General features: G+C 39.4%; 2 protein-coding genes across 2 annotated transcripts; one reads left to right on the top strand and one right to left on the bottom strand.

The window, feature by feature from the left end:
- Nucleotides 1–57,580: 57,580 nt before the first annotated feature.
- LOC139689323 (ribonuclease H2 subunit B) lies at nucleotides 57,581–108,166 on the bottom strand. Its single transcript, XM_071586407.1, has 7 exons — nucleotides 107,758–108,166; nucleotides 106,347–106,503; nucleotides 92,803–92,899; nucleotides 80,887–81,001; nucleotides 77,232–77,411; nucleotides 76,075–76,457; nucleotides 57,581–59,407 (listed from the first exon to the last, which is right to left on the bottom strand). Exons 1-7 carry the CDS (start codon nucleotides 107,843–107,845, stop codon nucleotides 59,312–59,314), a joined length of 1,116 nt encoding a protein of 371 aa, XP_071442508.1. The 5' UTR covers nucleotides 107,846–108,166; the 3' UTR covers nucleotides 57,581–59,311.
- Nucleotides 108,167–108,262: 96 nt separating this feature from the next.
- On the top strand, nucleotides 108,263–128,439 carry ebi (transducin beta like ebi). Its single transcript, XM_071586406.1, has 11 exons — nucleotides 108,263–108,939; nucleotides 109,022–109,167; nucleotides 109,256–109,397; nucleotides 109,713–109,851; nucleotides 114,363–114,501; nucleotides 118,589–118,750; nucleotides 122,353–122,535; nucleotides 122,613–122,687; nucleotides 123,435–123,562; nucleotides 125,887–126,154; nucleotides 127,874–128,439. The coding sequence occupies exons 1-11, from the start codon at nucleotides 108,882–108,884 to the stop codon at nucleotides 127,901–127,903; spliced, it is 1,470 nt and encodes a 489-aa protein (XP_071442507.1). The 5' UTR covers nucleotides 108,263–108,881; the 3' UTR covers nucleotides 127,904–128,439.
- Nucleotides 128,440–144,179: the final 15,740 nt, after the last annotated feature.

The following is a 144,179-nucleotide window of genomic DNA, read 5'->3' as shown; positions in this document are numbered from 1 at the left end:
TAAGATTCATTAGGAATTTAAATGATTACCTAAATGAGATGGTATATAGTTTGGTGCACCGTCTTATTGGTTCAAAAGTTTCGCCCTTTCAAGTTTTCCTTTCGTATATTTTGATCTTCCACGTTCAGTGAATAATTTTGATTTCGTAAGCAGTTAAGTTGTTCTCAGAATCACCCTCAATAAGAGGATGGAGAGCAGGGTAAATTACGACTTAATGGATGATAAGTTTGGATTCAGGAAGGGGCGAGTCTCGCCTGATGGCATTGCAGTAATGGGATCACTAATCGAGAGTGTGATATGTGTGAGATGAGAATCAAATAATGCAAAACACAAAGGTTAAGCATATTAAATGAGTTTGTAATTTTTCACAGACTTCCTTTAATTTTGTGGAAAATCACAAACTCATTTAATATGAACGTTAAATAATTCTATGGATTGAAGTCTGAAAGTGTGAAGTATAAATGTTGTGCAGTTTTCGGGAAAGAGAAATACTAGGTTAAGCGTTGAAATAATGGGGAAAAACTAGAGAGGCTACTATAAATATAAAAAAATATAGCAAAATCGAATAGAGCAGGTGGAGCAGTTTACGTATCTCAGACGTGTTTTAGACCAAATTGGTTTAAGAAGTAGGGACGTAAGGAGAAAAACTGCACTAGGCTTAGAGGCTTTCGCAAGGAGGAGGGAGTTGAGTAAGGATATTAAGGAAAGGCCCGTGAAAACTCTAATATGGAGCGCAGTTATACGAGGTGTGTTCAAAAAGTATCCTGGTTTTTGTCTGTTTTCAAAAATTATGTAACTCTTCATGAATATCTATTTTGTCCCCTTCAAAGTAATCCCCATTAGATACTTGTGCCCACTTGTGCCAACGTTTTTTCCAATCCTCGAAGCACTTCAAAATATTCTTTTTTGTGATCATGTTCAGCTCCTCCTTCGATGCAGTTTTTATCTCGTCAATCGTAGCGTAGCGTCGTGTTTTCATGGGCCTCTTCATTTTTGGTAACATGACAAAGTCACTGGGGGCCAGATCTGGGAAATGCGGTGGCTACGGCATCATTAGTGTGTTGTTTTTGGCCGAAAATTTGCGTACAAGTAACGATGTGTGAGCAGGGGCGTTGTCATGGTGCAAAAGCCAATTTCTGTTCTTCCACAAATCCGGGCGTTTGTGGCAAATTGCTTCGCGCAAATCGCGCATAACTTGCAGGTAATATTCCTTGTTTACGATTATACCCTGTGGTAAGAACTCATGATGCAATGCCCCTGCAATTGAAGAAAACTTCAAGCAAAACTTTCACATTCGACCGAACTTGCCGCGCTTTTTTCGGTCTTGGCTCGTGCTGCAGCTTCCATTGGGATGATTGAGCTTTACTTTCCACGTCATAACCATAAAGCCATAATTAGTCACCAGTTATGACCCTCTGGAGCAAATTTTTGTCGCCGCGGATCTCATTAGTAATGTTAATCCGTTGCTGTTTTTGGTCGAAATTGATCAATTTTGGTACGAATTTCGTGGCGACCCGTGTCGTGCACATCTCATTGGTAAAGATCGAATGGCACGAGCCAATCGATATGTTTAGGTCCTCATCAACTTCTCTAACGGTGATTCGGCAATAGACCAACACTGTTTTCTTCATTTCATCAATGTTTTCGTCTGTTGTTGACGTGCTTGGGCGTCCGGCACTCTCTTCGTCGTTCACATCTTCTCAGCCCTCTGAGAAAATTTCATTCCACCGATAAACGTTGCTTCGGTCCAAGGTAACTTCCACGGTCAAAATTCGGAATTCGTCCTGCACTTAATTTCGTTTATAATACAAAACTTGATACAGATTCTTTGATCCATTTTTTGGTGGATCCTACCTTTAACGATGAAAATAATAATAGTATTTAGCAAATGCATATTTTTTGCAATTCCTTGCATTTTCGTCAATGCTGGCGTTTCATTGCACATATATTTTACTTCTGTTGTAAAGCCATTAGATAAAAATATTTTTTAAATTCGCATTACATTGTGATAACTTTCTCATAAAAGATATAAACGAATGTATGGTTGGTGCGGCAAAAAGTAAACAGCACGCAACTTGTGATCCTACCTTTTCTGCTGCTTGCAAGAGGTTATAATACATTTTCAATTTCTAAACCCATTCAAATACCTCAGATATTTCTCTTCTTTAGTTCATTCTAATAAATATTGACTATTTTCAAAACCTCCTAATTTTTATTTATCCAGGATGAATGCCTCTGGCTCATTTTATAATACTACCGGCGCATACCCAGAGTTGCCAACGAGAATTGTATTTTTGGATATTTTTGTCAAAAATATAGAAATAAGCAGTTTTGTATAAAAAACGTTATTAACAAGAGACGCGTGAGTATTGACACCTTTACAGTCTTGGGAGAAAACAAATTTGGCATTTCTGAGCAATGATACGCTACGCTTAACACACTATTATCGTATAAATAGTAATGGTAATCATAGTCACGTTCAGCATGAGAAATATGTACTTGGTGTCTTACATGATGATTCGTTTCCTCCGGCCCGGTGGCGTTCCACCCGAGAGCTCTGGACGCCACCGGGCGCGAAATTAGCGGCGGACGAGGCGGGGTAGCGAGCAGTTTTTTGATCGAAAAACTGTACGCATTACCACGCCCATAAGCGAAATAAATTTAAATACTTTGAAGGATTTGGTTACGAATCATTAATGGATCAGTGGGATATCATTAATTATTTATAAATGTAGATATACATTCAAGCCGTGCCAATCTCATGAGTCTAAAACTAGAACAAAAAATTTAGTACTTACAAAGTATAAGATAACGGTCATATAATATCTACTTGTCTTTAGAACTTCGCTAATGTTGACTCCAATTGCTGATGAACTTTAGTTTATCTTAATAAAGAAAATAGAATGCAGTTTTTTATAGATAACGAACAACTCAAAAAGGCAAACACATCAAACATATGGAAAACGTACCATCGTATAAATTGCCATAAGTGCTCGAGGACCAAAGATTCGGGGACGTCGGACTCGGGACCTATAGTAGTTCCTCTTCATCATTGCCACTTTCAATCCTCCTACTTCGGTCTCTGCTACACACTTGGTGCCAACTCCGGCCCAATTTGGTGGATGTAGCGAATGTTTTTCTTCGAATGACTTCAAATGAATTCCACTAAACGGTGCGACGATTTCCCGAAACACACCTACGCTTTAGCCATGGGGTTCTAGGAAATACATGCATGGGATGCGATTATTCAAATGTTTTCTCTATATACTTTTTTCTCGAATATCTCGGCGTGGTAAGAAGAAGTATAGATATTAGATAGATGGAAAGAGGAAGTATAAATATTATAAGGGCTCTGCGAGGTGAAATGGAAGGAGATGAGACGGCGATGACTGGAGTTACTGATAGTTATGGACCAATATAGAGCGGAGGAGACGAGCGCCAACAAAGAGGTTAAAACTACGTTGAATAAAAAGGTAGGAAGAAGCGTAGTCAACATAGAGCAAGCAACGAATAAAATACTACTTGCATAAGGAAAAGCTGAATCGAAGGACTTTGTCATTGTTCAGGTATACATGCCACCGAGCAATCATGAGGAGAGAGAAGACGATGGGATATACGATCAGTTAGAGGACATAATTGCGTGTGTTCCTACAGGGAAACATTTGATAGTGATGGGGGATTGGAATGCAACGATAGGAAGACATAGTTATGAGGTGGGGGACTACGGTTTCGGCACGAGGAATGACCGTTGGGTGAAAGCAATTGAGTTCTGCAGGAGACAGGGGTTAGTCATCACCAACACTTGGTTTAGACACAACAAAAGGTGCAGGTATGCATGAAAAATGCCAGGTGACTCAGAAAGGTATCAGTTAGATTATATTACGACTAGGTACATATTTAGGTATAGTGTGAGAAATTCGCACAGCTTCCAGGGAGCGGATGCGGACTCTGACCACATTCTAGTTGTTATGAAGAGTACTCGTATTGTCTGATTCAAAAAGATGAGGCAGGGGCAGCGGTTTACGAAATGGAATGTAAAAGCATTAATTGGATTGATAAGGAAAGAGTATCAGCAGGCTGCAGAGAAAATCATGGATGAGGGCAAAAGCGAAAAATTGCTACCGAGGAAAATGGAAATAAATCAAAAGAGGGATATCGGAAGCCGCAAAAAAAACTATATGAACTTTAAATGGAAAAAGGATAAGGAAACCATGGATCACAGATGAGATGATTACAAATACAGATGACAGAAGAAAATGGAAGAATATAAACACAGAGTTCGGCAAAATGAAGTACAAAGAGTTAAACAATAAATTGAAGCAGGTTACAAATAGTGTAAAAGAAGCATGGTGGAAGACGTAGTGCGAGGATATGGAGAGTTTCCAGAGAGACATCAATAGTAGAATATCAATTGCACCCTATTTTTGAGTTAATTAAAACCATTTGTCACGAGTAGCCGATTCATCAATCGTTCAATCGAAAGATAGTTCGACTACATACTCATCAAATCCTCCCTTCTCAATTTCTCCTGCCTTGAACCCGCCCTGATGACCCCTCTCCCGTCCAATTCTCCTCCTACATAGTTAGGTGCGTGGAGTGCTCCCTCGGCCTCCATCACGAGGAACACGCTTCAATTATCTCTTCTTGCGCATCACCAAATCTATCCAATGCTTTCCTCCTCTGATTATCTGCAAAGAACCTCGTCCTTCACATTTCCTCTCAATTTAGCTAAACTGAGAGGTTCTTTTGATTTATTTACGGTTAAGATTAAGTTCAGAGGGTGAAAATTGAAGAGGAAAACCAAAGTCTTCAACCCAAAGGTTTTTTTATTATGATAAGGTAGAACTAACCCAATAGTTAACACAACGGCCAAGCAAATTCAACACACTTTCAGGGGACAGATCCTTTTCCTGTGCCGTGTATGGTTTCCCTGGAAGATCTAAGTAATGGAATGAAAATTATAGAGCTTAGGGCTTTAACAACTTAGCTCTTACGTCATCTGTTGTAGAAAAATAATATTTATATATTATTATAAATTATAATATTAGTAACGATAAATGCACCAATTAATTTTCGAAAAACATGAAAACACAAGTAAGTAAGTGAAAAATAATCGGAAAGAGCTCCGAAAAGAGTCTTTTTTATGCCGCCAAGATTCCTGGAAAGATCGTCTCTTCCACGACCACACGGGAGGGGGTGTCCAAATGAAGGTAGTTGAGCGATACGCAAGAATGGTGGGTTCCCACGGTCATATTGGAATAAATCAAACGGGTGAATGAACGGACTTGGGTAATATACGTAGAACTCCAAAATTAATGAATCAGGCCCGAGCTGTATCACAACCCCAAATGGCATCAATGTACTCGGGGCAATCGCTAAATGTTAATTTATTCGATATGCGCCGGTCCACTGCGTAGTGTGCCTGACGCATTGCTAATGGAGAGCCCATTCACCTGATACGGTGCTAATGTAAAGGAATCAGGATAATAATATGAATGTGAGGGCTAAGTAGGATACAAAATACTATAGAAATTTAATATTCTTTTGCTTGCAATTTATAACCAATGTCTGTTGAAATTAGATATTTAGAAAAGAAGACAAAAAATTGAATTTATCATCGAGAAATTAAGCCAAAGCACACCTCCAAGAACACAGCTCTCAACTTGAATGAATGGAAACGTAACACTGCAACTCAACATGCGAACCACTGGAAAGAGTACTTAAACGCTTATGAGTTAATCCAATGTCTTTTAATTTTTCCTCAATTTCTTTCTATATTATCCCTATATTGAGAGATCATGCTTGTTTTCCCGCTATTCGGTCTGCCGAGATCAATTTTCCATTATACCTGCATTTTATTCGTAAAAGTGAAAAGCAAAATATGCATCTTAAGTAATGTGTGACTTCCACAAAACTTAATTTGCAAAATTTAACTGTCATAGAAAACGTTCCGTCATCATGGTCTTCATCCAGAAATATAAACTGAGATGGATTGTATTTTATTCAGGATCAGGGAAGGTTAAACTTGAATACCTTTAAACATTTTCCATGAGAATATTTTCCAAGAGAAACTCCACAGGAAAGAGAGACGGGCGCAATTATTGAGAGATTGTATGGTAGAGAAAACTTCAATCGCTCCAGGGGTTGGAATGATGAGTGGCGGAGAACGTGTGTGCTTGCCTGCATTTTTTCTGACTTGTCCTTGAGCGAGGGTGTTTCGCTTGGAAGGCTGCTGCCGTGTTTGGGGAGATCGTGGGAAGGGGTTCATTGTCCGTCACCCTGCCTCGTCATCGCCGTTGGACTTTGAGCGATGGGCACGAATTGGACAGCCTGGGTGAATGAATTCGTAGCTCGGGAACCTCTTGAGCCACTTCGTGAGCAGCCAGGGCGGCGCCCGGGGTACTGGGCCGTGCCTTTGAAGAGGTTATAAATGATTTCCTGGGGCATTGGTGTCTGCGATCCATCTTCATAGCCACTAAGGAGCTCATCAACCCTATCCACGACCTCCAAAAAGTACGACTTTCTCCTTTTCCATTATGTGCCCCGAAGAGGTCTCGAGTTTTGACCTGAACTTTATTTTGTGTGAGTGTGTGTGTGTGTGTGGAGTTGGTTGGGGAGGTTTTGGTATCGATCCCAGCTTTTAACTCATCCTTCCTCCATTTTCGGTGCTTTTAAAGTTTTTCTTGACTCAATGTACTTAGCTTGGGTGTACTCAAACGTGAAATCACTTCCTCTTAGGCGCTCTTCCGGTCGATGCCGTGAGCTGTCGACCAATTTTCAAGGATAATCGCCGTTTGTTGTTTAACTGGCCGACGTACTTTTTATATTGGATGATGATGGTAGGCACTGCCTCTGGAACTCATTGGGAACCAACGGCCTCTGTTTCGAGTTTCTTTAACCTAATGAAATAACACCATCGATCAACTTGATTTGAGTTGAACTTTAGTTAACATGGAGATACAGTCTCGGGTTGCTTTCGAGAGTGAAAGTTTTGTTGATGTCAATTTCACGTTGATGGTCATCTTTTACTGTATAGCATACCCGACATTATAGTGGTGCAAAATAACTAGATAATGGATTATATGAAAAGTCAAGTACGATTTATCCCCAAATTTAAATATGCAGTTTCCTACACAGCTCGATATTAAAAAGCGATATCAAAAGCGTCTTTTCAAGTGTGTATGTCGAAGAGAAGTTTGCCACTCATGAATCGCATTTTTAAGTCTCTCAAGGGAGGGAATCGACGTGGCTCGCATCGCTCGCCGTCGGAAAGCACACTCAACGTGGACGCAAAGCGTGAACTTCCTTCCGCGGGGAAGACCGACCTCGGTGCCCTGAATCCCGTTTGTCCACCCCCAACTGCGGGCGCGACCTTTTTCTCGCATCGAGTTTTCGTATTGGCACGTTGCCTTCTTTGATCGCAGGTATTGGCAGCCATTAGTGCTATTTAGCTTTTTCGGGATTCTCTTCTGCGTAATGATCATATTTCTTTGAGAGACTCAACGTTTTTGTGCTACCAACTACGAACGCTTTCTGATCCTCACTATACTTTCAGTGAGTTGGCCAAAAAATTAATTCTCTGGAAATATATCCTCATTATGCAGAATATTATTGGGTATTTTACCAGTTAAAAGCTTTTGGATGGACAATGCTTCCAAATATATATTTTGTCTCTCCTAACAAAACACAACCCAACATTCTACTCTACATCAGGTCCCTCTTCATCTCCGTCTACTTCCTTCCTCCTCTCATACCGTCCAACTGTCCTATTCCTGCCCTTTCTACGTTTGCCAAACATTCTCCCTTCTATTGCAGTCTTCAACATCCCACTCCCGATCAATACTCCATTTATCCATTTTTCCTGCTTCCATAGGATTTCCCCAACAATCCCCTCTACTCGCTTACCATTACCAGCACTTCCTCGTTTGTTTTCCTTTCGGTCCATTTCACGTTCTCCATCCTTCTCCACACCCACATTTCAAAAGCTTCCAATCTACGGCTATCCTCCTGCTTCAATGGCTACGTTGTCCCAACGTACATAACCACCAACCATATAAAATTTTTCACGAGCCTTTTATTAATATCCTCACTCAACGTCCCTATCATTTATTCCCTACTTCTTTTTTAAGCTTCTTTGCCTAATGTAATTTTTCTCCTTACGTCCCTACTACTTTGACCGTGTTGGTCCAAAACATTTCCGAGATACGTGAACTGTTCTACCTGCTCTATTTTTTGCCCTCCTATTTTGATTTTTATCATAAGTTTTATGCTTCTGGAAAACCGCATAACCTTTGTTTTATTTATTATGATTTTTATCCCTTTCCCACGCCTCTTTAATCGTTTCCTCCGAATATGCATTGAATAGCACAACCAATGGACAGCCCTGCCTTACGCCTCTTCCTTACACTGCCAATCGCGAATTTCCATCCGCCACTCGTACCTGAGCAGTCTGAGACATGTACAGGTTGCGGATTAGCCTCCTGCCCCTCCAATCTTTTCCTATTTTTGTAACACATCAATTTTATCCCACCCAATTCACCCTATCAAACGCCTTCTCGAAATCTACGAACCAGACAAATACATCCTGATTGTATTCTATGTTCCTCTTTCCATGCGACCGCATCTCTGAATGAATCTCGGAAGTAATTACTACGGCTATTTTAAACCACTCCGGTTGTCTCAGTTCACGAGCTCTTTCGATTTTCAAAAAGCGCGCTACTTACGAAGCAGAGAAAGCGAGTTGATGGCTCTCCCATCCAAGCAGTCCTTGCAGCAATCGAGCCGGCCCTCGTGAGACCCGCCTCTCTAGTGCAACCCCCCATCCGAGCACCATCCCGTCGCGGCAAATGCCTACCTACGCCGCGCACCCCAAGCCTCGCATGTATTCTCCTCACGGAGCGATCGGGGAAACTGTCGGGCTGCCAAGGGAACTGCCATTGATCCTCCTTGCTCTGTTTGCTCATTTTATGGATCGAATGTGACCCATTTATTCCGTATTTTGTGCAGGGGGGTTTTCAGGGGTGTTAGAGATGGACTTAGAGATGGTTTCCGTGTTAGCCACTCCATTTTAATATTTTTCCTGTGCTCATAAAAATTAAAGTGAATTTTCGCGATAATCTACCTCAACTGAGAAAGTTTTTAGCACATATAAAATTAATAAGATTGATTATTCGACATTAATTTACAAGAAGAAGAAAACAACTGCACCTTCTAATTTTCTGAGTTCTACTAACATATTAGGTCTCACAATATGTTGTTCTAAAAGAGGAATTTCTCGAATTTAATTTAACTTCAGATATAAAAAGCTGATATGACCAGCATACTACTTCCTACATACTTGGGGTATCATTAATTTTAAAGCGATTAGTACTTTAAAAACTAACATAATAATCACTTATGAAAAGTTCAAAGTTTCATTATGGTACGGTCAGTGAAATTTTCAAAGCAAAGCAGCGGATTTGGCTGCGCACGCGCCGAGACTGCAGGTGCGTTTCAAATTGCGCACAAAGCGCTTTAAAGCGGCTTGAGCGTCATTTATTTGCTCCGAATCGCTTCGACACGTGGTCGCAAGACGGAACAACTTGACGCGATGCCGGCGCCAGGTATTTCATCTTCAACTCTCCTCACGTTTTTATTTAATCCTTTGAGGTCCGATTGAGTCAGCATCTTGGAAAGGTAACGAAATCATTAAATAGGTTTTTAGCCTTTTGAAAAGCTAGGTGGACTAAGCTATATGGACAATATGAAGTGCGCTTCCTACGACCCATCAAATACTACGAGGTGATTCCCCTCAGGTCGTATTCCTTGAGGGTACAGTGAAAGTGGTAGAAAGGAACTCACTCCCTCCAAATAAGAAATATGAGAGTTAAAAACTCAATCGCACTCTCACTTATATCTCACAAGAAATAATGCTATTGGTCAAAAGTAGATAAGACATGAAAATTATAATTTTTTACTTCATTTATAGTATATAATTTATTTTGGGTAGTGAATGTTCGGGTTAGTAAGAATAAAATGGACTTCTTACCCATTCGTGTTTTCCTAGAAAAAGTGTTTTCGTTAACATTAGTTCCAAAATCTTCGAATTGTGTGGGAAACCCGACCACCCAAGCACCCTCCAGATCTTTTGCGGTGGAAATTGTTTCAAGTGCATTCTTCTGAGGGTGGAGGGGAGGGGGGCAACCGGAAACCTCCGAATTACTATCCTTAGCGGCAACAGCTCATCAAACTTCCTTGTTCAATGTTCGTTCGAAGGTTTCCGAAACTGTTGTACATTTAAACGACATACGCGGACGCAGCCCGAAAAATGTGGAAATCACTTCCTTGTTCAATATTTTAATGAATTTAATAACAGACGTGATGGAACTCTCTCGCGTAAAATATTCCTGGGGAAAAGTTGTGAAACCTGCAGATTTTAGGTATCATTTTTCCTTTGAATGATAGGGGATCAGAAGAGGGGGAGAATGACCGCGATGTGGGACAAATATTTTTAAAATTCTAAGCAACCTAATATGTTGGCATTTTTTCATCCAACCTTAATTTTGCTGTACTCCTTGTTACTCGTCTCCCCAGCGTAGAGATGTATTTTACACAAAGACGCACATGAACATCCAACGCACAAGAACATTGTGAAAGAAAACTGTCTAGCCTTAATAGTGTTAAAAAAGTAAATTAATAACTGAATGTCTCGCCTTTCTACTTCTGAACACTTGAGATCTCCGAGAGTCCGCAGAATAAGTCTTTCCTGGCCCACCGCGAGAATTCCCACCATGCACTAGTTACCGGAGAAGCACAAGGCAGCGTTCCTTTGGCGGGGTTGTCCAAAGGCGTAGCCTGGGACTCAAACTCGGGGTATGCCTTTGAATGCCCTTCAGTCAGCAGCGGAACGCTTTATCTGCTGGGCCGTCCTGAAATGATAAATATGAAACATTATTCTGATTGTTATATTGCTTTCCTAAATGTCTCAGCGTTTTCTCCATTGGCATTGCACAGTCTATAAGGATTTGTCTCCTTTCGTTTACTCGAGTATCTATCAGCAAATACGTACAATTAACAATTTGTACGGGAAGCTTGAATTCGGCAAAAAGAGGCACGCATCTAAAAAGCACTAATTTAGAACAAGGGGCGTCAACTTGGGATCCTTTTCTTGCCGGGAAGATTAAACAATTGGACGAATTTCAGCGACTAGCAGCAATATTTGCAAAGAGAAATTTCATAAACGGGGCTGGCGATACACTACTGTATTCCAATATCGCATGCCATTCTGGACCTAGTGTGCCACGGCTTTCCGCACCGACCAAACCCAAGGACGGAGCCCCTTTCGCCACCTCTGCCCTTTGCCCTCGCGGGCATCGGTGCCCCTGGAAGAGGACGGCGGCGATACCGATTGCAGCCGACAGTTAAGCAACACATAGATGTTTCACTTCTGTTGCTGGATGACCCCCTGCCACACGCCCTTGCGGTGGCTTGCAGGAGGACCAAGAAGAGCATAGTAGATGGCACCGCTGCGCGATTGGTGACGGCCCTTGATGGGAGATTCCTCCGCGCGGCAATTGAAATGCGCCACGGTTTCCGATCCCCCGACTGTCGGGATCGCTTCCAACCCTTGCCCGTTTCACACACGTGATCCGAGGCGCGCGCCTGAGCAGTCCACGCCCCCAGCCGCGTCCGCCACCGCGCCCGGTTGGGGGCGGCTCCCGACACCCGAATCTCGGATTCGAAGAATGCTGGACGTGCGTGCGGGCTTTTGCAAAAAATGACATTCCGATTCCACTTTGTCAAATACATGTCACCTTTCCGCTAGAGCTGATGGATTATTTGGAAATGCCGAAGGGTATGAATTTGTACATGCCTCAGACTGCTCAGGTGCGGGTGGGAAACGGGGAGTCCGGATGGGCAGTGTTAGGAAGAGGTGTAAGGCAGGGTTGCCCATTATCACCGTTGCTGTTCAACCTGTATGCAGAGGAAATGATCAAAGAGGCATGGGAAGAACTGGAGGAAGGAATTAAAGTGGGCGGGGAATTCGTAAAATCAGTTTGGTTTTTTTATGATCAAGCTTTAGTTTGTCAGTCAGCGAAGGGGTTGCAAGCATTGCTTGCAACACACACACATATATATATATATATATATATATATATATATATATATATATATATATATATATATATATATATATATATATAACGATTGTACGGAAAAACTCATACGAGCGGCACAATAATTGGCTGACACAACATAACACAAATAGAAAAGAATAGACACATATAAAAGAACACTTACACGGTAAATTGTTCGAGCTTTCGGCCCTCTCAGGGGCCTTCTTCAAGAGAGACTCTCTTGAGTCTCTCTTGAAGAAGGCCCCTGAGAGGGCCGAAAGCTCGAACAATTTACCGTGTAAGTGTTCTTTTATATGTGTCTATTCTTTTCTATTTGTGTTATGTTGTGTCAGCCAATTATATATATATATATATATATATATATATATATATATATATATGTGTGTGTGTTGCAAGCAATATATATATATATATATATATATATATATATATGTGTTGCAAGCAATATATATATACACACACACACACACATATATATATATATATGTGTGTGGGTGTGTGTGTGTGTGTATGTATGTACGCACACATAGGGTGCAGCAAAATGGACTCCCTAGTTTTAAAAATCACTGAAGAGCGCGCAGATAAATTAGCAGATTGGGAGTAGTGGCGTTAGCTGGGGGAAACAACGTCCTTTTTAGAAGTTACCATGCAGTGGTCTGGTAAGCATCGAAGTCTTGTCGTAGACATGCTCTTAAAGAACAACAAAAGTGTGGTGGCGACGCAAAGGGCGCTGTGGTCTTGCTATGAAGTGTATTTTCACTTCTCTGGCTCAGTAAATTAGCAAAAGTTTCGTTACCGGGCGGCTGACAACCCTCACGAACTTCACTCAAGACCTCTTCATTGTCCCAAAGTGATAGTTTGGTGCGCTGTGTCCTTCATGGGCATTATTGGGCCTTACTTTTTTGAATTTCGATGTTCAACTGTTACTGTGAACTCTGTGCGCTATTGTGAGATGCTGGAGAAATTTCGCTCTCCAAAATGGAAGAGCATGGTTAGGAACATGACCCAGAAGCATTTTGGTTTCGACAGGATGGTGCCACGGCTCATACCGCCCGTCGTGTACGCCAAATCCCGCTAGGACGATTTCCCTGTCGCCTGATCTCCTTACGAGGGGATGTTCCATGGCCCCCCTTCACTCCCCGGATTTGAGCCCGTGTGATTATTTTCGATGGGGATATCTCAAAGCTGAGGTTCACATAGGTCGGCCAAGGACCTTGGAAGCTCTTAAGGACGCAATTATGGATGCCATCGCTGGAATAACGCAAGATATGCTGAGGAGAGTTTTTGAAAACATTTTGAACGACTCAAAATGTGCATCGCCCACCAAGGTCGTCGGCTGGATGAAATAATTTTCAAATTCTAATGAAAAAAAGTGACATTACATGTAGTTTCGATGAATGAAATCCTGTATTAGTTATTTTGGTTATTTTTTTTACATTTTACCTCTCAAATCAGGGAATCCATTCTGTCTCACCCACCAAGTGTCTCAGTTCCTCCCTTCTCCCCCTTTGAGAAAGGTGGTTTGACCACCGAAAATTCGGAACAGTGTGAGTTTCTTTTCTTTTTACTCACTTATGTAGTTCTTCGTTGAGTTGCATAAAAGTCTAATCATTGTTTAAATCACCAAAACTCTCTCTGACATCACTCGAATTCCCCCTTTTTCAAAATGCAATGTGAAACAGTACTTAAATGGAAAGGAGTAAATAGAGTTATAGCATTTCCACACCTGATAAAATCATTACACAATTGCATATAGATAAACAATGTTTCTGGGCTCTAGCATCACCGTACAGTCAGGCTAAATCCCTAAAATGAGGCTAACATTGAAAAAATAAAATTTCGATGCTCACATTAATCATGGCAGGTTGAATAGACCGATTATTAAGCTGGGCAATGCTTTCGAGATGTAGTAAAGTATGCATTTGGGAGTAGCGTCAAAGAGAAAGGTGCGTAGTGTCAATGAAACGAGTGAGCCGATCTCATCAAGTCTCGCGGGCATAAATGCTGAAGTAGGCAAACTCCACATTTACATCACAGCCAACTGAATGCGCTAATTCAATCAATATATCATGGGACCGTCTTGTTGATTTGAGTAAAATTTGATACTCTATTTCTAAAATTAACTTTTATGAACCAACCTCTGTCATTTACAAAAGTTTGAAATAAAAATTTGTTTAAAATTTCCCATAGGCGTTTTCGTCAAATAGTTAACTAGAATTGCTTATGGTCAGAGAGAGATGATGAACTAAATTATAGTTAAAAGTATAAGGAGACGCAAAAAAATGGAAAAGCCTGCTGCGCATTGCCGTGCCTACGAGTTTAATAAACAAAAAACTTGTGTGGTTAAACTGAGCATGGCGTCTGTCACTTTGACTCGAACGAACACCGTGTTGCAACCAAACTGCAACAACCAGCCTGCACACGTGTATACGAGGAGGTATCGTAAACTTTTAATTAAAACTAAACATAATGGAAAAAGAAACTTATTTTTTATCTGATATTCTTAAGTTTTCTCTACATATTCACTCTCCAGAGTTATACATTTCTCCCAGAGTTATACATTTCTTGACCTTTTAAAGGCCGTTAATTACAGAACTCGGCAGATTGCGTCGAAAACCACTGTTTCACCTCAAAATGACGTTATTTGTGTTGTCAAATCTGCGAACCCTCCGTGAAATATTTTTCCGAGCTCTGGGAATAAAAATAAGGGTGAGGTCAAGAGAAAGGATGCGGCAAAGTTTCAAAACCGCATCGCTTCGATTCCTCAGCCGCACCTCGAGATGAGTGAGCCGAGTGTTTGCTTCTGAAAGGGAGCAGCAACCGTGGGACCCAGCATGTTGACACCTTTGGCACGTGCAGTTCGTCGTGAATAATTTTCCGCACGCTGCCGCACCTGCTAACATCAGTCTCATTCGTGATCATTTGGATGTGTGCTCTTCGGTCTACTAGATAGGATAAAATCCTCCACTTTCTCACCGTCTGTGAGTGATCATCTTTCAACTTTCGGTTAGTCTGCGAGGGATTTGTGGGCAGTTTGAAAAATTCCTTTTTCACCTCACAACTATGTTACACGATAGGTTTTCATTTCTATAAACAGCTGTCTTCTCATCGTGAATTCATCGGGCACTTAAACCTCTCAAATTAAAGAACGTAATCACACTGCGAGCTTCTATCTCCCTTCCATACCTCGAGTTACTTCAATTTGATGATTCCTGAAACAAAAAATCTAGATTAATAATTGATAGTAATTTTAAAAAATAATGTAAATAAGGGTCAATTAACATCTAGAATAAATTTTATCTAGAATTCTCTATTATCTATTAGTAACAATTAGCAACAAAACAAACAAAACACGGTACCTCCACGTGTTGTAAAAGTCCCTCTGTCTCAAAAAGTGGTTACTTCAAACCGATGGCAAGCTTTCCCAACTGCTTTGGTGGAGATAAGCGTAACCATATCTACTTCACATGTTGTAATCTACAAATGTAATTCAGTTACCGCAGTTAAAATCACCTAGCTCGGAAAAAGATGACGCAGAAACGGTGAAGAGCTTACTAAAATATGAGTCAACAGGTAAGTTGGATAGATTGAATATAAAGCTGAAGCATCGTAGTAATTCCTGAAGAACATAATGAGTGGAAATTTATGGACCCCATGAAAATAATCTATTGCGGTAGAATCGGTTTTATCTTCAAGTTAACTCTCTGAATAATGAAACCCTTGCGATGAAATCGATATCGCCTTATTGAATCATTTTCACGGAACCCAAAAAATATTTATATTAAATTTGAATGTGGTATTTACAAATTATAGCCTGAGAACACGGATCAACCATTCAATGCCTAGATGAGAGAACTAGCAAGGCGTTCAGCGCCGGCTTCTGCGGAAGTATGGTGAACAGAAGAATTGCATTTTTAATTTCTAATATGTGATTACATTGACCTTAATGAAATAGGTATAGTAATATCTTAATAGTAGGGATTTGAAGACCTTAATAAATAGGTATTCCGGAAATAATACAAATAAAAAACAAGCAACTTACACCAAGGTATTTCAAGGTCATGTTGACAATAGGTTAGGTTATCAGATTTGTTTGCCAGCCATCATTCAGAGCCAACCACCGGAAACAGCATTTCAAATTACAACACATTAGAGAGGCACGCCAATCAGGTTCAAGTGCTCCCAGGAATAAGGAAAATGAAAATGTAAAACTTCCGGACAGTGATGAAGTTTCGACAGACATTGTTGAAGTAAAAGTATATGCACTCGTGCAAGTGAATGCTGTGTAAGGAGAGGGAATACGACTCGGAGACCTATTCTTTAGGCTTGTCCCTTAATGCGTACCTTGCCACAAGTGCCAGGCGTTAGCAGAGGTCTGTGAATTCCTCGGCTTTGCTACGTAATGAGATTTTCCCCAGTCAACTCGACATAACACGCGTCCATTTTTAAGCGGCAGCGAGGGACGGCGGGCCGCCAACGAGGCTCTGGCGTGCTCGACCTCCATTCGGGTGCGGTGGCATGACCGCGTACGTGCGCACTCCCTCCCTCCCCCCCCCCTTCGTTGGGGGCTTCGGGGTGGGGGGGGCGTCGGTATTCGTGAAAGAGAGCGATGCCTTCCCAGGTCGTAGTTCGCATATCAAGCCGTCAAGATTTCCGCCTTCTTTTCACGAATGCAAAAAGCCAAACGAGTGTTTTAATTTTAAAAAATAGCAATAGCAAAAGAGCAATATTCGCCAAGCTTCATTGAAAAAAAAACATAAAAACACAGCAAAAGGCACTAAAGTAGAGATGAAGGAGCACTAATACTAGAACATGGCTCCACCACTTCCCTTTGAGGCTCGATATTCCTCTCGGGGCTGCGTGAAATAGTGGTGTAAAATATAATTAAGTAATAAAAGCTTATTAGGGCAAACCTTTGCAAAACCTAGTGGAGAGCGGTATTATTAAAAATGATTATCAGTTTGAAGAGAGCATTTTCAATTTACAAAGCCGTTGCGCCTTGGTGACTGACTGAGTTGCATGGAATTCATTGGAGAAAATCAATGCCAAAAGACCATGTGAACATTTATCAGTTTGTTTGTTCGATTTCAGGAAGTTATTACGCAAAATATCAGTTTCCAAAACTACTAGTGTTTCAATGTTGCCAAATGTTCCAATCGTTTGCCGTGTAGTTCCCATTTTTACGATACTTTTCAAAACTGAGAGTATGAAATTGCTTTTCTTTGATTAATTAATTTAAATTGTTAAATCCAACTAAATAACTAGAGAATTCTATATCAGACTCTAGATCAATTTCCAATAAACTATTATGCCTATTTACAACTTTAAATTGGAATTTAATGCGTAATTTTATTATTAATTCATACTGTCAAACCACCTCGAATCAGCAAAATGATAAATGTGTCAATAGCGGAGTTTAAAGCGTTCCTATTCACCTACTCCCACGATTTACATGCTCACTCAATATCATTTCGAAGCTCGTTTTGCTGCAACTCGAGGGTGAGGTGATAGCAGAACAACCTTATGCCAAGCAAGCCAAAATAGTAAACAATATGCTATTAGGGAAACAAAACATCAAGTGCTTGTTGCATTAAACTTGTTATTGATGAATTAAGATTAACATTGTCTTTTTAAGTTCATTCACACCAAAATATTTATGCTAATCGACAAGTGGATTTGTTTAATGAATGTCAGTAGCAGTTGCAACATTATGAAAAATAGTTTGACAATGATCAAGAGATATTTTTATAGCAAGTATACTGAAGACATGTGGCATATGTTTGGTTTATAATATGACTCAATATGGTGATCATGTTATTTGAAGCACCGATAATACCATGATAAAACGGATGAATCGGGCCGCTCAAAAATCTCAGTAGTTACCAAAAGCATGAAGAGAGTGAGTATCAGTAGGAAAGGTTCACTAGAATGAGTCGGGTGAGACGAGAGGGCGAGGGAGGTGGGCGTAGCAGGCGGAATAAAAGGCGGCGGCAAGGAAAAGGGAGGGGAAGGCAAGGGTGGAGAGAAGGGGTACAGGACGACAGGAGGGAGGAGAACCGAAAATCTGTCTCGAGTTGTGGACGCGAAACTTCTGGTGTCGAAACGTTTACACTGATCCCTCGAATACCAACTGCAGCCCCTCAATAAGCCCAAGGTAGTCCAAGGACCGAAGGACGAAGAAGCAAGAGGAAGGATTCGGAATTGCACATCAGGCAAACGGAGGAAGGGCTACCTACAGTGGGTATTCTATTTTTTGCACTAAACTAGTCTTGGACAACTAAAATGTTAAGCATTCTCTGATTTCATAGCACTTTCTCATATTTTTTTCTCAGAACGATTCTACTCTCCCAATTCCTCCCCTTAATTCAGCTGACGATTATAGTAGCTATTATAGTGTTTAAAATAAGCAAGAAATCGAGTTTATTGGAAGCATTTTCTATTCGCACTCAATTAAGTTATTGGGGAATGTGAAATTTAAACTCATGAACACTTCCAGAAAATTCGGTTTAATTCACGAAATTGGAGCTGGTTTTCCATGAATTACCTTTTTATTTGGCTATAATTTCTCCCGTTATATCCACGTCAAGAAATATAAAATTCCAAATAAGATGGTGTGTTACAGGAACGGAATTTCCAATTACCTATACATGTATGTGTGAGGAGGAGTTCTGTGCACGGGACGAGGGGAAGTAGAGAGATCGTGCGAGATCAGCGATTGAGAAAAGAAAAGGCGAATTTGATGCAGGAAGTGGAAAACTGGAGTCTACAGTTCTCACAATATTTTCATAATAAAACGCAAAAAAATTTTATATGAGTAAAAGGTATTATATCATTTTTTACTCGACAAACACAATTATTTTGTGAACCACCTTCATTACAGATGTAAAGAACAATTGAAGACACCTGAAGAATAACTTCATTTATTGCCTGTAAATCGTTGATTGTTTCCTAATTGAATGATTGTACTGAAAGAATCGGATGCATTTAACGTTTAGCAACATGATGATGGTAGAAGAATATTTGACGCAGAATGCCCGAAAAAAAAGTTTGGTTTCCCAAGAAGGAACGACGAGCGGATATTCGTTGGGAGAAAAAAATGGATAACAGAAATTTTAATTCAGAGATTGTAAGGTCGCCTTCCTTGATTTATATATGTATTCGGAACAAGTGGTAAAAATAATGGAAGAGATAAAAATATGTCACAGAAAAATTGTGGGAATACGATGGAGTTCTTGTCCTCTTGGAGTGAAGTTCCTTGGCAGACACTGACAGGAAAGAAGTTGATCCGATTCCATCCGAGGCAACGGCGGTCACTGGGTGTGGACGACTGACAGACAGCAACCATAGACGCGATTAGGGGAGGAGGAGAGAGAAAGAGAAGATGGAGAGGGGAAGAGGAGAGAGAGAGAGAAAAGGAAGAGAGAGAGGGGAAGAGGTGAGAGAGGGAGAGGAGAGGGGAAGAGGAGAGAGGGAGAGGAAGAGGAGAGAGGGAGAGGAAGAGGAGAGAGGGAGAGGAAGAGGAAGAGGAGAGAGAGAGGAAGAGAAAAGAGAGGACGACAAGATATGGAGAAGAGAGGAAGAGAGAGAGGAAGATAGGAAGAAATAGATAGATACATCGTAGAAAGAGAGAGGTCTTTATTTGGGTGAAATTGAGACCTCATGTTCCCTTCTTCCATTTCACCCATCGCAGTATATATATGCATAACATTTATAATCACATGCATACATACACATAAATTCATATAGACAGACAAAAACCCATTATGCACAGATTTACGAACAAAGACCGAATGCGAATAAAGAGAACAATAAAATAAGGAAAGTCTAAGCAAAGAATGAGGCTTGAGGAAAAAGCAAGGGAGAGCGCGGCAATGCTCACCTGGTGGAAACCCGCGCAGGAAAACACCCACGAAGAGAAGGGGGGTGTGGAAAACCTGCGAAAACCCTATTAATTAAATTAAAGATACATATATATTGTAACAATCATTTTTACATAGTATACGCATTAATAAGTTTCAGAAATTGAAGTGAAGAAATTAATGGTATTGACAACACATGAGGAGTAATGAGAAACATAACATTAACTAAAAATAATGATGCAAAATTCTACTGTTGGAGATGACAAAAGAAAAAGTAGAAACAGTGACCTCTGTAGCAGCTGAGTTGGCTGAGGGAGGGTATACTGGTTAAGTTTTGTACCGGTGGAAAATGAACTTGTGAAGTGCTCTCTTAGATTTTGTTGATGGATGGAGAGATTTTCTATGTCATCCGGGAGTTCCACAGACGGTATGCTGCAATATGAAAGGATTTGTGATAGATTTCCGTGCGATGGTGTGGTACAAGAATTTTAGTATCACCCCCAGTATTTCTGTTGTGGATAGAAATGATGGGGAGGAAAATTTTGTATAAATATTTAGGTGTGTGGTTTGAAAATATTCTGTAGAAAATTGAAAGAATATATAAATGCCTACGGTCTTCTAGCTTTAACCAGGATGTTCTTGTAAATGAGTCGGAGATATGATCGTATTTTCTAAGATCACATATGAACCGCACACAGGAAATATGGGTTCTCTGGAGTTTGGTTTTCATTTCGCCTGAAAGGTCTTGGTATACTACATCACAGAAATCAAAATGGGGTACGAGAAGAGAGGATAGAAGAAGGATCTTCGATGAGGGGAGAGCAAAGAGTGGGAGGGGAAGATAAGAGAGAGAAAAGGAGAGGAGAGAGAGGAAGGGAAGAGAGAAAGGAAGAGATGGGGACGAGTGGATAAGATACCAGAGCGCAGGGGGGGGGGAAGTACCGCCAGATGACTGAGGAGGGCTAGCGACTGCCGCGCCTCCCCGGCCACTCGGGGTGAGGGCTCCAGGTGTTGGCGTTGTCCACCGCGAGAGGCGACACGTGTGCGGGGGTTGTGGAGGTTGGAGAAGGCGAAAGAGGCGACGGCGTTCAAAGCCGCTCCGACGCCACCCTGGAGTTCGCAGACGGGGCGAGTGGGTGGTCCTCTTGGGAGTCGTGAGTGGGAAAAAGGGGCGGGGGAGGATGGGGGTGGAGGCCCCTTCGCCTCAGCCACCCTAGGGGCGGGTCCGCGCGAGGATGTTTTATTATTTAGTACTGCCTCCTTCCAAGAGCCAGGAGTCGACAAGGTAATATGCCAAGGGGACGCGAGAGGTCGATGAGATGGGCGGAGAATATCTTTTTGAGTTACTCAAATAATATCCGGATTTAATTCGAGAAACCAGTTCAGAATAACCACGGCTTTTCTTTCTAAAAACTTATTTTTCAAACGTAATTTTTCTTTGTTATGTCCTAACTACATGGCAAATTTTAGACCAAAACATTTGAGAGATACGTAAACTTTTCCAACTTCTCTAGTTTATGTATTCCTATTTTAATATTCAACATAGCCTTTCCATTTCGATAAAATTGCGTAACCTTTGTTTTGCTTACGTTTATACTTAATCTAATCTAAAATGCTTCGCGCAAATTGCGCATAACTTGCAGATAGCAATATTCCTTATTTACCGTTCAACTCTGTGGCAAGAACTCATGATGCACCACGCCCCTGCAATCGAAGAAAACTCTAAGCAAAACTCTCACATTCGACCAAACTTTGCGCGCTTTTTTTGGTTTTGGTTTGTTCCTCAGCTTCCATTGGGATGATTGACCTTTAGTTTCCACGTCATAACCATATATCCATGATTCGCCACAAGTTATGACCCCCTTGAGCAAATTTTGGGTCGTCGCGGACAGAGTCCAACACCTCATTAGCAATGTTTTCATAGCATTGCTGTTTTTGGTCGAAATTGAGCAATTTTGGTACGAATTCCGCGGCGGCCCGTGTCATGCCCAAATCATGGGTAAAAATTAAATGGCACGAGCCAATCGATATGTTTAGGCCCTCAGCAACTTCTCTAACGGTGATTCGACGATTGGCCAATACTATTTTCTTCACTTCATCAATGTTTTCGTCTGCTGTTGACGTGCTCGGGTGTCCGGCATACTCTTCGTCGTCCACATCTTCTCTGCCCTCTGAGAACATTTTGTACCACCAATAAACGTTGCTTCGGTCCAAAGTATCTTCTCCATATGCCACAGTCAACATTCGGAGTGCGTCCGCGCACTTAATTTCGTTTTTCACAAAAAATTTGATAGAGATTCTTTGATCCATTTTTTGGAAGAGGCAAAATTCGAAGACAGACCAAAACACGTCCAAGCAAAACAGCTCTCAACAATTAACTGAACATTCAAAATGGCGGAAATTTTCAGCATAGGTGAGGGCCATAAGTACCAACATAACGTCACAGAAAAATTGAAAATCAAATATACTTAACATGTGAGTATTCAATATTCGCGATACATTTCGTGCAGACCTCGTATGCTACCTACTAAGAGTTTGAAGTCATTGTGATAACATTGTTTTTGTAATAAAAAACGTTATTTCTGGTGAAAATCTCCATATTTTCTTCAGAGCCTTTGCTACATAAGATAATGAACTGCTAGACTGGTGATGAAAAATAAAAGATAAATTTGCAGCGACTAGTCCTCAGCACTGGCCTGTCTTCCTTTGACTCAAAAATGAACTGCTGGTTTAATATGAACCACCGCTTGTGCATAGAAAATGCCGTTCGTGAAACACGCCACTTTTCTCATTTTGGAATTTTATATTTGTTGACATTATTTCCATCGTTATAACTGGGGGCAGTTACGCCCAAGTAAAAAAATGGTTTTATCAATGGGGAAACACCTATAATATGATAAATGAAACCAAATTTTCCGGAAGTTTTTATAAGCTGAGCGCGGCGCGAGCAGTCATGTGCGGGCGCACCGGGAGGGTGAGAAGAGATAAGGAGCGCGGAGAAGTGTGGGAATATGTGGCGGAACTAAAGAGGAGAGAGAGGGGAGTGGGGTGGACACCTTCGGTCGGGCGGAAGGAGGAGGGGTGGGTGTGCGTGAAGGGGCGAGAGTTAGCAGTGCGGAGGAGTGCCAAGCACGGGAAGTTGGAGCTGTGTCGGGAGCAAGCGATTGACCCGGGGGGCGGTGGTGGCGAGAGGGAGGGAGGGAGGCGCCGCCAGACACGCCGGCCGCGGCCACCCCCGATCGGGGCGGGGTGGGAATGGCACTTGAGGCACGCCACCTACACCCGTAAGTGCGGCGCCTTCGCACAAGGGGAGCCACCCTCCTCCCCCCACCCCCCGCCTTCGAAAACCTTTCAACAGACATTTGCGTGACGACGCCCGTCCCCCGACTTGGCTCCCGCCACTGGGGGGACGGGGGCCTCCGCCCCTCAGGATTCCGCCCGCGAATGCTGGCCGGAATACCCCGCCGCCTGCTCCCCTCCCAAATGCATGCCTCCATAAAAGGTACGAAAGCAGGAAAATGGATGGTTATTGAAGGCACCACTTGATTACATACTTATTCAATGCTTAAGAATCCTCTCAAACATTGAAAGCTGAACATTAATATGGCAACACTGTGCTCTTCTAAGCACTGATTCGAGCAGGAAAACATTTTTGAAAGAATAAACATGTCTCACTGTTTTTGTGTTTTATCTAGCGATGGACAGGTATGCATATTATGGCTATCGATTTCAAATAAATCAGTCACTCTCAAATAATACTCATTATGCTTCATTTGGATTAACGGTCTCTTTATTTCATTAAGAAGTCTTGCCTTCCCTATGACTATGGTCTTTGTCTTTGAATAATTAAGGACAAGAGTTTTTAAGAATTCAAAGGCGAACCAGAGGAGAGAAGACGTTCTTCAGCTCATCTCTTGATTTCACTCAGGAAAAATACATAAATTTTGTCCAATGTTTAAAATTGCAATGAAATAAGTAACCTTGTATAACACACACACATGCTTAAGAATAGAAAGAGAAATAATTAATAAAATGATATAAACGATCACCTGTATAATTTTATGTGAGTATGTGTGGAATTACAAATTTACTAACTCCATAAATAAAAGTGTTTGGCGTGACTTGGTGGACAACCTTCGTATTGAAATTGAAAAATAAACTATTAGCCTATTCCGCATTGAATTTTTTTTATTTACGACAAAGGTTTCGTTATAGTATAGCATCGTATACTATAGTCCTCTGGAGGTGAGGACTATAGGTCCTCAAGATCCTGAAGATATTATTCCATAACGACACCTAGGTCGTAAATAAAAAAATTTCTATATGGAAAAGCCAAGTTGTTTACGTTTCAATTCTATTACTTACTTTATTTCAATATGTTATGTAAATTCCATAAAGGTACACAGGAAACAACGAATTTCAATATTTGAAATTGAGAATCATTAAAAACATAATTCTGGTCGGAGTCAAACCAGAAATTCACCTATGCGTATATCATCAGCTAAACAGAAAATCTAGGTAAGTGTGAAGAAAATAAACTCATTACTGTAATCAAGCCTGCCCGCAAAATAAACTATTTCGTTTGGCAGAGATGAAAGGGCAGAAATATGAGAGAGAGTATATAATAAATATGAGAACCCAGAATTGACAAAAGAACTGTCTGCCGGCAGCTTGCATGTTGCCAAATAACTGCCGAATCGTCGGTGCATTATGATCCAAAAACCTTTGTTTTCAATTTTCCACGTTTTTGACAAAAAATGGACTGGAATATAATGGAGCAAGCATCTTAAGGAGATGAGGTACAGAAACTCATGGTTTCCTTATTATCCATGATTTGATGTGTTCCATGTAAAATAAAACAAGAAATCTTCTGGGAAAATGTTCTTTATATCATCATAAAACTGAGCAACTAATGCAATTGGAGAACTATAGAATAGGAATGAAGGAAAATTGGGAAGGGAAATAAACTCATACTCAATTAAGCATATACTAAAGATCATGAGGACAAATGTAGACATAACTAAGAAGAGCGAAGAAGGAAACAAAAGATAAGGTACATAAAAAGGTAAGGGACGACAGGAGGACTTGAAACTTTGGCAAAGAATGCGGTGAAAGAACGGAGAGAGAAGTTTGGTACCGCAACAGCTCAGCATCTAGAGGACTCAGAACAACGAATTACTCGTGGATAAAATTTATTCTAAATAAATTTAATATTAGAAATAAAGTTAAATATTATAATATTCATAATATGTATATTATATAAAAAATAATATTAAGTAAGTTTATGAAGAGCCAAAAATCAGTTTCCATAATCGGGAATACGCTTCGCATATATCACGTATGTGCAAGGGGAGAATATGGAAATTCCTATTCCTCATTTTCTCCGACTATTTCATTTAAATTTAATAATTTTTCAAGTAACGGGACAATACTGCACTTGATATGGTCAAAACCTCTCAACTCATAATTAGTTATTACGGGGTGCGTTCAATTTCTAGGTCAGCCAATTATTTTTTTCAGGAATGGAAGCAGATATTTTAATGGTTGAGCTTTCAATACGCGGGTAATCTTTATGAATAGAAGACGTGGATGTCTAAACCACACAGGGTACAGCATTCATATAGCTGTTGCTCGGGTGAGAAGGGCTTTCGGCACATAAAATGGCGTCGTTTAGGGTGCAAGTGCCGAGTGTAATCATTCATTTTTTCAATCTCGTGGTTGAGGACCCCCAATCGAAATTCATCGTCAACCGAGTGAGAGCGGCGCTCTTCTGGTGTTATGGACGTGAAAAATGTGCTTTCGTGTGTGCGTGATATTTGGAAAAGAAGGCCGACCGTCGTGTGGACAACAAACCCAAGTCACGATCCAACCAGGTTTCCCAGTGGGTACACTCTATTGAAGCGTTCTTGGCATGGAATCATGGCATCGAAGCAATAAAAAATCTATATGCAAAGAAATTATATCGAGAAAATATCATGAGTTTCAACTTTCTGGTGTGAGTTATTTGTCAGAAAAGAGTTTGCATAAGAACTTGAAGGCCCCACCGCGTATTAAATGTAACTCGTAACACATTGCCAGGCAAGAAGGATAGGATTGCCGTACTCTGGTGGAATGCATTTAATATTCGTATTAAGTTAATATTTAGAAATATTACGAGGGTAAGAAAAAAGAATACGGGTGATTATCTTGATGGAAAAATGAAATATTGACGAGTGTGATGGAGACCAGAGGAGGAGGAAGGGAGAGGTAGAATGATTAGGCAGGTTGAATGAAATGAAGCGAGACAGAAGGTGTGTGAAGCTGAAGAACGGTTTATTTGCAATACAAGCCGTTACGAGATTTTACACCATGCAAGTTTTCGTCATATCAATCACAAAACTACCCCTGGTCCGTAGATTACTTTCCAAAAACTTTTAGCCGTAATTAAATGTTGCTCATAATCTCCTATGGTAATGAGCAACAGAACCTATATCCAGAGATGAATGCATTTATTAATATTAGTTAGAATTCACGGAATATGCTTAGAGTATTTTGGATCCATATAAAAAAGTAGAGTGGAGAATTTGATATCATTTAGCGGAAAAGTCCGTTTGAAGAAACCTTTCCGATGGAAGGGCATGCTTCAGCCATGTCAAATAGAATAACATATGAAAAGGGTTCCTTTGAGGATCGAGAAAATATCCAAGCACCAAAACCTACGCCATGTAATGGTGAAAAAGCTGCTTAGACACCGTTTAGAAATATTTTATAATGCATGAGAGACAATGATATAGAGACACTATCAAATTTAACCGCCTTCTTTTTGCTGACTTCGTATTCTTTTCAATGGCCCGTGACCTGAAACCCCCTGCAAACGCGCCCTCTTTTCGATTTCAAAAGCAACTTTTATTTTGAGGTTACGCAAATCTCTTTACGATAAACCACAAAAATGCGATCCAATAAGGAAGAAAGGAAGTGAATAACTGCAATAACAACTGACGGGGTTCACGAACATGGCATGGCAGTCTCCATGAATTTAACAAATGAGTGTTCTTGTTGGAAGAAGTGCACTACGATCCCACAAAAAGTAATTTAGATAAAAATAAATACTTCAGAAGATAAATATCAGAGATTTAATAGTAAATACTGAAATGTATGCATTCCATGTATATATATATATATATATATATATATATCTATAATTATTATTAGGTAATCTACCGCTTAAGGTAGGTTTTTGGATGGACATAATTAATAATTAAATAATTTGTGACCCCTAGCAAAACACAACATCCTACTCTGCATCAGGTCCCTCTTCATCTCTGAGTACTTTCTTCCTCCCTTCATCCCGTCCAACATCCCTATCCTGCTCCTTCCCTTTCCTCGTTTGCCTAACATTCTCCCCTCTATCACAGTCTTCAACATCCCACTACATGTCAATACCCCCTTCATCCACTTTTCATTCCTCCATAGGATTTCTCCCAACAAACCCCTCTCTTCGCCAACCATACCAAGTACTTCCTTATTTGTTTTCTTCTCTGTCCATTTCACCTTCTCCATTCTTCTCCACACTCACATTTCAAAAGCCTCCAGTCTTCGTCTATCCTCCTGGTTCAATGACCACGTTTCCGCGCCTCACATAGCTACGCTCCATATCAAAGTTTTTACGAGTCTTTTCTTAACATCCTTACTCAACGTCCCTGTCATCAACTCCCTCCTCCTTGTGAAAGCCTCTTTGCCAAGCGCAATTCTTCTCCTTACGTCCCTACTACTTTGACCGTATTGGTCCAAAACACTACCGAGATACGTAAACTGTTCTACCTGCTCAAGTTTTTGCCCTCCTATTTTAATGTTCAGCTTAGCCTTTTTCTTTCTAGAAGGTCGCATAAATTTTTTTTATTAATTTTGATTTTCATCCCAAACCTGTCGCACTGATTTTCCAATGCACCCATCAATGCTTGCAACCCCTTGGCTGACTGACAAACTAAAGCTTGGTCATGAGCAAACTTAACTGATTTTACGAATTCCCCGCCCACTTTCATTCCTACCTCCAGTTCTTCCCATGCCTCTTTAATTATATCCTCTGCATTCAGGTTGAACAGCAACAGTGATAAAGGGCAACCCTGCCTTACACCTCTTCCTAACACTGCCCATCCGGACTCCCCGTTTCCCACCCGCACCTGAGACGTCTGAGACATGTACAGGTTGCGGATTAGCCTCCTTTCCCTCCAATCTATTCCTTTTTTCTGCATTATACTCATTAGTTTTTCCCAATTCAATCTATCAAACACTTTTTCCAAATCTACGAAACAGGCAAATACCTCCTGGCTGTGTTCTATATTTCTCTAGATTAATAATCTCATTACTGCAATGGCATCACGCGTACCTCTCCCCTTCCTAAATCTAAACTGATCATCCCCTAAGTTATCATTTGCCCTACTCTCTATCCTTTTGTTTATGATCCTGAGAACAACTTTAACTGCGTGGGATATCAAACTTATTGTCCTGTAGTCCTCACATGATGTTGCCTTTACCTTTATCGGATTAGGAACTAAAACTGATCTCACAAAGTCTTCCGGCCAGATTCCTCCCCCATAGATACTACGAATCAGCCCATATAGCCTCTTCCTCCCACATTTTCCTAAACATTTCAATAGTTCCGCGAGAATGTTATCCACCCCCACGGCCTTATTTAGTTTCATCTCCCTTAATGCCCTTTCTATCTCATCGAGTATGCCTGGACCTAAGCTATCTTCCTCTACGTCATGTTTCTTTTCTATGTCTAACTTTGTTGGTCGAAGTTCTTTCCTATACAGTTCTTCTATATATTCCTTCCATCTCTCTTGGATCTTCCCTGCGTCAACTATTACCTTACCCGCCTTATCTCTAACTGCTATCGTTGATCTCCCTTTCTTACTTCCCGATAAAGATTTATCTTTGCTGTACAGCGCACCGATTTCACCCTTCCTCTGCAGACTTTCCATATCCTCACACTGCGTCTTCCACCATGCTTCTTTTGCTTTATTTGCTGCCCGCCTCAATTTATTGTTTAATTCTTTGTACTTCATTTTGCCTAACTCTGTATTTAACTCTTACATTCTTCCATTTTCTCCGCTCATCTATCTTTGTAATCATCTCATCCGTGATCCATGGTTTCCTAGTCCTTTTAGCGATAACGACTCCAATAGTGTCTTTTGCGGCTTTGGACAACCCGTTCTTGATACTTTCCCATTTTTCTTCGATAGTACTTAGCTCTTTGCCATCCTCCATGATTTCCTCTACCGCCTGTTTGAGTACCCTCCTCTTCAAACCGACCTTCGGGTTGATTACTATGTTTATATATATATATATATATATATATATATATATATATATATATATATATATATATATACATATACATATACATATATATATCTATATATATATATATACACACACATATATATATATATATATAAACACAGTAATCAACCCGAAGGTCGGTTTGAAGAGGAGGGTATACAAACAGGCGGTAGAGGTATATATATACACGCATATATATATATATATATATATATATATATATATATATATATATATATATATATATATATATATATATATATATATATATATACACACACACACACACATATATATACATATAGTACAAATTACCGATCATCTGACAATATTCAATATTTCTGTTACATTTTTTCAAAAACCTTTTGGCAAGATAATCAATTGAACAGATGAGCCGCGTTTGTTCCAGTAAAAGTTCCTCCATCTAATAACTGTGAAATTCGAGAGCATGTCAGTCCAAAAAATCTTTAAGTGCAATTTATGACCAAAATAATTGATTTATAGAACATCAAATTATTCCACCAGTTTGCTGTCGTACAACGTACCTGTATATGGGAACGCATCAAGGATCATATCACACATCATGGAAAAACCGCATCGCGCGCAAGGAATGGAATCTCCGTCTCGGATCTTTCCCACGCCGCCCGCACACCGAAGCCCCTTCCCCCAGCTCCGTCCTCCCACCCCCTGGCGGGACTCCACGTCGCCCCCTTGCGGCAGGGGGCTGCAGGGAAGAGGGGGAATCGATAAATAGGGTGCATAGACGGTCGAACGATCGGCATTTGCTGCAAACTGGACGAGATGGAAGGGCTTGCGCGTTCCCACGACCCTCGAGGCTGCCCGGGTGGGGGCAATGCTCTTGGTGGGCCACCCATGGCACAGCCACGTGTAAAGGGTGGGAGCGAATGACGGCGGGCCGTTTTATCCTCAGTGAGGCGGTCGCAAAGACATTCTGAGCCTGGCGGGGCGGCTATTGAAAGATGCGGCCACTTCGAAAACACTTTTGGAAATCGTAACGAGGTGGATAATACCTTCAAAAAAAAATAACGGACAATAACGTGGCATTTATCAATAGTACAGGCAACAAAGAAAGATATCAGTTACACAACATTGTGGTTGTGCAGAGATTTAGGAATGGTGTGATCAACTGAAATAGTTCTCCGGTAACAGATACGGATGACAAATTTAGTACTCCTAATGTGTTACGTTAACTGAAAGAGGAAGGGTAGTACTATAAGAAAATAGAACTTACTCGCATATGGGTTCGCTAGGATGTAATGGAAGCAATAAGAACCCGTAAAACTTTGAATTTTGTTGTCTTCACCATTCAACTTATTTTCTCCATTTTTTCACATTTTAAAGCCTCCAAACCTTTTTTACATCTTGACACTGATCGCGTTCGTGAATTCTCCTATTCTGTTTATTATTTCTTTGGTTAACGCCATTATTCTTATAACGTTTCTAATAACACACATTTTCTTCCATGTTACTACACAATTATGTAGATATCTCCGCCTACTTTAATTTATTCCCTCAAACGACTCTTTGATTTTGATCAATGTTCATCCCGCCCTTCTCGCCATGATCCTAGACTAAACTCAACAATAAATGCAATCCTTTGACCTATTGATTAAAAATATGAATCTCCGAGTGAAAAACCCACTCGTTCCGCTTAATTTACACCTCAAGGTCTATCTTTTCTTATATATATATATATATATATATATATATATATATATATATGTGTGTGTGTGTGTGTGTGTGTGTATATATATATATATATATATATATATACACACATATATATATACTATATTTTCCATTTCTTTCAACAATTTGAACCACTTTACCCAGCCGAGAGCCTTCACGAAAGACACAAATACCACCATATCTCTAAATGTTTCTGTATTATATTTTTTTATATTCCCGTTTATTATTTAAACGTTATTAACAAATTATAGTATTGCCGAATTTTAAATCAAACCATCGTAATATAACTCAAAAACAGCTCGCAAAAAATTCAAATTTAATATGAACCGGGAAATGAAATATTTAACCGGGAAATTTAATATGAAATGGGAAATTGGATGGTCCAAATACCATATACGAGGCATGCTCATATTGTGAGGGCCGTCTGGTCACAGGGAAAAATATACTCATATGAAGCACATTTATTGACACTTTTCGTTAGCTACAAACCTACTTCACTTCTCGACACGATCGCCGTTCACTTTTAAGCATTTTCATACCGCTGCACCAGCTTCTTTAACCCCTCTGCATAGAAGCTCGCCGCCTAAGAGTTAGACCAATTGACAACACCGTTCTTGAGTTCCTCTTCGGTTTCGAAACGTCGTCCACCGAGCCACCGTTTCCAGTGCAAGAAGAGGAAGTAGTCGCTAGGTGCGAGGTCAGGACTGTAGTAGTCGGTGGTCAAAGAATTCCCAACGAAAATCTTGAATTTTCTTATTGGTTTTGGCAGCAGTGTGTCGGTACCCACCTTGCACTCACTTTGGGGTATCCGAGGATTTCCGTGACAATATTGTAGACAGTAGTGCGTCCAAGTTGAGGAAATCGTTCAGCCTGGCCATTATTAATCGTCAATCGACGATCACATCGCAGTTTTTCCTCCACTTGCGAAACAATTTTATCGGTCAGAATACTGGGCAAACTGCCACTTCGCTCTTCGTCATGGACATATGTTCGTCCATTTTTAAAATCACGGCACCATTTTCCAACCTTTCCTTTACTCATAAGTGTAGGTCTATGAATTAGGCATTACTCCCGATGAATTTCAGCAGCCGACAATCCTTTTGCACACAAGAATCGTATGACAGAACAACGCACTTCGCAGCTGGCGGGATGAACGATTGTCGTGGACATTGTTGTTTGCATGCACGGACAAGCAAACTACTTCTGAAACAATGCTTCTAAAGAAATGCTGCTTTGGCTTCTCAGTGAATCAGTAGCTGGCGCTGCATGAGTAAAACTGTGTTCTGAAGCGCCAATATTTAAATACAAGCAAACGGCCCTTACTTTATGAACATGCCTCGTAATTTGCCATAATTTCTTGCGGTCAAATTCCTATTCCCTTCCTCACCTCGTCAGCGGATTCTCAATAACACTGGATATCAACATTTTAATTTGAATTTTTTTGCGGATTCTAGAAGATGTCAATAATTAACACCGTTCAAAATATGTACTACAGGTATATAACAATTTGTTGACAACAAATTGCAAAATCAGGATATTGTAACTATTGACTTGCACAGCCAAATAAAACTGGCCCACATGCAGGGATTAGTGGTAAATCAGGCCAAACCACACTGTGCGGCAGGATGGGTGAAAAACCAGACGATATCGCAAGCATACTTACAACACAGATGTCCCTGCGGGACACTCTCACGCGCTTCCACTATTCTAAGGCGGTAACAGTTTATTTTCTAAGTGGAAAGAAATAATTCTGGAGATTAGATCAAATAAAAGAAGAAAGAGCTACAAACATGTTAATATCCCCACAGGGGTCATAGAGCCCTCTTGGGCAAAGGTACAAACCGTCGTCCGATGCCTTCGACCTGAAGACGCAAGATTGGTAGCGACACTCTTGTCTACTCAAGCCTACGATCATGCTGAGAACCCGGAAATATACACTAAATGTGTAAACAAGGTATTAAACAGTGTTTAATACTTATGCAACAAGAAACCTTTCTATGGAATTAACAATTTCAGAGTGTAATAATCATTTTTCTTGACCGGGATTTTAACCCGCTTACCTCGATGTCCGGTCTAGTGCGTTAACCAGTTAATCCATCGCGGCGTCCTCTCACCTGTAAACTCTGAAATTTTGGGGCTTTTAAAGGAACAAGATGTTGTGGCGAAATACCGCACATACAATGTCAAAGGCATTCGTAATCGTACACGAAGCGCCACAGTCCACGATGTCAAAGCCAACGTTTCACAAATGGGGGTGTTTCACCTTTCACAAATTCGAAGACTGTGGGAGATGCCGCGACAGTAACTTTCAACGGATTCATGCACTAAACGTGCATTGCAACATTTACTTCCGCGGCATCTCCCGCAGTTTCTGAAAACTTCTATGGATTGTTGCCCAAAATACCAACTTCTGGTTATTTTTAGCATCGTCATCATTCATGATTTAACACTCGCGTGTGAAAGTCAAAGCTTGAATTTGCCTTTATGAGAAGACTATTTTTAAACACTGGGAACTCGAGTTAGATTCGCGATTTCAATATTTCAACTTCTTTATAGCCAATGAATTCAGTACTGATCGACAACACACGTTTTCAGACACGTTGAGTCTCAGTGGTTGAGCGAACGATTTCTGGCCAATGATTTACTCGATGAGCGGAGGCAAAAGGGATTTGGTGGTCTGCCAATTACAACTGGAGGATGGATCAGGAGAAGGATGTCCCCTGAGTCGACTTAATACAAACCCATTCGCTTCATCAGAAACGGATCTCCGTGACAATTCCACTATCTTGCAAGTTAGGCAAAGTATACTCCTATCGCATTTGCGTGCTGCGGATAGTTTAGGATACTTCGCAATATACATTAAGGAGGTTCAGAAGAGGGATGATAACCCGTAATCATAAAGTACCCATAAGACCTACCAACAGGTTTTGTATTGGTACCTGTTGATTTTGTCACGTATCATAGGCCGATTTCGGCCCGGGGCGTCAATTCCTTGCGCGGAGTATTGAAACGCGTTCACTGTGCGATTCCTTCTCTCAGCAGCTGCCACTGTCGATAAGCCGTGTCGTTCAACCGTCCCATAGTTTGTCGCTCTAAAGCTCCACATATTTGGGAAATATATACAAACAGTAAGTGTGTGAAATGGCTCGCGTCCAAGCCAACATTTATTTTTCACGGTCTTGACTCTTGAAAGCAATTTCATACGAGTGAATCGTACGCAGCTATCCTTTTCACTATTTTCCTTCGTGGTGTGGAGAAATGGTTTTCTTACAGCAGAGATTAATTTTATTTTCAACAATTTTGTGATATAACTTATATTCTGGATTAATTAAGGACTGCGCGTCGAATCACGTGATCAACCGGTCACGGGTCGACGTCATTCTTTCACATTACCGCGTGTTTGTGCGGAAGTATTCGGTTCCCTTCACAGCCCTCGTGCACGCGTCAGAGAGTTGGAATCTCTCATCCCCCACTTATCTCAAAAGGTATACTCTTGTAACTCAATACCCACCATTTGAGTATAAGTAATATTGTTGTGTGGTGAGTAATATGATGAGGCCAAGAGTGCAAGGGATCGTTTGTTCTTGATACGCGATTTCGAGCTGCCGGGGTGGCTCCCAAGCCTGAACTACGAGCAACACCTCTCCACACGACTATCAAACAGTTTTTTCCTCAATAGCACGTCATATTGTAATTGAATGAACCCAAAAAATCTATTTTGTATTCTGTTTAAAAAATAAATAAACATTTAAAAACTGTCATCATCCTCGTTTTTTTAAATAAAAACTATATCAGCAGAGTTTTCAGTGAAAAAAGTGCCCGTCTACGAGAATAAATACTGGTTTTAGTTGAAAAATAAAAAGAAAAGTATAATAGTTTGATCAGATCGAAGGCCAGAATAACAAGAAGTAAAATCTCATTTTTCCCATTAGTATTTTCTCAAATTTTGCATTCGGTTTTTAGCGAAATAGTGAATGACGCTGTAATGTGTTAGAGCATCAGTCAATAAAACTTTAACGAGCTAAGGGTAATTCAGACAATAAGTTTTCAATAAGTTATGTTGATCGTTGAAATATTGTCCGTTTTATATCATTATAGCAAAAATGAAGCAACAGTGCCATACTGGTAATTAACTATTAAAATAGTACGTCAATAAGTTGCGGATATATTTTCACTTTTTGATGAAAATGTAATTGCAATTGCAAGAGGAAACGCTGGTGGAAAGGATAGTGGAACGCATAGTGCCCTACGCTTTGGTTTATCGTGCATACAGCCTTTATCGTGCATACAGCCACGAATAGACGAAATCACGCGTCCTTCCTTTCTGGATGGATTTTCGTAAAGGTCCTTTTTATTTGGGCCTCCAGAAAGTGCTTTGGCTCACGAGAAGATGCCAATGTGCTTCCTTCCTCTGGGTTCGATTTGTTCCGGCGATATAATCTGGCAAGTTTTGGCTTCAAATTCATCCACTGGTCGTCACCGTTCCCCCATTCACTTTAATTTAATCTAGGTGGCGTCAATTTGCATGCAAACCATTTACAAATCTGAATTTACTGCGTGCCACCTGAATCTTGAGCTGCATCTGTAAAATTGATATATCTTGTCAACAAAACAGAGGCCGAGAGAATAATTCATATATTTTTAACCTTATCTATCAGCTGCGTCCTTTCACATTCCTATTTACGATTGCCATTGAAATGCCCCAAAAAGAGTTATTCTGCCATTGTTAACCTCTTCTCTATCCTGAAACTCTATTGAATGCTGACTACATCTACCTCATTTTAGGGAATATTCTGCCGCATCTGACGATGGGATCTGCGTCATATGACGATGGGAGGGAAGAAGGGACCATTTGGTTCTTAAGCGAACCTATTTCACCCTTCCTCTGTAAACATTCCATATCCTCGCACAGAGCCTCCCACCAAGTTTCTTTTGCTCATTTTTTCCCTAATAATTTATTATTCAACTCTCAATACTTTCTTCTACCTACCTCTGGGTTTTAAATTCTTCTATTCCCTTCTCTCATTTATCTTTCCAGTCATATCATTTTTAATCCATGGTTTCCTCGTTATTTTCCTAATTACTGTTCTTGTAGATTCATTTGTGGCTTTCAAAATTTCTTTTTTTATATATTCCCATTTTGCCTCAATAGTATCTAGCTCCCTTTCCTCCATCAGGATTCTTCTAATTCTTTCTTTCTTATTTCGGTTGATGCTTCTACATTCCATTTTCTAAACCGCCTCCCCTTTTTTATCTTTTGCTTATGCGGACGCTACACTTCATTATTACTCAACTGCGATCTAAATTTGTATCCTCTTCCGGTAAACAGTGTGAACTGATCAAACTGTTCTTAAATCTGTGGCTAACTATAATATATTTTATTTATTTATTTATTTTATTTATTTAGTAAAAATTGTGCACATACAGCAGGATTGCCAATTTATAGTGACACGTATAACAGCACGTATATAGTTAATATATGTCTTAATCTTCAGGCATTTTTCATGTGTGCCTGTGTCTGTAGTGGTGTCTATATCAAGAGTTTTTTCAATGATTAACTCGTCTCCTGTAGAACACTATTGCTTTTTCGGTCGGTCACATCTTGTTCGTAAACCATAGTCCCATAGCTATGAGTAACTGCCGTCTTTTCCTTCGCCTACTGTCACGCTCCAATTCACAATCACTATCAAATGTTTCTCTCCAGGAACACCAGCAATTACATCCTCCAACTAATCGTATACTCTAACGACTTCTTACTCTCTATTTCTCCCAATATAACGCTATTCATAGAAAAATATTACTGTGATTAGTTTATTTTCAAAGAGGAACTTTATTGCCCCAGAGCTGTGATTAGGAAGATTAGGAAAGGCTAGCTGTGATTCCTCAGTAAAAAGACGGGAGCAAATTTCCATTTCCTGTGGAAATAATTCTTTCTATATACAGGTATGTATATATATATATATATATATATATATATATATATATATATATATATATATATATATATAATATTAAAGGAGAAGATGCTTTCAAGCGACAGAAACCAGAAGGTCTTCATCTCTATCTTTCAGCGGATCTTCCGGCTGCGGCCCTCCTGAGGGTCTTCTCTATTTCCTCGGGAGGCTTTCCCCAGAATCCCTCCTGCCTCCCCTGTTCCGTGTCAGGATGACGCTCATGTCCCTGTATCTTATTCCCTGCCTTTTTGTCCGACAGGACAGTGCATGGTCGCAACAGGACCCCTCCCGCCCTCCCCAGAGCCTCGGGGGAGGGGTTGAACATTATTTCCTAGGCGACGTTCACCGTTGGCTGTTAAAAAACTCTTTGAACCCTTTGGAGATATTTCTACTGCCACGGCCTCCCAAGAAGTGTCATGTCAGGGGTCAGATTTTGTCCGAATATTCTGCTCCAGTATATGAATGGATCTACTTCAGATTTGAACAGTGTTATCTGATCACCTTAAAGATCCGAAATTCTCCTGATATGTATTCCACATCAAAGGTCTGGTGTTAGGACTGTTATCAAACGTTTACCTAAATCTGCCATAAAAATAATACTTGAAGGAATCGAACCTGACAGAATCAAAATTGACCTTTGACATTGCGGTCGGGCACGTTAACTCTTTTCCATATGTCCCTCAATTTTACCCTTTGAATTAAATTGAGTTTGGATGCCAGTTTAAGCGTAGGTGACTCAGGCGTGCTGGCTTACTATGGGTCGAAAGGTCATATCCTTCTCGTGAATTTTGATCAATACATATAGGTGCGTCAATACGTCAAGGTGCGAAATGTTAAGGTAGTATTACCTTTATTTATAGTTGATTGCCGAAGTATAAAAAACAAAGTCGGAGGATATCATCACCTTACCCAAAGCACAGGCGCAGAGATACTTATTGTGACAGAAAGCTGATTATCCATTGATTCCACGGCGGTGGAATTTCCTCAATATCATTTTCCATTTACAGGAATGACAGAAAATAGAATTGGGGACGGTGTCTTTACTACAATTAGAAATTCTTGCGTCAGCAGGGCTGAGGTAATTCCAGGTGATGGTTTGGAATGCGTTTGGTACTCAATTTAAAGTCCTCAATCCAAAAGAATATATGAATGCATATTTTACAGACCGCCGGACGACAAAGATAATTTAATACTAGAATCAGATCAGCAAATCAAAGGTTTTCATCCCAACACAATGATCGCGACATTATAATTGGTGGAGATTTCAATTTCCAATCTATTGACTAGAGCACATAAATGTAGTTTCAAAACGGGCGGTGAAGACAAAGATACGTGCGAATCGCAATTGATTCCTTTTACGCTGAACTCCTTGTTTCAACTTGTCACTTCACCAACTAGGGGTGATAATGTTCTTGATTTTTTTTTTCTTGATTTGTTAGCAATGAATATTCCCGAAAAAGTTTTAACTTTAGACACTTAAAAGGAATCAGTGACCACAGGGCAGTAAATACTTAGTATTCGCTACATGGGGTCCGAAATAAGAGGCCTAAAAGGAAAATTTACTTTTAAAAATTTGTTGTCTCCTGCGTAAATTTATGGAATTTTCATAACTTATCAAAATGAAATGAAATTTTGACATTGTAATGCCACACTTTTTATTTGAAAAACACGACCCAGGTTTTGACGCTCACCGTAACCATAAATACAGTAATCAACCCGAAGGTCGGTTTGGTAGGTGATGGTAAATTCCCCCCAGTATTTAGCCCGACGGCGTGAGAAATTCACACATCAGGGAAGGGGGGCCAGTTCCGTTCCCTGCGCCGGTTATGGTTTCCCAGGAAGGCCTGGTACCCGAAAAATCGCATAGCTTGTGTGGAGCTGCAGGTGCCCAGAGATGCTTGCCCGGAAATTAAGCCCGGACCCTCCGGTCAGTAATCCAACCCTCTACCCACTGGACTACCGCACTCACATATATATAGAAGCTATTTTTGTACTTTTCACCTGACACTTAGTGTCCAAATGTAGGACGTGAAAATAAGAATTCAGTGGAATTAATCAAATCTTTATTATTTTCTCCGTAACTGATTGAATTTTTAAGAAAAATAGATATTTTAGGTCCATGCGAGGTGAGATGGAAAGATAGCGGGGATTACTGGAGTGATCAGTATAGATTAATGTACAGCGGTGGTGACGAGAGCCAACGAGGGGTTGCCATAGTATTAAATGAAGAGGTAGGAAGAAGCGTAGTCAACATAGAGCATATAACGGATAAATATATTACTAGTAGAGATAAAAGCAGAACCGACGAACTTGGTTATTATTCAGGTATACATGCCACCGAGCAACCATAAAGAAGAAGAGGTCGATAGGATATACGATCAGTTAGAGGACATAATCGCGTGTTCCTGCAGGGAAACATTTGATAGTGATGGGGGATTGGAATGCGACGGTAGGCGAAAGAAGAGATGGTGATTAGGTCGGGGACTACGGTTTAGGCACGAGGAATGACCGCGGGGAGAAAGCAGTTGAGTTCTGCAGGAGACAGGGGTTAGTCATCACCAACACTTGGTTTAGACACCACAAAGGACGTAGGTATACATAGAAAATGCCAGGTGACTCATAAAGGTATTACCTAGATTATATCCTGGTTAGACACAGGTTTAGGAACAGTGTGACAAATTCGCACAGCTTCCCGGGAGCAGATGCGGACTCTGACCACAATTTATTTGCTCATATATAGTATCTCGCGTCCGTTTAAAAAAGATAAGGCAGGGGCGGCGAGTTAGAAAATGGAATGTAGAAGCATTAAATGGTTTGAAAAGGAAGGAGTACCAACAGGTGGTAGAGGAAATCATGGAGGATGGTAAAGAGCTAAGTACTATCGAAGAAAAATGGGAAATTATCATGAAAGGGTTGTCTAAATCCGTAACCTGTATATGTCTCAGACTGCTCAGGTGCGGATGGGGAACGGGGAGTCCGGATGGGCAGTGCTAGAAGAGGTGTAAGGCAGGGTTGCCCATTATCACATGGGGAGGAAATGATTAAGGAGGCATGGGAAGAACTGGAGGTAGGAATGAAAGTAGGCGGGGAATCCGTAAAATCAGTTAGGTTTGTTTATGATCAAGCTTTAGTCTGTCAGTCAGCCAAGGGGTTACAAGCATAGCTCAGTGAATTGGATATTCAGTGCGACAGATATGGGATGAAAATCAATATTAATAAAACGAAGACTCGTAAAAACTTTGATATGGAGCGCAGCTATGTACGGTGCGGAAACGTGGTCATTGAAGCAGGAGGATAGACGTAGACTGGAGGCTTTTGAAATGTGGGTGTGGAGAAGAATGGAGAAGGTGAAATGGACAGAGAAGAAAACAAATGTGGAAGTACTTGGTATGGTGGGCGAAGAGAGGGGTTTGTTGGAAGAAATCCTATGGAGGCAGGAGAAGTGGATGAAGGGGGTATTGACCGGCAGTGGGATGTTGAAGACTGTGATAAAGGGGAGAATATTGGGCAAACAAGGAAAGGGAAGGAACAGGATAGAGATGTTGGACGGAATGAAGGGAGGATGAAGGTACTCAGAGATGAAGAGGGACCTGATGTAGAGTAGGATGTTGTGTTTTGCTAGGAGTCAGTAGATATTTATTTAGGAGCTGTGTCCATTCAAAACCCATCTTAACCGATAGATTACCTAATAATAATTATGCGCAATAGCTTACATACCTATGAAAGGAGAATATTGTGCGATTATTTAGATGATAACCCAAAATCATTTTGGCCTTACGCCAGGAATTTATAAGATAAGCGTCCAACTGTATATTCCATAAAGACAAAAATTATGAATATAGAGCATTAAAAGGCCAATATCTAAAACAATTTCTTTCAGAGCGTCTACAGAAAAACGTTTTTTGCACAAAACGAAGTCTCCCACACGTACCTAAAGTTCTCATAATTGATAAAATATTGCCCAAGGTCAAGAAGAATACTTGTTAGAATATTGAAGGAGCATGCTGAGGAAATTCCTGTTAAAATAAGGCGATACAAGAATATTCAGTACCTCGCGACTGTATAAAGGCGGCAATAGGAAGAATTCCAGTAATTACAGACTGATTTCTCAAATATCGATATGCTGCACAATCATTTCATTCGTTAGAATGTAATGGCTTTTCTCGGAAAGAGGGCTACACTCTGCATGAACCTGCACATATTTAGGAAAGCAGATCATGCGAACCACACCTGACTCTTTATATTCATGCCATCGTAAAATCTGCTTAAGGGTATGCACAAGCGGACCCTGAATTTATAGGTTTCTAAAAATCTAAAATCGAATATTGGTTATCAATTCCTCGTGCAAGGCACAGTGATTTACTGAGAAATAAAGAAATCGACAAATTTTGAGCTAATCTTTAGTAATTTAAACCAAATATCGGAGTGGTATAAGGTACGGGGGTTATAGTAATGTTAAATAACAGTAAATGTGCAACATTGAAGCTTTGGAATGAAGGAAAAGAACTTAAATGCGAGAGTAAGGAACCGAGATGGTACGACGGGGAGGTCAGAACGGGGCTAAGAAAAGAAAGAAAGTTTCATTCAGATTTTAATAAGAGATTAAAGAGTAATGACGCATGAATACGTCTAACACAAATTAAAAGAATGTCGTGCTGAAACAAAAAGCATCATGCGCAAAGCCCTACCTACCTTCCTAACTAAAATGCTATACGCATATCTTGAAAAAAATCCAAAGTCATTCTGGTTTTACATTGGAGAAACACAGGCTAAACGCCCAAATATACTCTCCTTGAAGGGAGAAAACGGCGAAATTGTTATGGGCAACGTGAAAAAGGCAAATATTTAAAACAATTTTCAAGTGCGTACACAATAAGGATATCAACGCACGAAACGAGCTTCCTCAACCACTCGAAGACTTTTTGAATGACATAGCACTGACTAAGATAGGAATAGAACATCAGATCCGTATTATCATAGCCAAAAAAAACACCAGGTCCGGAAGTAATCCTGCTAGAATATTGAATGAATTAGCTGAATAACTTGCTCATATAACTTGCATGAATTGGCTCATTTAACTTCCATCTAAATAAGACAATAGTAACAATCATACCAATGACCGACCCATATCTTTGAACTCGATTTCGTGCGAAATATTAGAATACCTTATTGTCAGTAAATGTATGACATTCCTCGGTTGTAGAAGGAAGGATTTAGGAAGAGGAGATTTAGCGAAACCAAATAGAGTTTTTTTATTCACTATATCCTTAAATTGGGATAAAACCACACTCGAGTGGACCCAGAATTTTGGATTTCAAGACATCCTTTGATAAATTTCCTCAAAATAAACTAATACACAAACTTAAACGCTATGGCATCAATAAGAAGTTGATAAATAGGATTGGAGACTTGTTGTCATATCGCAAATAAACAGTAGTCATTGACAAGTCGTGATTAACATTGGTGAGTGTAACATCGAGCGTCCCTCAGAGAAGTGTAATAGGGCCACTACTATTCTTAATATTCATTAATGACTTAATGCACGCGTTAGTAAAAACCTTAGATCATTTGCTATCGAGAGGGTGGTACACAGAAAAAAAGGACAAAAGCTCCCTGCGAGCTACTCCATAGTGATTTCAGGAGCTACTCCATACAAATATCAGGAGAATACCGATTCGCCTCAAAGAAACTTGGCTTCATCAAATGGGAGAGGAGGATATGTCATGCAAAAGTTGAAAAGAGTTGTTTTTTCCGTTAATTTAGGCCCCATTTGGAATACGCCGCAAGTATTTGCGATTCTTGGCAGAATTTCTTGATAAAAGTTTTTAATTAAGTTCAGGGAAAATCCACTAGATTCGTCAAAGCTTTTTACGATAAGAAGACGAGGCGTTTAAGAAGAATCAGACTGGGAGCCACTTGAGACCCGAAGGAAGCTAGCGAAGCTTAGGCTCTAAGCAAGGTTCGGAACATACGATTTTAACTACGACACAAAGGGATAAGAATCAGACTGGGAGCCACTTGAGACCCGAAGGAAACTAGCGAAGCTTAGGCTCTAAGCAAGGTTCGGAACATACGATTTTAACTAGGACACAAAGGGATCAAAATGGCCCCAAAATATTTAAGTAGGTTTAACGAAAAAGATATGATGAGGGAGATAGACTCCATTACAGATAGACATAAATTTCGACATAAATATCGTTCATTCCTAGGACAATGAGGACGTATAATAGTAATAAATCGAAGTCATAGTACAAATAGTCAAAAAAATGAACCACAAGTGAGTAAAAGATTAAACGATGCGAAGGCATCCAGTGCAAGCACTTGGATGTACTAGTTGCTTGAAAACGTATTTTTAAATGTGTACGTTAAAACAGTTTTGCATGAATACACATATACTTCGATGTGGGTGTGCATTAGCATGTCTTTTGTTCGTTTTACACATAGTTTCATCCTATTTTACGAGTGGTGGCCTAGATTAACCACCACAAACTCTTACGGCGGCTTGCGGAGTATTCTTTGCATGTGAAAACCATAATACGTAAATCATAAAATAGACAGGATAGAGTTCTGCATCTGCATTGTGTATCTTGTTTATTAAGTTCGCGGAGCTCCAAAGAATGACAGCGTATTCCTTAATATCGTAATTGTCACCTCGACCGTCAACGTGTTGTAACGCAGTTAAACTTAGCGTCTTTCGATTTACTTACACCCATAGGGCTTCGGTAGCACAGGATTCAAGATGAAAGCATATTTTGGTTTTGGTTCAAAATGAACCTACGCACACGATTTGCATTCGATCGGAAAAGATAAATCAATCGTAGTTCCAGGCCTTGGAGCAGCATTGGAAACACTTGACTCGCCAATTTTTTGTGGATCGAGGGAATAATATACCATTGTACTAACTGGACTCTTTTTGAATGAAGCTATCATGATTATATTATTTATCAATTGAATAAATAATATAATCATGACTGGCGGTATACTTTCGGATGACCCTGGGTGATTATTCCCTCGGCGGAAACTTTTCCCTTTTAGTTTATTCCCTTTTGACTAACTTGATGGTTGCGATTTATATTTAAGCAGCTGATGCTCTAGTTGTTCATACAACTGCCACCATGAGTATACGTAAGGTATCGTGCTATGCACCCACCTCATTTCTGGAGAGTAAGACTCGACTCCACGCGGCCCTCAGGGTCTCCTGTTGTTCTGGCGGGATGCTCGCAGTGCTCCGAGGGGTCGCAGTGGGGCTCACACCCTATTCATCCGGCGGCGGGAAGGAGCAACTGCGAAGCGAAAGACGCTGGTTGTGGTTCGGCTGTTTCTCCGCCGACAGCATCGCTTCCCACGTGGTCGGGAGGGGGGTGGGGAAGAGAATCACTCCCCTTAAAGGGAGGCCGCCGCCAGCGCTCCGGATTGAGGACTCAAGAGACAGCCCCAAGCTAAACCTTCAATCCCCCTCTCCCTCGACCCCACGATCTAAATATAGGGATGCGAGTTTCAATCGGCTAGGGCACGCATATGGCCCAAAGGTCAATTGAAAAAGGCGTTAGAAACCATAGAATAGCCGAGGGCGAAAAGATACAAACACATTCTTTTCACTTGCACAACGCAACAGAGCTTTTGAACTTTTTAACGATAAATCTATAAAAAGTAGTGTTTATATTAAATGAGGCCGATGGTCAGGTTGGAGAATGAACCTCATGGAAGGTTCTAACACTAATTATTAATTACGCAGTCATTAATATTGCACATGATTGGATTGAAATCGCTCAAACCCATAATAAAATGATCTGATTTTATTAATAGTTTTTGTGAAAATATATTCCGTAGGCGCCGCCGCGACCTAGGAATTGATGGTCATAGTGCGTATCTAGGCAAAAAATTAAATTTATTATAATTTCATTCTAATGTTATCACTATAATATTTATTGTATTTTATTACATGAGCACTTTTATTGCAAAGGGAAAAATGGGGGATGAGTGGACCAAGATTATGAATAAAACAACATTGAGGGAAAGAGAGAGAGAGTGAGAGAAAGAGAGATAAGCTATATCTCTAAAAAATAAATGCAAGCCATTCACTCACGTTAGTGTTCCCTTTCGAAAAGCGATATTCAGAAAAACGCCGGGTGCAGACCGTTACATAAAGCTTTCTCTAAATATTCAATTGTTCCCGGCTCAACCTGGTGGAAATTCATTTTAATAGAATTAAGAATACAAAGTAACTTTCCACTGTCCTTTATTAGCGTACAACCGGTTTCAACGCTAATAAAGGACAGTGCAAAGTTACTTTGTATTCTTAATTTTATTAAAGCTTTCTCTGTTTAACTAAGTCTTCTGCCATACTCCTATAGGGTAGACTAATTGTTTTTGTCACATTCATAACAGTAAAGTAAACTCCTGCAATCGAAGAATAACAGGAATAATAGAATTCATATTGATCATTCACAGCAATAAACGGCACAATTCGGAATTGGAATTTATTTGTTATTTCTGAGAATTTGGTTGCGGCTTGGTCCAAAAACGTATATGGCATGCATAGACCTAAAGATTATAGGAGTTTGGGTTTCTTCGACATTTAACGAAACTTATCCAAGACCAAATCAGGGCCGGTGCATAAAAATTGAATGAAAAATACACGGCAGAAATTGTAAGCAAGTTGGAAGAGGAATTTATTCGTTCACTGAACTTCTGATGACCAAGTAAACTGAAATTGTACCTGAATATCAATTAGATTTTTATGAATTTAGGTTCTATTGTCTTATAATCGATAATCCTTTCGTCTCCTGTTTTTATATGGTGAAGGTTGTGTTGAATCTTCACGCTAAAAACCTTACTCTATGTTCGCTGGGAAACATTCTCTATTACGATTGAGCAAATTTAGTAACTAAATTATAGATCAAAACTTTATATTCTTTGACCCTTAATAATAATAATAATAATACTTTATTCATTTTAAAAATGGTACAACCATATTAAATGTCGTCAATCGTAATATTACTTAATATATAAACATAAGTTCTTAAATGTGATGAAGATTGTCACAAAATAATTCATCCTATGAGTAAAGTGGGTGAGCAAGTAACCAGGTATATATCCTGTTCTTGAAACTCTGGATACCATCTGATTTCAACTGAGTAGGCAGATAGTTATACAGTCGTATGTTCATATTGTGAAATGTGTTGTAAGTTGATGACAATCTACAATAAGTAGTATTTAGATTCGATTTACCTCTTGTGGAATAGTTATGGAGGTTGCATCTTAATTGGTAAGTTTCTAGATTAACTTTCACATGAATCAGAGCCTTAAAGATATACAAACAAAATACAGTCATGATTCTATACCTAATAAAAAAAGGTTTGCAGGAATCACGTGGTGGTATATTAGCAAGAGAGCGAATAGCTCTCTTTTGCAGTAGCAAAATTTGTTTAACATGAGGGGAATGACCCCATAACTCAACACCATAATTCAAATGACATTGAAAGAAGGCATGGTAAAGTGTTAAACGATACTCATTTGAAATGATAAAGTTGAGCTTTCTTAACATATAAACAGCTTTACTAAGTTTATTACAGGTCTGACTGATGTGAGTCTCCCAATTAAGTTTTGTATCAATATAAATTCCTAGTATTTTAGCAGTTTCAATATCAGTTATTTTTGATTTAAGACTGCACACAATATGCTGAGTTTTGTTAGTATTTAATTGTAAATGATTAACATCAAACCATTCCTTAGCCTGTTTTTGGGTAGCGCTAGATCGTAACTTTGCATCTTCTGGATGTTGACACTTTTGAACAAAAGTAGTGTCATCAGCATATAAAACAGATCTAGGTTTCATATTACAGGGCAAATCATTAATCATGATAATGAAAAGTACTGGGCCAAGCACAGAGCCCTGTGGTAATAGATTAAACTTAGAAATAATACCGCTTAATGTTTAGTATTCCACTGAGTCAGTTTCAGGGCCTTTCAAATTTAGGAAATCAAATCATTTTCGTGCCATACATACGATAGTTAAAAGCAAGTTTATGAGCACCACGCCACACCATGCACTAAATGCTAGGTCTGACACGTTCTAAATAATTAATGATCAATCAAATTGTTAAACAAAAAATAATATAGCAATAAAGTTCATAACAATCAATGTTAAACTCAACTATGTGTGAAACTCACATATGCTCATTGCATTTGATTTAACCTATCAACGTAGTGTCAGCATATATGAGCGTATACTCGTAATCTAAAATACAAGCCATATATTTACAGCTGAACAAAATTAGTATTAAGGATGGATGAGAAAGGAAGGGTGGAGAGAAACCCGGCGCACTCTTGTCGAAAGGCGCCAAGGGGTTCGCAGGTTAACGTCCCGTCCGACGGACGTCGTACTCACTCACTCACGTGCTCTCCACAAAGCACCTCAAGTAGGGATCAGGTCCTCTCGGTGGGAAGCTTGTATGTTAGCCATCGCACCATCCCGATCCCCCTTAATGTACATGTATTATGTATCATTGTCGGAGAAGTGTCTCAGGGCAAAATACTCAAACTATTAGTATTTCCATTCCGATGAAATTCCAGCCTTGAAAAGATATTGAATACTCTCTTCCCAATTGATCGAAGGTTCGTCTTACCACCCACCAGAAGCCATCACATAAACGGCAGTCGGACCACCATCCTAGGACCCTGCCTCTTCATGTTCAGCCCCGGTCCAGCCCCCATTAGTGGTCACTCTACAACTGCAGGGTGGAAGCATCGATACTTATATCCACGTGAATATCGAAACAAACATCGTAAATTTTGAATAAAAATCTAGCACCGGCGCTGAAGCGATTGATGCCATTAATCTATTGATTCCCAATACATTTTGCGTCGAAAACGAAAAATCTCGCCAAACGATCAAAATACTCAAATATATTCTTTATAAAAGCCAAACAAAATCCCAAAAAAGGCTTTCTTGAGTACGAAAGATGAAACCTGGTACGAACACTCTCCAAAGAATGGTCCACCTGGTAGTTGGAGTCAACGACCGTTTCTGTCATCACCTGGGGCGCCCCACACCTCCCCGTTTGCACCAAGGGGACACTATGCGCACTCCACCTCCTCGGACACCACCAAGAGATTAGGAGATGGCGCCATGGTTTGCTTTTGGTGTCATACAGGGTCGCACCTAAAAGTGGTAGGACTGATTTTTTTACAAGAATTTTATTGACGATATACTTACATCTACTTAATAATCTTCAAAGCCTGCTCCTTGAGCTGCTACACACTTAGTATAACGTTGCTCCCATTCCCTGTACGCCCGCTGGAAATTTTCTTTGGGGATGCCGTTGATGACCCTCGTCGAAGCCTCTTGAACGGCCTTTATCGAGTCAAAACGTCGTCCCTTGAGCTGTCTTTTCATCAGGGGGAAGAAGAAGAAGTCCGGTGGTGCCAGATCGGGAGAATAGGGCGGGTGCGGCAACATGGCAACGCCGTATTTGGCCAGGAGCTGCCTGACGACGAGCGCGCCATGGCGAATTTTCGGCACCATCTTGGCGCACACCTTGCACATGGCTAAATCCTGTGAAATAATGCGTTGGACGTTGGATGCAGGGAGACCCAACTGGTCTGCAATTTCTTCACTGGTTAAGCGTCGGTCTGTGTTCAGCAGTGTCCTCACTCTGTCCACATTCGTGTCGGTTCTTGCCGTCGACGGCCGTCCGGAGCGATGGTCGTCTTCAACGAGCTCCCTACCCTCTTTAAACAACTTGTGCCACTCAAATACTGTGGAACGGCTTAAGGCAGTGTCCCCATAAGCCTGCTTGATCATATCGAGGGTCTCAGTTGCCGTCTTCCCGAGTTTCGCACAAAACTTCACGGAATAACGTTGCTCTAAATTCAGATTCATTTTGTTTTTCGACGCGGACAAAAAAGTTGCTTCACTAAAAACTGTGTCCTCACTCAACGACAGCCCGCAGGCGACTGAGGTTGGTGTCGGTCTGTTGCTAAGAGCCCCCTCCACCTTACCCTGCCAGGCAGACCCCCCTCCACCGCTACATTCGCGCCAGAGAAAATCAGTCCTACCACTTTTGGGTGCAACCCTGTATGTGTCGCGCCCATCCCCATGGACTACAACCTTGACGTGGTAGCATTGGTTCGTACATTTACATGCATGGTAGTGTCCATGCCTGGTACGATCACCCATCGGTTGAAGGTTAGGAGCGAGTTGAAAGGTCATCCGTGCAGTGTCTGTTCCTCATTGGGGCGGCTGCAAAGGCATCTGACCCCAGCGGTGAGGGGCCATTGAGTGATGGTATCATGTTAAAAGCAATATTAAGGAAGCCAGCAAGTTTATATTCTGTAATTTTCCTGCACTTAGTATCATCCTAACTTTTCAAATCCCAATTCTAACTCATGCGGTCCTCTCCTGTGTTGTTGCTGTCCTTTTGCTTTGAAAGGATTTTGTGAGATGACGAACATGGAACCCTTTCTCCATAGTGACCATCCAAAATATTTTGGGATAAATGATTGAGATGGCTCTCCGTTACCTTTCCTCATTAGCAATACCTTTAGCATTAGCTGCTTAAATATAAATCTCAACAATCAAGTTAGTAATAAGGGAATAAACTAAAAGCGGAAAAAAGTTGACAGATTCAGTAGAGGGATTTCATGCCACCTATCATAATTATATTATTTATTCATGTAATAAAAACAAAGTAATCAACCCTTAGGTCAGTTTGGTTGGCGATGGTAAAGTTCACCTGGTATCAAGTCCTATACGGCGCGTGAAATTCACACATCATGGTAGGGGGGGCTGTTTCTTTCCCTGTGCCGGTTATGGTTTCCCAGGAAGATCTGGTACCTGAAAAATTACACAGCTTGGGTTGAGCTGAGTGTACTCAGAGAGGCTTGACCGGGAATCAAACCCGTGCCCTCCAGTTAGTAGTCCAATGCTCTACCCCTACTCTACCATGAAGTATATGACCTCAATTAAAAACAGTCCAGTTAACACAATGGCATATTATTCCCCTGAGCCACAATAACTTGGCAAATTAAATGTTTATAATACTGACGTGAGGACCAGGAACTATGGCTGAACAATCCTTTTCATTCAAATGTTAATTGTACAGCTACTATACTGAGCATCTTAAATGGTACATTTTTTGACAGCACTCCCAAACAACACAGCACCCTCTTAGAGAACCTCCAAAGGCAGTGTCTTCTACCATTCTGTTCTTGCATCACTGAATACCCACCTCATGTATTTGACTCACAATTACTTCTGCTGCAGCAGATTCCCCAATGAGGCCCAGAGCTCACGTACACCAGGAGATATCTATTTGAAATGGATATATTTTGAAATATAATTGTATTTTATCTTGGGTGATGCTTTGCTGCAAGCAATGATTTTTTCAGCTATTTATGATAATAATAATAATACTTTATTCATTTTGAAAAATGGTACAACCATATTAAATGTCGTCAGTAATATTATTTAATATATAAACATAAGTTCTTAAATGTGATGAAGATTGTAAAAAAAGAATTCATCCAATGAGTAAAGTGGGTGAGCAAGTAGCCAGGTATATATCCTGTTCTTGAAACTCTGGATACCATCTGATTTCAACTGAGTAGGCAGATAGTTATACAGTCGTATATTCATATCATGAAATGTGTAATAAGTTGATGACAATCTACAATAAGTAGTATTTAGATTTGATTTACCTCTTGTGGAGTAGTTATGTATGTTAGATCTTAATTGGTAAGTTTCTAGATTAACTTGCAATTGAATCAGAGCCTAAAAGATATGTAAACTAAATACAGTCATGATTTCATGCCTAATAAAAAATGATTTGCAGGAATCATGTGGTGGTATATTAGCAAGAGAGCAGTTGATATAATATCAAATGGAGTAAAAAAATTCCATTTAAAATTTAAATTATTTGGAGGAAGATTTTGAAGCATACTGCCAATATTGGCAGCATCAATGTTTCGAGAGAACAAATTTTTCTCAACAGCTTTTAAGAAAAAAATATTTACAGTATCTGGGGTGAAAGGAAGATTTTATTTTCCATTACCATGAACAACTTCTTCCTTGACTACTCTCCATGCTGCCTTTTGTTTATTTTTTGTATTCAATATAAAATCCTTATAATCTTTACGTTTTTCACACCTAACTGAATTATAATAATCTCTTTTGTATTTCAAGTAAACCTCTTCGTCATACAGGCTTCCACTTGTTTTGTAAGAGTGATGACTTTTGTAGTAATTAAAAAATTTCTTATTCATGCATTGCTTTTAACCAGACTTGATCAATAAAGGTGGAATAATCGTGGAAATCATGGGAAAATGCCAAGAATTATAGTTACTCTTGAATTTTCACTAATTACTAGGAAAACCATGAAATTCATTTTTCCAGTCCATAATAATAATTAAGTGATATATGATAAAAATATTCTCTCGTTTGTCAAAGAATGAGAATTGGTAGGAAAGGGTCAAATGGAATTTTGAAGGTTTAATGTGAATAAAAAGGAAGGTATATCAAGCTATTCAATTAAAAATTAATAAATATATAAATGAGGATAGGGTATGAAAATGGTTGGGGAAAGGTAGGTGGATCTTAAGAAAGGAATACAATGAGTAGCAAAAGAAATAATAGGAATATTAAAGACTAAGAGAATTAGGAACTATGTATGATAGGAGAGATGACTCAGAGGATCGATGAAAGAAGAAGGACAAAAAATATTGTAATCCATCAGCGCTACACTAGTGCCTAAATTCAGTTCATCTTCTGACACTGAAAAATCCAAAAATTATTTGTTTGGAGTTGACCACAAATGGAACCAACTTCCATAAAATATGATGAATGGATGGACACACTTTGACTGGCAAAGGTAAACGATGTGAATATTACGTGGTTTTATAATTGATGGGGTATTAGCCATAAGGCTGCTGACTGTAAGAGATCTGCTTATGGAAACTGTACCAAAAAGCACAAGTCTGAAGAATGCAACTCACAGGTAATACAATGCATAAATTGTATTTATGCTCATGAAATTTAATGCCGAATTAGATTTTACTCACAGGACTACTGACATTAATTGTCCTAGTTTTGTAAAAAAGACCTAACTGAGGAAAGATCATAAAAATCATGTCTATGTAACTTAGATCTGAATAACCTTTAACTCATTTTGTAATGACAAATTTCAAAACTCTGGAAGATTTTGTTGCATAAAAGCTTACCTGTTTGGAATCTCCTTTCTGTGATGTAACTTAGAGTACAATGCTAGCTCCTCTGTTGGTAGTTATAAATGATATTTGTATATAAACATTTGTTGTCCTAGGCTGAAGTTTAATGATTTATTGTTATTGCTGCATTGCATGGGCAATGTTGACAGATTTCTTTATCTGAATATTGGATACATACAACTGAAGTTAAGTTAAATTACCTGGATGGTTCCACTGCACTTCACTCCTGAAGGAAGGTTTGCCATAAACATGATGGCCCAGCACTCTGCTTTAATGACAAATGGTTGATTAGTTAGGCTCAAGAAAGTCAAGGTTATTTTAAGGTGATGACAGATCTGAATGAGATGAGCAATTATCAGAATATATCTGTAATATCCTAAGTCAAAAATATTTGGGAAAGTTGGTTAACAATTACCTTTATAAACATCAGCATGGACTTTAATGAAAATGTTATCACAGTTTGCTCTACTTTTGACACTTCACAGGTTACTGTAGTTACAATTCAAAATGCCCTTGGTCAAGGGAAGTTAACTTCTGGTTTATTGATTTACTTTGCTTAACGCATTTGATACTGTAGATCATTGTTTGCTCTTAATTAAACTTGAAAAAGCTGGAATCAGAGGTGTAACCTTATCGTAGCAAAAGAGTTATCTACCTGAGGGAATGCAATATGTGTACTTTTCTTTATTACTATTATCAATTAATATTAATTTAGTTAAATTAGCGATTAAGGTCTGTTTTGGATGAAGGCAACCAGCAAATAAATAGTTTCACTCTCATAACAAGACTGAACCCACTATCTTTTTCTACAACAAAATCCCTCTTTATCTCTGTATACTTCCTTTCTCCCTTCATTCCATCCAACATCCCTCTTATACTCCTGCCCCTTCCTCATTTGCCTAACATTCTCCCCTCATCACGAATTTCATCATCCCACTGCCAATCAATATGCTTTGCATCCATTTTTCCTGCTTCCTTAAGATATCTCCATGCAATCTCTCCTCTTCTACCCCACCATATCCAGCACTTACTCATTTGTTTTTCTTTCTGTCCTTTTTACCTTCTCCATTTTTCTCCCTAGCCAAATTTCTAAAGTCTCCAATCTATGCCTATCATCCTATTTCCTACGACCATGTTACTGGGCAATAAATAATTACTCTCCATATTCAAGTTTGAAAAAGCCTTTGCTTAACATCAATACTAAAAACCCCTGTCATTAATTCCCTCCACCTTGCGAAAGCTTTCTTGCTTTATGCATTTGTTTTCCTTATGCCCCCACTACTTCAACCATCAGGGTCCAAAACACTTCTGAATTGTGTAAACTGTTCCACCTGATCTAGTTTCACGTAGCCTTTCTCTTTCTGGAAAACTGTATAACTTTTGTTTTATTTATATTTATTCTCATCCCATATCTGTCACACTGAATTTCCAATGCATTCAGCAATGCTTGCAAACCCTTGGCTGACTGACAAACAAAAGCTAAGTAATCCAAAAACCTAACTGATTTGATGAATTCCCCACAAAATTTCATTTCTATCCCCAGTTCTTCCCAAGCTTCTTTAATAATTTCCTTCACATATACGTTGAACAGCTAAGGTGATCATGGACAATACTGTCTTATTCCTCTTCCTAACACTGCCCATCCATGCTCTCCATTCCCCGCTTGCACCTCAGCAGTCTGAGACATCTACAGGTTGCAGATTAGCCTCCAGTCTCTCCTATCAATTCCAATTTTCTGCAATATACTCATCAGTACTTCCCAATTCACTCTATCAAATGCCTTTCCAAAATCTACAAAACAGGCAAATATGTCCTAATGGTATTCTACATTCCTGTGTATTACTGCTCTCATTACTGCAATGACATCACCCATGCTTTACCCCTTTCTGAATCCAAACTGATCATCTCTTAAATAATCATTTGCCCTGCTCTCCATCCATTTGTTTATGACCCTGAGAACAACTTTAGCGGCGTGGTAAATCACACTTACTGTTCCGTAGTTCTTACATGATATAGCGTTTACCTTTTTTGGATTAGGAACTAACCCCGACCTCACTAAGTCTTCCAGCTACATTCCTTCCTCATGAACGCTATGAATAAGTCCATATAGACTTTCCTACCACATTTTCCAAAACCTTTAAGTAGTTCCGCAGAGTTGTGGTCTACCCCAATGGCCTAAATTGGTTTTATTTCTCTCAATGACCATTCTTTCTCATTGTCAAGTATGCCTGGACCTAAGCTACACGTATCTTCCTCTACGTCGTTTTCTTAATGTCTAAGCTTGCTGGCTTAAGTTCTTTACCATACAGTCAGTTCTTGAAGCATATATTCCTTTCATCGCTCTCAGATTTTTTCTGTTTCAACTATTATTTTACCCCAATTATCTATTGCTATTAACACAGATCTTCTCTTTTAACTTCCCAGTAATGTTTTAACCTTCTTGCATAGGGCACCAATTTCACTCTTGCTCAGCAAACTTTCCATATTCTTGTACTGCCTCTTCCTCCACACTTCTTTTGCTCTATTTGTTGCCTGTCTCAATATGTTATTTAACTCTTTGCACTTCCCTCTACCCAACCACTGTAGTTACTTTCTTCCATTTCTTCTCTCATCTATCTTCCTAATCATTTCATCTGTAATCCATGGTTTCCTGGTCCTTTCCCTATTAACAGTTCCTTAAGTTTTTTTGGTGGCTTTTGATACCCTTTTTTTGATATATTCCTAGTTTTCCACAACAGCGATCAGCCCCTTTCCCTCAATCACAATTTTCTAAAGGAAGTTTTGGTGATGATTACCCCATCTCCTGCAGAATTCAATTGCTTACTCCCAACGGTCATTCTTTGTACCTAAACCGCAGTCCCCCACCTCATCATCATCTTTTCCCTCGCCTACCATTGCATTCCAATCCCCATCACTATCAAATGTTCCCCAACAGGAACATATGCAATGTCCTCAAACTGATGGTATACTCTATCGACTTCTTCCTCTTTATGAGTGCTTGTTGGCATGCATACCTGAGCAATGACAAAGTTCATCAGTTCTGCTTTTATAGAAATATTCTATCCGTTACTTGCTCTATATTGACTACACTTCTTCCTCTCTTTTCATTCAATACTATGGCAATCCCTCACTGGCTCTCGTCCCCTACACTGCATATTACTGCATCCCCTCCACTGCTATAACTATCAGTTCAGTTATCCCTGCTATCCTTCCATCTCACTTCGCATGTTTAAAATAACAATGTGAAAAGTTGCTGTTTCCCTATATATCAAGGAATACCTCAGGGTTGTTCTAGGACCCCTATAGTTGCATATTTTATTAAAAAATTGCTCATCTGTCACACTTTTAGGAATTATGTATCTTTTTGCTGATGATACAAATATCTCCTGTATCAGCATACCAGAAAAAGAATTATACGCTAACATGGAACATGATCTGAATAGATGAGATGATTGGTTCATTACTAATAAATAAATAATATTTCTAAAAACAATCACATACTCTTTCATAAACAAGAAGAAAATCTTGGGATATTGAGGCCATTGACACTCAAGAAAGATCTGCAATAGAGCAGTTCACTGTAAACGTCTCACCTTGCACATTTATATATTGAGTCAACTTTATTTGGGGCAAACCATGTTTTTAGTATCAAAAATAAAATTATCCCTTCTTTTGCAGGACTATTTCAGCTATGGCATATTTGTTGGAGGAAATTGAAGACAAGTCCAGGCCAAAAGTATTTGTTCTGCCCTGATTGGTAACCCACTTATGCTATAAATTAACATTCGGGATTTGTGCAGAAAGGATGTATTTAACATCTTAGCAGGACTACAAAGAAGAGTCCTCAAAGTTCTGTTGTTTCAACTTCCTTATACCTACTGTGGAAGATCATCAATTGACTAATGTCTTACCATTATAATCTATAATTAAATTTTCTTCTGTAAATGATATCTTTAAATTAAAATGTGGCCGTTTATATTCAAATATTGAATTTATTCTTAAAGCTCATATACCTTCATGTCCATGGCACAAGAACTTCCATTGATGCATACACGTCAACAACTTATTCTCAGCAAGATATGGTTGCTAGGATTCTTCAGATTTGGGTCAATGATAAGGCTGTGGGAATGAATGATTCAGGTGGTTTCACATTCCCTTCCACAACAGTGTTTTCAACAAGACTCTATCAATAATGCAATGGACAAGCACTGTAAACCCTAGGTCGATTAGATAGGCAAGGCCAGAGCTCGCCCAATACCACGTGTGAAAGACACACATCAGGGTAGGGGGATTGTTCTTTTCCCTGGAAGATCTGGTACCCAAAAAATCACACTACTTGAAGCTGAGGGTATCCAGGAATCAAATCTGGGCCCTCTGAACAGTAGACCAGCACTATCCCCACTAGACTACGACATCCCCTTAAAGTTTGATTAGCTGTAAATTAATATTTAAACTAATTGATTAAATTAGGGATTTACTTTGTCTTAAGAGTTGATGATTTCTCTTTTCTTTAAGTTTCGTTTACATGCTATAATAGGCATGACTATATAAACGTTGATGAATGACTTATTTCAATTTTTTTCCTATGGATACATTTATTGAATGCTGAGCATTTTGTAAGGTTGAGTATATCCTTGTTTGTAGTTCCAATTTGTCTTATATTTATAAATATTTTACTCTGCAACTGAACATGATAATTTCCTAAATTAATGAAATATTACAGCAGCTTTAATAATTAATAGCATTACTATTCTCCCACTTTCATCACATGATACTAAACATTGTTTTTAAATTCAATTGAGCATTGGAATGATCTTTGATTTCTGGAAAGTTTTAACTTGCATTTCCCACAGCATTTGAGAAGAGATTGTAAGCCTCTCATTGCAACGCAGCGGTCAAGCTTTGTTAGTATATTTTATTCTCAGAATTAATATCTATTGAAATAGTCCGATATCTTCTAAAATTCATGCTTACCTCCCACCCAAGAACCTCTTCTACCTGAGCACTGGCAAGACTGCTGCCCAACAAAATGAACAGCAGGCCACACCTCCACTCTCGAGATGGAAATTTGAAACAGAAGAGCTCACTGTGAAATGGTAACGTGTTTTGCTTTCCATGTATCCCCCAGTCAATTCACTACATGTTCACTATTTCATGAAATACATAATGGACGCCATTCTTCTAAGCAAAATTTCCACTTTTGCAGCCGGGTTATTGGCCATCAATTATGAAAATGAATTTGTATACTGCACTAATTGCACATACCTAAGCTAAATACATATATCCTATTGTGATTATTTTCATAAAAAGATAAAATTAAAATGTGCCCAGATGTAGCAAATGGACGTGATAAATATTTGCCAATGGCATGCAAAATAAAAATTCTTCAAGGAATGTATGGATGTTCTTTTATTGTTTAAAAAAATTCCAGATCATTTGCTTTTCATAAAGCTTTCTGTGAAAAAATTATCACACATGAACACACATTCACACCTATACACAACGATAGGCCCTCAAAAAAATACTATGATAAAGAATTATTTTTTCCTTTCTATTTCACTACATACATAACCAGTTTTACAAAATTCTCTAAAGTTACATTTCCATCAACAATATCATTTTACAGGAATCCATGAATACTGAAGACAACTTTACTCTCAAGAATCACATTCCTAATACAGCAAATTCACATGATAACAAACTTTTAGGGCACCTAGATCTTTGGCTCAACAAATTCGATCGTCAAAAACAAAATTGCTGAACTTAGTTCATAAATGCAAATCACTTGTACAATTCAGTGTGGGAACAGACAGAAATAAACAAGTCCACCTCAACCAAGGACAGTGCGCAGGAACTGTTGGCCTGGCATCACAACTTGGATTTTCCATCTTGGCAACAGAAGGGAATGAAATGGGACACTCGTTCAAAAATGCTCTTGATCCATAGTTGCTGGTTCCACAACTCAATTTGAATGTTTGCACACACATGGTGCCTGGCGAGTAACCACAGTAACACCTGGTGGGAAGCAGACGCTTGTTAACACTTAATGGAGTTGCTCCTGGTCAATTGCAAAACATCAAGGGATGTTATCATTTATTCTGGTCCTAGCAACACCAAAGGTTTACCTGACCACCAGCTTGGCTTTCCTTCATTCAGATTCTGAAGCGCCTTGTCATACATGCATAGAACAGCCCATGCTCCAGCAGATATTCAGAATTACCCAAGGTCTCAACTTTCCCTCCTCCCTACTTCCAAGTGTTACAACCACTTCTTCCAGTAAGCATCCATCTCATCATTCATACTTCAACATTAATCAGAAAATTACAAATATCTCTGAAGTACTTCCATTTTCAAATTAAGTTTTCTGTTCCAGATAGAGAAAATCAGGTCGTTATAAATTTATTAGCTAAAAATAGCAATATACCACAAGTGTACTTCAACCCCTTTCTTTAAAAAAAGACACAGAAAGTTCACAGAAGAGTATTCCTCCTCTTAAATTCTATTGAAACCAAGAGAGTGGCAGGAATAACATTAAAATCAAATCTTCAGGGATTTAAAATTTTTAACCATGAAGACAATCCCCCATTAAAATAATAAAAATCGACTGATAATATTCACTTCCCAATCAATTTACAATCAGCTTTAATTCCTATACATCCATCCATGGTTTCATTCCACGGCAAGTGATCCTCTCATTAAACAATCACATTTTCCTCCTCTTCTTCCATCCCCCATACACAAATTAACAACACAAATGTATTAACAGTCTGCACCACACTTGCTACCCTAATTCTTTATTCTTTTTTAAATAGTCAACATGGAATATGGAACATGACGCACTACGCTATTGTAATTTAAAATTCACATAGGATCCCAAGTGATACTCTCCAGCCGAGGGAGACCTGTGGGAAACGCATCCATCAAGAGGGGGCCACAATCCAGCGATTGAGAAGAGATCAACAAGCAGGTGAGGCTGATGGGAGGAGAGGTCCACCCCTCCTCATTTGTCCCGTGAACCCCAGAGGGAGCCCCAAAGCTCTTCATCATCGCCTCTCAACTGACCAGCACATCCCACAGAATAGGAACACAGATTCTCACCTTCCCCCAACGCCCTCGCCTCCCCTTACTTCTTCTTGAAGAACGTCGCTATGCTTTTAGATCCACTTGCAGACTTGGCTCGTGCCTTCTCCTTTGCAGTTAGCGGATTTGGTTTGCTCGCCTGAAATCGGATGGAAGGGAACAATGCCTTTCAGAGCAAGGCAACTTAAAACAGCCCAGAAGTCTATTCATGCCACATTTCACTCTTTGCACCATGATATATCACGCGAGATAAATTAGTCTCACAGTTCTTTCCCAAGGAAGTTGAGAAACAAAAACCCCCTCATGTGTTGACTTCAATAATTCTCAAACCAATTACGAGCTAGTGTTCATACTAGTGCCAGCCAAAACCCTGAAGTTTACCAAATCCTTCACAAGTTCAATGCACTGAGTCCTTTAAAAAAATTATAATTCAACCACAAGAAGGCTGGCAAATAACAATTAGGAGATAGGCAAAGCAGCAAAATCCACAGTTTGAAGGATTTTATTACACCATTGCCAATATTCCATCTCACCAGAACACTTACGGCAGAAAATAAAAAATGTTCACGATACCTAATCCACTGCAGAGAATACTGATATAAATAATTCAGTCTAATACCAATCACGCCTAAATCGAGATTCACTGTGAAAAAAACTCACTTGATTGGACTCACTTTTATCAATCATGGACCTAATTGGAGCATATAATGGAGCATTTATTTAACTAGGGATGACGTGCTATCATGTTCACAAGCATTGGTCAGGCAAGTGTTCACATAATCATTGGGTATAATTACATATACTGAGTAATAGTTAAATCATTAAGAAAAATCATAATACATGCACATTATATAATTAAGGAAATCTGCAGAAGACACAGCATGCATATTAATGTTAAACACTGTCTCACGCATTACTGGGTAAAGTCTTTCATACAAGGCATAAATGAGGCAAGTCTCTCTTGGCAGATTCCGATAGAATTTTTATTTTTCATGACCATGGAATTGTTGTAAGACAACATAATCAGGTGACTTAATGGGAAATACAGAGGCTACAAATACGCAATGACTGCTGGATGGGTGGGGGATGGAGAGGTGAGCTGTGGGAGGGGGGGGGGGGGAGAGGAGGTAAAATGAGGAGTCCTATGAATGCCAAATCACCGAGATTCCATGGTCTTCCTTGAATTCATAAAAAGGACTTCAATATAAAACCAATTGTGTCCACCAGCCTGTAGGCACCTTGTAGTGCAATTGTCTTGTAGTGTCTTTGCACACAATCACTTACTGTCACACAAGGTAAATGAGTTGCTTAGATACCACACTAAGTTTTCCCCCAAATACATCATCAAGAATTCCTACAATTTTGTGAATTTTCTCTCCAAAAAAGTTTGCCATCCCTGAGACATATTCTCCCTCTAGCATACATCATGACGGACAAAATGGCAGTCTCCTCCCTCTCGAGCTAATCCCTTAAAATACCACGGCTACTCCGAAAGGAAGAAGTGAGAGTAGCCTCATACACTGAAAGGACTTCAAAAAATCCACTCGGATCCATGAAAGACAAGGAGAAGATAGAACAACAACGCAGCGTAAGCTGGCTGAAATGTTCCAACCACGATGCCATATGCAACGGGCAAACAGGAGAGAATTTTGCCGAGAGAATGGCTGAACACTTGGGCTGCTTCATCGATGGCAGGAATAACTCATTCTTTGCCAAATATCTGCTTGGCCAAGGTCACACGAGCGATTTCCACCCAAAGGTTCTACTCCTAGAGAAGAAGGGACCAAGACAGGCACCTTCAAAGGAGCTGGAGACTTAGAGTCACCTAAAATCCAAGTGCTGACAACCCATTAATGTCCATATCCCACATATCTCCCCTTCTAAACCTTTCTGATTCCTCCCCAATCCCTCCCATTTCCAACCTATTGGCACGCCTGCCACCACCCCTCCTCAATTCACCACACCTACCCTCCCAAAGCTTACTTCTCCAATATATTATGTATATCACCTGATGATTCTGCCTTGTGACAAAACTATGGCCATGATAAATAAAAATCCTACTGGAATCTGTCAAGTTAGTCTTCCCTCATTTATGCACAGCATTTTAATGATTACACAAAATCATGTGAATAATTTTTGCCCTATGCTAAAACAAAATGCAACTAATTTTCCATGAAAATTAGATTTCTAGCAACTCCTGCCTTTATTATATGTGCAATATTTTCATCTACGACCTAAAAAAATCTAAACTTTGCCAAGCATTGGTGTTTTATTTCCATTTCATGGAGTAATGGGTAGGTGCATGATTGTTTAGCAGTATATAACGTTATTACACATAATATAAATGTATAAGCAAAATCTATGACCATTTCCATTATAAGCAGAAATTTTACTAGTTTTGACAAAAAAGTTTGTGAAATCACAAGTAGTGGAAAAATTTTACATTCATTTTTGAGTTTCCTGAGCATGAAAATCTAAAATGTAATTTTGACAACATATGTATGTACTTTGATTTTCGTTTAAAACAAGTCAAAAGCTCTTTGTGACCACCCTGACTCTCATGAATGCCGCCCTCCTGAGCCAAGCTGCCGTAATATGGGTCCTGGAGTCAGCATAAATAATAGGCACACTAAATGCTTGGGACTGGTGATGCAGAAAGAGAACACTCTTTGATGAGCCAAAACTCTAAAAAACAACACTAGAATCCCACATGGCCACTCAACTTAGAGATTCTTACACATAAATTTTCCCCAAAAAGCATGCCATTATTGTTTCCCCCACCTGATTTCTGCTGAGGGGTTGGAACCTAATCCGGCAGGCACATGAAGTGACTTATCTCTCATTGTTTCATATGCCACTGGGTATTCTGCAGTCCTACCACTCCTACCGCAATTTTTTCATTTTACGTGGGGCTGGGGCTTTGCAAAGTACATTGCAATGGTCTTTGCCTTTGCCAAAAACTTTCTTCAAAATCAAAAAGAACGGCATTCTTGTCACAAACTTCCTATTTTATTTGCATGACATATTCTCCACTTTTTCAAAACCTTTTTTGGACCTTCTCCCAAGCTATTGAAGAAATCAAGTAATTCCTAACTTTACCTACACAAGTGACGGCCACCCCGTTTTTAAGTGTGGATCAGAGGACCAAAAATGTCCCTAGATCCACCCCACCATGGCAATCTACAAACATTGGATCAGATTCCATCATGATAAATACTTCACATTTACAGAATATCTCATTAATTAATCACTGATGAATTTTTGAATGGTTGTGAATCTTGTCAATGTTATTCACCACAATTTCTCGGCTCCAGTGATTCGCATAAACTTTTACACTGATATAATAAAAGATATCTCTTAAATATCTTCAAAATTGTGTATTTTTTGCAAAGTACATTGCTGGCAATATTCAGTATGCGCTGCATTAGGAGTACAAATTATTTTATTGGAAATTTTGGGAAAACCTGCTGAATGCATCTCTTGAGTATAAAATGTGCACCACACAAATGCAATAATAGCGAAATTGCAAGAGGATTGGCAGTGCTCATCCTCTTGTAATTGGCTTGCTTTGTCATTCACATACTTAAAAATGGAATACAAAGAAAATGCCATTCCAACTAAAATGGAAGTATTTCATCCAATCAATAAAAGTGGAATTTCACAGTATGACTGAGTAAGAATTTTGGAGGCAGAGGGACACGTGAGCACCAGCATCACAACATACCATGAAATGAGGTCAATAAATTACAGGCAGGCAACAGTATGTTTTCAAAGTTCAATTAATTCATGATTATGTAGAGTAAGAATATTGATTTTGAAATACCAAGCATCATCAAGTTACAGCCTTGGAAAATGAGTCACTTTTATTCATTTAATCCTCATGCAGGACCACTGAGAGTAAGCTCTTAAATTGTTTTATTTTCAAAGTATGGCAGAACAATATAATTCCTCAATAACTACTACACACAAAAATATTAATGAAAATATAATCATTTTAGGATTATATATTGTTATGATCATAGACTTAAACTAATTTATTCCCAGATTACTATAGCATACGACAATATAATATTTATGTGTAAAAAAAAGATTGTAACAATGGATGAAATGCTCATTATTCCAATTCATACAATTCACTTTGATTTTGATCAAAGGGAAATATTATACAATGTGTATTCTAGTTTAATTATTGTAATGCAGAAAAATTGTTTTCATAGCAAACAATATATTACGGTCTGTTCACATCTGCCACACAATGCCTTATTTTGATAAATTAACTTAAAATATTCTAAATGGTGACAGAAAAGAAAACAACCCATGTGAGACAAATATTAATATTTAATGAATATTTTCAGAATGATATCTCTCACAAATCCCCAATTCTGAATGTCACCATTACTGTTTTGCCATGACATTCTTGCTTCTCTCGGTAATTGTGACTTCCACCTGATGAGTGAGACCTCCTTGCAATGAACACATCAAATCCCACAGATATATTTCCAGAAAACCATAAAATATAACTTGTCTGTAGCAAAAACTGTGAAACATTTCATGCCTCTCCTTTCAGCTCCTGCGAGACTGTCATTTGGTCATTTCATCAACTCATGAGGTATGAAAAATGTCCACCATAACAAAATAATGAAAAACAGCAGTGAAGTGCTTCCATTAAAAATTAATTCGCTAGTATTGCAGAACACAGGGGCACACCGGAGGCATCTTACATGGAAACTAAACAACAACCAGACTTTATGGAGAATTATAGGTATAATCTGTAGATGTTATTAAGACTGCAAAATCAAGTCTTGAAAGAAATAGAATGGCCAATTAAAAGACAGGGCCAGTGTTCCGGGCTTTTAAGTTTATATGTACAAGAAGTGGTAGGAGAAGTATGGGGAGGTCTGCGGAAAGAATGTAATAAGCCTAAGAGTTTAGCTAAATCATTGTTGTACTACTAAGTAGTCAAAATTGAAAAATCACTTAAGACTTGCCAATAATTAACCATAGTTAGCCAGAAAGCCAAACCATAGTCATTGTGTTTCACCGCAACGCAGGAGCAGAGTGGGAAGTTTAAAATGAAGATGACATAAGAAAATAACAGTAACAAGGTTCACATGGTGTAAGAAGGCCAAGGCCATATTAATAGCTGTCTCCCAACTCTCTAGTAAGTTTCTAAGGGGTCTCTGGCATCAAAATTTTCCAAACAATTTTCTAGCATTGAGAGTTCCAGAGGAGTTTTAACATCTAAAATCACATGGGAAATTTTGATGGAGGAGACTCACCACAGAGCTGGAAGATATCCATACAGACCAAAGTAGCCATCAGAGCAATCAAACCGAAGATCAGTCCCGACAGTTGGTGGTAGATCCCACCCCAAACTAGAGCTACAATGCAGCGTGGAAGGCTAAGATTTGAGCTCATTAATTAGGCAAATAGAATGCTACATGTATCTGGTCAGTTTGCAGGAGAGAAATGGTTGTAGTTGTACGAAGAGGACCCAGGGAAGAATAATACAAGCAAAATAGTGCACACAAAAAGTTGATGATGGGAACTCTTAAGCAAAGATGTAAGGGAAAGAAGTGTAGCATCCTGACGTCTATGAATCACAGGCATGTGATGTTGAGTTCAGGACCCTTTCTGAACTTATCAGGATGAGTAGTACCTATGACGAGGAAGGGTACACAGGTCCAGAGTGCGGAGTGATGACATCTCACATGAGCGTGAGTGGGACGGATGACCACGATGCTCACCCAGCGGGCATTGACCGCGGGGAGACATGAAGATGACGTCGGACCTGACGGAGCCGATATAAGGAGGTGACACCGAAACGGGGGGGTCGTTGGTTGGTTGTCGTGCTAGCTTGGCGGATGTAGGGGAGTTGCAGCGTCCGCTGCAACAAGGGACGGGCAATACTTTTGACTGGGGATCTTTAATCTGGGCAAGTCATTTACTCAATAAACTTGTATCCCGCATTCCTCTGTCTACGTTTCTTCTCCCGGGTTACCCTCGCTGCTAACCACGAGGCAGCCACTCGACTCGTGGGTAGCAATTGTCGCCATATCCCCTGCGAAGACGTGGTGGGATACGACATAAAAAACTGGTGTCAGGTGTGGGGTATTCATCGGGAGCGTCGTCGAGGACCTCGTGGTTGCTGCCTTCCCAACTGAGAGGAGTTGATTGCTGAGGTCGCAGATTCGAACGCAGCCGAGTTGCCAAGGAGGCAGTTGAAACACGCGTGTCGTCCTTTCGCAGCCAGGAGGAAGCAAACGGAGGGTTCGCCGCCAAGAGGCAGGAGAAAGAGTTTCCCAATCCCAGACGGGAGTAATTGTAAGTAAGCCACACTTGTGCCCATTGCCCTTGCCCCATCCCGAAGCGATACGTGAAATAATTAGTGTTGCAAAGATGGCCCATCCGGTGGAATCGTCCGGTAGCGGCGATTACTGCTGTATTGCCGAAGCAATGAAGATAGTCAGTCAGCCATTTGACGGGAATAAAAGTAAATTGCGGGAGTTTATAGAAAATGTCGATGTAGTATTCGACCTAGTGAATCCTTCTCAGCATGACAGATTGCTGAAATTTGTAAAAGCGCGAATAACGGGTGATGCACGATCTAAAGTAATGGTAAGGGAGCAGACTCACACTTGGGAGCAGGTCAAAGGGATTTTGGAGGAGAATTACGCGATTAGAAGAACGCTAGATTTCTATGCCTGCGCAATGTTTAATGCTAAGCAAAGCAAGGGGGAGAGCATCGCAACGTGGGGGTCACGAATCGACAGTATGCAAACTGAATTACGTGATGCTGCCCGTAGGGTCGCGAAACCGAACGAAGAAGTAGGGGCATTAGCGTTGGTGAACCATTTAGCCAAGGCTTGTTTCGTTCAGGGGTTGGAAAATGAAAGGATCCAAACCATAGTGCGAAGTAAAGGGGAGGCGTTACCACTGCCAACAGCGGTAGAAGTGGCATTAGAGGAAGAGAGCGCGATTATGTCTGCTATTGAGAGAGGTAAACCATTCGGTGATCGAAGCTCTATAACGTGCGATAATTGCGGAAAGCTGGATCACACAACCGCCAAGTGCTATTACAAAAAGTTGAGACCCACTGAGGAAAAGGGAATACATAAAATAGAGGGCATTAAATGTTTTCAGTGCGGGAAACATGGACATATGGCGAGAGAGTGCCGTTCTAAAATGGGTAAGCCTGGAAATTCCTTATCTCCAGAAGGAACACAAGAAAGGAAGGAAGGCCAAAGGAGAGGTTGTAACTCTCAAACGCCTAAGCAAATACACGTGGGTATTTTATCTGGGAACAACGGAGGAGAATCAATTACATTGAGTTGCCCTGAGAGTAAGAGTGGTAGGCTGTGCTTATTGTTGGATACGGGTGCTGATGTAAGTTTAGTGAAGTCTACCTCTTTAAAAAGGGGTACCAATTATTACTCCGATGAGAGGGTAAAAGTGAAAGGCATTACGGAGGATCTTTTAGAAACCAAGGGGAGAGTCACCTTAACATTAGAAGACCTGAAGAAAGATACCACGTTGGATTTCCAGCTAATGGATGACGCCCATTTTTCTCTAAATTTTGATGGAATTATGGGAAGAGACTCGCTGAGGGTATTAGGCGCTGTGATCTATGTAGGACAAGGAAGAGTTTTCATGAGGGGCTCGAACATTGTAATGGACAAGAAAAGGGAGATAGAATATGTACCGGCCAAAGGGCGCAAGATAAGAATCCCTGCTCGCTCGGAGTATGTTATAAAGGTACCCACTAATTCCCAAGGAGAAGGGGTGTTAGCAAGGGAAAGATTAGAGGACGGTGTGTATCTGGCTGAAGTACTGACAATTGGGGTGAATGGAGAATGTTTGGCCAGTGTAATTAACACGACCGACGAGGATGTCGAATGTGATATATCTCCGAGGGCCTTGCAGGAAGTTGAGGTAGATCCCCAAATCGCTGCACCAAAACTGGGAGAGGGCATCGCCACGAGAAACGCAATATTAAGAAAAGAATTACGACTAAGCCACCTTAGTCGAGGAGAATCAGAGGAGTTTTTGGAATTTTGTCAAAGTCACAATGATGTTTTTTTCTTGCCGGGCGATAAACTTGCCACTACCACGGCTGTGGCGCATGAAATTCCGACGCCGTCACGGGGAGAAAATAATGCAATCAACACACGCCCTTATCGGATTCCCGAAGCGCACAAGAGGGAAGTGAGTAGCCAAATCCATGACATGCTGAGGGACGGTATAATTACACCTAGTAGAAGTGCTTGGAATGCACCAATCCTGGTAGTTCCCAAGAAAGCGGATGCCTCAGGGAGGCAGAAATGGAGGATTGTGGTGGATTACCGCAAATTGAATGACGTGACTGTTGGTGATGCATTCCCGTTACCCCTAATTACGGAAATACTGGATCAATTGGGTAAGGCAAGGTATTTCAGTACTTTGGATCTGGCTAGCGGCTACCACCAAATCCCTATGGCGAGTAAGGATCAAAGCAAGACCGCCTTCAGCGCTTCTAATGGTCACTACGAGTTTAAGAGGATGCCGTTCGGGTTAAAGGCTGCCCCTGCCACCTTTCAGCGACTCATGAACACGGTTCTGAGTGGGCTCCAGGGTTCACGATGCCTTGTATATTTGGATGACATCGTGGTCTTTGGGAACGACTTTCGCTCTCATAACGAAAGGTTAAAAGAAGTATTCGGAAGACTGAGGGAATACGGACTAAAGCTGCAGCCAGATAAATGTGAATTTTTGAAGACCGAAGTAAATTACCTGGGGCACGTAATTTCCGAAGATGGCGTAAAACCCGATCCTGGTAAGGTGGAAATGGTTCGCAATTTTCCACGGCCGGAAAATACTAGGCATTTGAAGAGTTTCCTGGGATTAGCCGGCTACTACAGGCGATTCATCCAGGATTTCAGTCGAATTGCGAAACCCTTACATGAATTATTGAAAAAGGAAATTAAGTTTGAGTGGAAAGATAACCAAGAAGAAGCGTTCCGGAAGTTGAAGGAAATTTTAGTGGAGGAACCGATTTTGCAGTACCCAGATTTCTCCCGCCCTTTCATGTTGACAACGGATGCCAGCAATAAAGCCTTAGGGGCCATTTTGTCTCAAGGCGCGCCGGGAAAAGACCTGCCGATTGCGTACGCCTCCAGAGCATTAAACAAAGCCGAGATGAATTACTCCACCACGGAGAAGGAGTTATTAGCGATAGTGTGGGGAACGCGCTACTTTCGACCCTATTTGTACGGAAGGAAGTTTACTGTAATGACGGATCATAAACCCCTGACTTGGATTTTTAATGTTAAAGATCCAAGTTCCCGAATGATGCGGTGGAGAATTAAGATGGAGGAGTACGATTATGAAATCCTATACAAGAAAGGTACATTGAACACGAACGCCGATGCATTAAGTCGCATATGGTCGGTGGACGTTTCGGAGGATAGCCAAATGCAGGGTGAGAATCACGGAGAAATAAGCAAGGAGATGAGAAAAGAAATTCTACGAGAGGCACACGATGCCCCAGTGGGAGGCCACCAAGGGATGAATCGGACCTATGCGAGACTAAAATTGTACCACCAGTGGCCGGGCATGAAGAGTGATGTAGAGGAATACATTCGCTCGTGTGAGAGGTGTCAGAAGAATAAACTCACAAAACCAAAAACTAAGATGCCGATGGTAATTACGTCAACGCCTGAGTCCGTATTCGAAAAGTGTAGTTTAGACATAGTGGGGCCCCTTCCGGTGACGTCAGAGGAAAACAAGTATCTCCTGACGTTCCAGGATGATCTATCCAAGTTTACGGAAGCAGTCCCTTTACCAAATCAAGAGGCGTCAACTGTAGCGAAGGCTTTCGTTGAGAAGATAATTTTGAAGTACGGAGCGCCTAAATCGATACTGACTGACCAAGGGAGCAATTTTCTGAGCGACGTCTTTAGGAATTCCTGCCGACTATTGGGGATTAAAAAGTTAAAAACCACAGCATATCACCCACAATCCAACGGAGCCTTGGAGAGGAGCCACCGAACGCTAGTGGAGTTTTTGCGACACTTCATCGCAGAGGACCAAGAGAATTGGGATGTTTGGACACCCTATGCTGTTTTTGTCTTCAATACAACACCCCATTCGTCTACCACCTTTACTCCCTACGAGTTATTGTTTGGTAGAAAGGCTAACATACCAGGGCTGTTGCAAAAAGGAAATTCCGATACCCGTTACTGCTACGATGACTTCGTGAAGGACTTGAAATCAAGAATGCAAGAAAGTCACTCCAAGGCGAGGAAAATATTGTTGGAGCATAAGGAGAGGAATAAGACTGCCTACGATAAGACCTCCAACCCACAGTTGTTTGTTGAGGGAGACAAGGTCCTATTGTTTGACGAGACGGTGAGGAGGGGGGCGGTCGAAGAAGCTTTCCACACAATGGGTAGGCCCTTACTCGGTGGTAAGGGTAGACGGGGTGAACGTGGTCATTAAGAAAGCGAAAGGGAAAGAAGTGAAAGTCCATTCTAACCGGCTGAAATTATTTTTCTGACTCTCCTCAGGTGGAGTGAGGATGTCCGCCCTACCCTTCCTATGTTTATGTTTGGTGGCAGGAGCGATGACCGCGGATTATCTCCAGGAGGAATATAAACAAACCCCAGGACTCTTTTACGACCATACGGGAGAGGTGGAACTGTATAATAGTGAGTGAAAGGTGATCACTTATGTTAACCTCGGAGATTTGGAGAGAAATGCGATGACCGTTGCCAGGTATGCTGAATTGACCAGTCAGTTTTGCCGGTTATATCAGCACACGCATTGGATTCATCTAACCGGATGTTTAACCACGGTGCCGGCATTGGAAGTTAAAGTGTTAAACTTAGATAGACTAAAACGCTTGATCTCACAGTTTGCTGGAAGCAATGTAAGGAAAAGGAGAGGGCTTTTTAATTTTTTGGGTGGGGTTAGTAAGGTGTTATTTGGCACTTTAGATGAGGCTGACGCTTCATATTACATGGACCAGATTAGTAGGCTAAAGGATGACCAATCTAAATTCCTCACCATTGCGCAAGAGCATGTGACACTGATTAAATCCACAATAGCCGCTGTAAATGGCACTCTTACGGATGTCCAAACAAATGAGAAAGTGTTATCACAAGGACTAAACGAACTAAGGGGATTTGTGAATGAAGTGACAGGGGAATTGATGAACCAAACGAATTATATAACACTGACGCTAACGGGTAACGAACATGTGCATGAGCTTACGAACGCCTTGAATACAGTGACGCGTAATTACGAGATTATACTGGACGCTATAATCAACGCAAAGCAAGGAGTGTTACAGCCGCAAATAGTTAGTCCGGAAGAGATATTCGAGGTGTTCAAGAGAGAGCAAGTGAATATTCCTAAGGAACTATCCCTCCCCTTCCCCCCCAGTGTGGCTTACAGTAACACTATGTTGAATTTGCTAACTTTAGATGTTTTTCTGTCTAAGGAAGTGTTAGGGTATGTGTTGTATTTACCTCTTAGTAACCCTATGAAATTCGACGTTTACCATGTCCTACCCTTTCCGGGCTTAGTGAACGGAACTATTAATAGATTCATTTTCATTCAACCACACAAGGATTATTTGCTAATTGACAGAATGAAGAGGTATTACACTAAATTCACAAGGGAGGAATTTGCTAGCTGTAAATTAGTTACAGAAAACTGGAGAGTTTGCAAGCAATTACACCCCTTGCAGCTACTGCAAATTCATGAAGACTGCGAAGCCAGAATGCTGCAAATTGTCACAAATATCTCCCCTCTTTGTGAGCGGCGGATTGTGGAATTACATCAAACCTTGTGGGTACAGGTGGCCTCAAATGAGTGGTTGTACGCCGCTCCGCATCCTGAAAGTGTGACGATATTGTGCAACGACCAAGACCCCTACGACACTGTGGTGAATGGGACGGGAAAATTGACATTTCTAAAGTATTGCAAGGGGTTTGGGTTGGGAACCGTCCTGCAAGGAAAAATGATCGCAACAAGCAATCGTACAAGGAAGGACCTCATACCTCCACTCGCTTTAACCTTTGACTGTTGCACTGCAGAGCACGTACATGTGTGGACAAACTTACAGGAACACCTGCCCCTGCGTAACTTAGTGCAACACGTAGATGACTTGAATTATGCAAGTACTAAAGTAAGAGATCTGGAAAAACTAATTGAGGACCAAAGACGTGATAGCCGCCATATGACACATCACCTAAACCTTTCCGTGCTGAGTGCTTATCTATGCCTGTGTGCAATATTTTTAATGTTAATGTATTGTTGTTTATGTAAATGTTGTTTCAAGAAATGCTTTCCAAATGCAAGACGACGCAACAATCATAGTTGTACGGACTTGTGCATAATCTTCAAACCTAAAATTGTGAGTGAAATTCATTCGGCAAATGACCAGATCACAAATTCATTAAGGAGTGAAGCCAGTGCCGGAAATGAAAGTGCGGAACGAGTGAACTTGACACAGCGAGAAAATACTGTCCAAACTTATGTACGTGAAGGACTGTCATCGGGTAAACGATGAATGGTATGGATCATATCATTGTTAAATTTTTAGGATTAAGACATTCAAGTATGTTAAGGGTGGTTCCCCATTTTTATTCCTGTAACAGGGTAAAGTGTTTATAATGTTATTTACGATGTACATTAATGTATTTGTATGTTTGAATTGTATACGATTTAATTACCTTTTCTGTTGTGGGATTAATGATTTTATAATTATGTGTAATTACAGTGACAGTTGACTTTTGTATTAATATTGTATGGGTCGAGAGAAACAATTTCTCACTAGTTTCTCTCTGATTAAGGGGGGAGGTGTAGCATCCTGACGTCTATGAATCACAGGCATGTGATGTTGAGTTCAGGACCCTTTCTGAACTTATCAGGATGAGTAGTACCTATGACGAGGAAGGGTACACAGGTCCAGAGTGCGGAGTGATGACATCTCACATGAGCGTGAGTGGGACGGATGACCACGATGCTCACCCAGCGGGCATTGACCGCGGGGAGACATGAAGATGACGTCGGACCTGACGGAGCCGATATAAGGAGGTGACACCGAAACGGGGGGGTCGTTGGTTGGTTGTCGTGCTAGCTTGGCGGATGTAGGGGAGTTGCAGCGTCCGCTGCAACAAGGGACGGGCAATACTTTTGACTGGGGATCTTTAATCTGGGCAAGTCATTTACTCAATAAACTTGTATCCCGCATTCCTCTGTCTACGTTTCTTCTCCCGGGTTACCCTCGCTGCTAACCACGAGGCAGCCACTCGACTCGTGGGTAGCAATTGTCGCCATATCCCCTGCGAAGACGTGGTGGGATACGACAGAAGGACTAGTAGTGAAGACAAGCGTGATGAATCATGGTATACATCACATGGATTGACGAGAGAGGAGAGTGGGGTGCTAAAGTCTGGGTCGGAAGTGAGATTGCTGTTCATGGGGGAAGAACACAGAAAACAGGCTTTTGGGACAGCACACGATGGGGCACAAAGAGCAGTGAATGATGAGAATTGACTATGGAATAAGGTGATCACATTGCACAGCATTATGTTCATCTTTTCAACGTCAAAAGCAAGAATACAAAGTTTTTGCGATTTAACAAATGTCAGTCTTGTTGGCCTAATATGAACATGAGATTTTACTCCACTATTTCCTATTACAGTGGCAACTTCCGCTGAATCAGCATCCAATTTCTTAATTTCTTTCGGCTCAGAGCACCAATGGCACAGACTGCTGGCTCTACTTAAAGAAATGCCTTATCTGCATATGCACCAACACAGCTTTTTAATGGCTTCCCTTGCTCATTAAATGTTCATCAATACAGTTAGCACATGGTGTTTGCTTTGGCTCGAAAGTGGGTAATCGTGTACTTAGAATATCCCTTAACAATATGTCTTTGAAAAGATGCGGGTCATCTTGAGTTTTCCCATTAATAAAGTAAGAATGTTTGACACACCAAAAAAATTCTGGCTTCATTAAATCAGTGAATGTCAACTGAACACTTATGATATTCACTAAAGACAAATTGCTAGAGCAAGCAACGCACACAAGGAAAATGAAGTCAATTTTTCAAACAATGACATGGTAATGCAAAAGGTGAGATGGCATCTTTAGTGACTCCAATTTTAAATTAGGGCCCAAAATGTACACAGGCATTCTAAATAAACGAATTGAAAGGCTCCATGAAAAAAACTATGCCTTCAGGTCAAAACAATGACTGTCCACATTATTTAAACTGTAATAATGTCATGAGTACTTCAGCAAAAATGACAATGAAATCAGAATCCGAAGGTGACAATCATGACATATAAACCCAAATGATTATTTTTAAACTCAAATCTTTATGATTAAGAAAAAATATTGGCAATATCTACATGAATCATTTGTCTGCTTTGCTTATCTCATTAATGAAAATCAGGATAACATCATTCCTTTTCTCTTATATTATGCACTATGTATCACATGCTTATAATCTATGGACAAATAAACATTATCCACGTAATCATCATTACAATTCAGATTGGAAATAATATCTACATTTATAATTAAATCATCAGAAAATCAAACATATTGATTGATCTAATTATCATGCATAACTATGTTGATCAGTATTTCAAAGGCTTAAGCTTTATGTACAGTATCTATCCAAATATTGGACGAATCTATATATTTATTTTTAAATGTATTATTTCTATGAAAACATGAATATTCTCACGTGAGATAAATGTAAAAGTTATTTCTAAAACAAAATAGTTAAGGAATAATGGTAGGCTCAGAGACATACAAAATGTCTACATTGTGCATCAGTGGCAATTACATTCACTACGGACAGAAGTTGTAACTTAGATGCCCTCTTGACTACTTAACAATCCCAGATGCAAACTTTCTGAATAATCCGCCATCTCCACAAACAGAGTAAAATACTGAAATGATTTTTTTGACATGCTACTAAGTAACTGCATTTGTACATTAAGATGACAACAAAAAAAAACAAAAAATGTGAATGCTTTTGTTCTCACCAGAGCGCATGCCAATACTGAGGCAGATAACAATGAGGTAGCAAAATGATATCTATATACTGTAGCTATGACCTTGAGAAATAGGGATAACATATTGCATCAATTATCACAATTGATATTTGGTGTCAGCATACAGCCCACAAAATTAGATACTCTTGACCCTCAAATGAATAACTTTCACCAACAGAAAATCGTAAGTTAGTGTAAAATGCGAGTTAATGTTATTTGACAAAGCACATGAATTCACAAGTTTACGGCATTAAGAAAAATCAAATCATCTCCAGCTAATCACACCCAACAATAGCCAACTCTAGCTTAAAACATCAAACAATGTTTGAGACCACTTGGACAAACAACCATAGCACACAAGTAAGTATACTAGTGGGCAACACAATGCAACCCTGTAGAAGAGATTAGTCACTAGGAGGTAACACCACAGAGCAACTCTAATACATTTTGAAAGATAGTGATTTCACATAAATATTTCTGAAATCATTGCAGTCTCCCAACAGCTAGGAATTTCAATAATACTAACAAAAATGTCAGATAACACAAGGACAAATCGTAAGCACAACATCTGATGACATTACAGGGCATTTGTGATGAGGTGAGAAAGAGAGCACTCTCTAATCACAGTCTCGCAAGCAGGTTCAAAGGGAACCAAGGTCATACCTCCGATCCCACGCAACAAATAGAATTGCCAAATATATACAATATGAAATAAGACAGTGCCAACATATAAATAAGTTCCAGCCTAAGTCTCCCTACACCATTTTCCTCAAATAACATAATCCTTGCACTTCCTGAACTTCAGCATTCTTTTAGGTACACAATTTTATGGCTGATTACACTTAAGTTTTGAAAATATAAACCTATTATAAATTTATTTCATAATTGTCCAGACAGACCTGAGATATATAATAAGCCTCATAAAAATTAAGGCCTAACTATTAAAATGCACTATAGTAGCCAAATTTGTAGTGACTGTCCATTTTTGTTATTTGTTATAATAAACAGCCTTGATGTATTTTGAAGTGTTTGCTGACCTATCATCCATTATGTTCCCTGTTTGCCCTGCAAATGTAACAGATGCCTGCATTCCAATACTTCATGAATTACAATGTCATCCATGGTGATGTGATCCAATTAGAATTTATAAACACATGATGAAGATATCACAACAATACTTTTTCCTTAAATAGTGCTCTTATCATTCAAGTGAATGAGATTACAAAATAATTTCTCACATCTCATGATTTCCTTGGTACAGAATGTGTGCACAAACATTTCATACATTAGGCATTATTTTATATATTCGAACCAGAGAAATCCATATCACAGCCAAGGAAAATAATGATAAAAATGACTGCATAAAACATTTAATAGGAAAGCATTCGTTATATTCGACTACGTAAATAGCCTTCCTCAGCCTGCCATCCTCGCTGGCATCCATAAGTCAAAAAAAAAAAAAAACACTAATGAAGGTAAAAAAATATTAAAACCTAAAAATAATAGAAACGTCAAAGCCCTGTAGCCTACCACACACTAGAACGGGCGAATGAGAAAACATAATAGGACGGACAAAAAATTGATTTCATGAAAGGACATTTGAGCAATGAGGAGATTCAAGGTTTCACGAATAAAGGGATATCAAACCATTGTTCAGCGCACCACAAGTCAACGGCCATCATCCTTTTTATGAAGAAAAAAAATAGGCCACTTCTTTTGATAAAAGTGCAATTCAAATCCGATGGCCCACCTTTTCTGGCTTTGTGAGATCCAGGACGCCATTCTTGAAGTGGTCATCAAGTGAAGATTCGGTTTCCACAGCCTCTTGCCGAGGCTTCTTCTCTTGGTGTGTGGGCAGGAGTTGGTGCGGGGGCGGGAGGAGGGAGCCAAGGTGCGGGGGCGGGTGCTGCTGGTGGTGGGATGAGTGGGGGGGCCCCACGGCCTTCCGCTTGCCACCACCCCCAACTTGCCCGACCCCCATGCCCCCCCCCTCGACCCCTGGGGGGGACGAGACGGGGGGGGAGGGAACCTGTACCCCTGGGCTCGAGAGACCCATGTACTTGAGCAACTTGGCACTGAGATCATCAGAGAGGTACTCGGACACTATACCATGGGCATACTTGAGATAGGCCTCTGGAAGAGAACATCAGAGAATAGAGTGAACTGTTGCCAGAGAACGGAGACAGCAACTACACCCGCCAACTATCGGGAAAGAATTAATACTAACAACAAGAGCTGGGCATGCCTGTATGTGATAAGTAAGGACCATTTGGTCATACAAAAATACACATATATTGGAAGCCTTTGTATAATTTATAATGATTCCCATCCCATGTTTATTGCACTGAATTTTCAATGCACTCAGCAAATGCTGGCAACCCCTTGGCTGACTGGTAAAGTAGAGCTTGATCATCCACAAACCAATCTGATTTTATGAATTGTCCAAAATATTTAATCCCCATCTTGAATTCTTCCCATGCCTCTCTAATCATTCTCTCCACATATACATTGAACAGAATACAAGTGATAAAGGACACCCCACCCTTTCACCTCTTCCTAACACTGCCCATCGGACTCTCCATCCCCACTCACACCTGAGCAGTCTGAGATATGTACGGGTTGCGGATAAGCCTCTTATCTGGAACCTGCACATTATATATTAAGTCTTATTTTAAAATATTTCTAAATGTTTATCCTGCTGTTGCTTGGCATGCAATGATACATAATTAACTTTTTAGTGTTGGAAGAGGAGACACTTTCCTAATTCAACTATTGTTTCACAACATTCAGTATTACCGAATAAAACGCATGGCTTTAAAGACATCGAATAAAAGTTGAAAACTTATATATTAGGTAAATTTATTCTAAGAGAATATTATTTGCAAAATGCAAAAGTGTAGATCTCACCATTGGAGTCAGAATCTGTTTGTTGCTGCTTTGCAGTCTTCAGGAACGTAGAAGATACAGCACCACCACCAACATGAACACCTTTTTGACGCAAAATTTCAGCAACTCTCTCTGTCTTGCGTTGTAGCCATGTCAGGGTCTTTTCTTCGTTGTATTTATATGCATTTAATTCTTCATCTCCTAGGAAAAAAAGTGATTTAATGTTCCAGACAAAAAATAATTATAAAAAAGTCTTGAGTTCAACTCTGAAGAAATCTGTCATACTTGTAAAAGTTGATCAAAACTGCAAATAAATATCACAAACTGCAACTCCAGAGGCACAATATTTGATTCTCTGTACTGCGTCTAGCTGTCACACATTCATTTCAATTTCCCCAGCATTTTGCAAGCACAGCCTTAAACACACTGGGGCCTACGTTTTCTTTCATTACATTTTCATTCACAAGTCCACCCCAGGGTGACCCACCGGTGAGTCATGCCGTCCTAATATCTGTATAAGAAATTTGAGAGCAGCCGTTGGATGGCAATGCAAATTGAAGAGTTCCCCAACACATAAGTGGTTCTGTTTAGTTTTAATTTCATAGATTTAGGATTATTGTCTTAATAAACACAATACTACAAAATTGAAAAAAGCTCAGCATTGGGATAATTATTTGTCTTTTATATGGTAGACAAAAATTATATAGGAAAATGAAATATTTTTCTTAGTTATGTTCCAATAACAAAAGAATAAGTACACTAATTATGCAGTTACTCATAAGCCATTAGAGGCATAGTACTCGTTTTTTCTTGCAATACACGCATTTACAAGTCGCAGCATTTTCAGTTATCTCATCGCCGCCCATCTTCCACCTCTTTTGGTCACTGAGCTACAGCACTCTTTACATCTTTGCCGTTTTCATCCACCTTCACACTTCTCAAGGTAATGCTGCTTTTTCTCTGATGCTAGTGATGAAGCAACAATCGTTGGATGATCAAGCTAAACAGGAATTATGTTTTCACGAAATTGTAAAATGCTTAGCTTTAACTGTTACTAGCTAACTTCTTGGAAATGCAGTCAGCATTTAGCAACATGGTGCCACAAATAAGATCTATCAATAACTTTTTATACCACTTTATTGTCTTCCTCAACGATGTGTAACAAGAAGATATTTGATCAGATAATTCACCACCTATCTTGGCTTGTTATTACTTATAATGGTATCTGGTTTTCTAAGAGTCGTTCTTATGTCAACTGAAGTACAATTGTGAGTTTTGCATGTTGTCAACATGAGTGCAGACCTCTTGGCAGTTCATTTAACAAATTTTATTTGGTCTGAATTTTGTAGGTCTAATATATAACCCCTTATTTGTTTGATCTTTGTGGCCATGGGTAAATATTTCTTGTAGGGGCGTACTGCACCATACAGGTATGCATTTTCCTCTAATAACTCTTCAGCTAGAGGTACACTAATGTAGAACCTGTCCAGGGATAATATGCGACCTTCTTATAAAAGTTCATTCATAAGCCTCATTACTATGTCATGTGCATATCCCTTCTTAGAAGAATGCTCTCTTTTGCCAGAAGATAAAACCACATTGCAAGTGTGCCCTTTGGGAAGGCAGACTTATAGTTTCAACTTACATTTACTTGTATGTCGCCACCCTGCACATATTGGTGAAATAGAAGAACACCACGCCACCAAACCACACTTTCATCCATCACAACTCCTTTCCCGGGTCTTTTAAAGTTTTCATTTATTTTTTAACAAATAGAGTTTATCATACGCAAACAATCTTCACATTGTGCTTGATCAATAAAACACAAGTGCCAATACTTTCAATTGGCTAGAAAACAATCCCGAGGCATAATATTTTTTACTAGGGTGTTCATGTACACAGTGTCATTTGACCAATACAGACGAATTTCAGGGATTTGAACAACACCTGTAATTAGTAAAACATGCATCATTCATTTTTCCAAATACCACACAATGTCACAGGCATTCGTAGCCGTGCCAGTAGTGCCTCAGTCCAGTGTCAGAATCAAATTTTGGGAATGTAAGAGGATGCCTTGGTGGAGTTGATGAACTTCCACTACACGGCTTTGTGACTAAACCATTACGATGTGACATTTAAATCTGTACATAAACAATAAATTAGAGAAAAGCAAAATAAAAATATATTGGAAAATATAAATTTTTCTACTTATTAACCTACTGCCGAAACCCACTTTTCGGCAACCTGCACCCACCTGGGCGTGCATAGAAAATTGCAAACTGGATTGAACTTGCCGAGACTGTTTTGCAAGTTGGTAAAGAAAAATAAAACAAAATTCTAATTAGCTTAAAGCTCATTTGTTCTCTGGATAACAAAGCTCTTCTTTAAACCTTACTATCACCATCAATTTTGTGTGATTAAAGAGAAACCCCCATAATTTGGTTATCAGAATTTACGTTTTCCTGAAATTTTCAACGTCACTGCCGCATCCCACTAATTTCCCCCACACTTGCACAATTTCATTTACACTTTTCCCACTATTTGCTGGATTTTAAAAAAATTCAAATTTTAAAACAGTTATTTATGTACAGTAGCCTTTGTAAAAACTTTTTTGACTTTGTTTTGCACATATCCTACGAAAAAGATGGGAGAAAGCAGTAATGTGAATGGTTTAAGCAAAGAATTTGAATATTGCAGGACAGTGCAAGTGACAGAAATGTGAACTACTTAAACTTGTAATCTCAGTCTCCCAGAAAAATATTCATGCTCTGAAATGAATGCGATTTTTGGACTAGGGGTTTATCACATAATTTTTTCATGGTAAGATCACCTGAGGGAGACAATTCAAAATTACACTTAAGTTGAAATGACGAGGAATGAAAATGACTTCGACCCAAACATGTTGAAGGGAGAAAAAAGCAAGAACTAGTGACTGGCATCTGGGATAATACGTACAGCCTCGATATGACAGTAATGGGCACCTGAATAATAAAAAGTGTCGAAACGCTTCATCACGCCAAAACTACACTGAATCAAAAATAATTTTACTTTCTTTGAAAAACTTCTCAAACTTTCTTGCACAAGTTGAATGGTGGGGCAGCTAAGATTTTCATGTTCCAAGTTTTCTGCGATTACTTGGGAATGTGAATTATATCCTGTTTGGCAATGGGAAGACAAGGTAAGAAAGTAATATATTTAATTAGAGAGCAAAATAAAAGTTATGAAAATAAATTGATTCAAACGATGAAATCTGTATGTTCTGGCAAAACATCTAAGATTGCAGGCCTCCACACAGAATACAATTGTGAATAATTTACAACCCAATCCTGAAACATGCAAACCAGTGTATATTAGACTCTATTAGGGTCTATATTTGTCTAAAAAGAAGAATATACGTCCAGAATTCCCAGTATGAAGAATTACTGAATGAGTGGTTTTCAGGCGTTATATTGTCAAATATCCCCATGGATGGCATCGGTTCCTGAATGGATCTTTCTCATTTTGATCCTCTTGACCCAGTAAACCACAAGAATTGAATCAATCCAACAAATGGAATCTTGACCAAAACCCACCATAAATGCATGATTGCTCTCCCTAAAATAAACTTCTAATTTGGGATAGGGCATACTACCAGGGTGAAATAAGAACTGCAGAGTAACTTAGGGAAGCGTGTCACCTTTTCGATCTGCCACCTGATTCAAGTGCTTGAAACCCAGGGAATGGAACAAGCGAGCCGTCTCTGGAAACTCATCATCCTTCAAAATTTGGTCCAATGGCACACACTGACTCATCTACAAAGAGGAAAATGTTGCTCATTACACATGACCTCATTCATATATTAACTACACAAAATTTCAATGCAACAATTTCAGAGTGTAAAAATCATTCGCCTTGACTGGGATCCAGATCCCTCAATATCCGGTCGAGTGCTTTAGCCACTTAAGCTATCAAGGCGTCCTCTTAAACTCTGAAATTTTGGGGCTTTTAAAGGAACAAGATGCCGTGACGAAATATACCGTACATACAATTGTATGTAAAACATCACGCAACTATCACTACCAACAAAGTTGACCCTTGTTGAGACACCCCTTGACAGCACGTTTTTCTTACTTGCACATCCTTTGTTTCAGGTTCTGGTCCCAACCCATGTTTATATTTAGAGTGATCACCTTTCGCTTATCCCTTTGGCAAGTTGAATTAAACACCAAAATTAAAATTGAACGCAGAGGTAAAATCAACAAAAACCGGGGTATAAAAATACTTTGGGGGTTATTATGAAGAGGGTATCTGAGTCACTCCACCAGGGAGAATTATTAACTGCTAGATGACGAAACTCCACCAACTGCAAATGTGAGTCAGGGGATCAGTGTTTTATCAGTGACCAAAAGTTTCATAAATATGAAAATTTGTATGCTCATAGCATCCAAAAGCGGCATTAGCCAGTGGTGAGCGGTCTTACACCAGACAAAATGGTGCACAGGAAATTTTCCAGAAATAGGTATACATTTTGAAATGTAATGAAATAATTGACTTTGTAATTCCACACACTTTATTTAAAAACACACGACCCAGGTTTCGACGTTGAACGTCATCATCAGGTGGTCCTCATAGAAGCACGCTGGCTATATATACCTTCTGATCATAGGAGGGGGGGGGTTGGTCAGAGAGGGAGGTCGGAGGGGTAAAAAGGTTACAATGTAGCTGGGAAGAAAAGAGAATTACATTTTTGATTTAGAAGAGTGGTAGGTCTAGGAGTGGGGAGTGGGAGGGATACAAAATTTCGTTGGCAAGATCATCTTTCCAACGGACACATTTCAAAATTTCTAACTGCTCCAAAGCATCGAGCCTTTGACCTTTTTCTTCAAAATGAATAATTTTTGTCACAAAGTCACTTTTGTGATCACTTTCGATGAGGTGTTTTGCAAAGAGGGATGTTATGTTCTTATTTTTTACACATGTTTGGTGTTCTTTAATCCTTTCTTTAAATTTCCGTCCTGTTTGTCCAATATACTTTGTGCTACAATCCGAGCACTTTAACTCATACACTCCACTCCTCTCGTTTTCGGGGACTTTGTCTTTAGTGTGAGAGATCAGGTTCTTAAGGCATGAACGACTGTAAAAGGCACATTTAATTTTTTCTTTAGGTAAACTTTTAATTACTTTTTGAGAAATAGTCCCAAGATATAGTATTCTCCGCCATTTGGCAGTGGGATCTTTTACATGTTCGGGGTTGTAAATGTGGCTTAAGGCTATTTTTGTAAGTTTATTCCGGTAAAGTTTATTTATTAGATCTTCTGAATACCCATTGTTTACTGCTAACGTTTTAATTACATTAAGTTCCTTATTTACATTGAATTTTGACATAGGGATAGCGGTCAAACGGTGGATCATTGCATGAAATGCCGAAAGCTTTTGGGTGAAGCAATGCCTTGAAGAGGAATTAATTAATTGGTCTGTATACATTTCTTTCCTAAAAATGGAATACTGTAACCCATCTTTGTCTTTAGAAATGGATAGGTCGAGGAAATTCAGGGAACCTTTTTCCTCTTTTTCACACGTGAATTGTACATTAGAATTGATAGAATTTAGATGTGCTAGGAACTGATCTAGTTGCCTATCAGAACCTGTCCACACACAGAAGACATCGTCTACATATCTTAACCAACAAAATACATTATTAATGAGAGGGTAGGCTGAGGAGAACAAAACTTTTTCAAAGTTGTCCATATACATATCGGCCAGGAGTGGGGACAAGGGCGAGCCCATGGCTAAACCATTGGGTTGTTGGAAATAGGTACCATTAAAAATGAAATAATTTTGGGAAACACACGTCTTAAGTAATGCACAAAGTTCACTTATAACTGGAACTGGGATGGATTTCCGGATGAGGATGTCTTCGGCAAGGTTCACCGCTTCCATGGGTGGCACGTTGGTGAAAAGGTTGCGTACATCAAAGGAAACAAGCATGCACTTTTTCGGGATGACCTTTTTCATAAGTTTGTTCACAAGGTCCAAGGAATTCACTACACCATATTCCGTGGAAAATTTGGAAACCTCCCTGAAGAGTACATTAAGCCTTTTCGCTAGTATGTGGTTGGGAGCTGACATATTTGATACTACAGGCCTGATCGGAATCCCATTTTTATGAACTTTAGGTAGCCCGAAAAACCGTGGTGCTGAGGGATTCATTTGCACTAGTTTCAACATTTCACAACTTTTGAATAACGTGTTACAAGATTTAATCACTTTCTTAATTTCTTGTTGAAACTTGGGGGTTGGGTCTGAACGAAGTACTTCAATGTTATTGTCCCTGATGAAGTCTTCGCATTTCGTGATGTAGGTATTTCGTTCTAATACAACCACTGCGCTCCCTTTGTCTGCTTTCTGGATGATCAAATTTTTCTCTGTCACTGAATGTTTAATGGACTTTAAGGCCTCGTACTCGGTAGAATACTTCATCTTTTTTACTCCAAGTTTTGAGAATTTAAGGAGCTCCTGGGAAACAACTTGTTTAACCGCGATATTTTCTTTCTGAAGGGCAACTTCAAGGTCAACAGCCAGGTTTTTAATGTTTTTAACAGAAATTGGAATTTTAGGTACGTACTTAAGGCCTTTTTCTAGCAAAGAAATCTCACTATTAGAAAAGGAATGTCCGGAAAGGTTAACGATTCGAGGCCCAAACTTATGGTCACACTTAGAACTTGTTGATTTTGAACTGGACTCCTTATTTCTCCGTAGTAAATCAAGCTTACGGTTCATTTTCGCTCTTTTTTGAAAGGAAATCTCACTGCACTTTTGACGGACCTCATTATCAAAGTATAGCCACTCGATCCAATGAAGTTTATGGGACAATTCCACGTATAAAAGTAGTAGATAATGGGATATAGCGTCTCGTTTAACATACCATTCGTGTAACTCCCTTTTAAGCCAGGCTTTCTTGGCTACTCCTATAGCGAACTTTCCTGCCTCCGACCTCCCTCTCTGACCAACCCCCCCCCTCCTATGATCAGAAGGTATATATAGCCAGCGTGCTTCTATGAGGACCACCTGATGATGACGTTCAACGTCGAAACCTGGGTCGTGTGTTTTTAAATAAAGTGTGTGGAATTACAAAGTCAATTATTTCATTACATTTCAATATGTTATGCAAATTCCACAAAGTTACGCCTGAGACAACAAATTTTATTAAGTGCGCCAGTAACGCAGTTATGGCAAGCCTCTACAGAAGACTCTCCATAAAATACCGGAATGCGTCATTGAACATCTTCTTCAACAGCCGCTGCATCTCCCTTGGAGTTTTCCCGAAGTACATCAACCTTCAGTGTAAGAAAACCCAATCCTCGGCAGGAAAGTTCGCTATAGGAGTAGCCAAGAAAGCCTGGCTTAAAAGGGAGTTACACGAATGGTATGTTAAACGAGACGCTATATCCCATTATCTACTACTTTTATACGTGGAATTGTCCCATAAACTTCATTGGATCGAGTGGCTATACTTTGATAATGAGGTCCGTCAAAAGTGCAGTGAGATTTCCTTTCAAAAAAGAGCGAAAATGAACCGTAAGCTTGATTTACTACGGAGAAATAAGGAGTCCAGTTCAAAATCAACAAGTTCTAAGTGTGACCATAAGTTTGGGCCTCGAATCGTTAACCTTTCCGGACATTCCTTTTCTAATAGTGAGATTTCTTTGCTAGAAAAAGGCCTTAAGTACGTACCTAAAATTCCAATTTCTGTTAAAAACATTAAAAACCTGGCTGTTGACCTTGAAGTTGCCCTTCAGAAAGAAAATATCGCGGTTAAACAAGTTGTTTCCCAGGAGCTCCTTAAATTCTCAAAACTTGGAGTAAAAAAGATGAAGTATTCTACCGAGTACGAGGCCTTAAAGTCCATTAAACATTCAGTGACAGAGAAAAATTTGATCATCCAGAAAGCAGACAAAGGGAGCGCAGTGGTTGTATTAGAACGAAATACCTACATCACGAAATGCGAAGACTTCATCAGGGACAATAACATTGAAGTACTTCGTTCAGACCCAACCCCCAAGTTTCAACAAGAAATTAAGAAAGTGATTAAATCTTGTAACACGTTATTCAAAAGTTGTGAAATGTTGAAACTAGTGCAAATGAATCCCTCAGCACCACGGTTTTTCGGGCTACCTAAAGTTCATAAAAATGGGATTCCGATCAGGCCTGTAGTATCAAATATGTCAGCTCCCAACCACATACTAGCGAAAAGGCTTAATGTACTCTTCAGGGAGGTTTCCAAATTTTCCACGGAATATGGTGTAGTGAATTCCTTGGACCTTGTGAACAAACTTATGAAAAAGGTCATCCCGAAAAAGTGCATGCTTGTTTCCTTTGATGTACGCAACCTTTTCACCAACGTGCCACCCATGGAAGCGGTGAACCTTGCCGAAGACATCCTCATCCGGAAATCCATCCCAGTTCCAGTTATAAGTGAACTTTGTGCATTACTTAAGACGTGTGTTTCCCAAAATTATTTCATTTTTAATGGTACCTATTTCCAACAACCCAATGGTTTAGCCATGGGCTCGCCCTTGTCCCCACTCCTGGCCGATATGTATATGGACAACTTTGAAAAAGTTTTGTTCTCCTCAGCCTACCCTCTCATTAATAATGTATTTTGTTGGTTAAGATATGTAGACGATGTCTTCTGTGTGTGGACAGGTTCTGATAGGCAACTAGATCAGTTCCTAGCACATCTAAATTCTATCAATTCTAATGTACAATTCACGTGTGAAAAAGAGGAAAAAGGTTCCCTGAATTTCCTCGACCTATCCATTTCTAAAGACAAAGATGGGTTACAGTATTCCATTTTTAGGAAAGAAATGTATACAGACCAATTAATTAATTCCTCTTCAAGGCATTGCTTCACCCAAAAGCTTTCGGCATTTCATGCAATGATCCACCGTTTGACCGCTATCCCTATGTCAAAATTCAATGTAAATAAGGAACTTAATGTAATTAAAACGTTAGCAGTAAACAATGGGTATTCAGAAGATCTAATAAATAAACTATACCGGAATAAACTTACAAAAATAGCCTTAAGCCACATTTACAACCCCGAACATGTAAAAGATCCCACTGCCAAATGGCGGAGAATACTATATCTTGGGACTATTTCTCAAAAAGTAATTAAAAGTTTACCTAAAGAAAAAATTAAATGTGCCTTTTACAGTCGTTCATGCCTTAAGAACCTGATCTCTCACACTAAAGACAAAGTCCCCGAAAACGAGAGGAGTGGAGTGTATGAGTTAAAGTGCTCGGATTGTAGCACAAAGTATATTGGACAAACAGGACGGAAATTTAAAGAAAGGATTAAAGAACACCAAACATGTGTAAAAAATAAGAACATAACATCCCTCTTTGCAAAACACCTCATCGAAAGTGATCACAAAAGTGACTTTGTGACAAAAATTATTCATTTTGAAGAAAAAGGTCAAAGGCTCGATGCTTTGGAGCAGTTAGAAATTTTGAAATGTGTCCGTTGGAAAGATGATCTTGCCAACGAAATTTTGTATCCCTCCCACTCCCCACTCCTAGACCTACCACTCTTCTAAATCAAAAATGTAATTCTCTTTTCTTCCCAGCTACATTGTAACCTTTTTACCCCTCCGACCTCCCTCTCTGACCAACCCCCCCCCTCCTATGATCAGAAGGTATATATAGCCAGCGTGCTTCTATGAGGACCACCTGATGATGACGTTCAACGTCGAAACCTGGGTCGTGTGTTTTTAAATAAAGTGTGTGGAATTACAAAGTCAATTATTTCATTACATTTCAATATGTTATGCAAATTCCACAAAGTTACGCCTGAGACAACAAATTTTAAAAAGGTATACATTTATTTATAATTCATTTGGTAAAAATGATTGACAAGATACCAAAACCAAATTATTCAGAGGATAATTGTTAATTATGGTAAACAGTGGAGAATAGAGTCAAATGTGACGCCTTCTTAGAAGAGAAATATAGGTAAACATTAGTTTTCAGACAAGAAAAACAAATCAGGTAAAATTAACTATACTCAATTGGTATTAAATGTCACTTACTTGGTTGTTCGTGTAATTTCACTTATAAGAACTTTTACGGGCCTTTGGATAAAATAGAACATAAAACTGAAGTTTCTTGACAACCATGGTCTACTGAAGTCAGTCGATCAAAGAAGAAACAATGAAAAAAGCTCCTAAATGGTTTATGACAAAGTACTATGCACATTGTATCTATAATAATAATATATGATAATTCATTTATTAATCTATTGGGAACTCCATATGAGTATGAGAGGAAGAAACAGGCAATATAGAAAATAGAATAAAAAGGCTAAAGGAAGACCAGAAAATATGTTGAGATTGGTGCGTAAATCTGATGGGGAGAAGATCAAGGGCATAAGAGGAGAGGAAGACCTAAGATGGAATTTCAGGATTGCCAGAAACAAAGACACTGCTACATGAATCTAAAAGAACTGGCACTAAACAGAGAACTAATAGAGAAGCCCTTGCAAAGAGAGTGGCGTACCACCTAGAAACTCTACAGGTCGTAGAGATATAAGAAGTCCTCTCGAGGCAGACAATGGTTTTGGTGTGGGACATTTCAGCCTTCTTCACAAAAACTGATAAATTTATAATGAGAGACTCTAGATCTAAGTATTTTATAGCCATTTGTGCATGTATGCTAAAACGATTTAGGTAAAATACATAAACAAACTGTCATAATGTTATTTTTATCTTACCAGGAGAAACTCCTTTAATTTTTCATGACAGGTCTTTAATCATGCAGATAAGTTGGCATCGCATTTAAAATATTTTGCCATCACTACAGTAATTCTATTACCACCAAATTAAAGAAATTTTTGGAATATCACAGAGATTTTTTTTCCACATTATTACTATAATCTACCCTCAGTTTTTTTAACTTCCATTTAATGTGCCTCTCCCTTTCTGAACCCAAATTAAACATTCCATAGATAATCACCTTAGATGCAGGTGAAATTCAAATTATTCTTCCATAATCCTTGCATACAGCTACCTTTCCCTTATTTGAGATGGGAACTAACATTGATCTGATGAAATCTTCCGCCCAAATTCCTCCCTCATGAAGTTCCATGAATTAACCGATAAAGATGGTTCCTACCACATTTTCATAAATTAAGTAGTTCAATGGGAATGTTAATTATCCCAACAGCCTTATTTGATTTGAATTCCCATAATGCCCTCTCTCTCTTAATAAAGCATGCCTGAGCCTAAGCTATCCTCAACTACATTATATTCTCTTTCTATGTCTTCAGTTTGTATGCACATTATCTTTTGGTTATTAGATCCTCTTCCTACTATTCCCACATACCCTGATTTTTTCCTGATTTGGATTAATAATTTACCTGGCATATCTTTAATAGTATTCACCGATTTACCCTTCTTACTTTCTGATAGTGCTTTTACCTTTCCCTTGTTAACATTCCACAACCTCACACACATTCTTCTACCATGCTTCTTTCACTCTATTTGTTTTCCACCTCAGTTCAGTATTTATCTCTTTGCGCACTAGGAAGAATCAAAATACTTGGCATTCCCACAAGATAGAATTCATTGCCGTCTAATGCTGTGGAAACTCAAAGTATGTTGACTCTTCCTAGTGCACTCGTATGGATTCCCACAAAGCCTGCACAATGCCTCAACTATCTCTGAAAAAAAATATTAACCTCTTCGTACTTTCATCAACCAAATTCTGTATATTCTCCCATTTTCTTCCCTCACATACCTTCCTCATCATCTCGGCTGTAATCCATGGTTTCCTTGTTCCATTCCAATTAACTGTTCCTATGGATTCATCTTTCTCCCTGTCCATACTCGTAATTTTTTCTTATGCCTCGGGCAGCTCCCTTCTTTCCTCCTGGTTCTGTCATCATTTTCCTCACCTGTCTTTCCTATTTTAACCTTTTGAATCTGAAATAGCATTTTATTTGTACTATATTATTAGCAGAATCTGTATCCTCTCCTGACAAATTCTGTGAATTGATCACGCTGTTCCTAAATATACAGGGTCCGTACAATAAGTATCGTGACTGGTTTGCTGTAGCCTCAGCGGAGCGGTAGATGGGGGTCCAACCGGTCGGCCTGGCAGAGAGGTCCCCCACCACTCAGGTGTACTTTAGTTCAGTCGCCTCCGGGCATCCCTTACAACAGGAGGTGAACTATTGTGATGACGTGTGATTGTTTGTGGTGTCGTCGCGCCAGCATGGAGCGCACCATCGAGTAATGCTTACGCTGCAAAGTTTTGCGTTAAACTCGGGAAATCCACGTTGGAGACCCTTGAACTCATTAATCAGGCTTGTGGGGATGATGCCTTAAGCTGCACAAGAGTTTTTGACTGATGCAAAATGTTTAAGGAAGGCTGGGAGCTCATCGAAGACATAGGATGCCCGACGACCGCTCGAACCAATCCTCAGGTGGCCAAAGTGAAAGAAGTTTTGGACTCTGACAGGCATCTAACCATCGCCCTTATCAGTGAGCATTTGTTGTATTGTTGCATTGAAATTGCATTGAAATTGAATTGTTGCATTGAAATGCACATTAGCGGATGACTCCATTAAAAAGTTACTGTTGCGGCATCTCCCGCAGTTTCTTTGGAATTTGTCAAAGTGAAAACACCATAAGTGTTTAAAGTTGGTTTTAGCCTCGTGGACTGTGGTGCCTTGCGCACGACTACGAATGCCTGTGACATTGTATGTACGGTATTTCGTCACAACATCTTGTTCCTTTAAAAGCCCCAAAATTTCAGAGTTTAAGAGGACGCCTCGGTAGCTTAAGTGGGTAAAGCACTCGACCGGATATTGAGGGATCTGGGTTCGAATCCCAGTCAAGGCGAATGATTTTTACACTGAAATTGTTGCATTGAAATGCACATTAGCGGATGACTCCGTTAAAAAGTTACTGTTGCGGCATCTCCCGCAGTTTCTTTGGAACTTATCAGTGAGGAGACCAGCCTTTAAGTCAGAACCGTCCACACCACTGTAACAGAGGATCTTGCGATGAGGAAAGTGTGCGCGAAGCTGGTTCCGACAGTCTTGAGTGAGAAACAAAAACTGTCGCGGGGGGAAAATTTTGCAAAATATTTTGGACTGCATCCAGGAAGATGAAAATTTTCTCGACAACGTTATGACCTCAAAGGATAGCTCAAAAGGAGCTCTAAAGGATTTCGATTTGACTCCATCAAGGCAGTTCAAGCGGCGACGACAAAGGCTCTCAACAGTATTCCAGAATCAAGACTTCCAGCAGGCTTTTGACGAGTGGCAGACGTGCCGAACTAAGTGTATCAATGCAGGAGGAATGTATTTTGAAGATTATTGAGTAATTGTAATTATAATTGCTACAAATTTTGATTTTTGGAAGCAGTCCTGATACTTATTGTACGGACCCTGTATGCCTAACCATTATATAATCTAACAAAATGCCTTTCCGAGTCACCTGGCGTTTTCCATGTACCCCTACATCATTTGTGGTGTCTCAACCAAGTGTTCGCGATGATTAACCCCTGTCTCCTGCAGCCTTATACTGCTTTCTCCCCATGGTCATTCCTTGCACCTAAACCATAGTTGCCCACCTCATCACCATCTCTTCCTTCACCTACCGTCACTCCTAAATCCCCCATTACTCTTTAATAATTTACCCAGAACTATGACTAAATCCTCTAACTGATTGTATATCCTATCGACTTCTTCCTCTCTCTGCTTGCTTGGAGGCATTTAGACCTGTAAAATGACCAAGTTTGTTGGTTCAGCTTTCACTTCTACAAATAATAATACTGGCCCCAGTGGTGGCAGGGTAATGCCCTCGCCTGCCAATCCAGAGGTCGCAGGTTCAAGTCTCACCTAGGCGGCTTTTCCTCCACCTAGGGCATGGATGTATGTGATTGTCTTTACCGCAATGTTTAAAGGTTAGGTGGAAGAAGGGGCTACGAGGTCTCAATCTTGCCCCAATAAAGTCGTTAAATATATAAAAAATATTCAATCAGCTGCTTGCCCTTTGTTTACACTATGCTTTTTCCTACCTTTTCATTCATTATAATCGCCACCCCTCGCTGGCTCTCCTCCTCTTCACTGTATGTTACTCTATCACTACCATTCCAGTAATCCCTGTTATCCTTAAATCTTACCTTACACATTATATTTACTCTTCCTATCTGCTGCTTTATATTCTCTAATTTTCCTGCCTTCAACATCTGTCCAACATTTCAAACTCCTATTCTAACTAATTAGGTCCTCTTCTGTGTTTTCTTATCAGAGTCTTTTTAACATGACACCATCACTCAATATCCATCCACCCCCTAGGATTAAAATGCCTTTGCAGCCACCTCGCTGAGGAACAGACGCTGCATGGACTACCTTCCCTCTGGCTCTTACCCTTTGATTTATCTTGGCATGTAGACCCAACCAGGAGCAAATATCATTGCCCTGCCGGCACAGCTCTAGGTGCACTTCCACCATATCAAGGTGTAGTCCATAGGGCATCAAATATTAATAGAGGGAGAAATGGCCCACATAGAAAATTTGTCATGGTCTAAAAACTATGTTTTTGAACCAAAATGATGAAAAATATTCATTCATGTTTAATACGATAAGGACATTTTTTACTTTTAACATATTTGTAATTACCCAATTTATTTCTGAACTTTCAAGTAATAAATGACCAGAAAAAGTCCATCACTATTACTCCAACAATTACTGAAGATAAAATAATATCCATGAATCTTTCATAAAAAATAAACCAACAATATTTCATATTTTTAGGTAAAATAATGGGTTCCAGGATAATATTTAAACTAGAAAACTTTTTTTGAGCATTTTACAGAAAACTATAATCCAGCAGTCATTTTGTGAAAACTACATGAAAATTGTCATAATATTTTGAGAAGCAATGACACAGAACATATCCTTCGGTTATTTGAAAAAAAAATAGACATCACACAAAATGAAGCTCGCAGTCCATGGATACAGAATCAAATCTAATCAAATAAGTAGAGAAATTAAAATTTGCAATATAATAGCATAGAAGAGCACAAGCTTAAAGCTGAAGTGATTCATTTTCAAAAATTCATTTAATATTCTCAATTTAAGGACCAAATTCAAGTGTGTATGTTTTCTTAACTAAGAATAGGTTAGTACCAAATCATTTTCTCCATTTCAGGAATAATAAAAGCTTACGTTGAAATGGAGAAATTTCAAAGTGTAAAACTCATTCACCTTGTCCAGGACACAAACCAGGATCCCTCAATGTCCAGCTGAGTGCTTTGCTTGAATGACTTTCACAATTTTAAATTTCTGCATTTTAACGCATATAGCAGGTGACTGGCACTGCTTCGTAATTGCCACAGTTCTTGGGATAATTTACATGATGAGTTCTAATGTATTGTGAATCTTAATTTATTCATTCTTAAATGAAAAGAAGACCAACAACAAGTGCTCCACGCATGAAGCATGTTCAGCACACATTTTGCAAACAATTATTATCCAGCAAACAATGAGCCCTATTGATTCATAAGCCAACCCTATAAATTAGCACATAAATTTAAAACACACCTTCCTTAAATATGGCAGGACAAGGAAGATTGGGTCAATGGGTGTTGATAGATGCATTTTTCCCTCAGATTTCACACTGTCCTCAATGAACCATGACCTGTGGATCAAAGAAGGAAACCAGGATTTTTTTTAGGATAACAAATACACCCATAAAAAATATCATCAGATTATATGCAAACAGAGTAATAGTCATAGCATTAACAATTATGTGCAACATCATAAAAATTCTGAGCAAACTGGGAAAGTGAATAGGTAAAATCTCTTGAAAGTGGGCGCGATGTACAAAATTCATTTGGTTTGACTTCTAATGGGCCAGTAAATAAATTTTCTTATGCATACATTTTCCTCCATCTAATTTCACAAATAAAACCTAATAATAGTAACGCGTATGTTTGTCTGGAGATTTGTTGCATCTTCATACATACACAAATATAGGACGTCAGATATAAACTTCAAAATTTTAGAAGAAATACATACAAACCAATACACTACCATATTTACATAGTATTTGATTAAGCCGCATTGATGTGCATTGAAAATTACAGGAATTTATTAACAGAATAGAACATATTACTTTTGAATGGGTTGAACAGCTTTTATTGAAAACAGATACTTTTGTTTCAAAATTGATTTCATCAGGAAGTTTATTGAATAACCTAAACCCCATCGCTTTAGGCCGATGAGCGGAATTGTGTGTTCTGACATATGGCTGGTGCAATCGTGGTTGGACCTGAACTGAAAAATATTACTCTTTGAATGCAAGATGGCATTAAATATATATATGCAAGGTACTGGTAATACACCAAGTCTATTGAAGAGAGGTTTACATGTTGCATTGCAAGGAGCATTGCTCATAATATGTATAATCGTCGGTTGGATTTTGAAGATTATGCCCACATGGGGAGAGGAACCCCAGAAGAGGATACTGAAAGTAACACAAGAACAAAATTCACCATAGTAAATGGATAGAAGGACCTCTACATTTCCAGAATATCTAATATTTCTAATGAGGAAGCATGCGGAACTTAAATCTCAACGTAATTTGAAAATGTGTTCCTCCCAAGACATGTTTCAAGGCACGATAACTCCCAGGAATTGGGTTTTGGAATTTTGGGGAATACTTACACCTGCTGCATCTACTGAGATTGCAGCAGAAATTTTGTTTTCATCAGTGAAATAAATCAGGCTGGACTTGTTTATATTGGGTTTTAGGAAGTTAAGAAGACACCATTCATTGACAATCTGAGCTACTTCGGCTGCTCTTTCTGTCAAACTGTCCTCTGAGGAGGCTGGCACAATGATATTTGTATCGTCAGCACACAGTAACGGGTCTATACCCTTAATGGACTTCAGCATATCTGCTAAACCATTATAATAAATCAAAAATAAAATTGGGCCAAGTACAAAACCCTGGAGAACACCCAGTGTTACTTTTCTACCAGGAGAAACAAATTCAGAGCCATTTCTCAAGAGCTTCCTCCACATGCTGATGCCATTCACTTGGATATGATTCAATCCATTTGTAGGGTGTGCCTCTTAAACCATAACGTTTCAGTTTACACAAGAGTAGTTGATGATTGACGCAGTCAAAAGCTTTACTGAAATCGAAAAATAATCCCAAAGTCTCACTTCAATTATCCAATCCTAAAAGTATTTGATTCACCATGTGATATATAGCTGTTGTAGTGGACTTTGTTCTTCTAAATCCCTGTTGAGATGTGGAGAATAGGTTATATGTTTCAAGATATAATATTGGACAATGATAGAAAACTATTTCAAACATTTTCCCCGACTGGTTCAACAGGGATATTGATCTATGAGAATTAATGGCCATTTTGCAACCTTCACCTTTGTATATTAGCACTATTTTGGCTGATTCAAGAGGGCTTGGGAAAATTCCAATTTTTAGGGCTTCATTAATGAAGAATAGCAGCAGATCTTTAATTGTATTAAATGACCATTTTATGACTATCCTAGGGATGCAATCTAATCCAGGACTAATGTACCCTGAATTACAATTACTAAAATCAAATGCTGAAGTGATAACTCTTGCCACAGCATAATTAAACCACAATTAGATAATATAAAAATAGACTAGGTAATCCATAAATTAACAGTCATTAAATTCAACTTTGTGGAAGTAGAAGAGATGTTGTAGAAGGCAAATGTCATCGATTCATAGCAAATAATAATTCACCATTCTACTGTTTATAAATTATACTTCAACACAGTTATTGACATTACTTTGTCATCTTAAGGTATATAATATTGACAGGCGGAGGCTTGTATAGATTCCCCTAAGACAGCCAAGGAAGGGGTGGGGGAAGGATGGAGGTATTTGGGGAGGAGTGTGATAAATGACAAGGAAAGAAAGTAAATTAGACATAAAAATGGCACTCAATAATAATTCAAGATATAACTTGACCTGTAATGCCATACAAGCACTGCAGCTCCACTAAGGGCAATATGCGAGAGGCAGCCATTTAGGGCAGTCCTTGATGACCATGCCTGGAAAGGCCCCTACCTTGGACTGGCTTCCTATATTATTTTGCAATTTTTGTCAAACCTTCCCTTTCATTCACCCTGCTCCTCCTTTGCTGTCTTAGGGGAACTATAAATAAGTTTCCACCAATCAACATTATGTGCCTGAAGATGACAAAGAAACATGGAAACCTAGGTCAAAATATATTTTATTAACAGTGGGATAGTGCATTATTATTTGCTATGAACCCACCATTAAGCACATTACATTAAACCACGAAATATTTCCAGAAGATGATTTTTAACGGGAAGAACTGTGATAATTTTATTAAATATCTTAAAGAATTCTCTCTTCAGAATGCAAATATCACCAGGGTAAAAGACTATTTTGACAGTTATCTGGGGAAAGGGGATGTTAACATTTGGAGACCACAGTATAAGTCACCAATGAAATTTGGCTGGGAGCTCTAGTCAGTGAAACTGTCATCTTAAGACGTCCCTTCCATAACTGAGACTGCCTGCTGACCACTTAAAATTCCCAGGAAGACCCCTGCTCTCAGCATATCATCTGCTGAGCTTTTCAAAAATACACCTGCTAACATTTTTGACTGCATGAATCCCTTTCTCGGGACTCTTGCAAGGGAAATCATTTTTAAAGTTATTATTCCATGTTCACCTTTGATGTGCACACACACAATCTCACAAGCTTTTCTAACTCTTTGTTAACTCATTCTTAATTTTTCAGTGGGTGAATATCCCTCTGCTATGACCGTCCCTATCTCTTCTATAAATGGCAGTATTTTGGGAGAAGATCTTGGTAGACCCAATGTTCTCACCTAGCCACTACTTCATGCATAACAGGATTGTATGCACCAACCATTCTCAAATTCCCTGACTTTATTGAGAATACTTCAGCAGTTAACTTGCAAGACTATTAAGCCCTTGACTTCTCACTCTTCAAGATTTTGAAATACGCCTATGGAATCCACGACAGTTTTCTTCCACTCCGAGTGTGTGTGACTGTACCACGTCATGGCAGACTTTTCCAAATTTCATCGATCCTCTCCTCTTAGGTGAAAGCCATCTCTGCCCAGGTCACTTCCATCAATCGAACACTTCAGACATATGGATAATTGTCCTTGTTAACTGCACACCCAATTCATCCCATTATTCATATTGTCAATTCCTTTTGAATTTCTCCTTTACATATGAACTTATACCACTCACTTGAATTTTAGCATGATTGACCTTCTTCCTTGCCATTGCATACAGATCCCTAATAAGGGCTACCACATGATCATCTGATATTGCCAATCTTACATCATTTGACCCTATATGAATTAGTACTACTTCTTTATCAAGTTCAACACCTATATTTATGGTTTTTCTTTCTAACTTACCATTTCTTATGACAGGCAGGCATTCCATTGCCTTACCTTTCCCAACACATCCATCACCAGTGTTCCTCAGCAGGGAGACACCCAAGATCCTAATTTTTTGTGCCCATGATCTCAGTATCCTCAAATGAAATTTTAAGCCATTTTCCTTCCCTTTACTTCCCCAATGCTTGGACATTAGAAGTTATTCCTGCGTTATTATTTATTTTAAAAAATTTCTCGCATCTCCCTCCTCTCCCTGACTAGGGGCAAGGAGTGGCCCTTCACCCATTAAGTCACTCGTAAGCCATAGCGACCTTCCAACTATTGGAAGTTTTTTGTAATCAAGACTCCTTGGGTAGTGCAATGAACAGATACTTGGGAAAGACAAGCCAGGTGCAGGTATTCTCACTGAAATTGCCTTAATGTTCCCTCTTCAAATTTGTCAACAACTATCAAAGTTATCAACCCAAAGCTTGGTTTGATAGTCGATGGTAGAATCCACCCAGTACTAAGTCCAACAGCATGTGAAATCCACTCATTAGCAGGGTAATTAGGGTGGCCAGATCCCTTCCTGTGCCACCCGCGGTTTCCCAAGGTGATCTGGTACCCAAAAAATCACACACCTTGGGTTAAGCTAAGGATGCCCAGAGACTTCCCTAGGAATGGAACTTAGTCCTCCCTGTCAGTAGCCTAGCACTCCACTCGCTGAATTACCCTTACCTTTCAATAATGAGACAAAATTAATACGAAATAATTATAGAATATTTATTCACTGAATTGCTTATGTGAGTACATTACAGTTTCCCTATGTTGGAATTTACTCTAACATTTAACCTAAGTTTTATGCCTATTTTGCCCTTAATTGTATTTCAGGATTACCACATTCCTACAATTTATTTTTGTGATTCATAAAATATCCTTATTTAATCTAAATATTGGTAAGGGTTTCCAAATTTAATTTTACAAAATATACTTTGTATTAGTCAGGTATTTTTTTCCTTCAGAAGAAACATTTAGATGTGGATATGTTCCTTATAATCCCAGAACTTTTTAAATGCACTATTATTCGTTTCCTTTCTTTATAACCAGAGCTCATTTATTATGATGGTTTTATCACAAACATAATCTTCCCTCCCCACCCTGGACTACGCACTTGATGTAATAGAAGGGCTTGTGTGTTCCGATGACCCCTAGAGCTGTGCTGGTGGGAGTAAAAATAATTGCTCCTGGTAGGGACACCCATGCCAGATGGGTTGAAGGTTAGAAGCCAGACAAAAGGTAGTCCATGCAGCGTCTGTCCCTCAGTGAGGCAGCTGCAAAGGCATCTGACCCCAGTGGGGCGGCCAGTAAGTGATGGTGTCATGTTAAAAACACTGTTGAGGAAGGCATCGGGAAACCACCTCAATTATCATTCCCAAGAGTTAAATGATGGACAAGACAGATTTTGAGTCCTGGCAACTACGGGGCTCGGCCCAATCGGCCCTGTGTCGTGCCCGGCAGCGGGAGAGGCAAGGCTTCCGTGGTCGTCATCCCAAGAAACCCTTGCAGGGGAAAACCAGCAGCAGCAGGACAGAAGACGCAGAAGAAGAAGACCAAATTAGTTAGAATAGGAACGTAGAATATTAGGACAAAGATGAGGACAGGTAAACTGGAGAATATCAAGCAAGAGATGGAAAGGGGAAAAATAGATATTTTAGGTCTATGCGAGGTGAGATGGAAAGATATCGGGGATTACTGGAGTGATAATTATAGAATAATATACAGCGGCGGGGACAAGAGCCAACGAGGGGTTGCCATAGTATTAAATGAAGAGGTAGGAAGAAGCGTAGTCGACATAGAGCAGGTAACAGATACATATTACTAGTAGAGATAAAAGCAGAACCGACGAACTTGGTTATTATTCAGGTATACATGCCACCGAGCAACCATAAGTAAGAAGAGGTCGATAGGATATACAATCAGAGGACATAATTGCATGTGTTCCTGCAGGGAAACATTTGATAGTGATGGGGAATTGGAATGCTACGGTAGGCAAAGGAATTGATTGTGATGAGGCGGGGGACTACAGTTTAGGCACCAGGTATGACCACGGGGAGAAAGCAGTTGACTTCTGCAGGATTAATCATCACCAACACTTGGTTTAGACACCACAAAAGACGCAGGTATACATGGAAAATGCCAGGTGACCCAGAAAGGTATCAGCTAGATTATATAACGACTAGGTACAGATTTAGGAACCACGTGATAAATTCGCACAGCTTCCCAGGAGCAGGTGCGTACTCTGACCACAATTAAGTGGTTATGAAATGTAGCTTCCGTTTCAAAAAGATAATGCAGGGGCAGCGGGTTAGAAAATGGAAAGTAGAGGCATTAAATGGAATGAAAAGGAAGGAGTACCAACAGGCGGTAGAGGAGATCATGGAGTATGGTAAAGAGCCAAGTACCATTAAAGAAAAATGGGAAAGTATCAAGAAAGGGTTATAAAGCCGCAAAAGACACTTCAAGAACTGTTAACGTAAAAAGGACTAGAAAACCATGGATAACGGATAATATGATGACAAAGATGAATGAGAGGAGAAAATGGAAGAATGTAAATACAGAGTTTCGCAAAATGAAGTACAAAGAGTTATACAATAAATTGAGGCGAGCAACAAATAAAGCAAAAGAAGCATGGTGGAAGACGCAGTGCGAGGATATGGAAAGTCTGCAGAGGAAGGGTGAAATCGGTGCGCTGTACAGCAAGCGGCAAAGTTAAATCTTTATCAGGAAGTAAGAAATGAGATCTATTCTAACAGTTACAGATAAGGCGGGTAAGGTAATAGTTGATGCAGGAAAGATCCAAGAGAGATGGAAGGAATATATAGAAGAACTGTATAGTTAAGAACTTAGACCAACAAAGTTAGACACAGATAAGGAACATGACGTAGAGGAAGATAGCTTCGGTCAAGGCATACTCGATGATGAGAGAGAAAGGGCATTAAGGGAGATGAAACTAAATAAGGCCTTAAGGGTGGATAACATTCCCGCGGAACTACAGAAATGTTTTGGAAAATGTGGGAGGAAGAGGCTATAAAGGCTGATTCATAGTATTTATGAGGAAGGAATCTGCCTGGAACACTTTGTGAGATCAGTTTTAGTTCCTATTCCGAAAAAGCTAAAGGCTACATCATGTGAGGGCTACAGGACAATAAGTTTGATATCCCACGCAGCTAAAGTTGTTCTCGGGATCATAAACAAAAGGATAGAGAGTAGGGCAAATGATTACTTAGGGGATGATCAGTTTGGGTTTAGGAAGGGGAGAGGTACGCGTGATGCCATTGTGGTAATGAGATTATTAATCAAGAGGAATATAGAATAAAACCAGGAGGTATTTGCCTGTTTCGTAGATGTCGAAAAAGCATTTGATAGAGTGCATTGGGAAAAGCTAATGAGTATATTGCAGAAAATAGGAATAGATTGGAGGGAAAGGAGGCTAATCCGCAACCTGTTCATGTCTCAGACTGCTCAGGTGCGGATGGGAAACAGGGAGTCTGAATGGGCAGTGTTAGGAAGAGGTGTAAGGCAGGGTTGCCCATTATCACCGTTGCTGTTCAACCTGTATGCAGAGGAAATGATTAAAGAGGCATGGGAAGAACTGGAGGAAGGAATGAAAGTGGGCAGGGAATTCGTACAATCAGTTAGGTTTGCTGATGACCAAGCTTTAGTTTGTCAGTCAGCCAAGGGGCTGCAAGCATAGATTAGTGAATTGGAAATTCAGTGCGACAGATATGGGATGAGAATCAATATTAATAAAACAAAGGTTATGCGGTTTTTTTAGAAAGAAAAAGGCTAAGCTAACCATTAAAATAGGAGGGCAAAAACTAGAGCAGGTAGGCAGTTTACATATCTCGGAATTGTTTAGGACCAACATGGTCAAAGTAGTAGGGACGTCAGGAGAAGAATTGCGCTAGGCAAAGAGGCTTTCACAAAGAGGAGGGAGTTGATGACAGGGATGTTGAGTAAGGATACTAAGAAAAGACTCGTAAAAACTGTGACATGGAGCGTAGCCATGTACGGCGTGGAAACATGGTCGTTGAAACATGGTCGTTGAAGCAGGAAGATAGACGTAGACTGGAGGCTTTTGAAATGTGGGTGTGGAGAAGAATGGAGAAGGTGAAATGGACAGAGAAGAAAACAATTGAGGAAGTACTTGGTATGGTGGGCGAGGACAGGGGTTTGTTGGGAGAATTCCTATGGAGGCAGGAAAAGTGGATGGAGGGGGTATTGACCGGCAGTGGGATGTTGAAGACTGTGATAGAGGGGAGAATGTTTGGCAATCGAGGAAAGGGAAGGAACAGGATAGGGATGTTGGACGGGATGAAGTGAGGAAGAAAGTACTCTGAGCTGAAGAGGGACCTGATGTAGATGTTTTGCTAGGAGTCACAAAATATTTATTTAGGGGCTGTGTCGATCCAAAAACCTAATTTAACCGGTAGATTACACATTAAGAATAATAATCTTCCCTCATCAGTCCCCGACTATATGCTGAATGCAGCCCTAAAGGGTTCGGGGTGACTAGGGTTCAAGGGCCCTAGGCAAGGGAACACCCTTGCCTAGAGTGCTTCCTTTCCTCTTCCTGAGGGCATGTCTCCGTTCATTCATCCAAGAAATTCTTTGTAATCTCATTATTTAGGAGGACTTTGTGCAAGAGGTGGATGAACCTACAAATGGGGCAAACATCTTTCATACCGAACCAGGGTAAAAATGAATGCCTGCTCAGGAATAAGCAACCATGTGTGATAGATAATTGGAATGTGATATTGCATCCTCTGACATTGGCATTGCATACTCTGAAATGTCAGCTGGGTCCATATATCTCTATTGCTAAAGTGCCCAATTCAAGGAGCTAGAAAACACGATATAGTGAAGGTTTCCAATTCTTCTTCAAGGAAAATATCTCAGAATGAGTAAGCATTGGTTGGAATGTAGAAGAAACCTGGACAGATAATGGGGGTAGGATCAAACACCAAAGTTCTGAGTAAAATTTCTCTAAAACAATGGCATTCTACCATTGTAAAGTTTACTCCTAAGTCCTCAGAAAAAAAAGGGAAATTTACAAAAAATAGAGCTAGGGGCCACATAAAAAAATATACAATGTAAGTTTGTAAACTGAATAGGGAAAAGAAAACAGCAAATGAAATACTCTTACGTAACATAATCTAAAAAACTAACAGTAACCCCTATTATAAATACATGAAGGGCAATAGGAACAAAATTACAGTTGAAAAATGAAATAGCCAAGACCGTTCACTTGAGTGTCTCTGAGTTTGCTTAAGGGGGCAGGTAAAGGTGACAAGTTAGAGGAAAATTGAAGATCAATATTTTAAACTTATTTTAAATTTTCCTCTCACTTATCACCTTGTTTTTACCTACCCCTAGAAAAAACCCAGTGCCAGTCGAGTTTGCATCCTTGGCTATATCATTTTTCCATTATTTCACGGCCATAGATACATTCATTTTAAGTTTACACAAAATTAAGGTTTTACAGGACAGAACTCTACTCACAGCGGGTAAGGAAAAGGCTAATGCTCTTCACAACTGGCACCCAAGCGTGTTTGTCAGGTAATAGAATACACAGTACAATACACAGTAAATAAAAGAGATAATTTGGATATAGCATTGCACCCTTTGAGATGTCATGGAGGTGCAAACATAGCAAATTCTAGAAGCATTACAAATTTAAACACAAAGTTACAAAACATCAATAAAATGAGGACAAATATGTTCAGATGCATTTCACCTGACTTAAGCAAAACGGGTTGCAGCGGTATTTCTCACTACATAAACAATTTATTCAATGCCAACATGAATAACAATGAATTAACTAACAACTGAAAGAAGGCATGTGCAGCACCCATCTTCAAAAGGGGGGACGAGGTACTGAAATTATTGGCCATCAGTGATCAGCAAGTTATTTTAAAAGAAAATTGTACTTATCTCTGGGATGTGTAGGAGAGCAAAAACTGATAGCTGACCAACATGGCTTCAGAATAGGACACTCATGCTTAACAAGTATTAGGTTTCTGTCAAGATATTGCCAAATTTAGTGATGAGGGATTTGAAGTGGATACAATAAAACTTGACCTATCAAAGCATTTGACAATGTTGATCATGATTGCCTTCTCCTCACGATGAACCTACCATCACTGCAAATAGACAGCAGAATAATCTAGTGGTTTAAGGATTTCCAGAAGCACAAAGGGTAGTAACAGGAAATATGTGTCAAGAAAAGTGGAGCAACATGAGGAGATAAAAACCTATCAAGAGACATCCCTGTGGTCTCAACTATTTCGCCAATTTTTTCATTGATTGCTCCAAACCAGTTCATGGATTTTGCGAACCTTTTGGAAGAATACACTTCCACTGGACATCCTGAATGATCTTCATCATTTCTGCATATACAGCCACATTTAAACTCATTTTACCAATTTTAAACACTCAAAAACTCTGGAGATGTGCCATGAACTTCAACCAACTAGGCTTTGATCTCACTTGGTCTTAAGCTTTAAAAATAGAGGTAGTCAATCACTGCCCAAAATTAATTTTTTCTATTTTTCTAAATAAGCAAAAGATTGTTGCTTCAATTGACTATGTAAATGAAGCCACGACATAGATAAAGCTGAAACTAACAGCAGTCTAGTGAAGAATGAAGCTTAATAAGGGGAAACCTATTCCGACACTATGAGCGCCATGATTAAGAACAAAATAATTCTTCTCGTTCGCTGTGTCAATAATACTCAAATAATATTCTGATGTATGAACATCCTTCCCAGGATCTTCATTTCACTTTCATTGATCCTGTTTACAAACTGCGGGCACCATCTACCAGTTGATGATTTTAAACATAGAGAGATTCTGTGGCACAACTGGTCCAAGAAAGCACCTCTGGCAGTACTCCAAACAGAGAATTTCCTTTTGATGATGAAAAATGCTTCTGTTCACCACTGTCAATGTGTTTAGCTCAATGTGGCGTAAGCCTGAGAATATATTGGAAAAACCCCAACAAAAAAGGAGGGAAAGCAGGCACAATGCACAAGGAACTAATTTCAGATTTTTGTCACTTGGTATTCATCAAAGATTACCCTGTAGCATCTGGCAAGGGAAGGAATATCTGAAGATCTACCACTAGTTCCCTCCCTGATCAGCACTCCCTCCGCACCACAATACCTCATGGCCTGGATTTTACCCAGGGAGAGGCAGGTAGGTGAGTCGGGGGGAGAGAGGATCTTATTCCTCTTTCAACTCCCAGTCTACAAAATTTTATTCAACCTTCTTTCACCATCTTGCCAAAAAAACTGACCACTGATTAACTTTCACCAAATCTTTTCAATCCCGGAACATCTGCCATCTACCGCATGTGAACGGCTGTAAACACCATGTTAGAAATCCACAGAGAACAACACCGGGGGTGCCTGCACATCAGGCAGCAGAGCAAGGAACAAGACCCTTTACTTTGTTTCCTTCCCTTGGACCCCACCTCTGCACCACCCTGAACTATTTACGTACTTGACTTAATCCACCCCCCCACTCTCAGCTGAGCTGAGCCTCAACCATTCACACCCCCCACTCTACCACACCAACCAAAGTCACCAAACATACTCATTCCGAATGTCAATTGAAGGACCGCTATAGCTTTGAAAGCTTGGAATGGTAAATGCATGTCTTATACCAGTTTCAAATGTGATATTGCAACAGTAAGTAAATTTTCCTCAGCAATAAATTTGCACGAGTTCCTCCTGTACAGGAGATTGTGTTTAACACAACATACTAAAAATTAGCAAAATCGTAAAAAAATATTTACATAAAAGTACAAGGCATTAATATTTTCTAATAACAGATCTTCAATGAGACATTTATGCACTGCCTCGATGTTTTCCAATAATGGATGCAAAATAACCATTATTGAAGAATAATTGAGACAACATTTGAAGGCAGATATGAAATTCTCAGAAGTCAGCAATAACTACAACTAAATTTGAATTAAAATAGGAATGCATATACATCGAAACTTAAATGCAGCACTGAGAAAAAATCTTACGACACTATTGTGCAGCTGTTGCCACACATTCACCTTGAAATCGCTTAATAAAACTATTTCTAACAAAAAAAAATGTATACAGGTCATTTCATAAAGGGAATAATAAGTAGTAGCAATAACAAGAAGCCATTATCAATAACATCTGAAATTGATGCATGGAATCTAAATAAAAATTTTAAATTCAAAGTTTTCTATAATAGTCAGCCATCTATTGGTAAGCACTTAATAAAGTATACTATGTCTATGACTCAAACATCCACAATGTTATTTCCCATTTCTCAGTTTCTATGAATATGTTTCATCTAGTTAAACAGTTGGTGCTTTTCTGAGAGATTCAAAGGATTCATTCACTCCATGTGCAAGATATGCAATTCCTTTCTTAACATTAGATAAAATACGGCAGTGGATTCAATCAAGAGATGAAGATTCGCACAAATTGAATTGGACAAGCACTGAAGTATGCAATGGCTCATGAAATATTAGGATGCAGAGAGAAAGTCTGCGAGACTTAGGGAAGTCCATCACCACGCATCCAAAATGCTTCAGCATAGCAGCGTGCACATAGAGGTCAACAACGTATCTGCAGGTTTTCCACCTTGTAAGAGAGAGTTGGTGACTAGGTACGCAAAAGTTGAGAGGAGGCTGTTACCAAGTCATGCTCGGTGACTTGTGTGAAGGAACTGACAACAGCCCAGGAAATAGATACGCCTCGGATCGACTTCAAAACCTTCCAAAGCTGGTTGACACAAATGCTTTGGAGGATAGGATTTGCTTTTCAAATGTCGCACATCACCCTCCATTGAGTAATGAAGGGTAGCTCACAGCCTAACAGCATTGCATAATTTATTTCCACCAATGGCAAAGTTTTCTTTTGGGCCAAATAGGGAATTCTAACAAGATACCCATTTACCTTGAAACATTGTAACTAGCTCCACAAGAGTGGAGGGAAAGGTGCTAATTTTTAAACTAATATATCCATGTGATTCAAAACCTCAAGAGCTTATCACCAGAATATCCATGCTGTCCTCCCAAAGGAAGACACATCCCCCTCCATTAGAACAGTGACCCCACAAATTCACTCGGGCTCAGCCTGGCCCCCATCATTATAGGGTAGTTTGGTTGCCTTATGCTTTGACATGAGAGTTCTGGTACTATCCACACAAGCCATGTGCAGATCCAATTAATACTTGTATCATCAATGAGTTCCCATATTAAATATTATCATAGAGGTGGATGTTTTGAAATGTATCTATTTTTGCAGATGTTCATCGATTATCATTTTTCTTCCTCTTTGTGGTTGCTCCTTGTTTTACCTTGTCAAGAAATATTTTCCTGGGAATTTATTTTCCAGTATTTTTTATCAAAAATTTTGCTATCGGGTAGATTCTTATAAATACATTCATTCATCCACAGCCACACTAATATAAACCTTGTACACATATCATACAAACAAAATACACATATACATAAACACACCTTGTAAACAAAATCATATTAATTCACCTCTCCACAAATTGACATTTTTTACGGATGATGAGCACATTAAACTTTTATCAGGGTGCAATTTTCATTAATGTCTCGCATTTTAGGCATAATTATAACCTTACCTCTTATTTTCGGAGAAGGTAAGAACTTCTTGAACTATTCCATCACCTGGGCTGAACAGGAAAGACGCACCAGTACCAGTCTGTGGATGCCTAAGTTGAACTACGTCTGTTGCAGCACCGCCTTGACCAGCACCATCGGAATTATCAATTGCCTCTCCTACAAAATATTAAATTTCTCTTACAATTTGACTTTATACCTCGACAGATTCAAATAAACTTGTCGCCAACTGAATTAATGATTTTAAAAAACCGACGAAATTAATATCAAAAAACATTTAAGCACGTTGCAAGGGGTTAGCAACACAGACGTGCATGGTAATATGGTGAAATACGGGACGATCTACATTTATCTTATGGGAACAATCTGTTGGGAAAGTTTTCACAAATTCATATGATATTAGTTTTCTATTTTCCAGGATTATTTTCCACGATTTCTTGGATTAAATATCGTGTGAAATGAATTTGCCGAGATTAAAATTATGTGAAATGTAATGTATCTATGTGACACTCACGAGAAATAAACGTATTTAACACACTTTGCTATTAATCCACTAAAAATTCACGAATGGCCACTAACTGAACAAAATAAATTATCTGTACGTGTGCACATTATTCATCATTTACAATACGTTTGAGCGGCAGCGATCGCTACAAACAAATGCTTACTTCAATATAAACGTGCCTTCATTAGATCATGTAATGTATATATAACATGCTTAATTTGATGGCTTTGGTTGATATAATCTATGCATTCATCCTTCCGTTAAAGCGGGTCTCAAGGCAATTTTATCTTCTCGGGTCCGTATGTATTCTGCCATGAAGATACCAAAAGCAATAAATAGTCTAGAGGGGCTTCGCCACAGTCGAGTAAAACGTGAGAACGAAACCACAAAAATATTACATAAAATCTGCTTGAATTGAAGTTAACCAAGAAAAAACACTAATGAGTACATTGAGAGAACGTATTTATTCTCTAATTAACCTTTTAAAATCTTAAAGAAAACTAACGGCTCCAAGGTGGATACTTAAGTACTTGGAATGGGAATGTCACGGAAAGTACAACTTATTATTTATGAATATCGAGCTTTTGAAATTTAAAAACGTATAGGAATAACATTCCTCCTATACTCCTATCAGCGTACGCCAATGACCCGAGTAGCAAAGGACTATCTTTAGCCCGCGTTATATTAGGCCATTTTCTTTATTTAATCTCTAGTTCCATAACGCAGCCATTTACGATAAAAAATGACTGCATTCCAGATAATATCATTGAGCATTTTACTGTTTGTAAACAACATTCATTAATTTTCATGATAATTAACTGCCATAAATATTGCATGTTTCAATGTCAGCGAAGCAACTGACAGCTCCCCATCCGAAGACGCTTTCTTGTTTCCTAACATTAACGTACCTTTAAGGAGGAACACCCATGTATTTGAAGATTGGTTCGAGTTTTGAGTCTTCACACATTTTTTGGGAGACGCTTTAATCCTCGGCATCTTCAATATTCGCAAACTAAAATCTCAACTTTTACATTAATAAGTCAAACGATAGAGCACACACAGCAGACATAACCATTAGTACTAGGCGCTCACCCGGGTGACCTCGGGGTGGGACGCTTGCGTTTTCGAAGCGGACTTGCGCGTCGTGGCTATTGACCGACTCTTTAGTGCAAGAATCTTAATTTTTTTAAGAACTACGCTGCTGAGAGGGCTGCAACCAGAGGCGGTTGCATGCGTAACGTGAAATTAGTCTCTCATAGTTATACAAGTAAACAAAAATAACCGCTCCTCGTCATATATAACCTAGGCCGATTTAAAATTGGTGATTGATATAAAATAAATACGTCATCTGGTTAAGTGTCGCAGAAAACCTGTGATTACTATTACAATTTTAAAAGTCTTTTCATTCATACAAGTTAATAATAATAATATATTTAACAACCAAAACGAAGATACGACTAGATTTCCTGCGCACATGTGACTGCGAACTTTGCTTGTACTTTTTGTGAGTAAATGTATTACTACGCGATGTTGTTGTTCTGTTAATCATTTGCGAAATTAGTAAAGTAAGAAGTCCGTGTTCATTAGTAGCGGTATAGATTTGCCGTTCATAAAAATTTATTCACTTTGATGATACCCAGCTCTGTGCTTAGATAATAACATTTGCCTATAGAACTATTTTTAGTTGTTGTATCACGTTTCTGCGGATTTATGATGGGGGCTCTGTGACTTAGTTACATGCCACGGGTCAGGGTTCGCGTTCAGGGTCTTTTACTTTACATTTTTGTGAGAATCAATTATTGCCGATTTCAAAGTAAGAAAGCAGTGTATAAGTGAAAGTAATTTTCTCGCCGTGTAATTGTTGCCCCTCGAGTTGTAACAACAATTCATTTGACTTGCGTGAAGCGGTATTTGTAATGTGTACAAACAAACCTGAAAAGCAGTAATAGAGCACCTCTGAAGTCGAATTTTGTATTAACTGTATGTCTACAGCCAGAAATTTACTGTTATGCCACTTAATTGATTCGCAGACATGAGTTTTTCTAGCGACGAAGTTAATTTCCTAGTGTATCGGTATCTTCAAGAGTCTGGTAAGTCATTCTGCTCGACAAGCTTCTGACGTTGGCTCTCTGTGGACTATTTCTTAACAAAATAATTTTGATTAAAAATTAGGTTTTCAACATTCTGCGTATACATTTGGAATCGAGTCACACATATCGCAGTCCAACATAAATGGTGCTCTTGTCCCCCCTGCTGCCTTGCTTAGCATTCTTCAAAAAGGACTTCAGTATACTGAGGCAGAAATAAGCATCGGAGAGGTACATTATCCATTTAAAATTATATTCAAGGTAAATGCTTGTTTTCCGACCCCTGGCTTAGTTGATTTTATGAACCATATATTTTCAGGATGGCCAGGAAGTAAGAATCGTAGAGAGCCTCTCTCTAATTGATGCAGTCATGCCTGATGTTGTTGCGAGTAGGCAGCAGCAAAATCAGCAAAAGCAACAGTCTGTGAAGTCTGAACCTCCTGATATAAATGGGGAAGAAGGTAATGTTATTAATATTTTCAAGTCGCTGTGAAAGCCATTCTAGAGGTTATCTTGGTTTCTCTATGAAGGTTTCTGACTTTTATAAAGAAAACCATTCTGAACGTTTAAAAAGATTATTCAAGCCATTTGTCACCCAATATTTCTGAATGAATAACTTATAAATAAAACTTTTTGGTTTGATTACTGTTTGGTGTCATCCTTCGGAAGTTTTCAGAAATGGGCAAATGTTTTTTGTTTCTTTTGCACGTAATAAAGCCATTTTAGTTTAATAATATTTCATGTTTTATATTTTTATTCCTCATTATTAATTGCAGTCACTTCAAATGCCAATGAGAACATGGAGGTTGATGGAAGCATCGAAATTCCCCCGAGCAAGGCCACTGTTCTAAGAGGTCATGAATCTGAAGTGTTTATCTGTGCCTGGAATCCTACAACTGATCTCTTAGCATCTGGGTATGTTTTATGTAGTTATCATGACATAATGCATACATGTATTAACTTAATTCTGCATTATTTCATGCCAATTCGTGTAGTTGTTTTGAGAAAAGATTACCCACACTAATTTTCAATGCATATGCATCATAATTAGGGAAAATTCATACATGTATGTATGACATGATATGCCAAGGTACTGTGTACCTTTTCCTACCCTATTTTGCAAGGCATGGTGGTTCTTCCTATTAAGATGTGTCTTGGAATACTGTTGCTGATGCAAATTCATATATTTTGCACAAATAATGGACCTGTGTCTTTTCAAAGTTTTGAAAGAAGTAGTGCATGAAATAAAACTGTCGAATGAATAAAAATGGCATGAAAGAGAGACCCTTGCACCTCTTTCCTACATAATCACCTACATTGAGTGATGTAGTTGCCAGTTCCTTGTGCTGCAAGCATGTGATGTTGTTTATTTTCTTTAACTAGACTGTTTATGACTTCATCCCTAGTCAAGACTATGTCAGCCTATTTCCCATCAATTTAATGTACTTACCGTGACAGATAATCAAGCTCTGCAGTTGAAAATAATCCCAGTTTCTTCAGCATTTTGCAGAAGAACCTGGGAGGAGATCTTTTGAGTGGCATCGATTATGCATCTGCGTGTCTTTGGTAATTTTTTTCATCAAATAGTGTCAGTGCAATATCTTCCACCCCAAGTGTTTAGTCTCTTCTAGTTCCAGTAATCTTGTAGAATTAATGTCAGTGGAAGGAAAATTTGTCATTTGGGGAAAGAAACAAACGTATAGTAATTTAATCGGGTCCGAAAATAGAAATTTTAGATAAAATGTGGTCAAAGAACTACAATATAGAAATTGGGTCTAATGAATGTGTAATTGAAACCATTTGTTAAAAATGAAAACAATAAGAGCTGATGCTTGTGCAATTTTGGCTGATGTGACATTTATTAGATTATCCAAGCTAAATGTTCATTTGACTCTTGTAGAAAAACTAATGCGTCTATGAGTAGAGGATCAAGAAGGGGTGAATTCGGACACCATGTGTCCCAAGGCATTCAATTTATTTGAATATGAAATAAAACCTGCAGTCATCTACTGTTTCCTTCTTGGCAAGTCATGTTAGGCCTAAGAGATTTAAAATATGGTTCAAGCACAGTGCTGTGAAATTAGTGGGTGAAAGGGCTTCTACTGACAGTTTTATCCCATATCTTAACTGCCTTGATAAAATAGTTATGTTTACAGGCCTCAACTGATGTTCAGCTGTGATCTAGCACCCTTGTTTTGGACAGCAATACAATACATTTTCAAAGAACGAGCAATCAGCGTTAGTATTAAAGGCCATTAAGGATTGGCGCACGTTGTTATTATCAAAGGGAGGATCTGGCACATGGGAAAAGTTAATTAAGTGCACGACAAAATTTCATGCCCGAGTCGTCCATCCTGTGGCCATAAAGAAAAAAACTTTATTTTTTAAAAATACCAAAGCACACGTAATGCATATCTACGCTTACAAGAAATGTGTGGGAATGCTTCTTTGCTTGACAATCATTGAGTTTAAATACTTAAACACTAGATTATCATGCTGAAAACTGACATTAATTAAAAGGAAATATATTTCTGTCAACTGTAAATCAAACCACTGACTGAACTGGGTCAAATTTTGATTTGTGTCTCAGATGAGAGAAGTTAGATATCTTAAAAAGCCAATTTTGTCTATTAGGTTTAATTTTTTACTTACCAATGCTCCTGGTCCCCCAACTATGATGCAAAATGCCAACATATATACCGAGGTATTCAAACACAATGTCAATTTAGTGAATGGGTGAAAAAATTAGCGCACATATATATACGTAATGTGCAAAATAATTTTCATTGAGTAATCCAGTTCATGTCCTTAAAATATATTGCTAATCCAAGAGTTCAAGGACGTAACTGTGTATTCTCCATTTGATTTGCTTTTCAAATAGTGCAATTTCAAAGGACGTAACCATCAAACTATGTGAGGGTTGAATGTATTGTTTTTCAAAAAGGTCTTTGCTCAGTTACTGAAGTTCATATCTTGATTAGGCATAAACTGGCCACGGGTAATTTTTTGTGTTATTCAAGCACACGTTAAGGCTTACAGTTTCATATCTCACGCGAATGGTTGTTCACTTTGCAACTATGGAAAGTTGCCCATTGTTTCATTAACAACTGCTGTCATTTGAGTTTGAGGAATTTATTCCACCATTCAATTTAGGAGTTAATTATTTTAATATTAATTATTGTTATAATTAAGAAATTAAAACTAGTTAATATCATCATTAATTCTATGAACCTAAAAACATCAAGACACTTCTGCAGGAATATAAAGCTTAATACATTAATTGATAATTTAATTAGATTAAAGGGAATTGGAATACTAAACACTGAGCATGATTTGATTAATTACTTAAATGTCTGAGAATCAGTTGATGACAATCCACAATTTCACACAGCAAAAGAAGTCATATGTTCCACATCCAAATCATTGATTTTGCCCGTACTAAAAATGGGCGCTTAAATAGGTGCACTGAATCACAGACGAAAGGAAAAATGAAATGACTCAGGCAAAGTTCTGCTGCCTAAAATGGAACTGAAATGAGTGGCTACTATTTCATATATTTCTCAGTTGATGCAGTCATTTAAAATCAGATCTATTTTAATTTTAAAATTGGTGAAGTTGTCATTTAAAATTAAAATCACGTCTGTTTTGTTATTTTCCATCATTACCATCAGTATTATTTTATTACAAAGATTTTTGTCTACACTTTTCCCTATCCGGTGCCAGCTCCCCCTTGTTTGGCATGAAAGATAGTCTTATATCCAATGCATCCCCCTCTGTATAGTCTATTGCTCTTCATTTTTTAATATCTCTGTCCTTTTGATATTCAGCATCAGGTTTGTCTCCATCCACTCTCCACACCAGGTTTTGAAAAATGTTATCCTTCTGTTTTGCTTCTCCAGTGGTTAATTCCTCTCATCCATAGAGTCTCATACCCATCTCAAGTGCTTTCACGTTTCACATCCTCATTTGTGAGCATAGCTTTTTTCATCAAAGTAGTTGTGTCTTCATTGGAAATGCCTCCTTGCTTTAGAATTAATCTCTGCTTGATGCATCCATCAAGGTTCGTCCATCCCACACTGCCCCCTGATTGGGTGAAAGTTCCTAGATGTGTTCTGATTTATCTCTTTTTAATCCAATATCCACCCACATCTTCTCTATTCTACATGCTAAAATTTTAGTTTTCCTTTTGTTTCTTAATATCATAGCCCATATTGTTCAATCATATTTACAGGTCTTCTGGCTTCTCTATTTTTATGACAATGTCACTGTCAATATGGAGCATGTCTATATTTTCCCCAAATTCCCTTTTATTTTATGCCCATTCCTTATGCTTTCTCATATTTCGTTGCCTCTTCCAAATATGTGTCAAAGAGTACTGGTGAGAAGTTATTCTTAAATACAGCCATCTTTGTTTTCATTAATAGTTTTCTTCTGTTCTTCAGTAGCAGTATGATGGCTGACAAGAGTTGGCAGATTATTGTATAATCCATTCCAAGTGTTTCCAGTTATTTCAATGACTTTTGCAATTAACCTAATGAAAATTAAGTCACAGCAATTTTTGGTTGTTTTCATTTTCTTTTTTACAAGTCATCTTGTGCAGAATGGACTACGACTGATGTAGTGAAAGGGTCCGATGACCCCTAGAACTGTGCTAATGATAATTGCTCCTGGTAGGGTCACCCATGCCAGATAGGTCGAAGGTTAGGAGCCAGACGAAAGGTAGTCCATGCAGCGTCTGTCCCTCAGTGAGGCAGCTGCAAAGGCATCTGACCCCAGTGGGGCGGCCAGTAAGTGATGGTGTCACGTTAAAAACACTATTGAGGAAGGCAACGGGTAAACACCTCAATTATCATTCCCAAGATAAATATGATGGTCACTGAAGAGATTTTGAGTCCTGGCAACTACGAGCTCAGCCAAATCAACAGTGTGTCGTGCCTAGCAGCGCGAGAGGCAAGGCTTCCATGGTTGTCATTTCACAAAGGGAAGGGAGGGAGTGTATATAGTAGTGCATTTTTTGGTATCAGCTATGTACTCCAAGTTCCACTTGCTGATTCCTAAATTCCTTATTTTGTTACAATTAATTAATTTAATTACATAGTAGCTATACAGGATTGTGATTAACTGGTAAGACCTATCTGATTCAGTTTTTTAAGTAGTGGTTAGTTAGGCATTGTTAAACATTCAGCTCATGGTTTTTAGTATAAAAACTCCTGTTCCACACATCGCTAGATGACAATCAGTAATGTAGGCTTTATTTTGTCGAAATCCCTATCCTAGATGAATTTATTTAAATGGTTTAAGTTTTTGAGCATTGTATATTAAGATTACCACATCTCAGCACTTAATTCCTTTGTATTTTGACTGGTTATTGTAATTATCCTGCATATCCTAGAATTATAATTTTAACTGGTATGTTGCTTTTTCAGCTCTGGCGATAGCACAGCCAGAATTTGGGACATGAGTGATAATTCAGCCTCGCCTAATCAGCTGGTGCTTCGCCATTGTATCCAAAAGGGCGGAACGGAAGTGCCTAGTAATAAGGATGTTACTTCATTGGATTGGAACGTGAGTAGTGATTAGTAGTGTCCAATTTTATCAAACAATTGTCAATTAACTCTTTTTGTCCCAATTGACCCATTTGTTCGGACAGTCCCTGGTTTCCCACTCCCCTCCCTACACTCCTCCTCTTAATTAACATTTCAATATTCATTTCATATTGGTCCCCCATCTGAAACCAATATAATTACTTTGTCAATACTTAAAATGCATTTCTACGTTCCCTTATTGTAATTATTACTCTTTCTGCCCCGCATGTCCCTTCTAACATTTTGTTGGTCCTGTTGGAGGTGGGTTGACATCATCACTTGCCAACCCAGGGGTTGCTGGTTCATTTCCCACCCATGTGGGTTTTTGTCCACCTAGATCTTGGGTTTTAGTAATTGTATCTCTTGTTATATATATATCATTACTAAATGTTCAATTTGAAGGCCAAAAGTGGTTTTGGATTAATTCCAAATAAATAAAATAAGTTAAATAGATACATATATCAAGTCCTCTATGAAATCCAGTGAGAAAAATCTCCCGGAAAGCTTTCCTCCTTAAGTTTGTCCCATTTTGGCCATGACCTCCCCCCACCATTGCAATTCGTAGACCAGTTCCCTCATCCACTGCCTGCCTGCATGTCATTTCAAACCTGACTCACATTTTTTCCCAGCTTGCCCTACCACTCCCACCATGGACAGGGATTTTCCCAAATCGCCCCATCGCAGACAAAAGACCTTTCCCTTCCCAGCACCCCCCTGGTGACTCATCCAAGAATGAAATTGAATGAAATGAAACTCCTCTCCAGCAACATACTCACCCCAAGTGAAATTTTCATTCTGAATGAAGATGCTTCTCACCTACCCACAAAGTAAACCACATCACTATCCTCATGGACGTCCTGCACCTCCACCAGAACATTGGATGGAAAGTATTCTGAAACCCACCCTTTCCCCCCGGCAGTAACCCAATCCTCTACACATTCCTGAAGTTCAATGCCCCGTCGTCGTATGAACCCTAAACTCTCCCTCCCAGTTGAAATTTTCTGATACTTCCTCCTCTCCAAATTCCCTAGTCCCCCATTTTTTCAATCCTTAAAACTCAAAAACAATCTACATGTGCTGAAGAAGAAAATATTTTATTCTTCCATGTACATTTAATTATGCACGAACGATATAGGTTATGACTTACTAAGTCATCATAAGATGAAGTACAGAAGACACATTCAAGCCACCTGCCACTGTACTCTGACGTTGAATGTTCATGGAAATTTCCATGATGAAAAAAAGAGTGGAGTTTGTAAACTGCACTGTGAGTGTTCCGCAATTCACATTGGGCAAACGGGGGAAATTCCAAGAACAAGTGAAAGAACATTATGCCTGTTTCAAAAACGGAAATCCTTCTTCCCATTTTGCCAAACACCTACTGGACAACAACCACACATGTGACTTGGTTCTGGAGATGGTACATTTGGAGAGGTAGGGATGGAGGTTAGATGTCTTTGAACCTTTGGAAATTTCCAGGAACATTCAACGTTGGTGTATGTCAGTAAATGACATGATGCTCTCCCCTTTCCTAGACCGCCCTCCATTTCACCAACCATCACCTCCCCAATGCCGTGCCCAACCGTCTTTCTCCCCACTCCCTCCACCATGTGAACACAGCAGCTTCTCTTTTCTTCCCTCCTCCCCCTTACCACGACATCCCTCCCTCCTCCACTCTCCATGGTATATAAAGCAATGCATCTTCTGTACTTTACTTGATGATAACTTTGTAAGTTGAAATTTAGATAATGCATAATAAAACGTGTCTGGAAAAACTAAGCATTTTTGTTTCAGTATTAATTGCTTGCACCAAGTGATGCCTCAAACCATCCAATCAGTCTGCATATGTATAAATAACCCAAGATCCACCAAAAAGGCGTGTGGCAGGGGGTGCAAGCACCAGGTGGGATGTTTAAGGGATAAGGGAGTGGAAGGGAAATGAGAAAAAAACACACTCTCAAAATAAATCCAAAAAACATTCAAATTTCAGTAAAGGGTGCGGCAACATAACTTCCTTTTTTGTAAAGCAAAATCCCTTTAAAAAAGGAAGTTGGGATGCTGTACCCTGGACATACGTGATTCAAAGCCGTGCCAATGTCAGCCAGTAAAATAGTAAATGAAGAATACAATGCATCTTTCCACTGTCTTTTATTCACGTACAACCAGTTTCAACGCTCAAGTGTCATCATGAGGTACAAATTAATCAAGACGCAGTCCATTTATACACCATTCATTAGTCCCATGTGGTCATATGGGAGAGGATTTGCAAAACTACTCACCATAGAACCCATAGCCCTAAAAAGACTGATTAATAACCTGGGTATTGTTATAACTTTAGCACAGAGAGATTCAATTATGGTCATAATGAACACAACAGACTATATTAATGAAGCTACAAGAAGCTCTATGATACCCTCCTCTAAATGTACCCCTGCTGGTCGGAACATAACCTTCCACAAAGGCACACCACCTTCCTGAAAAAGAAACACCCGCCTGAAGGACCATCCAACTTGCATATTTCTCCCCTCTCCATCCCTCATCCTCATACACCACAACCCTGCATTCTCCCAAAAATTCACAAATAATTAATTAATTCCTAATAATTCATCCTGTCATTCCATAATTTCACCGTGCAACTCCTCAAATGAATTAATTTCCGGCTTTGGAGATTTTTACTTTGAACCACTTGTCTACTTCTTAAATTCCTTTTAGTTAAGAAATGAATCACTTCCGTGGGCAGCACAGTCGAATCTCCCTCCCTCAAGATTCCAATATTCTCATAGCCACCATCTCCTGCCTTACGCATAACTCCCTTTTCTTTTCATCATAACCACTGCTTCCACCACAAAGGTTCCACTATGGTTGCCCTCATACGCATGCCCACCTTTTCCTCGGCCTCCTCCAAAGAAAAGTTCCTTAAATCACACACCCTGAAACCCTTCTTATGGCTTAGGTTTGTGGGAGATATTTTCCTCCTCTGGAAACATGACTCTTGATCCCTTCAAAATCTCATTTCCTCCCTCTTCTGTCTCCTTCGCAAGCCCTGCTTCGAAAATCACCCTTTTATAGACGCATCACTCTCTCTGAAGCCAAGATACCAGTTGCCTCATATGAAATCATTTGAAATGACAACACCACTAGTGACTCTGTTAAAATGTTACTGTTGCGGCATCTCCCGCAGTTTCTTTGGAATGAATTTAATGGTTGAGTTTGGTGTGCTTTATCCTCTTTTTTTACGCCTACTCCCCTGCAATGTTGTTGAAAAGAAAAAAAAATTAACCTGGAGCTTAAACTAGTAATTTCAAAAGACAACAAAGTAAAAGATGGGATATTTCCAAGAAGTGCAAGCTATTCTTCACTTCGTAGTTCACCTGGAACCAAAAATGTGACCACTTGTAATAGGTTTGGCCAGGAACCCTCATTGCTTTGAAATGAAAAAGGAGATAATGAAAAAGCCTCAGATTTGTCACAGCTGTTGGGTGCTGGGAATGGCCTTAAAATAAGATTTCTCGTTTCTTTAATTTGGCATTTGGTTCCATCTCCAAATTCTGTGTAATCTATTGGATGCCTAATTTATATGATAGTGTGTGGGAAGGGTCTCTGGTGAAGTACTTTTTATAACCCACGGATTGCACTGTAATATGTTTGGCTGTTTTGTAATCCTACTTATTTTCTGTGCATTGTGTTGCCAGTGCTTAGTGCTACTTTTCGATTGTTTTTCTTGCTCTTTTTGTAGCAAAGTGAAATACTCAATGAATTCATAATTTGAGATAATTTAAAAATATATCCATAGATGGCCTTGTGAAATCTCAGTTGTGCATTTCAGAAGATTAAGCTAATCCCACAGGTGTAATGTATTAATTTATTCAAAATTTAAAAGCCAATGAGTTGTCAGTGTCATGTCTTTTGAATTCAGTCATGATGATGTATCAGGTTGTAGACTATTGTTTTGTAGTTTAAAACATGTTTGATTAGACTATTTATGGAATTATTGTTTCATGATATGTGTAATACTAAATGCTTTTCCCTTTGTTAATCAAGGACAAATGTGTATCTATTTTTTGTAGTGCGATGGAACATTGCTGGCCACTGGGTCATATGATGGCTATGCAAGAATATGGACTACAGATGGCCATTTGTCCAGTACTCTTGGACAGCACAAAGGTCCAATATTTGCTCTTAAGTGGAATAAGCGAGGAAATTACATACTAAGTGCTGGTGTAGACAAGGTGAACTTTAAATTGTATTTGGTGGACTCTTTTTAACCATTCATATTTTTAGATGTAGATGTGTTCATTCATTATTTCATTTAATTCATTATTTTATGTTCATTTATAATATGGTCGATGAATTCAGGAGTAATTTTTAGTCAACACTCTCGCTTAACTTCTTAGATCTTTTGATTCTTTTTCACTGTATCATTTCTCAATGCTGCTAAGGTACTGTCTTGCTTAGGGTGTCGATATCAAATCAAACCTACTCCATCTGGAGAATTTGTAATAAGATGGTCATTGAGCTAAATATTTAAAAAGTGATTTTGTTTTAATGTGTCATATTGGTTTGAGGTGGTCTGTATATCATGCAATGAGATCTCTCTGTAATCCGGTTAATGTCTGCGCATTATTATTTTTCCAATCTTGAAGAGTAAAAATTAATTTTGTGGAAACAAACTTATCATCATCAGTATTTCACTCCTAGATTGATTCATTGTAGCCCTCCATTCTTCTCAATTCTGTTTTATTTCCCTCACCCCTGATAGCTTATCTGTTTTTAATTTGTTCCGTGCACTTATCTCTTGGTCTGCCTTTATTTTACCCTTTTATAATGTTTCTAACTAATCTGTTGCACATCAGTGCCTATCCAATTCATCTAGTTCTTCTTTGCCTCGATTTCTCTGTATCATCCCATCATTTTCTTCTCTGCCATGTATTTCCTCATTCCTCACTGACAAAATTAAAAGTTGCCACCTTGAATTACAATCTAAATTAAACGTGCACAAACTAATCTTGCTTGAGAAAACAATAAAAACATGAAACGAGTCATCTGCGCAGAGTTTATCAGCTTCCCCCTCTGCATATTTATTGGTTCTCACCACAATCATTGGTTTGGGTAGAGATCAGTGTTCTTAGCAACTCTGCTATCATCTTTACTAGGTGTCAGACTGCAATTTCTGCTGCCGTCATGTAGGTATGAATCTCTTGTTGCCTAAGATGTTTCATGTTGGAAGTCTTATGTACTTGGCATAAATGATGGAAGACAAACCCCACCATATTGAACACATTCTGGCCAAACAATTGCCTTCCCTCTGTCTCTTCACCTCCATTTCAATCTTTGGCTCCCTCCTTAAGTGATGCGTGTTTCACTATCCCAGTTCCTTAAAGCTCCCAAGGGACAAATGCTGCTTCAAGGGTTTTGAGCATTCATTGTGGCGGGTGTCCAGGCCCTCTCTCTCGATGATGCATCGGCTTACTTTGCCAGTAACGTGGGGGCTGTTTGATATTATGTAGTCACTTACTTGTATGTTAGGTGAACTTCTAGTTATTTACATGAAATTATCAGGTAGAAAATGAAAAAGGCTGGTCACATGGAGTGAATTGGAAAATTGAGTTACAGCAATGAAGTATGACCTTGCCAGTAAAGGCCATTTGAATGCGATGGGAAGACGAGAACCAAGATACGTAAAGGAAGATATTGAAAGTTCTAATTTCAGCAGTAAAACCGGGACTCTTATGGGTGAATCACAATTTTATTGGTTTTCTCAATACAGCCAGTATCCCAATTGATAACCATAAACTGCACATTTCTCCCTCCAGCTGTTTAGGTCTCATTAGCTTTTTATGCCTACATAATCTGTACATTATGTATTCTTGGAGGCATCTGTATAGTTAAATAATTGCTTCTCCCAAGTAATAGCATTATTAATAATGGTATGAATATGAGTACTTTTTACATCAGATAATAATTTACAATGTTAGTGTTTCCATGATTAATTACTATTACTTCACTTAATAAAAAAAATGACTTATATTAATGTTTTTCACATTTATTAACTTTCGCATTGATTTTTGTGGTCAGTTCATATCTGAATAGTGGAGAAAAGTGTGGGAAACTGAGAGGTGGCCCAAGGCAGAGGGCAGGTTGCTCCAGACATGAGCAGGCCATGGCCGTGGCCTCCACACTATCAGGCAGTGGGTGCACACAATGTCCGCATGAAGTTCAGTTGACTGCATTTTGTGCCCACCACTGGCCAAATGCTTCGGGCAGTATCCGCCAGTTTGGGGAAGCATAGCACTGCCATAACATGTCTCTGAGACTCTGACGATTCATATATTTTCTTGATTTTTCCATTACGTGGCACTAAAGTATTGGCAATTGTTGTCAAGAGTCTGAATCGCCACTCCTGCATTCAAATGTTTGCGTCATGCATGTTGACGTGCTTGGTTGCCATTCCAATCCTATCATCGGAGCTCTCCAAGTATAGCCTGCGACAAATTTGTGGGTGGGTGCATCCATTGCACCCAAGTCCTCCAGCCCAATGGCAAAAGCAAATGAACTGTGCGCCAAGCCCCAAGAAGGAAAAATGCAGAAATGGAATGGCACTGGCACTTTGCACAGCTTGAAGTGAGAATTGGCACGTCCCCCGGTGCCTCAGGCTGTGGTTCTATTCCAACTTGTTTGATAATATTTGTTAGTAGGATTGCTCATTTTGGAGTTTTGCCTTGAGGGATCTGAAGTGCACATGGGCGTCGGGAAAGGGAAGTCCGTTCAGGGGCGGGTGGTGCACCCCAAGAGGGTGGGCGAGCATTGGAGTGCACCCCTGGAACTGATCTTCAATTTTTGGATTGGGAATTCCAATTCTCAATTCTTGGCCTGGAATCGGAGAATGGATTTGACCCTTTACTTGTCAAATCAAATCATTGTAAAAGCTGAAATGTACTAACGTCAATTGGGCTACTTATCTACCAATAGTATTTACTAATGCTATGCGACTAGTAATTTGATAGCGCCCATTACACTTGGACAAAGACTCCCTGCGTAGGAGAGATTTTAATCGTATGTGGCCGTGTGGCTTTAGACCTCTCAGACACAGTCATGGACTGACCAAAACGATGCCGGCTTTAAAGGATCACTTGCTTTTCCAACTCAAAATTCTGTTTTATCATAAATGTATGGTTGGGTTAATGAAGGTTAAAATTAGGAGTGGGTACCTATTGTGTTCCCATAAAGTCGCAAATGGGTCATGCCCTTTACTCCCAGGAAGAGTTATTCTCTCAAAATGTTTCCTGAGAAATGCAGATGAGAGGGAAAGAGGTTGAGGGAGGTGGAAGAGTAGAAGTAGAAGCGCATGCTCCAGCGTCGCGTGTGGAACAACGTGGATGAATGGACAAGATGATCTGCCACTGAAATACCCTCGATGCTTATCCCCTCATATTCAACTGTTGCTTTTGTCATATTTTGAGCTTTGGCAAGCTCTCTCCTCCTTGTGAGCCGAGCTCTATGGATTGTTTGCAAGCAAACCAACCAACCAAAGGATCATGATTATTCTTCCAAGTTTGCAATCGCTCAAATTTGTGAAAAACAAATATAATCCCATGAGGTGGTATTTATTATGCTGGGACTGTAGTTAAGATTCATGTTATCAACAAAGTCACCTTGAGCTTGTAGATATTAGTGATTAACTTATCATCTAATTTTGCATTTATTACATTGCCAATGGCTTTCAATTCATTGTGAACTTATACCTGTATGCTGTATCATTTTTTCCATCTCAAATTCACTTTAAAGATATAATAAAATTTCATTTTTTAATAATGCCTTATCTTTTCCTTAGACCACAATAATTTGGGATGCTGCGTCTGGCCAGTGCACCCAGCAATTCTCCTTCCATTCAGCACCAGCCCTTGATGTTGACTGGCAAACAAATACTAGTTTTGCATCTTGCTCCACAGATCAGTGCATCCATGTATGCAAATTAAGTGTGGACAAACCAATCAAATCTTTCCAAGGTCACACCGTAAGTATATGAAATTGTGTTAATGTAATTGTATATATGTGTATTTACATTTTTCTCATCTGACTTTTTTCTTGTAGAATGAAGTGAATGCAATCAAATGGGATCCACAAGGCAATCTTTTGGCCTCCTGTTCTGATGACATGACATTAAAAGTGAGTTTTTAAAGACTTGTGAAATTTCTGGTTTTTTTTTTTGAGCTGATTATTTGACTGGTTTAACTTTTAAAGAATGGTAAATAGATGTAATGCCATGTGGAAAGTGAATGTATAATATGTGCTAGAATAATCAATTAAGAAGCTAACTGTATGTAGCCTTTTGGCTTCAAGGTATTTTCTTTTTAATTTTCCGGACATATTTCATTAAATATAATGTGGCAACAGCATATTAATGAATAAATATGTTTTACGCTCAATTTCGTGGGCATAATACCTTTTTCAAATTACCTCTTTTGCACTTAATGTGGCTGATAGTAGGTACTAGTCTTAAGTAGATGTGTATGTATTGTTTAAACCTGGACCTTCCATCAACAACATGTCATGCAAAAATTTATTTCATGAAAGTATATGCTTTTGTTCATTTGTAATGGCAGGTTTCTCTGTTGACTTTTCCGATTCTCATTTCATGAAATCATAGCATTTATTGTTTGCCGACGCTTGGTTGAAAGCTCAAAGCCTTTGCATTGAATATTAAAGACAAAATAATATGGTACTCTGATATCAAAAATTGCAGAAAGAAATATTTATATCTCTAAGGATAGGTGTATGTACATCATCTGAATGGTAGCTTTTTTCCTCCCAATTGCCAATTTCTTTTGTTGTTGAACATCAAAGTTGTTAAATTATCTTATCATTCCAGGAAGTACGGCATTATTAATATTTGTTCAATGATTTTATTTGTAGATATGGTCAATGAAACAAGATACCTGTGTCCATGATCTTCAAGCGCACAGCAAAGAAATTTACACCATTAAGTGGAGTCCTACTGGTCCAGGAACACCAAATCCAAATATGAGTTTAATTTTGGCCAGGTAAGACATTTGTATAACATTTTCCTTCTACTCTATTTTCATGACTGAATTCAAAGAGAATTAAATAGTTGTGATGAGAAACCTTTAACTTTTTGTGAACCTAATGGGAGTTTAAAATCTGACATTTTGGGAATATACAGTATACTGTCCATGCTGATGGATGCATGATGAAGCACAGTTAAATACGCAAATTAATGGTCATGATATAAACAGGTATATGTATGCGGAAACTCTCCTTTCTCATTCCATGTGTTCCAATTCAAGTTATTTTCAGCTCTTGAAAGTATTTTTTCCATTTTGATAAGGGTGGAATTACAGTTTTACAAGAACACAGATAAGTCTGATATCAAGTGAATACCAGAATGTATTGTCCTCAGAATGCTTAGGCAATCACGTAGCCAGGAAGGAACAAATGGCTGGCAAAGGACAAATACAGACAAAAGGATCACTAATGTGGATTCATATTTCTCATATGTGATGTACCGATTAAAGTAATGCACTGTAGAAAGCCAATGACTTATTTGTGATATCCAGTAAAGTGGTGTATTTGCTCTTGCCTTAAAGGAGAATATGGAATTCTCAGGGCTAAAAAATTGCAAGAAAAATGATAATGGAGAAGTATGGATCGCACAAAAATGTTTTAATTAAAACATTAAATACAATAGACACTTTTACCAATAGTGCATGGACTTAACCAGCTTTTGACAAATGAGTACCATCGGGAAAGCATATGGTTGCTTTTTTTGTGAAGGTTAAATAAAAGTTAAGAATAGTAAAAAAATTTATTGTGAAAAGTAAATGTTAAAATCCTTGAGTAAGTAGCAACTATAATTTGGGAAGGGAGGGTTTTAGGTCAATAACAAAATGGTAAATATGTATAGCAACATCTAATTTTTTAAACTGTTTTGTTGTCATGTTGTTGAGTCTTGCAATACAAATGATTCCTTTACATTTCCACAGGATATAATTAATTACTGTCCACTAGGTTCATTACACTGTATCATTATCTGGCCTGCAAATTTTTTTTTATTCTTCCTTGTGCTCTACTATGGAATTCCATAAAATATTGGCCTTAACTGTCTGTCAAAACATGATTCCTACTCCCAATGTCAGTGAACTAAGACTTTTCTTTTGAGTTAAATTATTTTTTTACCATTTAAATTATAAAATTTTAAATGATTAAACTTGGAAGCAAAAGCTTAATTTTAAATTAAGCTTAAATTGGAAGTGAGTTCTCAAACATTTTATTACGTACTCTGATTCTGCTCTGAGATATAAGATAATGAAAAATAGTGTTTGAAATCCATTATTTTGAAAACTAGCCATTATTTGGCTTTTTTTAAAGATCTATGAAATGTTTCAAAATGTATTGAATATCAAAAGGCCCAACATGTCCTGTGGTTTTTTCCCTGTTCAAGAGGTCGCAGGTCAACTTATCCAAAGTAGCGATAAGTGACCTACTTTAGGAATATGAAAATTAAATATATCTCATAACAACAAATTCTGATTGGTGACAATTGACGCAAATCTTAGTATTGCCCTCCTAAGAGTAGGTTTTCTTTCAAAACATGGCAAGTTTATGTTACTGTATCACGTCGGATGTGGTGGAACCCTGATGAGCTTTTTTTCCCCTAGACTCTTGAAGATTTAAGCTGTGATTTCACTGTAGAAGTTAAGGTACCCAAAGTACGGTGTGACCTAGGTGACTGTGAAAGTGATATCCCCTGTGCTCTGTTTTATAAAGTAGAAATTTAATTCATGGTGTCAAAATTCTGGAAATCTCTTTTCATTTGCATGTGCTAATTTGTTCCGGTCCTGGGAAGGCCCATAAAAATAAGTTTTGAATTTGTAAGGGAACAAATCCGAAAGCTAAGCTACTGGGAAGTGAAGTCATATTGTGCATTAAAATTATTTCAGCATTGTAACAAAATATGGTACTTGTAAAAATAATCACAATACATATATTACATAATTAAGGATGGGACAACAATTATTGTTCCCTTTCAATTGTCTTCTAAAAAGATGATGCAGTTGGATTCACTCTGGGTATTTGAGCTTGTTCAAGGAATAATCGAATATCTCCCCATCGTAGAAATAAATGTTTTTATCGAGTGGTCATTAGCTCAAATTCAAGATAATGGCATGGTTGAGAAGTTAATTTCATTTTACTGGATCTGGGACAGCAGAATGTATTGGTGTTTGAAAATGTGTTTTTGTAAATGCTTATATGTAATCAAAGAAATGATGAATGGATATCCATTCCAATTGCCTCATCATTTCAATTCCTCGTCATTTGAAGTCTCATTTGTGTCTTGCATGTGCAGTGCATCATTTGATTCAACGGTTCGCCTGTGGGACGTCGAGAGAGGTGCTTGCATCCATACGCTCACAAAGCACACTGAGCCTGTCTACAGTGTTGCCTTTTCTCCTGATGGAAATTTTCTTGCTTCTGGAAGTTTTGACAAGTGTGTGCACATTTGGTCGACACAAAGCGGCCAACTCGTGCATTCGTACAAGGGGACTGGAGGGATCTTTGAGGTGTGCTGGAATTCTCGTGGGGACAAGGTTGGCGCCAGTGCTTCTGATGGCAGTGTAAGTATTGTTTAGTATTTCAATAACTAAATCAGCGGGGGAATTTCAGTTTAAATTACATTGCCTTGAGAGCTCAAGTGATTAGAGCATCGGTCCGGCAAGTCAAAAGATCCGGTGTTCATGTCCAGGTCAAGGAAATATTTTTGCGCATGTGATCTACTCAATTATCCTCACATGGTGTAGCCTTTACCATTTTTGGAATAGGAACAAACAATGATCTCGCAGTCTTCCAGCCACATTCCTCTCTAACAAATGCTACAAATTAGTGTATGAAGACTCTTCCTCCAAAATTTTGCTAAAACTTTAAAGTAGTTCCGCAGGAATGTTGTCTACCCCCACGGCTTTATTTGATTTCATCTCCCTGAATACCCTTTCTATCTCATCGTTGAGTATGCCAGGACCTAAGCTATCTACTTCTACGTCATGTTCCTTTTCTATGTCTAATTTTGTTGGTCTATGTTCTTCACCATACAGTTCTCCTATGTATTCCTCCAATCGCTCTTAGATCTTCTCTGGTACAACTAGTATTTTTCCAGTGTTATCTCTACTTGTCAACACACATTGTCTCTTTTTACTTCTGAATAGTTTTAACCTTAAATAAAGCAAAAGAAATGTGGTGGAAAATGCAAGACGCAGTGCAAGGATATGAAAATTTTACAGAGGAAAGATGAAATAGGAGTGCTATGCAAGAAGGTTGAAACTATTTGGAAGTAAAAAGAGACAATCTGTTTTGAAAAGTAGAGATAAGGCAGGTAAGATAATAGTTGATACAGGAAAGATCCAAGAGAGATGGAAGGAATATGTAGGAGAACTGTATGGTGAAGAACTTAGACCATCAGGGTTAGACATAGAAAAGGAACATGATGTAGAGGTAGATAACTTAGGTCCAGGCATACTCGACGATGAGATAGAAAGGGCATTAAGGGAGATGAAACTAAATAAGGCCATGGGGGTGGATAAAATTCCTGCAGAACTACTGAAATGTTTAGGAAAATGTGGGAGGAAGAGGCTATATGGACTGATTTGTAGTATCTATGGCAGTGCTGTTCAACGTGTACGGTATATGTTAAGGAAATGGTCAAGGAGACATGGGAAGATAGTGATGACGAGGATATGAGAAATTGAAATATTTCAGGCATTATAATGTACTCATGTGAGTTCATTAGTTCTGCAGTTTGTTAGTATATTAATAAGTTTTCCGTGTCTACGTTTTTTAGTGGGCCGTTGGGAAATGTAAATAGTAGGTGATTTGCCTCTGAAATATGACTAAAATATGTCAAGACAGCTCTAGGTGTTCCCCCTGGTGGCAACGATGATGAAAATGTGATAAATAATTATCAAAGATTCTGCGATTGGTACTCTTACTGCTCTGATTTAAAATGTCCACATTGATGGATATAATAATGCAAAAAATTATAGGAATAGAGTACTCAAATGTACGTGTACTTGAGTGTTAGCTTCTAGATATCAAAATGAAAATGTAGACCAGGGTGAAAAATGTAAGGTTCCCAGGAACGGAGAACTGGTGTCAAACTACGGAGGCATTGGGGAGAGGTGGGGGGGGGGGCATGCAGGAACTTCTCTGGGAGAAATGGGGTCAATCTGTACGCAAGGTGGAACTGTATACACAAGTATATATGTGGTGCGTATCATGTTATTTCACTTGTTTCTTCATATTCCACCTTAAATGATTGACAATTATTTATTGTTTCTCTCCAGGTTTTTGTTTTAGATCTCCGCAAATTATGAGAGGAGGCCCACCCAAAAGAGAAATAGATTGGACCACTTATGTACCGAAGTTTCGTGGAATCAAGCATGAACGCTCAAGCATATTTAGCTGGAGGAAGCAGGCGGAACATGCCGGCATCCTTGGGTGGTGGTTAATAATTTTGACCAACTTAATGGTAATACAACGATGTTGGCAGCCATTGTTGTGAGTGACAAATGACCTCGTTACAGGAGAGTGATTATTTTTCTGTTTGTGTTGAAACTGTTGTGAAGTGGAACAGTAGTGTGTGTACATAATTTTATCAAACTCATTGTGTGTGATTTAGACTCAAAATCTATAAATTTGTATTTATATATTGCTCCCCTCTGTACTCGTAGGATACTTGGATTTTGGTGACCAGGTTAGTTATCTCATTTTAGCATTTCATTTATGAAGTATGAGAAGGATGTTATCCTTGTCAACCTCCATTTGTAACACCATTTTAAATATTTATCATCATTATCTTTTTTAGGAATTTTTGACAGTATGCTACAAATAAAAGGCAGTGAAGTAAGAATTGATTTTTTTTGATAAAATCATGCAATTCCTTTGTGACTCTATGTCATTTTTATATACTCTGTTGTGATTATACTAAAATAAAAAATATCAACTTAAAAATGAGGCATTTCTAGGGGGGGCAGAAGTGGGCATATTCTTGATTTCCCCTGTATTGGATGATACCCGGGTAAATGTTTTAAAAAAATCATTAATAAAAGTAAGTGTTTATAACATCGCCCGAGAATGTGTTCCCTTAAGTGCCCTAACCAATCCTCACATTCTCCGTTTACCCTCCCAGTCTCTGTGTTATAACCATCTAGGGTTTGCAGGTATCTTGCCAGTGTTATTTTTAAATTTCATGAGAATAGGCTGGATATTGTTGTTGTCCCAGCCATTGGCTATGTCTATGTTATTATTATGCACAGCATACTGTGATGGGCCTTTCCATCCAATCCCCTGAATTTTGATGGATTCAAATTGCAAAAGAACCCACCCTCTCTGAATTTTCCTCCCCCCTTCTTGCCTCCATTCTTGGAGGAGGAACCTTCTGCTGTAGATGGATGGCATGCTTCCATCCTCCATGATACTTGAATCAATAGATGCTGCAGGCTGCGCTACCCCTTGTTGAGCCAGCTCTTGTGATACATTTGGGCAGATGAACAAAAGCAGTAGAGGGCAAGCACCACCTTGTGACCTCCTGCTGCGTCACTTTACCTCAAAAGTTACCCAACAGCAAATTCATGAGTACATCTATGTGTATAAGAGTCAAAATCTCTTTCTCGGGAAAGTATTCCCATCCTCTACTCCGTAGGGTGTTTCCAACTTGGCATCCAAACTGGCACACTTAGCCAGGATTCCCTGTCTTTTTTATGGTGCTGGGACATCCTGTTTCTCTAGCTCACTCTGGCATAAGGCCTTCTATTAGTGTCTGCAGTATCCTGTTTGTGTGCTATGCAAGTGCATGCAGCGAATGTGACTAGAGGCTGTGGTTTGAGACGGCACTCCCAGCGGCCACAGTCCCATAGGGAGCATGCTCAAGTGCACCTGTTTCCGGTTGCATGTATTTGTTAGTAACAATTTCACAGTTGGGTAATACCATATTGTAATTAATCACCTTAGGATGGAACATTACAATAATAATATCATTATTGGTAATGACCAGTTATGGTGGGTTTTGTATGTAGATAGGCTACATAAAGGTACAACGATATTTCCCTTGCATCTCCCACAAAATGCAACCTAACATAAAGCCTTTCAATAAACCCCGGTTCAATTCAACATTCTTCATTCAATGCTCTTGCTTCATTCCATCTAACATGTCTATCCTATTCCTACCCCTTCCTCGCTTGCTTATCCCGGCCTTGAACATTCAATTGCCTATCAGGATGCTCTGCACCCCTCTTTCCTCTGCCCTTTGATTTCTCTCTTTGAATCCCCAATCCTCCCCACCATGCCTAGTTCCTCCCAGTTTGTTTCCCTTTTTGTCCACCTTATTCATCCTCTGCACCCACATCTCATATCTACACCTATCATCTTAATTCAACAACCAAGTTTGTGAGCCATACAAAACTATGCTCCAATTCAAAGTTTAGGTGAACTCTTTCTTAACATCCTTATTCAACGTCCCTGCCGGCAATTATAACCTTCTGGTGGAATTTACTCGGACAAATACAATTTTCATTCTTATGTCCCTACTACTTAGACCATGTTGGCCCAGAATACTTCTGATATAGGAAAGCTGTTTCACCTGCTTTGGTTTATGAACTCTATTTTTATATTTAGGTTGGCTTTTCTCTTTATCAATAACCTCATAACCTTTGTTTTGTTTTCATTGATTCTCATTGCATACCTATCGTACTGGCTTTTCAATGCACTCAGCAATGCTTGCCCTGCAACCCTTAGGCTATTTAACCAAGGCTTGATCATCCTCAAACCTTACTGATTTTATGAATTGTCCCCCCAACTATCATTCCTATTTCCAGTCCTTCCCATGCCTCTTTCACAATTTCTCGCACATGTGTGTTGAATATCAAAGGTGATAATGGACAACCCTGCCTTGTACCTCTTCCTAATATTGACCATCCCGATTTTTCATCCTCCACTCATATCTGAGCATCATATAAAATCTTATTTTTATATTTTTTCCTGCTCTTGCTTTATATCCAATGATAAATGATTTTTCACTAACTTTCCACCTTCCAGGCTCTCCATCCACCACTTGCACCTGAGCACTCTTGAGACATGTGCATGTTGTGGATGAGACACCTGTCCCTCCGATCAACTCTTATTTTCTTCAATACATTCATTAATTCTTTCTTACCAATTCAGTCTATCAAATGCCTTCTTGAAAGCTGCACAACAGACAAATGTATCCTGACTATTCCATGTTCCTCTATCAGTGAGTTCATCAGTGCCATACCATCATGCATGCCTCTCCTCTTCCTGAACCCAAACTGATCATCCCCCAAGTAATCATTTGCCCTACTCTCCATGCTTCAGTTTATGATCCTTAGAACCGCTTTAGCTGTGTAAAAAATCAAACTTATGGTTCTGTACTCCTCACATGATATAGCTTTTACCTTTTTTGGAATAGGAACTAACACTGATTTAACAAAGTCTTCCGGCCTCATTCCTCCCTCATAATCTACAAAGAAGTCCACATGAACTCCTCCTCCCATGTTTTCCTAAACCTTTAATTACTTCAGTGAGTGAATTGGTCTACCCACTACAGCCTTATTTTATTTCAATTCCCATAATGACCCTTCTACCTAAACATGCAGGCCTAATATCATCATATAGTGGTTTTAAGTCTTCCTTAATTGCTCTTCTATCTTTATTAGGGTAACAGGTTGTATGCCATATGTTTGATAGTGTTCATGGATTTCCCTTCTTATATCCTAGCTGTGCCGGTGGTGTCTTAGCTACCTGCTGGGCCTCTAAAACTGTACAGGCCTTGGCAGAGGAGCCAGATGAAGTTTACCTAGTAATAATGGGTCTGGAACTCTAAACAGATTGCGAAGCCAATGGGTGTAAAATCCTGGTCATCCAGAATTGTGGTTTGGCAGAGGGCCTGCACCCTGGTAAAATTAATTTTGCAATGTTTCCTGAGGAAAATAAAGCCAGATGGATTAACCGACAATGACCCAGGATGTGTAACAGGACTTCACTCTATGGAACATGAGGTTTGAGGGGAAAAATAGAGCTCTTGGGGGTGGATCTTGGTAATGACTGAAGTTAACTTTGGTTAATCCATTGAGGAACGGATTCAATCATGCATTTGCAAGTTAGTGACATCTAATCAAAGCACAGGATATGAGAGGAATAGAATGTGCATTGGATCATCCAGTTATTTCAGAAGTAGCATTTCCACATAAGGCATAAATGGGCGTAATACTATTCTGTCAGGCTTAAATGTTACAAGAGCACCATCTTACTTTAACATCTACGTGAAACCCTAGTGCAATGGAATTAGTGAACTTGCACTAAGGTAATATCTTAGAATTCTAACCGCTTATGATACTACAAGATAGAAGACCATCAATGCCGCAAATAATGCTTGCTGCAACATCCACCATCTGGAAAAATTTTACAATATAATGTCAATCCACACTAAAAACATTTTCACGAATAACAAAGCCTAGCCTTTTACAGATGTGAAACAAGAGGAAGCAAGACCAAAAGCATCTAAATCTAAACCTTGTTAAGGTGACATATTATGTAGCCCAATCAATGCTTGCTATTCTTCATTCACTCGTGATCATCTTTTTTCAGAAGTCTCAACTCTCTTGAGGGTTAGAACTGCTCTGTGTAGAGACCAAGTTATCAAATTTGCATGGTAATCACGCCAAATGAGTGAATACATATGATATTATTTTCTTCAAATTAAATGTGCTCATGAAGCTACGAGGTAGGAGGCTGTTAACTTCTGAGATTTCTTGCTGCAGCATCCTGAACTTCTCCAATAGAAAGATAAGGAGTGCAAAAATGAGATTGCTGAATTTAAGGCAAGTGAAGTGATTTTGTGGTAAAAGTGTCTGTAATCATTAAGTGATATCATGGATAAATCAATAACATACCTCTTATTTTTGAAAGTATTGATAAAGAATATGAGTATGATATGAGGTAGTTTAGCGGTAGGCATTTCACTACTAAAGTAAATCATGATTTCATTATCGAGTACTCGAACTAACAAACGAGTGACCAACTTTTCATTAATCTGGTCTACAGTCCAAGAGGCATTCCCAAGAAGTAAGAAAGAGACTGCTCTAGTGGAGATATGATCATGCAGAGGTGTTCTTGGGAGGAAACTTGTGATGGGGGGAATAGAACAACGGGAGGCAAAGAGAGAACTGGTAGTGCACTGCTGTTTAGGAAAAAGGAATAAGCAAGGAGCTCTGCAGGAGAAGGGTTTAGTTAAAATGAGCACTCTGTAAAATCATCACAGCATTGGAAATGAGCAGGGATTTAGAGATATATCACTCACCCTATACTATGGTTAGGCAAATAAGAAGGAACAATGTTATTCATTTCTGAGAGCGGATGTCGATAATAATTTAGGGCTAATGACTTGCAATGTTAAAATAATTATGAGTGTTGATAGAAATATGTACAAGAAAGAGGGAGGGTATCAAGACAAGGACAAACTATGGATTACAAATGAGATGATAAGGAGGATGGGTGAGTAAAGGATTTTAAAGAGTGTGAATTGGGAAGATGGAAGCACAAAGAGGCGAATACTAAATAAACTGAGGCAGGAATCAATAAGGTGGAAAAAGGGTGGTGGGCGTGGGTTAACAGTGCAAAAAGGTGAAAGAACCAGCAGAAATTCAGGATGAAAAATTACGGACACTATTAGAGTTACAGAATGATAATGAATAATCAAACCAAGAAAAATTCCAGAGAGTAGGAAAGAATACATCGAGGATCTATATGGAAAAGATATTAGGCCAGCAAGCTTAGACAAAGACGGGGATCACTTAGGCCTAGGCATACTGCGAGATAGGCCATTAAGGAAATCAAAATTAATAAGGTCATGGGGATTAACAACATCCCTACAGGATTACCAAGGGCGTAGGAAAATGTGGGAGGTAGAGTCTTTATGGGCTAAGTCATAGCATTTATGAGGAAGGTATTTGTAGGAAAAATTTATGAGATCAGTTCGGTATTAGTTCCCATCCCAAAAAAGGGAAATGCAGGTATATGTGTAGACAGTAGGCCAAGAAGTTACACTACAAATTTGATACCAGGAATCATGAATAAAACGATGCAGAGGAATTGATATGATTATTTAAGGGATGGTCAGTTTGATTGCAGGAACAGGGGAGGTACATGCAACACCTTATGATGGCTAAATAAATATTTATTTTGAAAACTTAAACTGGGTTACCCTCTCCGGACTACAACCTTGACGTGGTAAAAGGGCTTGGGCATTCCCATGACCCCTAGAGCTCGGCTGGCGGGAGTAATAATAATTGCTCCTGGTAGGGACACCCATGCTAGATAGGTGGAAGGTTAGGAGCCAGACGAAAGGTAGTCCACTCAGCATCTGTTCGTCAGTGAGGTGGCTACAATGGCATCCAACCCCAGTGGGGTGGCCATTGAGTGATGGTGTCACGTTAAAAACACTATTGAAGAAGGCAACAGGAAACCAATTATCATTCCCAAGATAATTATGATGGAAAATAAAGAGACTTTCAGTCCTGGCAACTACGGGGCTCGGCCCAATGGGCCGTGTGTCGTGCCCGGCAGCGGGGGAGGCAAGGCTTCCGCGGTCGTCATCCCACGAAACCCTTGCAAGGGAAAACCGGCAGCTGCAGGACAGAAGACACAGGAGAAGAAGACCAAATTAGTTAGAATAGGAACGTAGAATATTAGGACAAAGATGAGGACAGGTAAACTGGAGAATATCAAGCAAGAGATGGAAAGGGGAAAAATAGATATTTTAGGTCTATGCGAGGTGAAATGGAAAGATATCGGGGATTACTGGAGTGATAATTATAGAATAATATACAGCGGCGGGGACAAGAGCCAACGAGGGGTTGCCATAGTATTAAATGAAGAGGTAGGAAGAAGCGTAGTCGACATAGAGCAGGTAACAGATACATATTACTAGTAGAGATAAAAGCAGAACCGACGAACTTGGTTATTATTCAGGTATACATGCCACCGAGCAACCATAAGTAAGAAGAGGTCGATAGGATATACGATCAGAGGACATAATTGCATGTGTTCCTGCAGGGAAACATTTGATAGTGATGGGGAATTGGAATGCTACGGTAGGCAAAGGAATTGATTGTGATGAGGCGGGGGACTACAGTTTAGGCACCAGGTATGACCACGGGGAGAAAGCAGTTGACTTCTGCAGGATTAATCATCACCAACACTTGGTTTAGACACCACAAAAGACGCAGGTATACATGGAAAATGCCAGGTGACCCAGAAAGGTATCAGCTAGATTATATAACGACTAGATACAGATTTAGGAACCACGTGGTAAATTCGCACAGCTTCCCAGGAGCAGGTGCGTACTCTGACCACAATTAAGTGGTTATGAAATGTAGCTTCCGTTTCAAAAAGATAAGGCAGGGGCGGCGGGTTAGAAAATGGAAAGTAGAGGCATTAAATGGAATGAAAAGGAAGGAGTACCAACAGGCGGTAGAGAAAATCATGGAGTATGGTAAAGAGCCAAGTACCATTAAAGAAAAATGGGAATGTATCAAGAAAGGGTTATCTAGAGCCGCAAAAGACACTTTAGGAACTGTTAACGTAAAAAGGACTAGGAAACCATGGATAACGGATAATACGATTACAAAGATGAATGAGAGGAGAAATTAGAAGAATGTAAATACAGAAATAGGCAAAATGAAGCACAAAGAATTATACAATAAATTGAAGCGAGCAACAAATAAAGCAAAAGAAGCATGGTGGAAGACGCAGTGCGAGGATATGGAAAGTCTGCAGAGGAAGGGTGAAATCGGTGCGCTGTACAGCAAGCGGCAAAGTTAAATCTTTATCAGGAAGTAAGAAATGAGATCTATTCTAACAGTTACAGATAAGGCGGGTAAGGTAATAGTTGATGCAGGAAAGATCCAAGAGAGATGGAAGGAATATATAGAAGAACTGTATAGTTAAGAACTTAGACCAACAAAGTTAGACACAGAAAAGGAACATGACGTAGAGGAAGATAGCTTAGGTCAAGGCATACTCGATGATGAGATAAAAAGGGCATTAAGGGAAATGAAACTAAATAAGGCTGTGTGGGTGGATAACATTTTTGTGGAACTACTTAAATATTTAGGAAAATGTGGGAGGAAGAGGCTAGATGGGCTGATCCGTAGTATTTATGAGGAAGGAATCTGGCCGGAAGACTTTGTGAAATCAGTTTTAGATCCTATTCCAAAAAAGGTGAAGGCTACATCATGTGAGGACTACAGGACAATAAGTTTGATATCCCACGTAGCTAAAGTTGTTCTCAAGACCATAAACAAAAGGATAGAGAGTAGGGCAAATGATTACTTAGGGGATGATTTGTTTGATGACTCAGTTTGGGTTTAGGAAGGGGAGAGGTAAGCATGATGCCATCGCAGTGATGAGATTATTTTTTGAGAAGAATATAGAATATAACCAGGAGGTATTTGCCTGTTTGGTAGATTTCGAAAAAGCATTTGATAAGAGTGAATTGTGGAAAACTAATGAGTATATTGCAGAAAATAGGAATAGATTGGAGGGAAAGTTTCCCGCCACGAAGGGATTTTCGCGCCTTGGGCAGCGTTTGGGAAGATGGCCAGTCCTTGGACAGATGCCGCATATCACGAGCGGGCATTCTTTAGAGAAATGATTTTTATTACCACAGTTAAAAGACAAAGACGGCCTCGTTCCCCTCTCACTCAGCCTACACGCTCGAGCAATGTGACCGATTTTACCGCAGCGAATGCAAACGCGTGCGCCGTGATTATCCTTTGGTGCCCCTCCTTGCACCGGGGGAACCGAACTTACTTGGGAACCCCTCCCGACAGCTTGTGCGGCGTTAATTTGTTCCACGGGAAACTGCCAACCTGCAAAATTTGGCGTATTCGCGTTCATCCCTGGCCAAGGCGTTATACCTGTATTTGGAGATGGCGGCCACCTAGGGGGCGATTGACACAACCACACACGAGACTGTTGTGGTGAATTTACTTCTCTGTTGACGGCCTAATTTCTGACACTAGCTTCTTCAATGCTTGCGAACCCTTCTGCCTCAATCATGTTCGTTGGATTACGAACCAACACAAACCTGCCAATCTCTTCCCTCAGCCCAATTAAAAAATGCGCAAGAAGTCTACCTTCAATCATTTTCTTCGCTGTTTCTGAATCAATCTCGCCCCATGACTCGCGTAGCCTACGGGCAACATTGCGCAATCTGGTTGAAAATTCTGCGACGCTCTCCAGCGGTTTTTGTACGCAAGTGTTAAATATTTTTTCTAACATGATTGCAGAATTCTTTAAAGAAAATCTCCTTTTGAGATTAGTGGATAAGTCCGCGTATGATTTTAATATGTGATGATTTGCAGAGACAAAATCTGCGGCGGTTCCTCCAAGCCGAAGTTGAGCGACTCCTAAGGTATGTGCTTCAGTCCAACCACTAAGATGACTTACAATACGAACGCTTTCCAAAAATTTGTCAACCCCAATCTCATTTCCCCGCTAAACCTTGGAATTAAATGAAACTGGCTGCCAATAGCAGCGGTTTGCGCAGCTTCTCCGCAACCATTTTGGGGGCTCGCGCTACTTCCCGGCTGTTCTAGCACATTAACCGAAGGTGTGAAGTCGAGTGCACTGCCGAATTTTAATCCATTTCCTGTTTCTTGATAATCGAAAAAAGGGTTATAGTAACCAAGTCTATGAGGGTTAAGGCCATCCATCGCGTAATTCAACCCAATGCTAATTACACTAAAATTAGACGGTGCTTAATAAATTTATTTTTTCATACTCCGAGTTTATCCGAGACCCATGGTGGGCGCTGGTTGGGCTAATTGATGGTTCCTGATGAAGTGATACTTAGTTTAATTGCGCGCAAAGAATCACGATGAGATTATAGCGCGTGTCTTAAAATAACAATTCGTTAGCTCAGCACAGATTAGCATATCCCACCTTTCATAGAAAATACGGAACGACCGATTTAAAAAGGTACACGGACATATGACAATCTATGAGAACTATCACATTCACTGAATAAATCACTAGTCCAACCGTGCAACCGCACACCAGACACCAATATGTCGCAAGGGGCGTTTCTATGGTGCAAGTCAGAATAACTACACCGAGTCTTACCCAAATAATCGTATATTATACAACATCAATCATAATGCACCATTTACATAGGTATAAGCAAATTATATATGGCTAGACCCTCGGTAAACCAACGCGAGTGCGGACAGCATTAAAATGGCAGAACATTACCTGGGACAGTGTAAAAGCAGGGCGGACGCGGTCACGACACACATAACCTAGGCAGTGCCCTCGTCCGTCGGAAAGGGAGTATGGCAGGGTGGACGCGGTCACGACATACATAACCTAGGCAGAGCCCTCGTCTGTCGGAAAGGAAGGCAATGGCCGTCGGAAGAAAGTATGGCAGGGTGGACGCGGTCACAACGAACGTAACCTAGGTAGAGCCCTCGTCCGAAGTTGAGTCAGAAATAGGACACGTTGTCGAGACCAGCGCAACATACCCGAAGCATCGTGCCCTACCGGTCACCGCCAGATAACCAACTGACCGCTTTTCGCCCCTCGACCAGGGCTTTTATACCCAATTTAGGAGCCGGGGGAGGAATACTCTTGGAGCATTGTCTTTGATCACGTGGGAGATTCGGAGGAGCCAGGGAAGGAATATTAAGTTGCATACTTGCAACATTGTGTCTTTGATCGCTTGGGGTATTCGGAGGAGCCAGGGAAGGAGTACCATGTCGCATCCTTGCGACAACATCAATTTCAGGGAAGGATGTAGAACACATAATTACCATGACTATTAGGGGGCAGAACGACAGTATTGTTTGATCAAGACTCGGAATGGCCGTACAGTGGACAGATTCCACTGCTTAAATAAGGCCTTCTATTTATAACGGTTCCCTGAGCCTTCTTTTTCTGGGTAACCTGCACAATCAAACTGACATTTGTGTCGAGCTGTGTATTGGGAATGTGCATGTTTGACTGGTGACCTCGGTTTTTTGTGGCAATATTTAGCACTTTAATGAAATTAAGAATACAAAGTAACTTTCCACTGTCCTTTATTAGCGTACAACCGGTTTCAACGCTCAAGCGTCATCACCAGGTACCTACCTGATGATGACGCTTGAGCGTTGAAACCGGTTGTACGCTAATAAAGGACAGTGGAAAGTTACTTTGTATTCTTAATTTCATTAAAATGAATTTCCACAAGGTTGAGCCAGAAACAATTGAATATTTAGTACTTACTTAGTGCTCTGCAAGGCACCGCCATGGTGTGTGGCATAGATTGAACACACGCCAGACTAATTTTGACCCGAACATTTTTACCCTTACCGCCGCCGGACAACATCATTGGGATCCCTTTTCTTCGTGGGAAATTCGCACCTTAATCTGTTCTATGTTTAATCTCTCTGGTGCAATTTACTTGATATTTTCTACCGTAGTACGATGACAGTTATAAAACATTTTCAAACATATTCCTTGAGCAGATGTCATTTCAATTCCTGCGAGCGATTTAATCTGTAATTTAACTCCCTTCCGTCAGTGATTCCGAGCTTAGCAGCTGATATAATTTTGATGCTCTACTCGGTTTGTCATAACATTGTCTTACAAATCCAACTCCTTTCCACGCTGCACGCGATCCAAGTCGACAATCAATCCAACCTCGTGAGGATCCTATATACTTACAGCATTTTTTAAATGAGACCTAACCAGCGAAAGATCACATTTCTCTTTCACATTTTCATCGCATTAACCGAGGACTCTTCTATTAAATTTCAATTTTTTGTTAGATTTCCTTATATCCCTCGTTCATGTTTCGCCCAGGAAACGAAGGCCATTAATTCCGTAGTTAATTGGCCGATGATGTTTTGGTTTACAGAGATATCCGTAACCCTGAGGATAAAGCAGGTTAACGCCCACGGAAGTGTTTGCATTCGTAGAAAATCCATTTAAAGTAAGCTAGCAGCTTACAAAAATCTAACAAAAATAACCATTACATGGTTATAATACTTATCGTATTTTTTAATGTTATTTTTCTCACGGACGATAAAATTTCAGAATAACGTGAGTAGTCACCCCATGTCCCACACCCTAGCGGTCCCTTGAAGGGTATACTGTAACCTACCATTATTATAAATGAGTAATAGCATTGTCAATCAAAAGACCCAATTAGATTTGCCAACGTCTGCTCTCCTTTCTAAAATGACAATATTTCTCACTTTGCCACTAGTTTCCGAAAGGAATTGTTACCCTATTAAGCGGTGGATTTATCCTCAAAATGTAATTAACTATCCGCTAGCCCAAAAACCCTGGCAAATGACAAAGACATCAAACTTAAGCAAAAAAGGGTTATGAGGAAATCCCTGATAGAGGAGCCTGCAAATTGTGGTTACCATATCGAAACTGGTCATGAATATTGGGAAATAGGGCAGTTTCATTTCTCCCGTCAGGAGTGGGAGGAAATATTTTTTCAAGGAAAATTTGTTAAAGTGAAATGGACTAATATGCTAAGTAGAAAGTTCTTTGCGACTAATTCGCGCTGTGTTCTTCTTGTCCGAGACCATCGGTTAGCGGTTTTATCCTCAGAAGAGGGTTCTTTGGAAAGTGGGAATTTGCAAGGCTTCTTAATGTTCTACAACGCGCGCGGATGGAGAGCAAAGCCGAAAAGGATTTCAGCAATAATCCCGTATATGATTTAATTCAAATGTTTATGGCAGAAAAAAAGGATGAGGAGAGATACATCCAATTCTTAGGACTCCCTTTAACAGTATACTGTTTTTCAACGAAGCAAATTCGTCTTGTGGCTTCTTTGTCGAAAGAAAGCCGACCATATCTCCACCTAGATGCAACGGGGTCTGTCGTGAAACGCCTTCCCGGTTTTCAAAAACGCGCTCTTTATTACGCAGGAGTTGTTAATATAGGAAATGTAATTGTTCCAATTTTGGAGCTAATTAGCGATAGGCATAATGTCAATGCGATAGCCAACTTTGTATTTCAGTTCCGTCACTTCGCTAGCTCCGTCACAAAAGTAAATTCACCTATATTTAATGGCATCGTGTGTGATTTCAGTTTTGCCATTATTAACGCTGTAATTTTGGTTTGGTCACGTTGCACCCTCTCCCAGTATTTGTATGATTGTTATGATATGTTGATTGGTAAGTCGGATGCCAAACTTGAAGTTCCCGTATTCATCTGCTGCGCTCATTTTTGCATTTGGTGGCGCGACATCTTGCGAAGGCTTATCCCAACAAAAAAATCAGGAAATTCTTGGCTGCTGTAATTAGCTAGATGGTTACGTCAAATTCCATGAGCGTCTTGGAAAATATTTTTTTTAATTTCTCCATTTAATTGAAATGCGAGAGGCATGGCGAGGCGTTGTGTGAAATCCAAGAGATGGTTACGCAGAGCTCAGGGACTCCTTCAACCGTTATCAGGAAAGATTTTTCCATTCCTGGGGTCCGTAACAGCAGCCTTTATAAGAGTAGTCCTTTTTATCTCCTTTTCACTGTCATTGCAGAAAATGCAAACTTTGAGTGCTGTGGGGATCCAAATCTCTTTTTCAGTCCTAAATTTTTATCTACTTTTTTGAAGCATTTCTTACCGTTTGTACCTCTTCGGTCGAACATTTTGAAGGGCAGAGATGAATTATCTTCATTTGACCACGATATAGTAACGCAAGCGTGGAAAGGTGGTTCGGAATCGTGAAAAACACGATTCTGGATTATAATTTACATTTGCCGTGCGGTAGATTTTTTAGGGCAATCAAACCCCGTGTCTTCCCTCGAACAAAGGAATTTTTTAACAAATCCCCCCCGCACAAAGTAAACACCGGAAGGCCAGTAAATTTGAAAGTCTTGATAATTTTATGGCAGAGGAGCCTTGGGGAAAACGGAAACGAAGAACAGGAAAATTAAGGGTAACTTCTTTTACTGGAGAAGGGATCACTGAAGCAGCCCGAAAACTTTGTAGATCAAGGGGGACCAATGGAGGAGGCAAGTGATTCCAGTTATAGTTTCTGATAATAGTTACTTAGATAACTGTTCGGAATCCGGAAGGTCATACGTTTTAGAATACGTTGGCAAAGATACCCGCGTGTACTTGGAAGACTTCCTTTCGCTGTCCCCAAAACAATGGCTTTGTAATTTCATTATAGATATCTTCGCCACCGTAGTTCTTGAAAAAAACAGAAGGGTCATTATTTCAATCCCTTGCGAAAATTCCAGTTATGCCCTACGAGGGAAATTCACGTCCGAGGGTTTAGTCGCCAAGCTTAAGTTCGAAGAGAAAATTATAATAATGCCGTTCAATAAAGATCAAAATCACTGGTGCCAATTCGTCGTAAACTTCCGGGAGTTTTTATTCAGAAATTTCGATCCACTGGGCAGCACGGATGTGGATTATGCCAGGCATTACAATTTATTCATGACTTTCTTAAAGAAGCGGAATACGTTAAGTAAGGACAAAATACGTCCCAGTAAACTGAGAGCAATCAGGGTGCCATTCGGCAAACAGAGAGATAGCTATAACTGTGGGGTGCATACGTGTTTTTTCATAAATCAGATAGCGAAAAATACGGGAACTGAACAAAAGTTTGATGCCGACGAGTACCGGAACAAAATTAAAACAAATATATTACAGTCCCTCCCTAAAGTTAACGAAATATGACCTTTGTGCGATCGGGTTAAAATCCGTGGAAGTACAACGCGAGGTCGCGTGCGATGTGTGTTCCCGATGGTATCATCTTTCTTGCGTGGATAAAACTGCCACCACTTCCGATTAAGAAAATATGGCTTGGTCGTGTATACTGGGCACTAAATGGGTACCATTAGATATTCAATTACTAGATATGGCAGACAGTTGATTAATTGGCCTTGTAGCTATCCCTTGGTTGTACATCGTTTTAGCTTTGAACGCACATTATAAGTTGACAGGCGAATATATTTTGTTGAATTTCCTCCAATACAAAGATTAACCAACAGTATATACGTTAACCTACTATCACAGGCACTGAGGAGCTTTCCGTCCATCTGAAGAAGCGGGGGACGGAAAGCCTCAGAAAAAAGATAGCGTAGGAACCAATAAAAATAGGAAAAGAGAGGTGGCAATGATTTTATAGGCACTGAGGTGCTTTCCATCTATCTGAAGAAGCGAGGGACGGAAAGCGGCAGAAGGGAAAGCATAGGAACAATTGAAAATAGGAAATGGGAGGCGGCAATGATGATATAGGATCCGCGGTCCATTCCGTCTATCTGAAGAAGCGGGGGACGGAATGACTTGGGAAGATTAAATATGCCTATTTACAACAAGACAATTTCATGCTACTGAAATATTAAAGGATTTCATTAGGGTAAACAACTAAAAACAAATGTTGAAAAAATTCCATGGGGAAACCGTGAAATTGAGAAATCCGTGGCCGGAAATGGTGCAACAATGAAAAAAACACCTGTAAGTAATAAATTAAGAAACAGATACTGAAATGGTGTGTTTTTCATAAAACATTGGTCTACTATGTGACACTGAGGAAGAAAAAACGGTCGTATTGGTGGGAATATTGTGGACATAAATTAACAAACTTGAAAAACACCTATCTCCACGGGCCAAGTTCATTGTCGTGTCGTGGACACTTTTGGTGGGCCCTGGCTACTAAACTAGGCCATGAGCATGGGGTAAGCGAAAGACTGCCAAAAGTATATGCGATAGCTAGTGTGCATTGTAAAATTTAGAGAAAAAAATGTTCTGGTGTAGGAGATATTGTGAAGTACTTTGTGTTTTTTCGTGTGAGATGACGACCCTGGTGACGTTATTGGGGCCTGGTTACTAACCCAGGGCATGAGCATAGGGTAAGCGAAAGGCAGCAGATAGAGTATAGTGAGTTTTATGTTTATGCAAAAATTTTTGGAAAAATATGTTTTACTTCAGGAGATATTGTGAAGTACTTTGTTTTTTTGTGTGAAAGTGCGACTCTGGTGACTGCACTGGGCCCATGATGCTAAATTAGGCTATAGATGTGCGTTTTATGCCTACGTCGTGATAGAGTAGGAAGTGCCGAGTGTTTTTGGTGATTTTCTAACAAAGTACTTTTCTGGTTGAGCAGATGTTGTCCACAACGTTTTCGTTACGACCTCTTAGTTTTCGCTCTAAAAGACGACCTCCCGCTTGGGCTAACTGCAGAGTAGATGTCTTTCTAGGGCCGTATATCATATACTACAAAACTCATCCCGGTTTTATGATTGCAAGTGATTACAGGGAGTATCACTGAGTATAATATGTCCGTTGTACTGAGATTACTGCAATGGTTTAGGGGATTTACTTAGTTACTTCGTGCAAAAATATTTACGTTGGTATGATATATGATTGAAAAAGCCAGAGCTCCAACGGCCGGTAGATAGTCGTGGGCGAGCTCTTCGTGGGCCAAGTTCAGTTCACTTGACTTAGCTAATGAATTAAGTAAAAACTACATTTAAAATGGCGGTGATGAGAAGCAAAAGGGAAAGGAATACTAATTCTGGCATACCAATTTTGTTGTTGTCCCCTCCCAATATTGGCAATCTTCAG

The sequence above is a fragment of the Hetaerina americana genome, unplaced genomic scaffold (assembly GCF_022747635.1).
Source record: "Hetaerina americana unplaced genomic scaffold, ioHetAmer1.1.p SCAF_22, whole genome shotgun sequence".
Lineage (NCBI taxonomy): Eukaryota > Metazoa > Arthropoda > Insecta > Odonata > Calopterygidae > Hetaerina > Hetaerina americana.
This window is presented reverse-complemented; position numbering and strand designations above follow the sequence as displayed.

Bases quoted from the DNA above. Each gene is read 5' to 3' on its own strand.
- LOC139689323 (XM_071586407.1), bottom strand. From the start codon at position 107,845: ATGCCGAGGATTAAAGCGTCTCCCAAAAAATGTGTGAAGACTCAAAAC. The intron at 106,504-107,757 runs GTACGTTAATGT...AATATTTTGTAG, and splicing joins ATGGGTGTTCCTCCTTAAAG to GAGAGGCAATTGATAATTCC. The intron at 81,002-92,802 runs GTGTGTTTTAAA...TCCTCTTTGTAG, and splicing joins TCCTGCCATATTTAAGGAAG to ATGAGTCAGTGTGTGCCATT.
- ebi (XM_071586406.1), top strand. From the start codon at position 108,882: ATGAGTTTTTCTAGCGACGAAGTTAATTTCCTAGTGTATCGGTATCTT. The intron at 108,940-109,021 runs GTAAGTCATTCT...ATTAAAAATTAG, and splicing joins TCGGTATCTTCAAGAGTCTG to GTTTTCAACATTCTGCGTAT. The intron at 109,852-114,362 runs GTATGTTTTATG...TTGCTTTTTCAG, and splicing joins ACTGATCTCTTAGCATCTGG to CTCTGGCGATAGCACAGCCA.